The sequence below is a fragment of the Apus apus genome, chromosome 4 (assembly GCF_020740795.1).
Source record: "Apus apus isolate bApuApu2 chromosome 4, bApuApu2.pri.cur, whole genome shotgun sequence".
NCBI classification, from domain to species: domain Eukaryota; kingdom Metazoa; phylum Chordata; class Aves; order Apodiformes; family Apodidae; genus Apus; species Apus apus.
In genome coordinates this window covers 70,279,974-70,424,152 of record NC_067285.1, presented here as the reverse complement: position 1 = coordinate 70,424,152, position 144,179 = coordinate 70,279,974, and the positions used below count along the sequence as shown (strand labels likewise).

Sequence of the window (144,179 nt, the reverse complement as noted above, 5' to 3'; positions counted from 1 at the left end):
GCTGAACATTCAGCATGGTGAAAGCACTGAAGCTCCCAAGACCCATGTATTTATTATATCCTATTTACATACCACCTTCAGAGTCACTGTAATATATCTGAATGAATTACAAGGGCCATAACAACAAAGTTGTTTTCTATTTAGTAATCAATATAGGCACTAAGGCTTCAGTTCACAAAGGGATGCCTTCACATCCCTATGGATCAAGCTGTTCATAATTAGGGTGAGACTCACCTCACTTCAGAGGGTCTGTGTAATCTCTTATACATTACCTCAACCCTATGATTTCAGATGTCTGAAGTGCAGCTTTTACATTTTCCCTTGTAGATTTCTTTATGTAATAATGAGCTTTACTTTTGATGCTCTGGTCTTCATAGTGCTGGACATTTGAATGCAAACAGACAAGTTGCACAGCAGCAGAAAATAAGACTTTGGGGTTTTTTTTATGTTGTTTGTACTGAATCCTCTCATCATGTCTAATATAAGGTGGACTAAAAAGAGGCATTACCTTTATATCAGATATGTCCCCTGCAGGCAGACTATTTTTGACAGTGCCAGGAATTTAGCTTTTTTGCTATTTTCCGTGCCAGTGTTGGAGCTGGCTGAAGCTGTTGGAGCTTTGCTATCTGACACTACTTTTAATCTTCTCTAACTAACACTCACAAATATTTCTCTCTGTTGAGGAACACATTTTGTCTGTGTATGCTTTTGCCAGTTTGGTGGCCCATTTTGCAGATGCTGGTCGTGCATGAACATACCAGCTATTGACTGAGTTATGTGTACGGTTTTCAAACATTGCCTTTTCTGCTGAGTGAGTGGCTAAAACTTCCTTGGAAATAACCAATAGCAAACTGAGAATGGATTTCCATGACTAATCTTTTGGGATTTGCAAACATCTTTATGACTGTTCCACACTTGTACAAATATTAAACACTGGCAAATAGCAGAGTCACCACAGTCTTCAAGAATGTTGAATTAAAAATATTTAATTTTTATGAGATTTACAAGAGTTCCATTTTCTGCTATCTTGCCAGCCTTAACCACTATTTTCCACAGCAACAGTGGCTAAAAAGACAGCAGGAGATCCAGGCCAATGGTCTGCAGGGAAAATACTGAGAAACAGGCTTCAGCTAATATGCGATCTGGAGGCTGCATCCATGTTCTTTTTAGATGGGGGGATTATAATCTATGTCTTTAGGTATCTCCAATTTGTCCTACTGCAAGCGTCCAGATCCCTGCCACTTGCCTTCCAAACAAGTGATTGAGAGCACATTACCTTCAGTACTGTGGAGCTCCTGTTGGCTTCCCATCTAGTGAAACTACACACATTTTGAGCTCTTGTTCCTAACCTAAAAAGAACCTTTAATTATTAGGACCTAACTATAGGGAAATATTTTTTTCAGCACTCTATTGCCATAACAACAGGTCTTGCAGATACTGCAACTATCCAAAACTCATCAGGAAAAACTTACCAGGAGCTCCAGGCTGAGCATGTTTAGCTGACATACTTGAGCTATGCAACATAGCATCAGGAGGGATTAGCATGAGTTTAAACATACAAAGGAAGATGCTTGTGACCCACAATGCCATGTTGCAAGTTGTTTTGTAGCAATGAGTGCAGAATACACAATAAACTCACAAGACAATGGAAACTCTAAAAACACCAGAATAAATAGCAAGAGCTGAGCACAACATGGATAATGTCCTCTCAAAAAAGAGGGCACAGATGGGACTCAAACATAAGAGTGCATCAGGTATCTGGTACAGCTGATCTAACTCAATCTGCTAAGAGTCTCCAGACTTCAAAGCATTCAGGGTGAACTTGATGTATCAGAACTAGAGAGAAATGACAGCACAGGATGGTCAGGGGTACAAATCCTAACTTACATCAACATAAAATGGAGCTTCCTACTGTCACTCCAGTCCAAGAGCTACATCTCTGTGCTTCCTGTCCAGTCAGATGATACATACAAAAATAAAAAGGCATGTGAGTAGTCCACTTATTTACAATGTCTATGAAACTCACAGTAGGATGAGTGCCTGGCTACCACAAAGCTTTGGGTAAAGCTACTGATCATGGGCCTCTGTGAGCATGTTAAAGCTGCTTTTAGTAGCAGAAGTCTCACAGTATAAACATTTGTTAATATCAGGCTCAAGACAAACCACCTATTCAGAGACTTCCATTTGCCCATTCTTAAAGAGTTTACAAGGATGGCAGATAAGAACTGGATGTGCTTCACTATGGAAGGCAACTGAGGTACTACAGAAATAAGAATTTGTCCAAAATATCTTCTTCTTTGAGAGCTCTAACATTTTTGTTCCAGGGTTAAGCTACTGAAAAGACTGAGTATTAGAGGCAGTGGTGTTCCCCTGAACAATCCAGTGATCACAGCAGGTATTTGGTATTTCTCAAAATGTTACCAGAGCCTGAAGATTAACACTTCAAGCCAATACCCAGATCTGAAGAACACTTGGGAATACATAGTCCCATGTCTCTAAGACCACAGACACAGAGAAAGGCAGCAGTAGAGAAAAACTCCATAACTCTCAAAGACATTTCTCCTTCAGAGCAAGTGTAAATATGAGGTAATGAAACACGCTATACCACATGCCTTGTTTGTTCAACAAAAGTAACAGGAATAATTTGTAGGTGGAAAACTTGTCAATAGAAAGGCATATGTTGTCATGACAATACACTAAAGAGCTACTGTGTAGAAATACAAGAATAATACACAAGGGAATTATTATGAGGAGGGTACTCCAGTGTCTCATCAAATGTGGTTTGTTAGAAATAGGAACAAATAACACTTTCTCTAGCTTGGTTGAATTTTCAGCAGAGACCCTTAAAGCCAGTAATAAAATTTTCCAAAGACCTGAAAGAAATACAAGTAGCTTTTGTTAAACTCCTCTCTCTCTAACTTTTCAGTAATATTTTAGGCCTACAAAATTTACCAGTTTGGACTGATGGGTTTTATTTTTCTGCATTCTTTGACATCCTGTGTGTATGTGTATATATATATACACACACACACATATTCTTTCAGTCCTCTAATTTCTGTTTTGATCTTTAATCTCTCTTTTTGTTTTCTTCATATGGGCTTCAAAAATAAAAATTTATAAACAAGGTAAGAGGGCACAGGGCAAGAATTCTCTGCTTTCAAGAACAAGGATAAATGTTTTGAGTGGGGATACAAGAATTAACACATACTGAGAAGATAAAGAACTCAAAATAACAGCTGAAGTTCTCCATTGGCACATATGTAAGCTGCTTTGCATAAATTAAATGCATTACAGACTCTGGGATAAGATACTCTATGAAAAAGGTATTTCCAAAAAAGGTAATGCAAATACACACCACTTACTATATTCATGAAGGACGAGACTGGAGCTTTACGCCTTTTAATTGAAACAATATTAAGTTACGTTCCAAGTCTTGTTCTGAGCAGGTATTTTTAGAATCAATTACACTAAGAGGTTTGAGCTACCTGAAGATTAATCTTTTGGTCCCAATGAAAACTTAACTGAAAAAAGAAACTCATCTACAAGAAATGTCATTCTCCAGCAAGAGACATAGGAAACCCTTTCCAAAAATATCCTTTTTATAACCCTCACTGTCCTGGAGGATAAGATGATCATCTGTCTGTATTCTTGCTCCCAATAGCAAAATTTAAGACTACTCAGATTTTGTTTTCCAAACTTTAAGTGAATGAAGGCTTTCAAGAGTTCAGGTTTCCCTCAGCAGTCATCTCTGCTAAAATGGGGTGTTTTCTTTTGGCACATAGTTTCCCAGCAGTAGCCAGGATTACCAAGACACAAAGCTGTGTCAAAGGGTGAAAAAGCAAAAGCAACTACATGGAACATTAAACATGTTGAGTTGTGCTTTTTTATAAATGTTGACATCGTTCTTGCATCTATGAAGTTCAATCCTGACACATCTGCACTACAGTCCTGACCCTGACTGCCACTGATGTACACATGAAGGAAGAATAAAAACAGCTCTCAAACATCACTTGGACACATGCAAGGCTCACTGAGGCTTATGCCAGAGGGCGACCATAACCCCAACTCAGCCTGTGTTAAAACGTCTGGGGGATCTCTCCTCTGTGACATGCTGCAGACATACCCATATTGCGCAAGCTAGACTTGCTAAAAATTAAAGTCCTTGGGTGGCTGGCTCTTTGGGTCACTTACCATACCATCCTGTGGTGGCAATGAAAATATGAGACCTTCTGTAGAAAAAGGCTTTTTAAAAATTATAGTACTATAAACTTGCCGGCGATTTTTCTATCCAAGAAAAGAAAATGTATGTATATTAGCATAACACCTGATCAACCAACTTTCAGAGCAATAAGACTTAAACAACCCAGATTTAATTTTGTATTCTATTTGAAAACCTACTTTTTCTTTCTTCCAAGGAGCTTAATTTCCCTTGTTGCCAGGGCTTGTCATAATACTCAGTTCTTTATAGTTTTGCATTTTTCTCCTCCAGGGGCATTCTTCTGTCAGCTCAGCAAGACCTTTTTCATTATATATTCTCTTTTTTGCTCTCTTTTCCTCTCAGACCTTCTCTCTTCTATACTCATATTTAATACATATGAGCATGTTTTGTATTTCTTCACTATTACTTTCCTAGTGTTTCTTTAATCCTATCTATCCCATTTCATAAGGATTACATCTATATTGCTTACTTTGCTCCCTCAGGCATGCTTAGTCACCTCAACACAATTGTCAAGTCATTCAGTCTCTTTCTTTTGTTTTTTTGTGGTTTTTTTTATTTCCCACCCCCCCCTGCCTTATATCACTTTCCTCTGCTCCTATCACTATCAAACCAATACATTGTTTCTGGAGTCCACAGGCTGTGGACAGCTGGCAGTACCCATTTATTTGAAATTAGCATCCATTCAGGAAAGGGGATATCACTCTTCTTCCCTAGTGAGAACTGACTCACAATACTGGGATTCCCAGTTTAAGAGAGACAGGGAACTACTGGAGAGAGTCCAGTGGAGAACAATGAAGATGACTGAGGGACTGGAGCATCCCTCTTATGAGGAAAGGTTGAGAGAGCTGGGAGTCTTTAGCCCAGAGAGGAGATGACTGAGAGAAAACCTTACCCATGTTTATAAATATCTGAAGGGTGGGTGCAAGGAGGATGGCACCAGACTCTTTTCAGTAGTGTCCAGTGACAGGACAAGGGGCAACGGGCACAAGCAAGAACACAGGAAGTTCCATTCAAACATGAGAAATTGCTTCTTTACTATGAGGGTGACAAAGCTGGAACAGGCTGCTCAGAGAGACTGTGGAGTCCCCTTCTCTGGAGACAATAAAAACCTGCCTGGATGCAGTCCTGCATAATATGCTCTAGGTCACACTGCTTTAGTGGGGGGATTGGAATAGATGATATCTAGAGGTTCCTTCCAACTCCAGTGATACTGTGATAACTGGGATGTTCTTGAGCAGAGAGGTAGGCTAGGTCTTGAGAGACCTTACTGACAAAACATCCTGCCCAAACTGATTTTTAAAAATAATTTAAAAATCTGTGGCAAAGAGGAAGTGAATTAAGATTTTCCTGGTGGTCAGAGGGCTTAGAGTCCACTGTTCTCTGAACAGACTTTTATTACATCACACTAGGTTTGCCAAGGTGCAAATGTTTACAGAACACATCAAATGTCTTCCTTTATAAAAAGACAAGTGTAAGGTGTTGGCATGCTACCAAAATAAATTTGTAATTTCCCTTTCGTTTTAAAATAAGTCAAGTAGTTTTAAGCTTTTGGGAAAGACAAAATTCAAAGGCCCTGAACACTACAGAGTTGCATCGTTTCAGAGGACTGAAAACTATCAGTGTAAACTCTTTACAGCCTTTCAATGTTCTTGAGTCTTTAGTCTAAAATAGTTACACTGTTTCCCAAGTAGTTGCCATATAATCATATTTGTCCTTATACTGCTTCTCCTCCACATTTTTTATATAGCAAGCAACATTTCATTAGCCACATTTGAAGAGAAGCTGAAACCCAAAGAAAAATAAAGAGCAAGTTATCTGAGGCTGCAAGAACACAACCCAGCATTGCAGAAACATCACATGGGCCCTATGGATCCTGTGCCATGTTTTTTGCTTGACATGACAGTGGTGGGGACCACATGAATGATCTGGTGGGAAATCAACAGTCACAGCTAGACAGCAACTCTGTCAGTGACTAGACCAAGAAGCAGATTTCTCAGCAGCTAGGAAAATAAATTTTGAATACCAGAAAGGGTATTCATCAGAGATGGTTTGAAAGCCACTGAAATACTTCCATGATAATGATGAACCTATAACCTGAGTTTTTAGTTAAAAGTGCCTGTTCTTTTACATTTAGATGGAAGCAGTCTGTGAGCTGTGATTCTGTTCACACAGGAATAAATATTAGGTGAAGGGTAGAGGACTAAATGTTAGTGAGTTGGCCTATTTAGGTTTTCATTCAGGGGAATACTTGGTACAAAGTGAAGCTTGGTTTCAGTCTGGGTGTCTCCCAGATTTTGTTGTCATACATTTTTGCTCTTCCCACACAAAGTTTTTCCATTCAACCCTTTTTTTTTTTCCCTTACTTTTCAATTATATGCCCAAACCTTTAACCTCTCTCCTTTGTCCAGTTGAACTGCTCTTTGCTCCCATCCACACTCCCCCTTCCACCACTTTTGTTTGCAGTCTTTTGAAAATAGAAAAGAAGCATTATAAACTAAATTTTCAGTGAAGATTTCACTCTGTGATTCAAGGCAATAGTAGTTTGGAATGAAACAGTCTGACATCTTACTTGGAGGCAGACACAGTGAGTCTGGGTCTCAATGGTAGCACATTTATTCATCTAGCAATTCACTCAAAGATAACCATGCTGATCATATCAGAAAGTACATCTCTGTGATGCATATTTACTGGGAAGCACTTGAAAAAGCTACTTGCACAATCATGCAACATTGGTTGTGTTCAAGATCAAATTTAAACATTGTTTATATCTTTCATTTTATATCCTGTTATCTTAGCACACAGACACGGATAATTTATAATCTCCAGACTATCCCTTAAATGTAATAAAATACTAGCAAAAAAATCTGTAAGGCTGTAAGTAAATTATTTAACAGATACATTAATGTCAATTCTCCATGCAGTAAAAAAGAATGAAACTATAAGAATATAAATTACTATTCAAAATGTTAGTGTATATACATATTGTAAGTTTCTAACCCAATTATTTAAAAAATATCTGTTCGTTAAACCTGAAACACGTGATAACATCAGAATAATCTTACACTTTTTGCTTGTTTTCTGCATATAAAATACTCCCATGTTTTTGTAAATGAATCCCAGTGATAACCAATAAATATAATGAAAATAAACACAAAGTAGTTATAAGGCAAGGTAAGGAGTCCTTGCTGAGCCACGCCATTTCATTGGTGAGCACTGCAAAACCAAGGGAAGCATTTTAATGTTTTCTATGCCCAACATCCAACTGTAAGCAACTCGCCTTTGAAATTGCAGTCAAGGAGAGCCCTCATCAATGACCTGTCTCCAGTGCTGTTTCTTTGCTTTCAGACCAAGAGGAGCAGGCAGCTTTACAAAGACCACATTCAGATGAAGACAAGAGGTATATAAAACCATCTGCCCTATTAATAAGAAAGAAAGGATTTGTTAAGTACCTACCTTCTCATTTTCTTGGTTCCACTTGCTCTGCAGACTTCAGCCCTGCAAAACTCCCCCAGCCTGTGTGATCCCGCAACAGAGTCCTGAGTGATTCATTGTGGCAAACTTCCTTCTCTTCAGCTCCAGTTTATGTGGCCAGACTAGCTGATGTGGAGAAAAAAACCCACACCAAAACAAAGGAAAAAACAAAAAGTGGAGGCACTGACAGGAGGAACTAAAACCATCTTAAGAAACAGTGGGTCTGGTTAAGGCACAGTGTTCTTTCGCCATGTCAGAGAGTTAGTTTACTGACTATTGACTTTGGCTGTAGGTCACTAGGGTGCTAATGCCAGGCAAGGCAAAAGACATCTTGTCCTTTGATAGGATTTAAGGGTAATCTTCAGGAGAAAGAGTGAGAACAGCTATTAGCATTTGGGGGTGTGATTGCTAATCCAGCAATGATGCATGACTGATTTATTAACTGTTTCACCTGCAGAAACAAATGGAAGAAGGTTCTGCCAAGAATCTGCCATTCTTTGATGAAGCCCACAATGTCTGAATCCTTTTATGAGACCAAAGCTGTGGCAAATGCTGAGCCTGTGTGTTTTGCAATCACGGATTAATTCTGTCTTAAGGCATAATCCTATATACCCACAGAGGAAAGAGTGATGCAGAGAATTTTAAAAAGCATGCAGAAATGTACCTAGTGTGCTGTATGTATTTAGAGATAAAGAGGAATAAATAGGACCGCATGCCTATTTCCCCTATTTATCAACATAATCACTAGCTAAACTAGGTCATGTAAAAAGTAAACCATTAGCACTTTTCCTACTTCTTCCCCTCCAACAGCAAATCCTAACTTAGCAAGTGGCATTGCCATGAAAGTAGCCAAACTACAACTTGTAGGCTACTCTTCAAGAGGAGTAGGTGGTCTTGAAGAATGCTGAAGCCTCTTAGAGAAGAAAACATTCTCTGGTCAAATCCAACCATTCACTACACCAAAACAGCTCTTCTGCAGCATTCTGTAAATACCCGTCCCATAGGCACCTATTTGCATGTTGCAATGACACACCCAGGAAAAGACTTGCTGATCTACACAGTGACACAAGTACCAGGATCAGAGGCAGAAGTTACCACCTTGAAGGGCAACACTTAGCTTTCACGTACCCAGGCCCTTTATCACACATAGCATTGGGCCTTTTAAATTGAATTAATCTCTCACTTCTAGAATTCTTCACAAATCTGAGTAACCTACTGATACAATCCTAAATGATACCTACTCCCTACTATGGCTTAAGACAACATTGTTTTTGAAATTAAAGCCATAAAGACATTTGCATTATGTCTTTATGCCAGGAGGACTTAACTGTTTTTCAGTAATTGTTAATTACTTTGTGTACCAGATATCTCATAAAAACATGTCAAAATGCAGATTTTGGTTTAAACAATCTGCAATCAGATTATACAACATATAAGAATTGTTAGCTGGCAATAAACAAAGTAACTGAGACCAAAACAGATAGAATGAGGAGGGGAACACAGCCAATAAGAAAGGCCAGAAGTCATCTATGCCTTCAGACCAATCCACAGAGCCAGAGCTTTCTGCATGTATGAATCCCGCAACAGATAAACATCATTGCTGATGCTTCTACCACGTATTTTCTTAAACTCCTGCTTTCAAATTTAACAAAATGTTATGAAGACCAAAATGCAACCCTCTGCTCATCACACAGAAAAAAACCGCAGTTCAACAGTCCTGATAATTTGAACAAAGCTGGCCTGAAAATAGGTAGTTGGCCACACTCCATCAGCCACACAAGATGTGCACCAGAATGCCATTAGATGAAATCTGCATAGAAATATCACTTACATGTAAGAAAAAAGACTAAAGATTAAGAGCCCCCCCAAAGCTGCATCAAGCTCTTTTTCTCTTTTAAATAATGGTCCTAGGGGAAAACAAAACCAAAACAAAACACACAACAGTAAGACTTGAGTAAGAAGTAACCAACTGTGGGCAAGAAGAGGAGCATTTGCATGCTGCTGCTTTCTCAGCAAGTCCTCTCACTTGCACTGTGGGCAGTTTCATTGCTGATGTAAGAGTCCTACCTAACTCTCCACCTCACCTTGTTTTGGCTTGTACTGTGTAATGTTATATTGTGCTTCATCTTCACTATTAATCTCAGTGTCTTTTTCAGACATATTTGGACCTGTCCTCTGATAATTTATTAATCCTGCAAGCTGATCTGGGCATCAGAACATTTACTTAATTAATATATTGACTTACCTCAGTTAAGTAGTGACCTTAAAAAGCAGTACAAAAATGGCAAAATATCTCAAGATGGGCATGTGTCACTGAAAGCTGGGATAACGGTATAAAATCAAGAAGTGTTCCCTCTGCTTTTGGTCAAATTCACAAGCCTGCTTTTGTCTAAGGAAAGGAAAGGCCTGGAAATAAATAGCTACAGGATAGCTTAGCAGAGGGAGGTACAAGAACAAGGCACATTTCAGGAGGAACAAGAACTGAGTGAAGGAGTCTGGCCTACCTCCGTCCCTAATGACGGAAGCACGGCAGGTTAACAGGTTAAGCCAAGTGGAAGTATTTATCCCAGCAGTCTGGTTTCCCACAAAGTATGTAGCCTCCAAACTCATTATAATTCCCCTTTATTTCCTTTGGTATATTATCTGTCAAGAATTCAGGTGATTTAGTAGGTACATAAGCTAAATACTTTGTAGACATTCACTAAAATTTTTAAATTTAAAGAGTTGGTTTTCTTCTCCAGTGCAGATATCTTCTTCCTTGCTTAGCTGGTGCTTCAGCAACAAAGTAACTTACAACATTGAGATCCTATCAACTGTATCTCTCTCTAGTATCCTAAAAATACAGCACTCTTTCTCTTTTTTTCGTCCTGCATTCACAGAAAGTAAAACAGCCCTTTACTCCATTATCCTTTATTTGAAGGCTTCATACAAATTGCTCCTTCAAAGTCTTTATTGCCTTCAGAGGAAAACATCCCTTAGCTGTAGCACCCGATACTTGAAAACTCATGCTGTCTGTTTGCATCTTTAAACACCAGAGTACCTGGCAGGGCTATCAGGAATCTCAAACACATAGACACAAAACATCAAACTAATCAACATGAACACTGTAATTGCTCAACACCAAAATATTTAACTTTGAACATTTAAATGGTATATTGCAGGACTCATAATTATTTATTACACATTATGATTTTCTCATCCTGTATCAGTCCAGTCATAAACTTAGTATTTCTAGGAAAAAAAAAACAAAACAAAAGCAGAAAAAATAGCCTAGTCTATTGCATCAAGTACTGTACCACTCAAGAACTGCAGCTTTACTCTTAGTTTACCCTTAGGTCTAAAATTAGGTTACACAGGCAGGAAGAGAAACTGGGATTATCTTCCACTGATCTCTCAGCTTCTTCCTTACAAAAACCACCACTTCTTCAGGCTTGAAGCCTTCACACAAAAATCTTAACAGCTCTGTAAACATCTACACAATAGTCCATCAATTACCCTTCCCTACCTTCTGTCATCTGCAAAGTTTAGGGAGAATTTGTCTCTCTTTTTCTGGAATAAAAGTCTACGTCTTTTCTGCACAGCAGCTAAGCAGCTAGCTCACATCACCCTGACCTGCAACAAGGTTTTCTAGGCACCAGAGAGGGGGAAGAAAAAGGGAAAAACAGAAGCATTCATAGAGAGCCCCATCTGCCAGTCAGGAAGGAAAGATAAATCACATGAAAAGGATCCATGGCCTAGAGGAGGTTTTCACATTATCATTTAGAAAACATTACAGCTTTGATCTATAATCCATGTGCCCTTAGTCCTACTCCTCCTTTTACATCCATGGGCACTTGTTATCCTTTTTATCTTACTTGGAGCTAGAGATGTGAGTCTGGAAAGATCAGACCTTTATAAAATGCTTTGCTCTTTTGTGGCAACATTAAAAAAGCAGCTTTCCATGACTACATTTTTCTGTGAGAGCAGGATTCCTCTTGCAAAGCATCAGGTATTGTCCACTAACTCTCTTAGCACTATGGAGTGCTACTCCAGATCTCACCTTGGAGATCTTGCACTGAAAATAAATGAAGAGTATCACTCCATAGCTTTTAAGACTTAAGGAACCCTATTCTCTTATTTTAATGTAACTGATAGTTTCCCAGGCTCTTCAAGGATAACTCAAAACCTTTAATCAGTGCTTTCTGCTTTAAAGTTACCACAGTGTCCCCAGAAACAAACCTAAAAACACCTGCAACCAAAATTTCATACCAAAATTAACCATTATTGCTTCAGAAACTATGGGGCCAAATGCTGTCTAATGAGGCAAACCAGGCAAATGGAACAATCAATGAGTTTGACCCATGGCATTATTTTCTATGGAACAAACCAGCTAAAGGTCATGCTCAAAGATGTGCCCATTTCATCTGTGATATGGGTGCACAAACAAGCGTGGGAGAGAAAATGAAAGGATGGAGGCAAAAGAAAGTTATGTGAGAATTTTGGCAAAATCTGGGTAAGGTAACTGATAGTGAGAAGAGTACTGCCTTAAGAGAGGCTAAACAAGTTCTCATTAAAAAAAAATATTTTCTAATAGGTTTAATTTCCCTTATAATGTTGCGGCATTAAAACAAGAGGAGGAATATGCCAGGGAAAGGGGCAATGTTTCCTCTACTGCTACACAGTGGCCTTTCAAGAAAGGATGGAAACTGAGCTCAAATCTATGCTTTGCTGGTCATAGCATTTGCTGACCAGCAAATACATCCTGAGTGGGTGAAAAGGTTTAGGGATTTGTCATCCATTGGCAAGAAGAAACCTCATCATCTGCACCCCTTGCAGCTGCTGATACTCAGCCAACACACTCCTACTCTGATGTCAGCAGTCTAAATGAGGACCATACTCTTAACTGATAGTTTAATCCCAGGAAATCTCTGCTGAATTACCAGCTGAGGCTCCGACTTCCACAACAACTGCACACTCCTCCTGAAGCACAGAGAAGACTCCAGAGCTTCTGATTTAGGCATGGAGGATTCTGCAGCTATTAAGCCCTATTGCAAAATTCAAAATTACTTTCAAGATAGATCTTCTTTACACATGTTCACCACCACAACAAGCCCTTAGTGAATGGAAAAGTAATTGTCCAGCTCCTCAAGTGAGTAGAGCTGCATTATGTCAGTAATAATTATAAGTGCAGCAAAATACCATCTTGGCACTGAATAAACATATTCAAAATACATGAAAATACTGCAACAGCATTTCCTCTCTCCTTTTAGTGGCCAGAAAGCTGAAGTCTGCTCAGCTTTCAGAGTCCCTTGTGGATATAATAATTTTTTATATAACTGGAAAACCTGTTCATGACTCATCTGCCTGTATTACCAAGTGGATTTTTTAGTCCAACAGCCAGACATCCATTATAGGGCTGTTGAATGATTTACATTGATTGAGTGTGCACTGTATGCAGCTCTTGCAAATTTTATATGCTGGCTGTACAGAGAATGAATGCTTGTTGATTATGCTCCAAATAGCAATGAACCCAATTACCTAAGCCACTAACTCCCAGTAAGGAAATCAGAAATACAGCTGTTGCTTCACTACCTTACAGAAACATTAATTGTCTGGATCCTAAACTACTGTGAGTTGAAGTAAATGGGACTTTTACATTAGTGAAGAAAAAGTTCTCATCACATCTTCTAACAACTGTTTTAATTCCTTATGCTCTAGCACATGCATTCCAGAGAAAGATCTCAACTGACACCTAAAGAAAGTACATAAGAATCCAGCTGCTTTGGGAATCCAAGTGACTTCTGAGATGGAGCCACAAAGATAAGGAGTCTGGGGAAAAAAAAAAAAAAAAAAGAAAGTAATTTTTGGGGAGAAACACAAGGACAATTCTAAATAACTTGGTGGTGAAAAGCTGAATCCTATCACATACAGCCAGAATTAACTTTGGTATGAGGAATTAATAATAATGACTGCAGAAGAATAATAAAAAAATATTTTAGCTGAAAGCAATGTGTAGATGTCACCTAGTCCAAACGCCTTCTCCACACAGGGCTAACTTCACATTAGATATTAAAATATGGGGCCTTGTCAACTCAAGGTTCAGTGTGAATTCAGATATCACGTCTCTGGCACTTCTTCCAGTGCTCTGACACTCTTTGTGGGGAAGAATTTTTTTCTGTCTCCAACTGGAACTTCCCTTGTTGCAGCACATCTCTAGTGCCCCTTAGCCCTTCATTGTGCACTTGTGGGCACTTTTGAGCACACCAGCTTTGTACCCAGTGACAGAGCAGAACGATCACCCCAGGTACCACACACAGAGCAGTGACAGCTGTGGGCCTGTATGAGTGCAAGAGCAAAGTGACATCACCACCAGAGGAAACAACTGCAGTTCTACAGATTGTGATCAGCTAAAATTTTACCCAACAGCCTCACCTAATAGCATCTAATGCATTTCAGAGCTCTGACGCATAAGTAATTGTCTGACATTACCACACAACCCTGTATCTACAACACTGCTGAATTGGTGCTTCAGGGAATGACTTAAAGCTAGGACTGGAATAACAGGAAAATCAGAGGAGGGTGAAGAACAAGCTTATTCTTTTAAGTTCACAAAGCACTTGTCATACAAAACACTTCTTCCTTTCATGAGCGCCAGAGAAAGTCACACAGTGTAGAACACAATTAAATGAAAAAGCCAAAAATTGCCCATGTGATTGAAATCAGACACCTCTGCTATTGTTCACAAAGCACATTATGCAGAACAACGATTAAGTGGCTTTCCAATTCCAATCAGTAATGAAATCGCTGTCTGTAGTCAGTAAGGCTTTAGCTCCTGTTCCAGACTCTGAGGTATACCCACAAGCACACTCACCACTAGAAACCATGAGGAGAGGGGCACCCCCTCACACACATCACACTGGCATACACCCCACGAAACTCAGTGTAGATGTAATGTCTTCATTTTAGCAATAAAATTGATCCAATTTATTATTTTTTAAAATAAAAAATCTCTATGTAAAATAACATTTTGCATATGAGAATCATGTCTTCCAAAATTTGCAAATTATTTTTACAGATACTAACGGGTCAGGCTTAACCACACTGTGGAACCTAAGATGGCTGCCTGCACCCATTGTAGGGCTTGGCAATGGGAAACAGTGCACACCACCAAAATGCAGGTTTGTCAGCAAAAGGTACAGCTCCAAATGCATAGCATCAGGCACAGCAGAAAGAAATTAATTATGAAACTCCTCTTTACAAAGGCGATTTGAGGATTCAATCCATATCCCTTTCTTGCTGGAAAGAAAGATAAGGTGCTTTAGAGGATCATTCTGAAGGCCAGTTTATCCGTCCATTCTCTCTTCTGCTCTGCATCTTGCAGATGACTTTGTACAGTGGCTAAAAGGGAGGACGTGAACAGATGGCTGTTTGCTCTGATAACTGTGTCTGCTCCTAGTCAGATTAATTGGTTACAACCCAGTTAAAGATTACAGCCTGGTAAAATGATACAGAGAGTCCTTCAGTTACTCTTCTCATCCCATGCAAAGAAACCAAAATGCATTCCTAAGAATGAAAACAGTTTCAAGACATGTTAGGGATTGTGCAAAACACATTGCTGTATACTACGGTATTTGTCCTTCCAGGCTACAGTTTTAAAGAGTATAAAAAGTACAGGAACGTGAAGGTCAAATGGAGGTTTGGAGACATGAGGAGCTCAAGAGGATCAACAAACCACAGGATATTTGACTGAACAGTATCAGTGTCATGACTACTTTTGGTTTATCCAGGACTTTGGCATCAAGCTGCTAGTGAGAGTCAGGGGCTGCAGTAGTATCTAATTTCATACCTCTTCTGATTATGCTGAGAAGAGTTTGCCCTTCAGAAAACTGGGTATGTCCCAGAAAACTGGAGCATTGTCCTGACACTCACTAAGAAGGAGAATGGGTTGACCTCAGTAATTATAACACTTAATGCAAGGCAAGATAATGGCTAAAACCAGACAAAGGAATCAATAAAGAATGAAAGGATGGAAACATAAGTAGGGCCGGTCTACCCAGTTACACAGAAAATAGACACTGACTCACAAACCTGATTGTATTCTCTAAGACTGCAGGATTGATTGCTAATGATACTAATGAAAGTGCAACAACTTCAGTAAAGCTCTCAACATGGTGCTGCAGGGTACTCTACTAAAAAAACTTAGCTCTTATTTTACACCAATTCAAGCACAATAAATGGATTAAAAATTGACTCACTGGAAAACTCAGATAGTGGGGAAACATGATCAGCTGAGGAAGCTTATAGTGGGGTCAGTAGGGTTTCATTTTGGGTACACAGCCCATAAAGGTGTTTTCTTCCCCTTCAATTAAACATATGTACATAACATGTATATATTTGTATGTGTGGTACATACACACGTGTTTATCATACTGAGATTGACAAAATGTCCTGGTTTAACCACAACCAGCAACTAACCACCACATGGTTGCTCGCTCACTCACTCCATGGTGTGACGGGGGAGACAACTGGAAGAGTAAAAGTGAGAAAATTGGTTGGTTGAGATAAGGACAGTTTAACAGGTAATGCAAAAGCTATGCACAGAAGCAAAGCAAAACAAGGAATTCCTTCACTGCTTTCCATCAGCAGGCAGGAGTCCAGCCATCCTCAGGCAAGCAGGGGATCATCATGCATACATTACATGGGAAGGCTATCAGGGCTATTACCCTGAACATCACTGCCTTCCTTCTTCTTCCCCTTGTTTTATATGCTGAGCATGACATCACATAGTATGCAATATCCCTTTGGTCAGCTGGGGTCAGCTGTCCCAGCTGTGTCCCCTCCCAGCTTCTTGTGCACCCTCAGTCTACTCCCTGGTGGGGTGGTGTGAGAAGCAGAAGAGGCCTTGAACCTGTGTAAGCACTGCTCCACAATAACTAAAACATCTCTGCCTTACCAACACTGTTTCCAGCACAATTCATAGCCTCATACTAGCTACTGTGAAGAATATTAACTCTATCCCAACCAAATCCAGCAGAGTAAAAGGATTTAACCATAAGTAAATTCAGCTCAGTAACAGAGAACTCAAGCATAATGCAATAAATGTGAGAATAGCAAGCACAGGCCACACGGGGCAAGTATATTCTAGAAAACAATAAACTTGGAAAAAAAATAGCTTTACACAAAACTAAGAGATCACAGACACATCTGAGAAAGTCTAGTGAGTACAATCCCTGTGCTGGTACAGTGCTGCAAGGAAGGGGAGAAGCAGTAGAGGAGGAGCTTATTTCTCAGTTCTTTGATTAAGAACTAGGAAGGAGGCAGAAAGTCTCAAAAAAAAAAGGTGAGAGTGCTGTGCAGGAGAGGCCTATGGAGCTCCAGCTGGTAAGACTATCACAAGGTAGATAAAGAGATTACTTGATTACAGTATAAAAATCCTTCAAAAGGATAAAATGAAAATTATTAGAGAGATGTTTAACACATCAGAGACACACACACACACAAATCCCCAGTAGTTAAAGCCAAGAAAATAATTTTGTGAAATCAGACAAAGTTGTAATCTACACGGTGATTCACCAGAGGAGCAGAGTACCTGGGGGGAGATTTTTCATCTTTGCTTAGTGCTTCCACACCAAGACTAGATTTCTTCACGGAGAATAAAAGCTCTAGTCTGACTCTTCAGATCAAGGGGAAGATAAAATTGAAACTGCCAAAAACCAGTGTTCAGCCTGTAGTGCTTGCCCATAGTTTACTTTGGAAGTTGCATGATCCCTCTCACATTGCTGAGATCTAAGTATTTTATCAGTCACCTATACTCAGCTAAGATTTATCTTCTCCCACTATGAAGTCTTACTTTTCTTTACACACACTGCACATATCTTTAAGCAGGTTGATGAGTAGGCATAACCACTTATACTGCATGCAATGAAAGAAAAAGTAACAACCTCAAGTGTGAATCTAAAAACCCAGGGAACTACACATCACCCTCGTTCACACGATGAATAGGCTGTAGCACATCACTAACAACTGCTCTCAATCCTGACCTCATCTCTTCCTCTGCTACCAGAAGATGCACAGCTTTTGCCCGGCCACTGCATGTGTTCCACACCTCCTGCTTCTCCAATAAAATTAGTAAAACATATGACTTCACTTTTTTCTTTTTTTTTTTCTTTTTTTTTTTTTTTTAATCTGAAGAGAAATCCCGGGATCACACCAAAACGGATTTTCAGTCCCTATTACTATTCGACCACATCCTCCCCCGCGCCCGGGGCTCAGGGCAGCTCCCCCCAGCACCCCCCGCCAGCCCTCCCGCCGCGGGGCCTCTGGCGCCCCCCAGCGGGGCCGCCGCGCCGCGCCCAGCGCGGGATCCGGCCGCTCCTCCCTCGCACCCGCAGGGAAACGGGGCAGTCGGCGTTCCTGCCAGCCCCCCGCCTTCCATAAACGGTAGTGTCACCTCTGCAGAGCAGTACCTCAGGATTTGAAGGGAGCAGCACCTTCCCACAGGGTAGACAAGATCCCATCCGAGAGGGATTTATACCGCAAGGGCAAAGCCCCACGCGCTACCCAAGGCAAAGGGGGATGGGGCTTGCTGCAGTCCTTGCAGACTGCTGCTACCCACACCCTCTGTTGATTAATCATTGGCCAGGCCCTCCCATTCACGAGCAGGAAGAGAAAAAGCTCTGAAGTGCTGCGTGAAGAGCACCACAAATGCCACCTGCACACAGGAAGCGCTGGGAAATGGCTGCAGCTGCTGGGTTTTTGTGACCTTTCTCCTTGCAGAGACTGCAGCCATTGATCACGGGCTCTTCAGAGCACCAGTGCCAGGGCAGCAACTAGCACAGCTGCATTCAGGGCCTCCCCATGCTGCCCCTGCACAAAACGGCAGCAGGAACAATGTACTTTACACCTACTAATGGCCTGTCCGTTGGGATGGAGATCTTCTGCATAGCCCACGGTTGCACTGGGCGGAAGGTCCTTCCTAGCTTTCAGGGCCCTATGCAGAGAAGGAGCAACTAATGGTGTATGTGCATGCTGCACGTTTTTATATGGTTTCTGGGTTTACAAGGAGGGGTGTTTTTTTTTTTTTTTGCATAAGAAAAACTGCTTGAATTTATGCAGGGTTGTATTTTTTGAAGGATGCAAGTTTCAAAGGTTGCCCATTGCTATGCATAAAGCAGCCAACCTGAGTTTTCTTGGATTTTCCCTTTCTGTCATATCAATCCACAGAGTGAAAATTAATTTAGGGCAAACAGCTCTAGAAATCAACCCAACTCTGACAAAGAAGTCAGAGGCAGCCCCTCCTCTGCCCCCAGCTGTGAGATCTAGGCCTGCAAATTTGCTATATAATAAAAAAAAAACCAAAACAAAAACAATCTTATTCTAAGAATTGTTGCCAAAGCTTAGTGGTAGGACCACACTGAAGTGAGTGCAGCAAAGAGATCCAATAATATCTTCAGATGTCCTTGGATGCATTACCTCTTTCAACCACTTAACTGATATAATGAGCTAAATGAAGGCATATGTTTTTTTATATCACAGAGCTGCTGCTTATAGTAGGAGAACTAACTGAATTTTCAGTGTAATGTCTCAACCCCTTATCTTGACTTCCAACATCTGCAAACACTAAACTATAATATGTAATAATGGCTAACCTGCAGACTTCAAACTTAATCTCAATTGACTCCTCTTCTCTGCCTTTTCCATCCAAGAAGCACACACCCTTTCTCCCATCTTTTTCTGGGACATCCTCAGTCCTCGTAGTGCTTCCCCACCTCCAGCACCCGCAAGCTAAATCCTTCCTTCCTCTTATTTCTTCCCACCACTATATACTTCTGTTTCTTATGCTACAGGATCACTTCAGCTTTGTTTACATCTTGTTTTGATAGCAATTAATTGATCATTATTCACAGGGAAGACAGCATCTCAGTGTTTCACAGCTGTTTTGTTTAATGCATCCTGTAATTTTTATGACAGGAGTTTTTTTGGTTACCTGCAAAGTGATCTGATAATCTAATTGTATTCTTGGTTTCCTTAGGCCTTCTCAAAGCCTTTTGCTTTTTATAATACCCTGAAAATAACATTTTTCTTAGCATTGCTGTTTAGTACTTCAGTACTCTACAAGCATCTTTCCTCTGAAGAGGAGAATGAAAATACATGTTCCAGAGCAGCCTGCTCTTCTCTATCTGAAAGGGTACCACCTGAGGTATCTAAAAAGCATCTTTTTAAAAAGCTATTTTTCTATTAGATAATTAGGTCAATGATCCAACAACATCTGGCACAGGAGCTGTTTATCAGGTCTCTCCCTTGCAAATCACTGTTAATGGGCATACATACCATATACCCACACAAAACCTTGCTTGGTGGGCTGCGTGGGTAGACTTGGGGCTGCATTCCTGCAAATACTTGTGGCATGACCTAGTCACATCCTTGTACTTAGGTGTTGTCTTAAGATACACTTAAGAAAATGTACATTTTTGTGTCAATTTTAGACCCCTTAAAGGGTATGGCCCATCTTGTCATGTCTGCCAGTTCACTGCTTGCCACTTTGTCACAGCCTGCTGGAATGTCTGCCAGATACTCTGCCAGTACACATAATCAATGACAAGTAATAATTCAAGGCATGGAAACCCCATTGGTAAGGTTTCTCTGGAGGTAGGACACAAAATACTGTGTATTCTACGTAGAGAAGAGAAGGGCTCGAAAGAGTGTTGTTCAGTTACAATTACTTTGGGGAAAACAAAGGTGGACTTGGGTTTTATACGTCTGATTTTCAGAATTGCTAAGCATGTAAAATACCCTGAGCAGCCCAAGGGAGGTGAGACCTCCTACATATCTGCAAGCCCATCTGCAAGAGGAGTAGTAGCACTGTATTCCAGCACTGCACTTGCTGTTCTTAGGGCTGGTTTAGAGATGGAGATCGGGATCTTGATTTCACAGCAAAATCCTCCATCCACATGCTTTTAAGGAATGAAGAGCCAGATCCTGTCAGGTGGATTAGCCATATGTCAGCTCCCCAGTGCACTACAGCAGAGCCATCATTAATCTGAAAACTTGATTGCTAGCCAAAGGGAACAATTATATAACCTAGAAATCTGAAAGGTGAATGGTACAAAAAACAAACAAGAAAGAACAATCATCTTTACTTACACATGTGCACATTTTACTACAACTATTAGGCAATCAAGATTGTCATATAGTTGGCTTTTTTAAAATTACAAAAATGATGGAAGGGTTGCAGTAATTAAAAAGTGCAGGCAAGACATTGAAAGATTATAAGTTACATAAAGGAAAAGTGCAAATGAAGCATCATCTTTACAAATATTTATTTGCTCAATGATTTAGAGAATTTGTGGATTTGCTGTTTGTCTGTTCTTGACTGCCATTGACAAACCAGTGTCAAATTTGTCAGAGGGCCATGTAGTCATCAGAGGGAACCAAGTCACCAAAGCAGGAGATGACTTTTAAAAATTGCTGTCAAGCCCCAGAAAAGATACAAGTTGTAGGCGTGGGGCTCTCTACCAAGATAAATTTCATGGGCAAGTTCTGTGGCACATGCCTGAATTGCCATGAACATCCAAAGCAAACTTTGGAAAATTGACAACAGAAGAAAAAGGTCCACTAACGTTATTCTTCGCACATGGTTAAAGGAGATGATCATGCAATTAATTCAGCTTATTTATTAGGACAGCGCCTAGGGCCCCTCAAGGTGGGGCCTTATTATGTTAAGCACGTAAAAGCAGAACAAGTCTCTGCCCCAAAAAGTCTTCTACACTCCTTGTACAAGGTATGAGAGAGGAGGATAAAATATAAGCTGAATGAACTAGTTGTAGAAGTGAGGTTAGGATATTACTCTAGATATTACTCTAAAATAAACTGGAAATTATTTTAAGAGGGAAGTGTCTCCCTACGTAGTTTGAAATACCAGCCTTTCCATACTGCCCCAGAGCCATCCTACAGGTATCTGCTACAGAAATAGAAGTCAGTTTCAAATCCCACAGGAAGGTCACCAGTCTGTGATAAATTCCTAGGACCTACCTGCTCCTCATGGCTGATATTCCACAGAACAATTCTCAGGAAGCTAGTAGTTCCCTAGCTTCAAGGGGCCTGATAGCAAGTCTCCAGACTGGCATGCAGCTTAATACCAGATATCTGGACATACAGTCTTGTGCATGTTGTCTCCTGAGATATTATTTGCAACACATAGTTTGCAACCAACTTATTTGTATTTGCAGTTTCCTTGGGTTTTATTTTATTTTATTTCTTTTTTTCCTTCCCCCCCACCCCCCCCCCAAGGATGTCCCAGAGTGCACGGCCTTCTAGCACTTTACATGCACATTTCTGAATTTACTGTGGATATATGGCACTGCTCCTCGCTGGCACAGGTAAATCTTTTATTCTAAGTACTGCTAGTAATAATAACAATCATTATTTTTCTGTTCTTTTGTATCTTCGAAGCATTAAGCAAATTAATGATCTAATTAACATTTCAGATTCAACAATTTGGTCTGTGCCCAAAGCTCTCCAGAAACTGTAGTGTGGGTATAACAGTAATCTATAGCAGAGAAATGTCAGACCTGATATCAACTCTGCTTCAGCACGTGTATGTATACACAACCCTGGACATCAAATTTGTGAGTTGTCCAGCTGAGGTCACAGACAGTGGACACTGTAACTGAGGTATTTGGGTTTTTTTACATATGATGTGAAAAGAGTGATTTCAATGAGAATAAGTCTTAGTTTGGATCAAGGGACCAGAAGGAAAGAGCCCAAGCAAAAGACAAGTGCGTGGGTGTTGCATACAATCTTGTCTGTATTAGCCTGTTCTGAGACAAAATGACTGGCAGGCTTTCTTGCCAGCTTCAACATTAACAGGAGGCAGGGAAGCCAAGGGATTGCATGCTGGCCTTAAACTCAGAAAGCCTGTGCCCTGCAAGCTGCCAGCTGAGTGACAACGAGGTGTACTTCGTTTCTCCGCACCTCTCCATTCCCACCCAATTCTACTGCTGTAGAACATGAACTCATCCAGAGAGAAGCTGTTTTCTCATTCTGCCTATGCATGGCAGAGCCCTGAGCTCAGCTGGGCCTCTAGGCACCAGATTAATATATATAATAACAGTGTGGTACAAAAAAACAAAGACATAACAGGTTCATGATGGAACGCATCTCAGATGAGTTAATGTGCAAAGCCCTTTGAAGTTGAAAGGTTCTGCAGCATGTAAAAATTGAGCATTACTTTCATATGGATTTGTTGATCCCAAGGACTCACAAAGCCACTCCAAACATGCCTTTACTCTGTGCAAATCCCTGCTACGCACTTCCAATCTCCAAATGGAATAGTATGTCCAAGAAATTCCTATTTGAGAATGTCATTAGTAAACCCCATGTCATTATAAGCAAATATCCTTACTTTTAGCACCTCTCTATATTAAAAATGAGCATCCCTGGGGAAAAATGCAAATAGGGTTTTCATAATCCTGCTGGTTTTGGCACTACCTCTTCTCCATTGCTTTGAGTCACTCATGCTTTCTGGATCTCTTATCTTACGTTGCCATGGGAAATACTGAAAGTCAAAGAAAAAGTATTACAACCTGCAAACAGGTTGACATGAATCTCATCCATTCTGGCTCCTGGACCTGAACTGATTTTCCAAGGTTCACTGGAGCCCTCCTGATCCCCAGCCAGGAGGAAAGAGCATTTTGTGACCCCATACTCAGGCTTGCTGGCCAGGTCCTTTCCAGGGCCAGAGCTAAGATCCAGTCCAAACACTCCCCAGACAGATTCCAAACCCAAGCAGCTACTTAGGATCATGCTTGTTTTAGTTACTTTCACACCTCACCACCTCTTTTGGATTACTATTTACTGTATTCCAGGGAGCACCCCAGCTCAGGATTAAGGACCTGTCTCATGAAGTGCCCCCCAGGCACACCCAGTGGTGGTCCCAGAACTCGTCTTCTGGCTGAGACAAGATGCAGCAACTGGTCAAAACAGCCCCAAAGAAGGAGAAGGGTTGCAAGAGAGCAAGGGGTTATGTAGAGCAGCTTTGCGCCTAATTTTGGTGGTTCTGCATAATTTCAACCCTTCTGCACTGTTTTGTGTATGTATTGCTATAGAGACCCACACCAATATGCAAGCTTATGCATGCATATATATCCAAAAGGAGAAAAAGCTATAATTAAATATGCCTGATGGACACCCACAATCCCCACGAGCCGTGTACCCTCCCACGGTGCCACTAGGTGGAGCTGAGCAACAAAATTCCTCCCAGGCTATGTGCACAGCTGCAACATCAGCTGCATTGCCTAAGTCACAGGTTTAAACATGTTTCTTGCTTACCGGGCACTAAAGTTGTTTCCCTGGTCAGTTGATACAGGGACAAGCTGTGTCGAATTGTCATAAAGAGATTACAAAAGCATACTCCCCAAACACGCTGATTCACCCTTAGCAGAGGATGATGTCAGCTTGGATAGCTTTGCAGCCAGAAGTGAGTTTGCGATGTGAAAGGAGGGGGTTTTGCATGCCCCACAGTTTGCAGGGTGGAAGACCCTCCTATGTAATATCTTCTTTTTGGTCATCTGGGGAACAGGAGGTCTGGCAGCTCTTGGCCCTGAAGTTAAATACTTCTGTTCATCAACAGCCTCCCTGGAGCCTGGGGGAAAGGCAAGAAAGAATCTGCTTCCCCGTGGCTGCCTCTCCAGCCTTCTCACTGTGGCTGCCAAAGGAGGACATACGTGGCTTTCAAGGGATCCAGTGACAGCAAACTGGACACAGAACTGCCTGTCTCCCCTGGCAAAAAAAGAGAGAGAAATACAGAGAACAGCGGTGAAAGAAGAACTCAGGCTTCAGTGGTCCAGAAAGTTGTGGACAGAGAAGAAATTTCAGGGAAACAATCAAAATGCAGGCATATCTGGTAGCCAAATTACTGTCTGTCTCATCTTGCTCAGGTAGCGGTGACGAGAGCCTGAAAACTGGCTCTGTAGAAATGCACAGCCCTGGGACGCTCAACCTGAGAGAAGTGACATTGCCGGGTCTTGTTTACACAGACCATTGGCAGTGATCTGTCTCCATCTCTCTGGAGGCAAGCAGAGTTAAATATGCTCAGCTCCCCACAGAAGAAGGGATTATCTCACCATAAAGGTGGTTAAAACCATCCTGTTTATTTTCAAAACTATTTTACCTATAAACCCTTCCATATTGAAACAAGTATGGTGGCAGGAAATCTGCTTGTAGCTTCCTAGAGATGTTATAAGCAGAGGAGATAAAAGAATATGGAAGCAAAAGGGGGGAAAGGTAAAATAAAAAATATTAGCAAATCAGGTGGTGGCAACATCTAAAGATGTTTTTTTTAGGATAAAGATTGTCAGGCTAATTTTGAATGATATCTGTTGACAAATACCATGGACTGCAGTGTGCTGGGAGCAGAATGCAAATACAACCACAGCTTGTAGCATTTAACATTATTTAGGTTATTTGTTGAAATGGGAACATGAACTAGCTAAATCTACACTACAGCGGGTCCAATAAAGACTTTGGAGAAACGAGTGTGAAAACAGAATTAGATCCTAAACTTTGCAATGCACTTAAACAAACGACATGCTCTTGTGAAAAAAGTCATTATAAATCACTGGGTGAATCTGCAAATACACTGCTCTGTCCAAGCCTAAATGCATTATCCAAAATAAGCTTATTTTTGTATTTACCTGGTCAAGTAGATGTATCTACAGAGATACAGTATATAATCTCTCACTTACTTTGTTCCATGCCTGTATCGTATTGTGGTAACCCCAGTTTTAGATTATTATAAAATGAATGCTTTCTGCATCCCAGTTCTTTTAGAGGCAAATGTCTGCAGGCAAACATCATTAAGATGTTTTAACGGTACATTATACAAAGCGGGTCATAGCCTTGTAGGTTTCTATAATGGTAGCCAAGTGGCTAACCTGTCTGAGGACCACTTTTCTGAAGTCAACAACACTAAGAAGCTTTTTAGCCAAGGTGTGCCAAAGCCTGCAGGAAAGGGTGTGGTACGCTCACAAAAGTGTGTCTGTGGCCAAGGTGTTCCCAGGAAGGTGGGGTGAGTCACCAATGTCACATTGCTCATCTGCCTGTGACAGGTGACATTTGGTAGCTGCATAATTGCTCAATAGAACTATGAGTGAGCCTTGCTACATGCAGGCACTGAAGTGTGACATGACCATCCAGTGCCTTACAGAAAGCTTCAAGGAGCACAGCTGAATTGATTTACGGAACCGAAGCTGTAAGATTATAGCCTGAGAAAAACTGGGCACTCTGTGCCTAATGAACAATTTTGAAATTTATAACTTTCAGGGGTCTGGCCAAATATTACCTCACTGTAACGAACAGAAATAGCTTTTTAACAATTTCTGATCCATTTTGTTAATTAACTTTGTCTTTAGAAGCAAATCAGTGTCTACTGTAGTTGAAATTTGAGGTTGGAAAGCTGGAAAAGAAAACTCTTCTTTTTTTTCCCACCCTATTGGGTTTTAGGCAAACTTAGATGGCATCTTTAGCCAAGGTTAATTCATCCTTTGACTTCAGCTGTGCTACCTGACATAAGCAAATGGAAGCCTTGATGCAGTGCTGTCATGTTGAAGACTCTTTGGCCATCTAAAATGTGCAGAGTTGCTCCACTTCCCAGGCCCTACATCATGCCATGCCAGCACCACAGATGAGATTTGCCTGCAGACCTGCTGAGATTCATCAGCCACCCAGCATGTTTGCACACCAGCCTTTCTCAGGACTTCCAGCTCCCCCAGGGCACCCTTTTGGAGAGATAAAACTCAGGTACCCTCGTGCAAGCCCAGCCCATCACTTCTGCAACGCTGGGGAGCTGGACCTGTGTGGCACTGAGCCCCGCATGCCTGGGCTGGGCAGCTGGCAGCCCAGGCAGCTCTCTGTGACAGCATGCAGGTCACAGGGCTAAGCATGCCAAAACCTGCCCTGAGAGCAGACGTGGCCCGAGGCGGGGGTTGCATGCTTTGCCTCTGCCCTGGAAGAAGATACATGTTAGCCTCATGCTGCTGGGGGCCCTCTCTGGATGCTGTGCTCCCTAACTTCACAGAGGCTTCTAGCAGCCAGCATTCAGAACAACTGCCTAAGAGCTCGATTTGACTCTTGGTTGACAATAGATATGAGGAAGAACATCCCTCATCCTCACCAGCACGAGGGCACAGCAGCAACAGGGCACTGACCTAGAGGAAGAGCCACGTGAGTGTCCTGTCCAGGGAATGCCCAGCTCCCAGCCCTGAAGGGCTGCCATTAGCTAATACACATCCACACTGCTGCAGAGGTGACAAGCACTTTCAGCCACTGCTTTTTCCAGCACCAAGGACCTGCGTCTTTTGACATAAATTTGAGCTGAATATAGCTTCAGGCTTCAACTCACATTTATCCTACAAGTCCACACACCATGGTACAGCCAAGGAACTTGGTGCAAGAAAAGGAAGAAGGGAGAGAGAGAGAGAGGGAGGGGGAAAAAGGGGAATGGGGAGTGGGGTTGGCACCTGGGCTAGGAACATGGCAGGGAAGTTTTCTGACAGCTGGTTTCTGATCATTTAAAAGTCAGTCCTGCTTCTGAGCTGCAGCGCCTTACTGCAAGCATAAATCAGTTTTGCTGTCCAGGGGTTTTGTCTTGCTCTCCTGGTGGAGTATGAAAGGGGAGAGACAGTGAGTCACATCACATGGGGAGATGTGCAAGGGGAGCTGGTGTCTCTATTTCCACCCAGAGATCCTCACCAGCACAGCGCAGCTGGTTACAGGACAGGTTCTTGGCTAGAGTAAGCTGATTGAAAGGTACTTTTTTCACTGAAATTCAGTGGTTTGTTCCTGGAGCAGGAGCAAGAGAGTGTTCTTCAGCAGAGGGAGGACTTCTAGCGCTGTCAAAACTCTGTCATGTGGCCACAGTTAGCAGCACCTTCCAGTGAGTTGGGAAATTTGGCAAACCACTTTTCCTCACTCAAGGGCATGCTAGATTTGGCCACTGGTGGATGTGAGGGAAGAGAGGGTAATAAAATCCCTTGTCCTCTGACAGGTTTGCAGTGGCTCAAACTGATGCCTGGGCTCAGGTGGGATCTCTTAAGAGATGATGCACTGATGGTGCCGGGGTAGTCGTGCTGCTGGTGCCAGACTGCTGCCAGGGCAGTGCTGTTGGATACGAGGACTGAGTTGGGAAAAGCACTGCACCTTGCCTGAAGGAGAGAAAAACCTCACTAAAGAGTGCTGCTACATGAGAAGGGTCACCTGGAAGAAAATGGCAGAGGGTTGTTTTGGCACTGCTGATCAGCTTACAGGTGACACTGAGGACAGCCAAACAACCTAGAGACAGAATGACCCCTTGCATTTTGAGTCTGCCAGAAACAACATTTTGTGTCTCAGGTTTTATGTTTGTCTGCCAAACTCCAAAATATTTTTTTCAGCCAGCTCTAACAGCAATTTGAACATCTAACTAGGAAAGATGTGAGGTGTGTTTATGCCCATTGACACTGTTCAGCACTAAACATGGTGGTGCTGTTTTTAACTCCCTTCCTTCTCTTCTTCTCTGCTTCGTAACTCCCAAGGACTGGTTCTTGCATGTAGAAAGAAGTTGTATGTCCTCTCAGGACAGACAAGAGATCATTTTTAAGTCCAGCATCTGTTATTTACTGTTTACCATGAAAGCTTTAGCTTTGAGCTGAGATCGATGCAGTTGCTGTAAGTGTTGGAGAAAGTGTTCAGCTATCACAAATCTTCCTGTCATTTGTTTGTGATTGTCTGCTGTGCTCTCAGGCTCTGGACCACAAGCTCCACCAAAGCCTCCAGAACCAGACTGCAAAGAGAGACATGAAGGTCGGACACACACACACACAGACACACACATAGGGTTATGCAAAACTGCTGGAATTAAAGCTGGTTAGAGTGGTGTGAAATGCCCTGCAGGCAGCAGGACAGTGTCTTTTTTCCTGAGACCGTTTCACTGGGTAATGATGAAAGCACAAATGTCAGGGAAGCCTCTTGCCATGATGCCTTTACATGCAAAAGACATATTTGCTTTGCCAAAATTCAGCTGGTGCCTCTCAGTGGAGAAAATGCTCATGCCCAGAAGTGGCCTGCCTTGCCTCTCACAAGGTGTCTGTTGTGGTCATATCCAAAGACCCCAAATCAAGATCAGAGCGAGGCTGTGGTAGATGCTGCAGAGCGATACTCTGGTGCAGGAAGTCACACACCCTGCCACAAAAAATTTCCACCCTGTTGTGGAACAGGCCAGAGGAGTCAACAGTTGGCTGTGGGGAAGGTCATGGCTAGTGGGAATCTGATCAGTCTGGAAAGCATGTTCTGGGAACAATTTGATCCTTCAAAATCACTCATAAAGGAAACCAAACAAACCCTTGTACAAATAGAGCCAGTTAGCTTTGAAATCTATTCCAGCCAGCTCTCAGCTCTCAGTGTCCCTCAGGGGCTGAAACAGACTGTGATTGCCTTTGTGGCCTGACTGCACAGTGTGGGTAGCACAGACCCCTCAAAGCAGCAGGAAGGGCTGGGGGGAGTAGGGCAGGCGGCACAGCAGGGCTGCCCCATCCCCTGCTACATGCCGTGCCTGCTGGTACATCCTGGAGGGCTCCAGGTGAGAGCCATGGACCCTTTTACCCTCAGTAAGTTTGGCCCTGTCAAAAGCGGGGTAGAGGGGGCGCAGCTACAATGGGAAAGCAAATTAAAGCCACCCATTTATGTAAACTACCTTCAAGTACTGAATACAAAAGCATATGCATAGAAACGGAATTGCAATACCAGTTTCAGGCAGGATCCTCTGGAGCACAAGATGAATTATATACATATAGGATTTCAAAGGAGATCATTAGGACAGGCTGAGTTCTGCCCACGTCTTAATGACCTGAATAGATTAGCCTTTCCCTCCTTGCCGCCTTGTGCTATCTGGTTGGGGAATGGAAACTGCAGAGATTTTAACTTTGCTGCAGGCCTTCAAGTGCAGCTTCAGCTTCAGGAAGAGGGCGGCAGGGGTGACAATACAGTGCTGCATCCCAAGGCGCTCTCACCACCCTGCCAGCGGTGGCTTATTTGCAGAGATAAACCCTGGGGCCACCCTCAAAGCAGAAAACAAACAAAAAGGAAGGAGAAGGAGCCTAGCATGGAGCAAGCAAGGCAGGACAAGGGGAAGAGACTGCCTGAAATGAGTGTTTCTTTGGTGTTCCTCAAGCATCACTAGAGGAAAAAGAAGGAAAAAGAAAAAACAGATAAAAGAAACAATAGAGGAAGAAGTGTGATATTATCTGGATGGAGAGTGTAAACAAACAAACAAAAAAACCCCAAACTAACAAGAGATCAGTAAAGGCCACAAGAGATGCCTCTACACCTCACAGATACCTCACAGTATTTCCTTACAACAAATTCTCTCAGTTCGGCAAAATAAGTGCCCGTTGTCCCACGAGGGAAAGGTTGAGCACATCCTTGCTCCATTTCCTTGCAAGGCACTCAGTGCCCACCCCTGCACAGAGCAGCTGCGCCCTTCCGGAGCACCAGTAAATAATCCCACGCTTGCACACCTTGGGGTGAGTACATTTTTCCTGGGTGAATACAGTTTTTCCAAGTGATTGAGGTAGGATAACCAGGAGTGAGAGATCAGATTATACAGCAGGGCTCATTAATTTCCATGGAAGCCCAGGAATGCTGTGTCACAGGTAAGCACTGCTGTCACCTCTGCTATTTTCCAAGACTAATTTCCAAATGTAATTTTTGGTTTGCAATAAACAGGCTTGTAGTCGTTCTGGATTTATTCTCTGTAAATTACATCCATTGACGATTCTCTTTATCTGTACAGTTGGTGTCCTTATGACCTCAGCCCCTGAGGGATTCCTGCTGGAGCCACAGTGAATACCCCTTTCCCATGTCCTACATGCACCACAGTGGGTCTGGATGGCCACATACAAAAGAACTCTCCAAACCTGTGACTCCTTTCAAAGCACCGGGAGACCTTTGGGTAGGACAGACCTAGTGCCAACAGGAGCATTGCTTCAGCCCTAGGCAGGTGCATGAGAGGTGACCTGACACAATCCACATCCTACTTCTCTCTTTGCCAGGCAAAAACCCCTACCGTTTGGGTTCCCATGCCATTTATTTTATAGTCTTTTATCCTAAAGCTCTGGCTGTGTTCTTTAATATAATAAGCAAATCACAGGCCATGTTTTACATATCTCTGTGCATTAAATCTCTTTCCGGCACTTTGTATTTATACTTGTCTAAAAAAGGGCCTAGCAAACTGCTGCATTAAACAAAAATGAAGTCAAGCTTGGGGTTCCTGTACCCGGAGCCCTAGGGTTTTACAGAACCTTCTTTGTGCAGCTTCTATTTTGGTCTGATTAAGCTATCTAATTCTCAAAGATTAAGCTATCTAAACTGACTGAGTACTGAAGCATTTAAAATGTAAACGCACTGAGCTCTAATCACAGCTGGAAGACTATTCCTCCCCACCCCCTCATCTGTACAAATATGGGAGCTGTTTCCTCCAAATTTCTTTACATTGCATCTGCATCTAGTGGCACTTTCACATCCCACAATTAAACAGAGTATGCCAGGGTGAAGGACAAGGTGTCTAGGTGTACAGATGTGAGGCTGAGGGTGCAGCTAGAGCAGCTAACACGATCCTGTCTCCCCTCTCTGTCCTGCAGCCCCCACAGCCTCCCATGCCCCATGTCAGCACCCACACCACTGGCTTTTCTGGTGGCTCAGCTTGCCCTTGGTCAGGCAGCACGAATGCCACCATGATGTTAGGGAGTGGGTGAAAGGCAAAACCATGGCTCCCCCAAACAGGGCCAGTTTATGCTCCCACAGCAATGCATCTCAGAGAAATGAGAGTTGCCAAGTTCTCCCTCCTCCCAGTGCCTCACTATGACATTCAGAAATCCCTTGACTTTTTACATTTGAGAACAATCCTTACAGAGGACTGTTTCCAGTCTGGTGTGGTGAGCCCTGGGAGGGGAAGACACAGAGACATACTACAGCTGTTCTGCTGCTCTGGGCCATAGGGGTTGTTATGGGGGAAGAGTGGGGTGAGCCTGGTGCAACCCTGCAAGCCCCAGTGCTCCGCTTCCTGGGAACTTCCCAAGCCACGGGCTGCATCTGCAGCAGCAGCTCTGACAGGCCTCCACAGACTGCTGTCCCATTAATTTGCCTAATTGCTTTTTGAACCAATGTATCATTTTGGCACCTGAAGCATCCATGGCAATGAGTTCCACCAATTAATTATAGCTGTGTGAAAAATACTTCCTCCTCTGTGCCTTAAAAAATATCTGCCTGATGATTTCATTTAACATCCATCCCTCAGCTCTTGTCCTATGAGGAACAGGTGCCATTCCTCCTGGTGTTCATCACCTTGTAGACTTCTGCTGGAGCACAGAGCCCTTGCTTCTCTAGGCTAAAGTTGATTCAGGCTCATCTCATACAGGTGGCACTGCACATCTCTGATCATTCCTGTCATATGTCTGTCTGCCCTTTCCCATTCAAGCACAGCCTGAATGTCAGGAGTGACACAATCCCAAGGCCGTTCAATAGGAACCGAAAGCATTGGATACTGTGTTCTTTAAAAAATCAAATTTGCTGCTACGGGTTGTGCACCAAAACTGACTGTAGCCACGCAAGCAGATGTCCTGGAGGTGTTGGGGGCTAACCCTGCCGTTGGTGGAGGGGTAGTAGCAACACACCTGGCTCGCAGGGCTCCTGCAGGCACCAGCTCTGGAGCGGCACCCATGGCTGGGGCTCTGGCACCTGCTTGTTGGCACCACTGTCACTAAGCCCACAAACAATAGGTGACTGCCACAACGTGTGTGTTTGAGATCACAGGGACAATAGAAGTAATATGTTCATTGAGCAACCTGTATGCGTTACCTCAGTTAAACAATTATAGACGCTTGCCATAGAAATACAGCAGATAGGAAAAGAAGTTACCTCAGACAGGATCAAATACGCAAAGCTAACTGCGGCTGGGGACTTCTCCCACAAGACAAACAAGTGGCTCAGCCATCGAGAGGAACAACAGGAAAGGGGAACCCCAGAGAGCTGTTTCCGTGCCAGGATGTTGTGGGTTTTTTTGCAGGGCTTTAGCAGGAGCTGTGCCTGGGAACCCCAGGGGCTGGCCTCCCCTCTGCCTGCCCCCAGCAGCCCTGTGTCCTCCTCTTGCCGGAGCCACAGGCGGCAGCAACCCTGTGCCCCCTCTGTGTCAGGAGTTGCTTTGAGCAGGACCAAAACATCGGCACAAGTTTTGAAAGGAGGAGGGGAACATTTACAAGGGCTGGGCATGTAAGGTGACTTTCTCTTGCCCTGAGATGCAGAGCTGATTCCAGCTTTCCACTCCCTCCAAGACAGCCACAAGGAAGAAAGACAAAATGTGGGGCAGAGAAACAGCCGTGACTCAGAGCACTATGTCCACCTCCCTGTATCCCTCGGCTGTGGGATAACAACCCACCAGCCACTTCTCCCACCACCACAAAATCTGGGGGGCTGCAGCATGCCAGCTTGGAGATCATCTTTGCCACCTCTGGCACTTCCCTAGCTCCACGTACAATCCATTTTTGTTTAAGTACTCTGTTTTTCTGAACAAGGTTGCCATTCCCTTCAAAACACAACTCTGTTTATTGAAAACAGAGCTGGGTTGGTATCGCACCACACCAAATGGCAGCCGCCTTGCTGCTGGGTGGCACTTGACAGCGCCGGGCTGTGGGTGACAGCTCCTTTTTCCAGTAGGTGAAACAGACAAGTGCCAGCAGGGCTATCCCCATAATAAACCACCACTTATCTGTTGGGGCAGAGATTTTTCTTCCTCTGATTGCCAACATGGATTACAGCCTGAATCTTCATTTTCTTTAGCAAAAAAACATTTACAGACATTTCCACCCTTCCTTCTCCAAGGTTATTCTGCGAAAGATGGGCAAAATAATGAAAGTGGTCATTTAGCAGGTGTGAGAAAGCCCTTCTTTTAAACAGAGGATTTTGATCTCGCCCTGTTATTTTGTCTCTTTAGAATATGCACTAGACAGAGTAATTTTCCTGTCTCTGAGCAGTGCTATGCTGTTAGACTCCTTTTATCCGAGCAAAAGGTAGTGCAGCATCTTCTCCCCACACAAGGGCTTTTTTTTTAAATAATAAAGGAAAAAGAAAAATCACCTCACCCCCTCACTGGTCGCTTAGAGGCATATGGTTTTCCAGAGATAGCAAGAAGAAGAAAACTGTGGCTGTTTGTGTGAAAACCCAGCACCCAGGAATTGCTCCTAGCAGGATTGCCACCCCAGGAGAGTCAGCCTCACCTGGTAGCATAACATCAAGAGGCTCATTTAGCAGTTAAGATAATCCACCCTGCAAGTATCTTCCCATTTAGATTTAAATGGCTGATGGACCGAAATTCAGCCTCAAACAGGATGGGGAGGGGTGGATGAAGGATGAAGGCAAGGCAAAAAGAGATTACCCAGAGCCCTCCCTTGCAACCAGTGCAGACACTGCCTGTGTTGTTTCTTTAATTGGGGAAACAATGTGCTCTTTCAGGGGCTGCAGGTGGCTCGGGGCATTGCAGAAAAGGGACATTATGGCTTTCCATGATCGCGTGGTTGAAAGGTTTGGAGGCCTGTGTACAAAAACGCCTTTGCTGAGGGTATTGCTGCTACTTCAAGTATCAATGAAAGCTGCATATCTACTGTTATGAATCTGATCACCACCAAAAATGAATGGGAGGCATTAAGAGTAGGAAAATAGTATTTCAAGCTGCAACGAATGGCATCCAATTCATTAGTGAACAGCAGACCCGGGTCAGCAAAATAAAAGCTCTGTTTGAAAGAAATATGGAAGAGCCTTTAACAGTCTTCAGGAGCAGATGTGCAAAAGAAGGAACCAAAACTGCAGGCACTTCTGAGGTCTAATGTAGAGCCAGCATTGAGAAAGGCAGCCTGGCTGGGCATAGGGTCTGCAGCTCCCTGCAGGAGCCAGTTGATGGAGCCTTTAACAGCATGCCACTCCCCTGCTTTTTGGAAATAAGCTTCACTAAAGAAGAAAAGCAACCTGTATGTGCCATACCAGTATAGCTCAGCTTAGTTTATTTCCAAATGTCATGGTCAATCCTTCAGAAACCAAACTGGCATGAAAAACATGAAAGCATTAACAGTATTTTTACAGGTAAGAAAAGCAAGGGTGTGTAATAAAGCCAGAAGCAGAACTTGGGTATCCCAATTTCGTATTCCTAATCCTGACCCTGCTCCTCTACCAGCCCTCTTTCTCTGATTTCTGGTATGCTGCAACGATCAGAGCTGCAAAATCCAAAAGCAAACCCTGTTCACACCACAGCAGCACAGCCTGGCCTTGGATTGTTACCAGCAGGTGCTGGGAGCCACATGGAGAACCAAATGCCTGCCAGCCCACAGCCTCAGCCCAGCTTGCCTCCTCATGTGCTGGCCAGGGCTTGATGGGCTCGATACACGTTTTTTCCCAGGTGTGTGGAATCCACCTGGTGCTGATGAGACCCTGCTGATGGCACCCTGCCCACACCTACTGCAACCTAAAAGGAAGACAAAGAGGCCACATGCTTGGCAGAGAGTTATAGCTGGGATTTGGGTTTGTGGCCCGATGGCTGCTAGTCCCTGAGCTGCTCAGAGTACCACAGGGCTAGGCCAATCCCAGGACATGTTCCCCCCTTAAGTTCTGCGCTGCTTTGGGCTGCACACTGGGCTTTTACCCATAGGTTTCTCTGCCTGACCTCTCTGTGGCAGATGCTGTCTTCAAGGGGCGGTGACACAGCAAGACACTGATAAGATCTGATGGCTTTTTACTTAGGGGAAATCCTCCTGACTATTGCCCAGAGCAAGTAAGATTCAGAGGCCTGAATTCCCAGAGGAGGCATTGATGCACCAGATCAAAGTCTATTTCCCAGCCGTCACTGAAGAGGCGTCACCTCCAGCCATAACAGGAGGTTATAAAAACAAGGTCTCTCCCTGACACATCCCAGGCTGCACGAACAACCAGATCCAAAGTAGGGAAGGCAAGAGATACCTGGCTGCAAATGCACTGTGGACTGTGGGTCTGAGTGGTAGGCTCCCAGAAACGTTGTGAGACAGTGGATCTGGCCCCAGGGATGTGTGAGAGCTGTGTGGGAGCTGGGGCAGGAGACCATGTGTTGGTTGGCTCTGCCTATTTCTTGCATTAGCTCCAGTGGGCAGGGATGCATCCATTTGCTACCATTGTTACGGTCTCATATGAGGGGACTTAAATCCAGAGAGCTGGGAGGCTCTTGAGTTACTAAAAGTATAGTCCAGTGTTTTTAAACCGACAGGGGTATGGAGTCCTGCTGCTGGCAACATGGTTTCTCTCCGGTGGACAGGCAGCTGGTGCATGGAAAGTCTTCCAGGGAGTCAGCAGCCACAGTGCAGCCAGCAAGGGCTTTGATGCTGCCAGTGCCCTGGGGCAGGAAAGCAAGGAGAACCTTTCTCTGCTTTCCAAAAAGCCTTGCTGGCACCTTACAAGGAGCCCAGCTGCAGGTGGGCATAGGCTCTGTCACCCTGCTTGTCATATCAGCCATGGGACTCACTTCCAGGACACCACGTGCTCTCCCAACAGCAGCTGCCCATGGGGACCAGGCTGCCAGTGCTGCTGCAGAGGTCATGCCAAGCCAGTGTCAGGAGCAGGCGGCAGCCCTGAAGAAAGCTCGCCTGGCACAGGAGGGGCCAAAGAGTTGATCTGTTTTAGTTGATGTTGCTTTGATAATTTATATCACATTTTATAGCTATTGATGTTACAACTCCTTCAAGGTACTTCAACACGAAAGATGGCTAGGTCCTTGCCTTGGACAGCTTACAGTCTAGTACAGACAGGTAAACATAACAAGTAGAAACATTAAACCTTAGGTAGGGAGTGGGGACAGGTTGAGGGAGTATGTACAGAAATTATCTTTGGCACATCAAAGAGCTGGAAGAAGTCCATCAGAGGAACCTTTAGGCTATTTATGTATTTCAGGTAGCAAGATAAAATCATGAATAAGGAGTTCCTGCAACCTCTTTGCAGAACCAGTGCTGAAGCAATGCTTACAGAGGCACTTCCTTGCTAACATAAGGCCCTTGGATGGGGAATGCTGAATCCTTCTCAGATTTATATTGCTGTCTTTTAACCAGTAATGAGAAAAGAAATAATAAGCAGTACAAACACACCAGCATCATTCCAGGATTTGATCCCTGTCTATGGCCATGTGATCACAGTGTCTATCTGCTGAGCATCATCCTCATAAGCTCTTTCTTCTCATTTCTTTTCACCACACACTGCTCCTTCTGAACTCCCAAGCCACATACCCTCCCAAATCCCCTATTGTGAAGTCAAAGTACCCTGTCTTTAACCTTGTTCTCCCTTGCCATACCCAATCCATGCTGTCTTCTCTGAAACATTGCTGAGCCAGTAAAGTTGCACACCCAAGAGAGGGATTAGACCCAGTTTCAACAGAGCTCACTGTGGCTGGAGAGCCAGTACACACCACGGTGCAGCACAAGCACTGTCCCACCAGCACCTGCCTGCACAGTTTCTCTGGATGGGGTGCGAAGGGCTCAGACTCTTCACTTACAGGCTTTCAAACCCTTTTGGTGCAGAAGCCAGGGTTTCATTAGCAAAACAGAAATGTTATCTGTAACCCACTTGTGCTACACTGTTGGACAGCGCGATGCTCACGCTCACAAGCAGTGGAGACACTTCAGGTACAGGAATTTTTTCTTGGTTATTCTTCTCATTTCTGATGGTTCCCTCCTAGATGCAAGTTGAGCAGACTGATACTAGGCACAAACTCTTTGCAGTGCAGTTCAAAAAACATATAATTACCCAAGAAAAGACAAATGTACAAAGTGGCATGCTTAGCCCTTTTACTGCCAAACAGACCAAGCCAAAAATGTCAGTTGATAAAATCACAAAGGAGTCCTGTTCATACAGGGGCTGGAGACCCTTTACACCAGGTTGGTGTAGTTACTGCCAGCCTAAGCCCCAGCAGTGATAAGGTGAAGCAGAACTGTTACAGAAAATAAGCAGCTTCTGCTGCTCCCTTTACATGCACTGTCTCTCCTGCCCTGCCAGCCACCGCACTGGTTCAAAAAGCTGGGTGAAAAAACTGATCCAGCTGAAAAACAGCCTGGCAGAATGCATTATTTCTTAGCCAGATTAATTCTGCAATCCAGTTCATCCTATAGCAATATTTGTGGGCTATATCAAGCTAAAAGCTAGTCAGGTTCCATCCTTAATCATCCCCCGGGCAACTGAGTTATGATTCTTCTACTTGGTGGCAAATAACTGCAAGAGATTGCCTTTATTTTGTTGTTGTCTTCTCTTGCTGTTTCAGCTCCAGTTTGCTGGTCACCATCTCTCTTAAGGTTACTGGCAGATCAAGGAGGTTAGTGGGATTACAGTATTTTCAACTGGAGAAGGCTGTGCCCAGGTAATTCACACTGCTTCCCTGCAACCTGGTCTCAGGACACTCAGAGAAACCTGGGCAAAACCATCCAGTCCAACAGCAACAGCAGCCATGGCACAGCTTGGGTGGTGAAAGGGCTAGCCAGCCATTTCCCCTTCACACAGCTGAGGCGCACAGGGCTAGCAGGAGGCTGCCTCTGCCTTAGCAACCTGATCACCTTTGTCAAATTTCTTTTTCCCTCATTTTGCCACAGGTGTTCCCCCCCAGCCAGCACCACTGGAGATCTGTGCTCCTGAATCAGCCAGGGAGGACCTCTGTGTTCCTGTAGCTCTCCTCACACCTTTACCACCGTGGTGCCATCCACTGGTTACGAAAGCCAGGATGGATACACCTCCCTCCCCATCCCTTCCCTGCACTTACAGCAAACACCTCCTTGTTTCCCTTCTGTTTTGACGACCCTATCTAACTGCTGTGGAAAAGCAGAGGCAGATCTCCAACACCTCCTCCTCATGCTGGTGGGTAAACAGAGACACAGCAGCAGGGAGGAGGCACAGCCTCATTCAACCACTGCGAGCAACCACTTATACCTACAGAGGGCATACAGATTTCAAGACACAAAGTACTCCACCTTATATTGCAAGAGGAGTTCCAGAAGGCTTTTGTGTCTCCAAACATCCCCTTTCCCATTGATTCAGTGGTGGACACTGTAAACCCGTGCTGTAGACTGCAGCTCTCTGAGGACAGGGTCATCTGCTTGCCCTGCTGGGCACAGAGCCCAGCACTTTGCACACAGCCATCCCCATCTCTTCCGGCATAAAGTCATACGTTTCTAAAAAGCACCATGTAAGTAAGTGGAGTTACCAATCACTTAAAGGCAAAGTAAACAATCAGAGAGGGGGGGAAAAAAAAAAAATTTTGTAAGTGGGTTGGCTTAATCCTTGCCAAAAGAAAAGGATGTTTGTTGCACAAATAAAATGAGTGGAAGCAAGACTTTCCTGCCTGACTGGGGGAGAGGTCTGGGAGAGGTAAATCAAGACTGGGACTCCTTGCCACGTATATGAATCAATTAAAGCATTCGATGAATCATTTATTTTCAACATAGGCTATCAGCAACAATGGTTTGATGTTCAATTGATTTCTCATTTGTCTTGCTCCCCTGAGTAATGACAAACAGCTCACGGCTTACATGGTGCATGCCTCAACCCGACTGCTCCTGGAGCAGCAGCTTCTGCAAGGAAACACACTGGGCACCTACTCCTACCTGCTGACATTTCACACCTCTTTGTCACTACCCACCAATGCCTTTGGCTCTGCTCATCTCACTTATGCCCCATGATCTTCTCTCAGGTGTCTCCTTCTTTCTTTCTTTAAACAATTATATACATAAATAGCAAAGCTTTGTTTTCATGCATGACACTAGAGCCAGATTGCTCACTAGAAAGCATCAGCATCCTACTTCTGAAGAGCTCAAAATATCAAAAATTGCTAGAGAAGCAGCAGAGCTCAGTGTATAGCAGATGATGTAAAACTCTAAATAAATGAGAAAGTCTTTAGAAAAATTCGTGTTGTCTACCATAATCATACAATACATTCCCTTCATCCAAAATGCCTTGTAAATTGCTGTGTGTAGACCAATAATTCATATTTTGGATGCCTTATGGTACATTTCACTAGTTAAAATTGGTTGTATGACAAAAGGAAGCCCTAGGTTCAGATGCTGGCCTCCTCAGAAGTCGCAGTCTTTAAGGCATCACGCTGACAGCGAGGAGTCCTGGAGTCACACAGTTAATTTTAGGGTGTGTGATTTGCTTGGCCCCAGATATCTGTCCTGAAACACGAAGGTTTGGCTTTGGTTGTTGGTTGTTCCTAGCAGATACAAGGCACCCCTGGGATTGGGCCAAAATGAACATAATCCTATTATGACAAATAAACTGATAAAAGATGGGAGAGAAAAAAAATTAAAATTGGGGCATGCTGAGCTTTCCCATTCATGTGTCTGTATCCAGCTCACAGAACTGAGATCCAAGTTGGGGCACAGGAGCCAGGTTTCCTGGGGCACCCACTCCTGGGGCTCCTTTTCCCCTCTGGCAAGCAGGGCAACAAACCAACAGATATCCTTACTTCTTTGTCCTTCCCCATCAGTATGTAAGCTCTTAAAAAAAAAATTTTGGCCATATTTGTACATAGAGCAGGCCCAAGAGAGCTACAGGATAATAAACAACTGGTTTCCTTTGTGCTCAGAACATTTCCAAGTGTTTTTACTTTTCAGCCACTTCACTAGAGAACATCTCTAGAAACCTCTTCCATTTATAGCCATGATTCAAAGATTTTAACTCCTTTGCCCACCTCCACTTGTCTAAAGCTTTCAGAGAGCAAGGGCCACCTCTTGGAACCAGCTGCAGGTGGCACACTTCCAGGTCCCATAGCAGTGAGATGCAGGGAGCAGCGACCACCTCACATCCCTTCACTTCCACATGGGTACACATGCTTTGACTTTTTAAAGCCTATTCAAGAGGAAAATAACAGTATTTCTAAGATTACCCAACACACTGCACCGAGAGATTTAGAGAAACCCCAAGAGCAAGTCTTGTGTCACCTGCTACGTTTGGGCAACGCTGCACACGCCACAGTTATGACTCAAAAGAGTGAGTGCAGCAGCTGAGGAAAGTCCTTTTGAAAGGCTTCAGATTCACCAACAAGGAGCAGGCACTTTCAGAGTTCACTGAGCCCAAATTCGGCATGAGCTGCCTGATGTCATCGTGATTGCAGCTCACTTCCCTAAAACCCGGCAAGCCAGAACAGAACTGGTATTCATAGAGGCTGTGCAAGTAGTGCCCTTGGTGCTCCAGCTCTGGCTTGGGCTGTGCTCAGATACACACTTGCATGAGCGAATTAGCTGTTCTGGAAAAGATAGAGAGCCTTCTATCTGATAGCTTCCATCTTACCTGCAAAATCATTAGAGAGCTTCCCAGGTCACTCAGTGCGTCCTGCAGGTGTGGAGTGATCCTTTGCCCCAGTTGAGCAGCCCATCCCTTTTACCAGGAAAGCAATCCAGCTAAGCTGGACAAATGTTAAAACCAGACTGGGAAGCTGAAAAGAAGGAGGAAAACATACAAGGGCAATTTTCACAAGTGCTTCAAATGTGGGGCTTGATACCTTTGGACCAATGTGCCACTGAGACCCACCACGTTCATCCTCAGCTGAAGTTTTCACAAGTCTTTTCCATGACACACACGAACGTCAGGACCAGGGGCAATAAAGTTAACAGACACGAGCAGGGGTGGGCTTGGCAGTATGGTCTGATTGTCTACAGTGAGGAAGTCCCATCTGGGATCAGTTTCTTTGGTCCTATCAGCTCTTAGCCCAGAGATTTCATTACCTAACCTGCGCTGTTAAATGTGGCTAGCCACCAGCACACACCTGACAGTCAAGGAACAAAAAAAAGCAGCTGACAAAATATTACTTTGGAGACTGTCAGCACTATCAAATTAGCACCAACACTTGAGGATGCCTTGCTGGGGAAGCAGGCTGCTGGCCCTCATGCTCACAGCTCAAGGAGAGAGTGAGTGTACAGGAGTTGAACCCACGGACTGCTCCTCACTTCAGCCCTGGCTTCCCTCAGCCTGGACACATGCTTTTGAGCCATCACATGTGGCACCTCAAAATCCCCAGGGATCTCTGGGATGCAGTTTCCTCCTCTTTCTCCAGTGGTCTGTGCTCTGGCTGCCAGCAATAGAGGTGAGGAGAAGCTTTCAGCTGCTTCAGTGTCACTGAGGCAAATTCCAGCTTCATTAAAATCCACCCCCCACCAGCCTTTCTTGACAAAACACGAGTTGTTGTTTTTATTTTCTGTAAAATTCTAAGCCTTGTACAATTTCAAGATGATGGAAAAAAATCTACCAATTTTCTGCACTGGTCTTGATTTTACAAGACCACATATTTTCAATAAACAACTAGCACCTTTCGTAGCATTTCAAGATTTGTCTTAGAAGAAGGAGTGCAGGGTTACTATTTTTTTGTTTTAAATCAGAAAAGACCACTTGCTGCCTGCTCAGACATTGGCAACCTCTTTGAAATCATGACAAATCCGATGGAAATGGAAAACTACCATAAATTAATTTTCTAGAACAGGCAAAAGCACTTGATTTCAGCTGGAGTTAAACTTGAGTAAATCCTTCAGCTGGGTTTGTCAAGTGAGTTTGAATTAGTATTGCAGTAACTCTGCTCCATGGGCAGGATATGGTATGCAAAGATTACATCATCAGACTTCATATCATGATCACCCAGGACTGGCAATGCCACTTTGAGAATTATAAAAGTAAAAGAAGAGAGGTGATGCAAAGAGAAATTCTTAAAACTAAGTTCTTTGTGAACCGTGTGCCACATAATTCCTTCTTGCCTTACAGGTTTTCTTATGAAAGCCACCTGAAATTATTTGCATGTATCTTGCAGCCTCTTCCTTGCTTCCCTGCAAGAGGGATCTTTGCCCAGTTTGGTCCCATAACACTGAATCACATGCTTGGTTAGGTGACCTGCAAGCTCTTTGCTAGGATGCCATTTTTCTGGCTCCGAGAGCAGAGCTCCACGTGACCACCCTTGTTCCCCTCAGCAAGCAATGAGATCATTCTTCTGGTGGCCCAGGCATTGCTGCAAGTCTTCTCAGGCTGCTGTGATTCACGGGGAAGCTGCCAGAGGTGGCTTTGGTGGAGCATGGCACCTGTGACTCACCACCACGCTGGGTAAACACCCGCGCCGCAGCGAGCTGGTGAGGCGCTGGCATCGGCTGAGCTGCGGCTGCTGGAGCAGGGCTGGTCCCAAACAGCAGTTTCAGAGCCCTTCCTCCCTCCGCCCTGCTCCAACTCCCAGCTAAGAGTACAGCTCCTTTGGTTGCCATGGCACGGTGCTCTGCAATAACATCAATAAAGAAAAATGACATGGGATGAGGCCATCTGTTTTATAGTCCCCCTGAGGCACTGCAGCCAAGGTGTCACGCTCCACTGAGGGACGTTTTGCTTCCGTGAGACAGTGAACAGGAGCAATCAGGGAGCCCCATGGCTCACGTAGGCTCAAAAAAGGAAGAAAGCTAGGAAAAAAAAAAAAAAAAAAAAAGAAGAAATATATATAAAGAGTCCCCTCTTTCTAAAAGGCAGCCTTAAAATAAATTGTCAACACAGTCAGAAAACAGTCAATTGAGAAGCAGGTAGCATAGCCACCATTTAATCTGCAGAATAGCTCCAGGCTCCTCATCAGCCTCAGTTTTCCAGCCTTCCTGAAAGAAGGATGGAAACCCAGGAGATGAGGGGACAGAATCAGAGCTCACTTTTTAAAGGATATCAATAAATGAATCATTAGATGTTATCACTGTCTCCTTAATTCTGGAATTCTCAACACAGTTCCAAGAGGGGGTAGGGAGAGAGGTTTACTAAAAAATGCATATTCTGAGCTTAAGGGACAGCAGGACAAGGCCAAAGAGCTGCAGGCCAGCTGCAGAAGACAAAATAGATGCCAGTCAGTGGGGTTTATCAGCATCCACATTGTCCCCATCACGGAGAAAGGACCAGCAAGTACAACAGGTCTGAAAAAGACAGCCCTGGTGATTTCCAGCAGCATTCAGGCTCCATAATTGGCCAGGTAGTTGATGTATAGTTAAAAATAAACATTTAAACACAACCATCCTGTAGTTCTGAAACAAGTCCCTTTTGTTAGTCATGTCTTTAATGTGACAGACACTAAATTTGGGTTACCAAGAGTGGTTTTGGGAAACCACTGCAGCAAACACAGGTCCAACCTTCCAGGGCTTCCAACTCCCTGTTAAAATAAACTCTGCCAAACAGGTTTCTAAATAGTTCCTGTAGGTCTTTCCCAAGGCCTAGCAACCCTCTCGGCAGAGCCGCAATCCCAGGCCGGCCTCTGGCCACGAGTAGCCATGGGAGAACCGGCTGAAGGCCAAGAGCCAGTGCCTGTGAGCAGGAAAACTAGCCCTGATGCCAAAAGCTGCTGTGTCGCACTAAGAACGAGGTCCCCCCACCTTATCCTGACAGTGGGAGCACACTGGGACACCCTCTCCCACGCATTTCAGCACCTGACACTGCCCCTGGAGTGCGGGCTGGCCTCGGGGCCACTGCGGGTCTTCACTGGGGGAAATCACAGCTCCTTTCCTGCAAAGGCTTAATCTGAGAAGCAGAAATCCGATAATAAGAGCTTGCCAGTTTGGCACACAGCATGGTAACAGATCCAGTTACCAGCAATTAGACACTCCACCCCTATTAAATTGTGCTAGAAATACTATGACAGTTTTAAACAGAGAGCTTGATTATCTGTTCAAACTATTTACCAAAGGTTGGGGTGACTTCTCTGTCATTTAAAATGTTGCATATTAAGGCTGGACATTTTATTCAAAGGTATTTACTGTAGTTTAAATGAGACTTATTCAGAGAAGTATTTTCATTAAACAAGAGGTTAGATTTGATCGTACAAAGGGCCTCTGATTAGTCATGGACCCACTTTGCCAATTCATGCTGAATTTTCAAGCTACACATTCTTGCAAATCTCTGCTTTATAGTCTTTTATAATGCTGTCAGTTGCTTCTGTAATTACAAAATGTCTCCTTCTGTATTTCCACATGCCCTTCTCCCACAGGTTGCTTATGCCACATTTAACGTTGTTTCAAATACTGTCTTGGTGCATGTTGGGGACACCGCAGCCTCTGGGACCCTGGGGGCACAGGGTTGTGCCCAGTGTTCTCACTCCTCTGCTCGCTGGACAGATGAAGAGCAACCTGTGATTTCAGGGATGTTTGTCACAGTATTTTAAAGAGGTTCCTCTGCTAACACCCTGCTCCCAGCCACTCATCCCTGCTTCTGTGCTGTATCTTCAGCTGGAACCTCATCTGCAAATTGTCTTGCAGGGGTCTGGTTTTGGCTCGTTATTTTGTTTAGTGGGTCCAAGTGGTCAGTAACAATTGGTTATGCTTCTACTGCAAGATAGACATAGGGAAGGCAGGGGTTAAGATTTCACTTGAACATTCATGTTTCCCTATAAAAATCTCCTGGCTATACCTTCCTACTCAATATGAAGACCTTCAGAGCTACGACCTGGGACCAACTCAACTGGAATAGAAACCAGTCTCCCATATTGCAGAGGCCACCAAAAGCACCAGCAGGAGCTGCCACATGATCCAGCTCACATTCCATCCAGATGAGTTACAACAATCTCTGGCGACAGATTGTACCACATCCTTCAGAGCAACCCAGGCAGGATTTTGCTGCAGTGAAAAAATACTTGCTAGTTCTCTAGATTTACTAGTTAGCTGCTGCTTTACACACTCGATATGAGCATTTGTATTACTTGCGGTGACCACAGCGGCTCTGCTATAAATGTAGGGGTGCTGATATTATTAGTAAAGCAAGAGAAGAAATGCAGCAGAAGTAGCACTTTTATCAGGAGACTTGCTGCATAGCTGTATATACATAAAGAGGCATCCCATCCGAGTCAGTGAGAATACTTACTGTAATTTGCTATTCTATTCCGTCCTTAATTCTTTTAAGAAGAGGGTAAGGAAACATCCACAAGGAAGGGCTGAGCTGTTGAGCTCATAAGGTTCATCCCTCAGTTTCCCTTAGATTGATGCTGGTGCTGCCAGCAGCTGCCCACACTCACCTGTGCTCAGGTTGACAGTGCTGAGCAGATTCACAGCGTGGCTACTGAACATCTCTCACCTCTCCTTCTCTCTTCACCCAGACTGCAAATGTCAACCCTTTCTCACAAGCCTCTGCAACTTTCAGTGTTTTGTGTTTTTTTTTTTCCCTCTGGCTTCTCTTAAGTCACAAACTGCTTTCCTTCTTGCACCTCATAGGTCCCCTTCTGCTTTTGAGGTTTCCCTCAAATTTCTGTTGGCTCCTGCCTTTACTTGCTTCACCGACTTCACATCACCACCAGAAACCTAAGGCAGACGAGCATTAAAAATTGCAATCTATTCCCTGGATTAGGCAGCAAATATTTTTCAAGCCACAGCCTACAGAAAACCAGTATTTTCCTTAGTGCTTTCCTGTCTTCAGCACCCTTACTTCAGTAGCAAAAGCATATACCTCCTTCTCATAACCACTTTGTGCTAAGAACAACACCCTAAGACCCTCAGCAAAGTGACCAACACATGAGGTTAGCCTTTCTTGGAGCAGGAGCCTGGGCTGGATGACCTCCAGAGGTGTGGTCTCAGCTCAACTGATCAATAGCTTAGGCAATAACCTCCTGGGAGGAAAGACTTAACTTAAACAGGATTCAGCTCTTTCTAGAAAAGAACACGTGTGAATACCAAGTACTTGCAGCAATAAACAGTGCATACCCCATATTCATACACTATGCGCACGTTCCAAGTGCTCTCCATTTTATGCAGTGATTACCCACTTCCAGCAGAAGGAAAATTGAGTACATATTCTCCAGGAGCCATTTTCATGCTTCTGAGTACTATCTCTAGTTGTAAAAAGGTCTTGGTCCTTGCCCTGTGAAAGAAAACCAAAGTCTGCTGGAGCTTTAACCCATACCATGGAAAGCTACGTGCTAATTTAAGAGACAATAATGCAATTATTTTGCTCTGATGCACAGGAAAACAGCACTGGATTCACTGCACAAATATATTTGCTTGTCGTACCAAGATTACGGGCGGGGTTAGGAATCACTTTGCCAAATGGCTTTTTAAGCTGTCGTCGACAGTCTTTCATTAGGGCTTTTTAGACTCAAACCGCAAGGCTAAATTACTCACACCTTTGTTTGAACAGACTTTCCTCACCCACCTCTGCAAAATCACCTAATGCACTCAGCTCCACAGCTCCCCCATTATCCGCCCCCCCACCCCCATAGGCTGTTGAGTGTAGGAGGTGAGCGACGTTGATGTAGAAAAGAGGCAGAGATGCACTTCTGCTGGGCAATAGCCTCCTCCAGCTACTCACTCGCAGTGACAAAGGCAAAGCTGTGAAACACAGACATGTAAACCTTAAAAAGTGAGTCCATTTTGTTGCTCTGTTCCCGATTCTTACTAGGAGCTGGCTTGAAGCCTCAGCTTGCAGATTTTGCAGACAGATATTTGGGGAAAGACTCACATTGGCAGAAAGAAGAAAGCAAGTGATGGAGGATAATGGCCACTAGAGTCAAGAAATGGAGAGAAAGAAGGATGACGTGAGTGGATGAGTACAGAAAACCTGCCATGTCAAAAGAAGATAAAGAAGAGGGATGAGTTATTAGCTGAGGTTGGAAAATTTAATAGACAAGGATGGAAAATTACAATAGAGGAAACAGGAGTGGGAGGAAGCGGTCGTGGGATGTAAAGGGGCAAATACAGCTGTAAAAGGGTGGGGAGAAATCAACACCACATTTACACCCATTTTTCATCCTAAAAAAAGGAGATTAAAGATTTGCATAGGGAGTATGTCTGAATCAGTTTAAAATGCTACGTGAAAAATCAAACAATGAAGCTAGTAACATGTTGTATTTTCAGCCCTAGAACTCAAGTGGCTCCAGCAGTTCTCAGACAGCTGCTTTCTGCAGTGCTGCAGGGGAGTCAGACACAGGGGAGTCTCCATTTCACCTGGAGACTATGGTTTAAACCTGGACTTGCCAGAAACAGCAGGCACTCAGGGAAGCATGAGGATGCTAATGATAGAGAGAAAAGGGGTCATAAGGATTTTGAAAACTTGTCTGCAGTTGTGCCTATGCATTTGTTGTCATCACATTTTCCCTTAAGCACATTTCCCTAATTTCCACAGGCAGCACATCAGTTACTGGTCTTCAGTAATTTGTAACACCATATCTATCCATATGTATCCATCTTAGAAACGAATTCAGTGCCTTCCCAGAACTTGTGCTAGACCACCCCAAAGATGTAAAATCTTACTCTTCTGAAGAAATGAACGAAAGTGCACACATACAGTCAATTAATTTGTTTCCCTACCCCTGTAAGAAAATGACTGTGAAGAGTAAGTGCCAGGGAAAGGATGCAGCTCGGAGTCGTGGGTTTGCCCCTGACAGCCCTGCTTCACTGCTCTCTGCTGAGGGAAGCTTTTTTACTTCTAATTACAGTCTAATGGAAAGGTAATGGGAAATATAATTCATTATAAATCATTAATTAAAAGTAGAATCCAGTATTTTCTAGCCAGCTCCTTTTGGGTACGCAAATAAACATGGTCTGTGTTCAGTTGCTGGGATTTATATTTCAGAGTAAAGAGGAAACAGTCACTTGGTTATGCTTTGGAGATGCTTTTGGGTGTGCTTTTATGCCTACTTTGCAGCCGGATCACTACAGCCAAAAGAAAATATCTGGTGCTCCTGTGCAGCAGAGTTATTTGAAGCTAACAGTGTTATTTATCAGTCAAAGTCCTATTGTTTAAAAAAAAAAAAAAAAGAAAAAAAATATAAAAAAGTAGATAGAGTTCATATCTTTCCTCCACTTGACCCAAGAGGAACCATCGAAGTTGTTTTGTTTTTTTTTCCTCTTCCCCATAAATAAGGATGGAACAGGATAAAAAAGGAGCTATTGTTCAGACCTGATCAAAAGCAGGAGAGACACATCTCTGTTCAAACGCAGTCTGTCCAGAGCCTCTGCTTCAGATGGGATGAGCAGTGTTAGAAATGCATGTAACTCCCCTCCATGCAGACAATGCCACCCTTGCCCAGTATTTGGCCACCGCAAACCTTACCCTAACCACCACCACTAAAGTCAGTGTGTTAATGTCCTCTCCATGCTCTCCAGGGGTTCAGTGCTAGAAGTAAAGACATCAGCAGCTGGAGGTTATTGAGGATTTTTCTTACAAGTTGCTACCTGAGGCAGTGTGTATCCTGCAACCTCAGCCTTCAGCCTGAAAAGACACAGAAACCAAATATACGACAAGGAGCAACTGCATGGTGGAAACAATTTTCTCTAAGTGCAAGTAGTTGAAGCTGGTGGTGGCGATCACTGCTGGGAAGAGAAACCTGCTTTCTTGCCGCAAGAACCTTCACACGTCCTTTGCCTCGGTGTCACTTTCTTTTACAGTTGCAGGGCTATTTGCTCAGCTGCCAACTTTAACAGCATGCATGATTTCCAGAATGCATCATTCAGCCAAAAGAAAAAGACAGATTTTTTAGTATTGGCTTACAAGTAATAAAAAAGTAATGTATTTCTGGCTATTTAGATAGTGACGTGGCTAAAACAAACTCCTTTGTTTTCAGCAGCTGTTAACAATACCTGTAGGGAGCTGTTCCCAAGGCAGTTATCTCTGGCACTGGCGGCAGTAGGATGTAAACAGCATGGATCAAATTAATGGAAAACACTGAGCAGCCAAATCTGAAAGGAGCTGTATTCAGCTGGGCCTCTCTTGCAGGGATGACATTCTCACGTGTAGCAGCAGCAGCAGCAGCAGCAATGGCTTTTGGAGGGCAGGTCTTCCAGGGGGCAGCCAGCCGTGGCTCTGCTGCAGAGCTGCTGGGGCAGCCTGCGTGGCCCTGCTGGGGCACCCCGAGCTGGAGGCAGCGAGCAGGGCTGCGGGTGTGCAATTACAGCCGCGGCGCACGGGCTCGGGGTCAGTGCCCAGCCAGCGCGCCCTGTGCCTCCAGCCCCGAGCTGGCTGGGGTCTGGTGAGGTCGGAGCCAACGTGTAGCTGTCTGCATCCATCCATGCAGACATACCCTCAGATGAGAAAGATACCGATGGGTTATTTTGAATGACATAGTCCAGACTTGTACACTGTGGGAGGTGTGATGGGAACTCTTGTCTTTCTTGATAATTTAATGAGCTGTTGTAACGAGGGATGCACTGAGCCCCTCATTTGTATGCAGTTCCCACATAAGATGTGAATATTAAATTCCTCTAAGTATGAATCAGCACCTCTTACTCCCACAGCTCTTTCACCTATCGCTCAATCTCCACAGCTCCAGATCCCCTCGTGGTCCCCTGGTCTCCCTCATTTCACTGTCACCTCAACAGCCACCAAAGGAGACAGACACAACCCTGGTCACAGCCAGAAGCTTCGGCCACTTGGCAGAACAAAGTTGAGAAAAAGTCTCAGTTCTTTCTTGCAAACCAACTGCAAGCGGGCTGGCCCTGTAGCCTGTTAGCATTTGGGAAAATTGCATGACAAGGGAAATTAAACCTACAGGGCATCGCTGTCTCTGACAGCTGGTAGTTTAAATAATGAATTGGTAATTATAAACCCTTTTGAAATAAAAATGAAGTTTAAAAAAACATAAACTTTTGAGACACACCTTTTGATGGTGAAGGGCTTTCCCACGTAGATTCCAGCAGCAGCCATCACTCAGCATGCAGACAGCAGGTGCTTGCCACTTCACATGGGGAGAGATGCACTCACCAAACGAGAAAAGTCAGGGGCTAAACAAGTTTGCAAATAGCAGCAATTCCAGTCCAAAAAAATAATTTCCATAGCAGAGGGAAGTGCTCCCTGAGGACAAGGAGGCTGGCTGGTTTTTGCCTTTTTTTCTGGTGAATATATGTTCTTTTTTTATGCAGTAAAGAAGGAAAAAGAGTGGAAGAATGGGATGAAATGTAAAAATTCAGAACTGCACTGTAAAAGTCACTACCTGCTCCTGCATAACAGGCTATTCTTTATTTCCAAAGTCCTGGGAGCTGTAAACCAGGATTTCTCAATAAAGTGTACTAAGCTAAAAGGCATGAAGATAGTGACAGATCCAGACTTGTTAGTCCCATAAACATTTGTCTTGGCCACAAAATATGTGTACACAACGTGCTGCATCTACCATCCAAAGCATTCCATGTTATACCCAAACCTGTGCATAAAGTCCCGCCTCAGAAATGGTCAGAAACTGCAGTTAAATTGCATGGCTCAGTACAACAACAAACCCAGCATTTTAAATGCCAGGATTTCTGCTGTAAAGTCCTTCCTTTCGGGGCTTTCCCACAGTCACCTACACCCAGAGTCCAGTTGCTTGAGACTGGCAGGACCAAAGCCAAGTGTATAAAACAAAGGAGAAGGCACAAACTTCATACCCAGTAAATGGGAACTTTATTAAACTACTGAGTTACTCTGAAATGTATAAATGTTCCATTAAATACATTCAGTTTTCTTTTACACAGATATATAGAAATTATTTACATATTCCAAAAACATTTAAATTATTTTTCAAGGTTGCTACCAATAACATTTTTTGCTGTTTTTTTTCTTTAAAAAAGGAAAAAAAGTCAATTATCTGCTCTTGCAGATACATACATACACAGATACAAATAAGGAGGGAGATGCTTTTGTATCTAACCCACAAGGGAGGCAGTATCCAAAAAGCTTATAGGGTTTCAAGCAAAAAATTGCCCTTGCCAAAAAGTGGACTATAGAAATTCTCCCTGTGGGACAGACCCAAACAAGAGGTCCTGTGCAATACTTTATGGTGTTTGGGTATGATGTCTGCATCAAGATTTGCTGGTATGTGGGAAGAGCTAAAGGCTCCTTGCCAAATTCAAACACAAAGCTAGCTGTCCCTGACACTAGCCCATGAGAAGCATGTGAGCAATTACATGGCTTGTTCTCATTGTATTACGCTCTCCCAACACTGCAGGATACACCAGACAAACAGATCTATTATCACTAGTCAACGCCACCTGTCCAAAGAGAGTTTGCTTTTAATTTTTTATCTTATACTTAAATGAGGCTTCATTCATAAGTGAATAAAAAGACAGCTCTTTAAATAAGATGTTTAGGAGAACAGTGATCAGTTCCCCCACCTACATACATTTCTCTCAGGAAGATGCACAGCATGCTGAGCAAGTTTTCCCTCATTCTCTGTACCTTAGTCTGACTGGAGTTAAAATTTGTATCTGCAGGAAAAAAGAGGTGTTTTTATTTTGTAAAAAGCTTATCAAATACTAGTTTAATTAATCCTTTAGAGTCTTTAAACAATAAAAACCACATGTGAAGCAACCAAGGAAGTCTACAAAAACATTGTCATGCGTAAGCTCTGTGTTTCATGCTAAATATTCACGTTGACAAGGAGAGCAAGAGGAGGAGTAGGAGGCAGGGAAACTAATGGCTCAACCAGAGCCATTGCAACATTCAAGTAATTTGGTAGTAGATAAACCAGTGGAAACATGGAATGGTAAAAAAGTGCTCAGCACTACATTGCAGCCTTCAAGAGCTAAACTGCAAATCCGTGATATGTATCATAAATATATGGCACTTCTGTATGACCAAAAGCTGGCAAGTTTGCTTGTGACTTAAACAAGTCAGGAGTAGTCATCATCCCAGTGGTTACTGATGGCCCTTCCAAACAGGCACAGCCTCCAGCTGTGCTACCTGTTGCAGCACTGGCCTTATCTACTTGTGCATGCAAGACAATGCTGCCACATTCTTGGAGAATAAGCTTCCTGCCCAGCAGAAAGCCTTTACCAGACACATGTACACATTCATAAAACATGCTATAAATTCTTCAGTGAGGTTAAAGACAGCCACAAACAGCAAATGTCGTTTTACTATTTTTTTGGCCAGTAGTTCCTAGTCTGTCCAATTGCCAGCAATGGACTTTGCAACAGGCAAAAGAGCTCCTGAATCCAAAGAATTGACAGCAACGGAAAGCACAATCACCTAAGTTTGTTTTCAGTACTGTTCCACAGGATTCACTTTGACATCAAATAAGGAACCGACGAGCACAAAGGCTTGAGTCTTAGGAAGAATCTTATGTACACAAAAACTGGCCTTTATCAACATTTTCTGTCACAATGGATTCCATCTTGTAGTCTAACTTCTTAAAGCTATTGGGCTTTTGGTGACCTTTTATATCACAAGTATGCCAAGATTTGCTGTTATGCTTGCATTCCATCACAGTAGCTTCAAATACATTCAAATTCATAAAAAAGGATTTAGACCAGAAGACAACTACTTGCCCTTTTCCAACAGTGTGCTGTACTTTAATGAGCACATGATGTTGCCTATTGGCAATGTTACTGTTTTAAGGAATTTCACTACACAGACATCCAGTGCTTGAACAAGTGTTCACACTCCAAGATTCAAAAAAAAAACCCTCTCCCTTATTTCAGTAATGGCTTCAGTATTTTACCAATCGTGGTCCGGTTTGCATCTTTCAGTTTGAGAGAGGCCTTTTCCACTGTTCCCTGCTCCTTTGCTGCAGACTCTACTCTAGTGTTGACAGATTCTCCCTGCAGGACGCTTCTTCCAACCACTCTGGCACTACTTGCTCTCTTTAAGGTACTCACACTGTTCTCCTTTGGACTCGGATCATCAGAGGTCACTGCTGTCTTCACTTTAGGCAGCCTCTGGGATACAGACCTTGTGATGGTTGGAGGTTTGGATGAGCTGGATAGATCCACTTTTGCACGCTTTGAAGAAGAAGCCACTGTATTCCTTGCAAAGTTTGGGACAGCAGATGGTGTCTTGGGAACACTGACTGTGGCAACCTTGGTGTCATCTGTAGGGGTCTGGGGCTTTACACTGGAGCGACACATCTTTGCTTCATCTGTCTTTGATTTGACGTTACTCCTAAGAGGTTTTGAACTTGGCTTCTTGAGAGAGACTCTGTCCCTCTCAAAATGAGCACTGCTCGAGGTGACAGTGCCCCTCTGTAACTTTGGCTCTTCTACTGACATGCTGTGCCTGTAAGGACTTCTCGGCAGAGTGTCTGTTGTGCCTCGGACAGAGCTGCGGCGAGACAGCCGACTTTCTACTGCACTGGTTTCACGAATCGCCGGCTTGGCTTCTGGCTTTTTCACGCTGCTGGGTGCTCTGTTTGACCGAGAAATAGGCACCACTTTCCTCATACTTTCATTCTCAGAGGCATTCAAAGTTCTCACAGTTCTGGAAGGAGCTGTGTGGCTAGGGCGAGTGCTACTGGATTTTGAAGAGCTTGGAGATCTATCTTTTAGAGAGTTTCTCTTTGGTCCTGCTGGGTCTTTAGTTTTTACAGGCTTTTCTTTTGGTAGGGTCTGCTTGCTACTGGCATCATCCTTATCATTTGTAGAGGTGTGAAGAGACAGATCGTTAGCAGAAGCAGAATTCAGGTTTGAGAAGAATGTTCTAGCCCTATACTGAGCATCATTCCCAGAAGAGTGTGCTTTACCAGTCTCACTTGTTACTTCATTGCCTGCTGATTTAAAATCATGTCCCTCTTCAGAGTCCAATGTCAAAGAACAATCAGTTGTCGTATCTGACATGTAGAACACTGGCCCATCTTCCCGACTTCCTGAGACACTTGTATCCATAGACATGGCACTGCTGCTATTGGGCTCTGAAGCTTCACTCTTGCAACCCGCTGTCTTGGCTTTGTGGTCAAGGGCCTCTCTGGAACTTCTGCAAGCTGGAGGCAGGTCGTCATCGGCAGCACTAAGGGAATGAAAGCTTAGATCATCTAGAGTCTCCAAGTCAGTTCCACCAGCATCCTCTAAATATACTAAAGGTGTATCCTCTGCAGGCTTTGCTCCTTGAATATCAAACTTACGTAATCCTTTAACAAGCTCACGCTCCTCAATTGCAAGGGCCAGAGCATTTATATCTGTGGACTCCTCGCAGGACACATTGGAAGTATGCATGCTGCAGGAAGTGCTTCTCTGTGAGTAACGGGCACCAGGACCAGCTGAGCCACTGAAGTGACTGGGCTCAGCCAGAGGCACCTGCAGTAGGCCATCACTTTTCACTTTGGTTTCAGACTGTTGGTGTAAGTGCAAGGTATTTAAGTTGAGATCTTTCGTTTCTTTGGATTCAGTCCAGGTTACGTTTGGTCTTGCTTGTCGGGTGTTTGCACGGGGAAGGCTGTTAAACTTGTTTGGATCCTCATCTTTTGAGATTTCCAGGAAACTCTGCAACTCCCTATCTGCAGTAATCCCCAAAGAAAGTCGAGAGCGTCTAGAACTGGTGTTTCTGTACAACGGGCTTTGAGGTCTCTGCTGCAAGAAAGGAAGGAATTCTTCAAGTCCTTTTTTGGCCAACATCTCCACGTCGTTTTCACTGCTGCTCCGCCCAAAGCTCCCAAGCTCTCCAGCTGCCCAGGATCGACGCTTCTCCTCCAGCTCCTTTCGCCTTTGCAGACTATTAAGTTCCTGGATCTCTCGTTCTCTATTTTCCTGATGAGGAAAAGCATAAATACATGTCTCAGAGGACAGTGTCTTATGCATGAGAACAAGTCACACTCCTTTATATTTCTCTTTATTTCTTCCTGTCAAAGTTAGGTCCTACTGCTGTCACCTTCCCCAAACCCCCAATATATACAAACACACACAAAAATCACCATGATGACCACAGCCTGCAACCATTAACCCCATTGAAAGCAGTTCCCTGCATAACTAATGCTGGCAACACATCAGTCTGGTCAGCATAACAAAAAAATGCACAAGTCCCTGCAGAGACTAAGAACATGACCCATCAAACTCAAAGTGTTAAGTCCAGTCAAAAAGTTCCTGCTCTAAGATGGAGAGCTTTAAGTCCCCACAAAATTTCAAGTAGGCAGTTTTGTCTTTATCTGATCATTGCATTCATATTTTAAGACAAACTCGTCTGACAAGCACACAGCCAATATGTTTCTTCCATCCTCCCATGTTACAATTGCAATTGTTCCTCAACAGGAGCAGTTTCTACAAGGTGCTACTTAACTCTGACTTGAACATTACCAATTGAAAATGTTGTGAAAAGGCATTACTTAATTGCATATGAAAGCAAACAGAAAAGCATACACAATGCTTCACACTCATTACTTAGACATCAACTGACACCACTCAGGGACCATAAATCAATGCCACATTCCAGTTTTGGACCTTGTATTCACTGTTGTCTTCAGAAACTGGCAAATACTGAGCAAAAGTTGCCCAGGGAAGGCTGGATGTTTTGGCAGCTAGCCAAAACTGGTTCAGGAAGCCACAGAAAGAGGTAGTTCGTGTTTGAAAGACAAAAGAGTATAACACCCTTTTACTAAAATCATTAGCAGTGGATTACTGCAAATATCAACATTTTAACCATCAGCTCTAGGCTTCAGATTTAATCTACCTGAACCTTCCTTTGAACTTTTCAGGTTATTTTAAAAATGGAAAACCTGGTTTTCTAGAGCCAGTACAGCTGTAGCAAAATAAAGGAGGAGGGTCGTCTTGACAGAGGATTCAAGAATTACATAATTTTTGTTATATCTGTTCTGAGCAATGACACTGTTTAAAAAAAACACACCTACATTTTTCTGAAGCACTGTCTAGCTTGATCTTCCTATTGTTGTGGCAACAGAAGAGCTGCACAACTAGAAAAAGTCATCTGAAAGCTTTCAGTAAACAAAAGCCTAATGCTGAAGCTCTTTTTGATGACTGGGTTAATCTACACCTCTTAAAGTGGATTTGAGAATATAAGGGGCTCTGAAAGATAAGATGCATTAGAGACTTAAGAAACCTGAATAGCTAAGGAAGGAAAAAGGAAAAAAACACCTTGTATTTCAGGAAAAATGTCTATGGCAGGGAGCTTTCTTTCACAAGTATGGAATTACAGAATGAATTTTTGCCAAATGCTAAAGCTAAACTTTAAATATCCCATAGTAAAGAGGAAATCGTTAAAATAGCTGTAGATGTTATTATCAGATTCTGTATGAGACACTCAACACTTAACCTCACCCAAAATATATTTCAGGAGACTTTACTTAAATGAAAAATCTATTTTAAGCACACACAGACATGCTAAAAAACTGCAAAAAATGTTTAAACATTTGAAATATGTGCACACGGCCACTGTGGTATAAGCTATCTTTTAGACTGCTTGGCTGTATTGTCCACACACTACATTCATTTGTCAGAACTGCAAGCTTTATTCTGATTTATTCTGTTAATTTTGTAGGGACAGAGATTACTCCCCACAAAATACATGCTATCTCGGGTGGTAAAGGGTAGGTAAACTACTGGTACAACAGCCATGCTAGCTGAACATCCTGTCAGCTTTCTATAAATCAAGAGTGTTCTTTTTTCTGAACTAAAGCTCTTACACAAAGTGCTGTCAAATGTTGATTGCATAAGGTAGAAATACAAAGAGATATGTGGATCCATCTAATTCAAGCTATTTATAAAAGCCTAAAAAATATCTGTAACAACAGGCAGACTTTGCTGAACCAAAACTGTAAGCAACGTCGATACCGTGCCTCCATCTTAGTGTACTTCTTGAATTATCTGGGACCAGCTTAGGGTACTTAGCAAATAAACGGTCACGCTGGGAACGAGGTATCTTTGTTCTGTAGGCTTGTTTAATTTCTTGAGTTTTCACCCACAAAAAAAGCATTTGAAAGAACAAAGTGGAGACACAATCCTTACTTTACTTGACAAAGTGTGTCTGGTCATGTACAGGAAGGCAGTGTAGAGCCTAGGCTAGTGCTGATTCAGGCTGGTATGTCCATGTAATGTGGTGATGTATCTCAAGGCCCTTCCAGTGACCTGTCATTCCCAGTTTAGGACCTGAACAGTGTGGAAGTCCACACTACCTGTTTGTCTGCTCAGCTTAGCAATCACCACCTTCCTCACCAAAAGAGAAGGAAGGAGCCCACTTACCAGCAGGCCAATACCCTAATGTGTTGTCACCTCAATGGTCTAGTCAGCCTGCAGCAAAAGATGGAGAGCAAAAGTGGGACTGCACACAGGGCTGGACAGAATGACAATTTCCCACCTGGCTTCTGGCAAGGAATGTCTGCAAGAGGGCAGTTTGCTGTACCAGCATGTGAGCCAACATCTACTTCAATGCATAAGAATCTCATTCAGTGCTCTTACCTTAACAGCCTTGTTGAATCTTATACAGAAGTCCCTAAATATCTGGAAACATTCATCCAACTTCATAGTTTCTTTGTCTTCACAGAAAAAGTCAATGAGAGCATTTCCCTCCTTTTGTAATTCTTGCTTCTGGTGTTCAAGCTCCTTCAGATGTCTTATAGCAAACTGCAGCAAAAAAAACCACATATGGCATGAACCAGACAAAAATTAAAGTCACAACAGGTCATGTATATATTAAGAACTTAAATTAATGTTCCAACCTAGGAGCTGTTACAGAGCCCAGGACAGTGAAAGGCCACTTTGGAGGTTCTTGAAAGCTCCACATGCCTTATTTTCCCATTTTCCCCTGCCACTTTCAACTAAGCATAAATGGATTCACTCCACCTCCCTACTTTTCCCCAAAAATAAATTGATGAATATACATCACAGAGTCAGCTCCTTGCTAAGTTGACCCTAGGTCATGATAAAAAAGGTTTTTGTGCCAGAAAGGTAAGGAACTGCTGGAAAGATACTTATTTTAAGGCATCCAGAAAACATCACCATAAAGTAGCACTTTGAATCCGAAGTACAGACCTATACAGAGTTGAGGCAGATTAGTGGATTCCTCAAGAGGAAAAGAATAAGGCTGTAATTAAGACTTTGAGCAACAGAACTGCTTAAGAAACTTTCAGCAGTTGCCCCTCTGTTTCCCCATCTGCATCACCAGCCATTCACTCCCCAAAAAGCTGAACTGAAGATAAATTGGACAACTGATAAAAGCAAACATAGAAAATTAGTTCCTCCCACATATTTCAGTAATTTATTCATGAGGACGAGATAATGAACGGTGACTTTTAAATCAGCTTAGTTATCAGCTGCAACTTAGAAACAAAAACCGGAAGTATTTAGGTAAGGTATGCATTTGTAAAATGATTTTTTCCCCAACATTTCTTTTGGAATGTGGCCTATACAAGGTTGTAGTGTTATGTAAGACCAGACATTAAATAAATAATTAAAAAAACCCAACCCCGAACATGTTAGAACACAACATTAAAGAGTCTGGGTGAAATGGATAAAAGCCAATTAATTCAGAGCGAATGAGGACAGGTATTGCAATCTTAACCCGCCCCTTTCTGCATCAACTTCTCATCTCCTGAAAAAGTCCAGGGACTATTAACTGTTTGCAAGTTGAAAATCCAGGCAGATTACGTTCCAGATCAACACCTGCTTTCTTACTTCTAATAATTATCTATAGCGTGAAACAGAAAAATAATTTAAGTATAATACACATTTCACAGAGTCACAGAATCATTGTGGTTGGAAAAGACCTGTCAGATCATCGAGTCCAATCACATTTCTCCAGGCATCACCAAGTACTCAGAAAATACCAAGAACTCTGTTTCAAAGTTAAGTGCTGTGCACATTCATCTCTATAAAGTCAGTGAAGTACTAAAAAAGAAATGGAGAACCCACCCAGAAGTAATGGTATAGCTCAGAATAATACACTGTGTACTAAGGGCAAATTAGTAGAGAAAACAGTCCCTTAACCTTCCAGCTTCTAACAATGTATTTTCAGTCACCCAACAATCAGGATTCCTAGGCATAGCACAGCCTCAGCTGAAACTGACATGCTCCAGTATAACATAACATGCATATACTACATTATGGGCAGCTGTGAAGTACAAAACCAAAGACCAATCCAAAGTGTCTTATATTTTAACTGCTGATCTTCATCAGTCACTTCACAGGCATTACACATGCTTGCCTAACAAGCTTCAGGCAATGTACACTCAATATCCCTCCTTGTAAAAACACAGTACTTCCAACACACATTTACTTGACAAACAGCATGTAGTTGGAACACCTTTGTACAACTGATAGGGCAGACATATTAAAACAATGCTTCTGTTTCTTAACACGTTTGCACAAATTACTTTGAGCTGAGGAATGCTCCTGTATTCAGGCGACAGTAATACAGATATCCTACAAACCTGGAGAAAGCCTTCCATCTGGTGAAAGAGTTTTGGGTCTCGCCGAATGCTGTCTTTAACAGATCTTGCCTTGAAAGATAGCGAGTGGAGCTCTGCTTCTAAATTATCAGTGGATAACCTAAGAATAGTAGATACAAAACATGTCTATCAAGAGGCACAGAGCTGCCCACAGGTTAGCCACACTGTGCTCCAAAAATAGATTTTTAACATGAGGTGCAACCTGGCTATCAAACAAGACCTGCCTGTTCAGAAAATCTTTCCAGAATAGACACTGAAAGTTAGAAGAGAGATAAGTACATTTCTTCTTATTTGCAACCTAAAATGATTCCCATGGGGTGTGGTTTCACAATTAACTCCAGCCAGTCCTACCCAACCTTACCATGAGAAAGGATAATTAATGCTGCCCTGCCTCTGACCAGGTGTTTCTTTTCTCTCCCTGTTGCCTGTGATAGGACTCATTTTCTAGATAGCCAGCCATATCTGTGTACTGAACATTAACCTAGGAAAAGGAAAAAAACAATTCACTTCCAGATGGATCATTTGCTTGGTACAGCTGATTGCATGACTGTTGGAGCACAGTAGCTGGCACAAAAAGGGGGTCACAAGGGACTGTCAGTCAGGACTGCCCATTTTGGCAGTAGCACTTGGCATCATGAAATGGCATGTTACCTTCTTCTATGCAGGCTCAGCAATGCAGCCAACAAAGTCTCAATCCAGCAGCTATAACATTTCATCTTTCTACTACATACCAACAGCAGAGCTGCTCCTGTGGAGAGGTAACTTGGAAACGGGAGACTACAGGGAAGAGATCTGATCTGATACAATCTAAGCTTTATCCTGAGATACCCATGTTTCAAACAACAGGAGCTCCCATCCAAATCTCTCAGTCACTTTGAGGGTAAATGCTTCTAAATCTAAAGCACTTCCCTTCACAAGAGAACTGAGCTTTGCCTAGGAACAAAAACACGACAATTTCCAAAATGAGAGCAATTAGTAAGTGTACACATGCTGCCAATTAAGGCCATTTCACCAGCAGTATGTCTAAACCTGAAGAATTTGTGGCAGACTGATTGAAATGCACACAGAAGTGGATGGTGACAGCATGTGTAAGTTTGTCATAGCACACACAAATGAGTATCATGGTTTCTCTCTGCTTACTTCATCTGCAAAGTTTAGCTCCCTGTTTTGCGCAGATTATGGGTGCTTTTGCAAGTAAGAAAAGCAGTAGCAGGCTTTATTTTTCTGCCTGTGAAGGAGGATGAGAATGGCCTACAAGTAAAGGAGGTAAGACAATTAAAATATTGTTTTAACAAGCAAGTTGTTTTAACATGCTCTAACTGGGAGAATTTATGCACAACTTGCACATGACAGTTGTCTCTAATAAAGATCTTCCTCATGCCCAATATATTTAATTTTGTTTCATTTTCCTGTACAGAGTGCATTCCCTAAATAGATTTCAGCATGAGTTACAAGAGATTTTCAGCATTAACAAATGTGATCAAAGAACAAAGCGGTTAGAAAAAATATCACCAGATTTGGGATTCTGCCTGTTCCCCTGCTGTTTGCCAGGGGGCTTGGATGCCGAGGGAAGCTGCATTCCTCAGCAGGCCACATGGCAAACTGCCAAAAAGGTGTGTGGGTTGGATGGCAGAGAGCCACACAGGTGGTCCCTCAAAAACTTTCTGATTAACTTCATGGCCACTCCTTTCCTCAGAAGATTTCAGAGTCCTTTTCAGACATTACTTAACCCTGCATCAGATCTAAGAGATTGGATCCATTTTACAGCTGGGAAAAGAATGTAAATAGATTGCCCAAAGCTCAAGAGTAAGAAAGTAGCAAAACTGGGAATAGAACTCCAGCACTGCTAGCTTCCAGTTTTGGGTTTTAGATCACACTGTCTCACAAAAGCAAGTACAGTTATCAAGGTACAAATCAGGTTCAGTTTAAAATTATGCAGCTAAAGACTTTAAGATTAAAACAATACAGAGCCCCAAACCCTTTCAGAAATGGAGAAGCAAACAAAATATTAAAAAGCATCAAAGAGAAGCCAGGGCCAGAATCTGTACCTGGTACCAGATTTGCAAAAGTACTGTAGCTTGCTCAGAGACAGATGAAAATTGATCTAAGGAAAAATAGTAACGTGCTCTTAGTTCAATCCCTTAAAAGTAACATACATGCACACGTGTCTGACAGAGACAAAACTATGAAAACCTGTTGAGATCATGTAATAAAAAACCTCACACCTGAAGGCACATTGCAAGCATACTTCTACTAGCAAATGGATATAAAGCCCTCAAAACTATACCATACATTTGTAAAGATCTCAGTTTTTGTGCCAAGACTTCTCTGAATAACTCCATTGCTTCACAAATGGGAAAATTCCAAGTCACAGTCTAACCATAAATCCTCAGTTTTCTTTTTACTTACCTGGCAGCATCATAAACATTCCTCATTTTTTCTGAGAAGTTGAGAAGAGCAGCATCTTTCTTTTGGGCTTCCTAAAACAAACAGAACAAAACCAAAACACACACAATCCATTAACATTCCACCACCGTGCCAAAGTCCGTAAGTCCAGCAGTTCTAAAACCTCTGGAAGGGCACTTAAAAGGTTTCTCCTGCACTGTTTTTCTTCCCACTCAATCCTAACACAATTCAGCAGTGGACACCCCTTAACAAAAGGCAGGGATCTGAAAACTTTAAACAGCAGCTTCCATTTCGCAGTGTACAATAATAGCTGCTTCTGCCAGAGAAGACAAACCACATGTATTAAAAGTGAATGTCAGGGAAAGAACAATTTGCTGATGCCCATTGTTTGAGCAGATCCGATGTTTCCTGCACAAACACCAATTAACACCCTATTGTTAGCTAACTGGCAATCTGTTAAGCCAGTTTGTACACAGATAACCAAAGTCACATACAGAAGCATTTAAATTCTCTCCCTTCTAAAATCAAGAAGCTTGAAAGGATGGAAAAATAACTTGAAAAAAGTCAGCAGCAGCTTTAAAAATACATGTGTTCTGGTTTGGTTTGGTGGTTTTTTTGGTAGCAGGGGAAGGGCCACAGGGGTGGCTCCGGTAAGAAGCTGCGAAGCTCCCCCTGGCCCAAAACCAGCCAAGGAGCCATTAGAGGGACAATAGATGTGATTAACATACGAAAGAACAGCTACAACACCTGAGCAGAGAAGAGCTGTGCTAGAGGAGAAGAGCTGTGCTGGGGTAGGAGAGCGGTGCTGGTGGTTGGTGAGGAGGAAGGGGAAGAAGGTGCCCGAGCAGAAGTTTCCCTGCAGCCCATGGCGAGATGGCAGCTGTGCCCCTGCACTCGTGGAGGAACGTGGTGGAACATTCCCTGGGGATGCCAGGAGGGGGGAACTTGGCCAGTGGACTTGGATTTTGTGGCCAGAGGATTTGCTGCCAGTGGACTCTGATTACGCAGCTGAGGAAGACCCCGGCGCCAGGAGTGTTTGTTCCCGAAACAGCCCGTGACTCTGTGGGAAGCCCAGGCTGGAGCAGCTCCGGACCTCGTGGGAAGGACTCATGGAGGAGAGGTTCGTGGAGGACTCTCCCATGGGGAAGCAGGGAAGGACTGTAAGGAATCCTTCTTCCTGAGGAGGAAGGAGCAGCAGGAACCACCAGCCTGTGAACTGACTCTAAACCCCATCCCCTGTCCCCCTGTGCTGCTGGGGGGAAGGAGGGAGAGAAACCGGGAACAAAGAGATTTGGGCCCGGGAAGAAGGGAGGGGTGGGGTAACATATGCAAGCCCTGCTCTGTGTATGTTTGATTAGTGTGAACTTAAATTATTACTTCTTCCCCAAGCTGAGTCTGTTTTTCCCGGGACCTTAATGGGTGAAGAACCCTCCTTGTCCTTTGTCTTGGCCCATGAGCTTTGTCCTCCTCATCCCAGTGTGTGTGCGGGGGGGGGGGGTTGAGTTGACTGAGCGGCCATCGGGCTATTCCTTTGTTGTGTTGGGCCCAAACCAGGACATGTCAGTCACCAAGGGAGGAAAAAAATCCTGCCAAAAGTGTTGCTCAAAAGATTCAACAGGAAGGTTGAAAGAATATTTATCAAAATAAGCTACTTCCACAGTGTAAGAATTCAGGACAAGAAGAGAAAAGCTACAATGAGGAAGTTAGATGAAGGCAAGCTTTTACATTCTAGAAAAAAGTTTCTGGATAGGATGACAAGACATAGGTAAGCTGGTGAATTTGTGGCAGGAGAAGAAAGGTGATGATTAGGTTCAAAGCTGTAAAAAAGCTGCTTTTTCTGAGGCACGTGGCCCCTTCTATTCTCTACCATCTATGACTTTACATTTGTAGCAGTTGCTTTTACCAGCAAAATAGTTTTTCTATACCAGAGCAACAAAATGCAGCAGACTCATCCCAGGTTTGTTTGCTTTTGTGTCCGCCAGCTTGAGCAGTGATGACAGTTTAAATCCAACAGCATTGCCAGCATAACCTCCCTAAAAAGAAATGAGCAAACAGCTGAGGCATGACACCAATGGACAGCAATACTAATGAGGAAGTTTGGTCAGTCAGCCATCTCCAGTTTGGATGTCACTTACCGCATTCATAATATTCCCAGCCTGAAGGACCAAGTGCAATATGGAATGCAGTTCCTCACAAGTCATTAGCTCTGTAAGGTACAAGAAAATTGCCATCTAACAACTGTTTAGAAACAAACTTCTCTTCATCTCAAGCTTCTAAAGGCAAAAATTTGTATTTTAACAGGCAACTACAACAAACTGGAAAGATCATGGGGAAAAAAAAAAGGTATTATTCAAATTCACAAGCACAGTTCACAAACCCCAAGTGTACGCTGGACTGTAGCTTAGCAAGTGTAGAATTTCCAAGGCAATCCTCAGCAGCTAACAAAATATTTGGGGCCTAGTCCTCCAACGTGCAAAGTGTCTCATGTAAGTGGTTTAAGTATCCTTACCACCTACTAATTCCAGCATAAGGCAACTGTTCTGCACCTTGCAGGATCCATTTGCCATCTCCTGGGACTGGGCTTTTAAACAATTAACTCTTTTTCTGGGAGATTTGGCCATCAGGCCTGAAAAGATAACAGTGTTTAAATTTTCCTTGCTTATCCCACTCTCACTATGAATCATCATTTTATTTCTGTATGATCACCATCTCAGAGCAGCATTTATTTTACTTTAGTCACATCAAAGATGACTTAGCACAAAGACACACTCATTGTGGTGCTAAGAGTCAAATGGAATAAAACTGCTTTTTAAGGCTTTTCCATCACGGAATCCTGTTTTGTACACATTTTCATTTTTTGCAAAAGGCACAATCACACTCCATCTGAATTCATACACCTTTTCACTCAGTCACTTATAAACACAAAATAATACATGTGCCTATAAAGTCACATAAAGAGTGATTGCCTTAGAATTAAGATACAAAAATTCAAAACTGTAAAGAGTTAATAAATTAGCATTACACAAGTGGCACAGCAAACCAAGTAACTCCAAATTTGCCAGTGCCCATACAGCAAGGAAAATCACATGAGCTGTTTTTAATGTCAAGTACTATATTTAACACTGACAAACACAATAAAAGGTGGAATCCTTTTGATTGCAGTGTAAATGCTTTTAAAAACACATTTTGCTGAGAAGTTCCCATTCTATAATTTACCCTGCATTTAACTGCTCAACTCAATACACTATCATTTTGGAAGCAAATAGCCCTTGTATCTTTGGATTTCAGTATTAGCAGCCTAAAAACAACAGAACTAATTAAACAACTTTTGATCTAACAAGCTTTAGGTGAGGAAGGAAGGAGGAAGAGGAGAGAATACAAAAGTCAACACCACATTTCATACAGCCAAGGGGGAAAGGCAGCTTCTAAAGATTTTGCATAGTAAGAGCCTGCTCGGTGTCACCATGAGATACATCCATTTGCAGGCTAGATCAGAATCCATCAGGCTATTTAGACCATCCTAACCCTCAGTGATTATCAGTGTTAGAACTTAAGTAAATATTTTCTCAGCTTAATTACAAGGAAAGAAGCATAGGAGTTGGGAATAGAAAAGTAGACCTAATTCCTGAACAACTTCAGGCTATCAACAAACCCTTAAGTGAACAGACCAAATGGAGAAGCGCACATGACAAGTGGACTGAAAACAGGGAAGCTCAGTCAGTCTGATTTGCATGACTGGCCCAGTGCAGGAGCTGGAGACCAAAGAGTCTCCTCTGCAGGGAATGAATTAATCAGTTTGCAGATGTCCTGGTTGAAGGACTGTTGCTCAAAACACAAAGAACAATGATTTGAAAGACAGCCCAATCAAAGGCCAAACTCAAACCTCAGCCTAAGCTAAAGCACATTTTTCTGAGTCAAGAAGGACCTGGTTCAATCCCCACTGGTGGGAAAAACACACCAACCTTTTCTCCCTTTCCTTTCACTAAAAGTGACTATCATAAACACTGGTACTCATAGTTTAACACTTCTATCACTGTGCCTTTTTATAACACTAGAAACAGTCTAACCAGTGGACTAACAGCCTGTCATAAAATTTGCCAGCATGAACAGAAAAGATAGGCACTCAAGGCAAAATCTCCAGGTTTATTTTGGAAAGCAAAGATTCACCAGGCACACCCTAATGGCATTTGTCAGAGGGGAGTTAGCTCCCTTTTAATAGCTAAGGTACCTGAAATTCAAGCTCTATAGTCTCCATAATGTAGACTAATTAACATGCTAAGAAAAACAAGAGTATTATACATGTCCCAACATGCTTAATTACCTTTTGTTGCCCGTCTTATAATTTTCATGTCATCCTGTAGAGAAGCACAGGAGGGTGAGAAGTCTCTCTCCAACACCATGGCTTCAATCCTAAGAGCATAGCTGGAGCACACAGACAGGTCAGAACTGACAGCCATAAAAGAACATTTATCATTAACAGAATAAACATGCTATCTCCTTACTTTGGCACCTGGATTAGATAATACATGAAGGAATCAGCTTGAGACAGTTTTGATACATCTCCATCAAAGGCTTTTAACTTCTTTACCTAGAAAAGAGAAAAAAACACTAGCAAAGACTTTTATCAAAGACCAAGATCATCTTGACTTTGGAAAGAAACACCTTGCAAAGCAGTAAATTTAACAGAAGGCATTAGAGAGTCCACTCAGTGACCAACTGAATGGCTTCACTGTCCAAGCTCCTCTCATTTGCACACATCCCTATCACCAAAAAAATAATAAATTTAAAATAAATAAATAAATAAATAAATAAATAAATAAACCCAGTAACATCCCTCCTCTTCCAAAAACCTATCTATACAGTCCAGTGGAGAAAATATGATGCCAAAGTTCTGACTGGAGATTCTGATTTCTGATTTCCAGTTCATTGTTCTGATTTCTGATCTAGGATTGCTCTCGTTGCTACATTTAGGACACTGCTGTTCCAGTTTCTGAAGGTGAACTGGCACTTTTCTTTCCGACTGGTCCTCTTGCTGTTCTTTAGCCGTTTGCCCAGGAAATAGCTGCTCAAGTGACAATCTGAAAATTGATCCTCAAGTCTACAACAACTGTGATGTACACTCAGGCATAGCTTAAAGTCAACTGTGTTCAGCATTTCCAGCATAGGACTACAAGATCTCTTGGGCAAATGCAGCTACGGTTTGGTTTTTTTTTTTCCAGATACTTGCTTCAACCATTTCCTCTAAAACTCTCTTAGGTGGTAAACTTCATGCTCTTTAATTTTGTTGTTTGTTTTTTTTTTCATTTGTACAAAATATTTTAAAGATAAATGCAATCCTGCATTTTAAGTTCTTAGTTGCCAGCACTTTGAGAACACCATTTACATGCAAAGGAAATATCACTGTATTAATTTTGTCAATCTTCCTTCCCAGCTCCACCAAGGTCCATATTATTTGCATGATCTGGAAGCCACTAATCTGCCCACATTCTTACTATGCGTTTATATGGAAGAACTGGAAAATACATGCAGATATGTTTAAGTGGAGTTTCTCCCACATCTTCCAACAAAGCAACTGTGTCCATAAGCAGAGCTTGCCCTCAATTACACTTTCTTCATTCAACCAACAAGTTCACACCCAGCAGCAGCTGTAAGCTTCCATTGCTTTACACACAAGCCCATCATGCTTCCTTTTTATAACATTACACTTTAAGTCCACTCATAACTCCACTTACACACATGGTCTTCAGTTTTAGAAAGCATATTAAGCTATACTGGAGAGAGGTGCTCTACATCTAGGCATCAACAGTTATCAGGTTGCCACAACTCAGCAAGATTTCCACAGGTGTTTTTTTTAAGCATCAGGCTCCAAACTAATAATTTAAGTTATTTTTCTTCTTTCACAGTAAAAAAGTAACTGATTTGTAGTGGAAGACAACATACGCTGTGCTAAATCAGGGATTCGAAAGAAATTCTCCACTAGCAAAATAAATGGATTATTTTAACAGCTTAGTTCTGCTTTATTCCTATTCTTTTTTCACATCATTAAAAAACAGAAATGTTGAAAGCACACTAAGGAAGAGGAAAAAAAAAAATACAAATTTAACCCAGAATAAAAACCTGAATTTCAAATTAAAAAAAGCCAACAAACAAAAAAAAACCAACCAAAACTTATGACCAAGAGCATTCTAATCAAAGCACAATTTTTATTCAGGCAATCTAACTCCATTTCTTAACACTACCCCATTTAGCTCAAGACACTCAGACAAAAACTCCTTTTAAAGACAAAAAATATACCCATTTTTGAAGCCTGAGAAAACTTAATTTACAGAGTCATTCAAGAAGTCTGCCAACAAAAAACAGGAAAGACCAGACTTGACACTCCTGATGATTCTAAGGTGTCAAGCAAGCAAGAAACAAAACCAAAATAAACTTTTTTTCCTACATCATGAAGTGGGGAGTGGGAGACATCTACTATCTCAGTTAGTGTTTGCAGGTGATCTTTAACCTAACTTCCAAAAAATGGGGGTCTGCAACCTAAATAACAAAAATTGCAAGTTCTCCAACCTTGTTTTAATATATTGGAAGTATCAACATTTCCCTGAAAAGAATGCAGGTATTCAGACTTGGGGTGGGATGAGGGAGGGATTAAAAAAAAAAGCAACCCATGAAAAAACCCACCTCAAATCATCAAAATCAAGATGAACCATAGGTAATTACAGGAAGATCAAATTTTAAGATTTAAATTAACAAAAAAGGAACAACAGGAGATCCTGAGATACTCACAAGAGTATTAACTTATTCATGCTACCTGTACTATATTTAAATATACTCTTGACAGCAAGTAGCAATCAATGTTATCCATGTGGAACATTAATTTTACAGACACTGGATGAAGATCTCTTTCTTCTCCCCTATTATATTAGAAAAACTGCCTTGAGTGGTACAAGGGAGTACTAAGCCCTAGAATTCATGCAGAGGAGGAACTTTCCTATACACACACAACAGAAGACATTGACGAGGCTGCCTTCTGACGGATAGAATGGGAGTGTGAATGTAACAATGCAAAAAGCTTTGGGCAGTAGTCAACCCAAAAGACAGTCTGTGTAATCAAGCAAAGATGTGCTCACTGCCTGGTTACACTTTTTCCAGCCCACACAAGTCATCTTAAACTCCTCTGTCTTTGCCTTAGATGTCCAAAACTACCTTTATAAGAAGCAACAAAGAAGGTCACCCAACAAGACCAAAACCCAAGCAAGGTGAAGTATAGTGACCCATTACACAAACAGACAAAACAGAAACACAAAAGAGTTACAAGTTCATTTCATCCCGAAATTCAACACAGCACAATCCTGGTTCTCTATACCTGTCTAAGGAGACTAAACTCTCTGTTAAGTTGACCTTAAAACAGTAAATAATCCAGGGAGTAGCTACAGTAAAGATACAACAATAATTTATGTTGTGTTCAGTCTTCATTACAAATTTCGTAATTGAAAATTATAATTTTTTTCACCATGAAGAAGGGAAAAAAAGTTATTTGACTTAAAAGACACTATTGATAAACTAAAAGAACAGCTTCTGAACCTATTGAAACATATTTTTAATGGCTTCCCCTCATATTCCAAGGGAGGTTACTAAAAAATCCATGGGATTGGCCTCTTCTCTCTGCAGCCATGTTGTCCAAGTCTTCCCAAAGACAGCTGAGATTATCTGACGGTTCCTAGAAGTGGGGGCCAAATTCAACTACCAAATGCAGCCAGGAGCTGCAAAGGAATGATAGGAATTGACAACGATGTTCACTGTTAATCATGTTAACAGCTACAGTAGATAGGTTCATTAGTCTGAGAACACAAAAGAGCTAAAAAATGTGTTGTTGCTTGTTTTTTTAAAATCAGTTAATAACTCTATCAGTTTTGGACTTGACCTCCTCTCTTCAAGAGCAAAACCTCTTCCACAACAGTATGCAGCCGTGTACCAAGATATGGTGGTGGAATGTACATATGAGAGACAGCATAATTACATTGTATGCTCAGTTCTGTATTACTCAAATTGGGCGAAGAGCTACTAATTTTTCATTATATTTGTATATGGAATATGCATTTGCACTGTCCATGCATGCCCATGCACACTAAATCAGATGTTAAGATACAGAAGATTCTCACATACGTCATTTGCTTTATTTTAAGAACAGTTATGAAATAGAGAAAGCCTGATCTTTGATTTGATTTGTGAACAATTGGAGGAGATATACCTATTGCAAGTATCTCATTATTCCTCGCAGATAGGAGAGCTACTGCATTTCTGCCACTCAAGTTTTCAGTTATTTTTGAGCTACCAGTCACACTTATTTATAACCAGTGGAATTTTACTTTATGGCATAAAACAGGTGTTTGCACTCTTATGCAGGTTCTTCGAAGAAGAGTATAAATCACTACACCACACATCCTCCTGTATGTTTGCAATGAATTATTTTCCTGCATTCTGATCAAGTAAGTAAAATATTCCCTACATTACTAACAAGTAAGGAAAGCCAAATGCAGCAGTCCAGAGGAGTAAATATTTTCTCTTGATTGGTGTTTTGTTTTGTTTTCTTGGTTGGTTGGTTGAATTTTGATTCTAATATTTCCATACTACGTAAGCACTCAGGGCACTAAAGCAAAACAGAGTTAAAAAATAGCAAAATCCCAAAAGGCATCACAGTGGAATCCAACTACAAGGACACATGGAAAAGCAGCTAATATATTAGGTGGAGAGGCCCCATGGGACACATGCCTGTTCAGTGCCAAACCTCTACCAGCAAATGATAAAAAGAAAAAGGAGGAAAACCTGTAGTTATCATGAAGGGCAAGAAAGGAAGCAGGAGGTGAAAGCTATGAAGGATGGTCAGCCATATACAGCACTGCCTGAGGAAAGGAGGGGGCAGTTAACTCCACAAACACAGTTTGAAAAGGGTAGAGCTGACAGACAGAAACAACTCCAGTGAAGAAGGTGACAGATGATGAGGGTTTTAAAACCAAGTATCCGAGCAAAGGACAGGCTTGAGACGTTATAAAGGGAGTTAAGACACTGTTGATAACCTGGGCGTGCGTATGTGGGTGAGTTGATTAGCAGCATGATGCACTCTCTTCTGTATATACTTAAAGCATAAATTCTGGCTATTCTAGCTCGTTAAACACTGGCCTCTCTCGACTTCTACCAGCCTGGGCCTGCTGAAGAGTGCAACAATATGCACATAAAAGCAGCAAAAACTTTGGTTAGGATGCCAGTAAATGACAGCTGTCAGCCATTTTAACAGGATATTGTTAAGAAAAAGCTAGGAATCTTTTTAGAAGTGATATAGGCAATTGCTTCATTGAAGACAAAGGCTCCCTGGAAAAAAAACATGAGCTGCAAAAGAGATCTGAAGCAGAGGAGATTCCAAACAGGCATTTCTTCCTCTTACAAACCTCCTACCCATAGTAAGGCACAAGCAGTAGTACTTCTAACAAGGCTTACACAAAATCAGTGATCCTAACTTACTCATTAATGTACTGAGAATTTTTATATCTTTTCTTCATCCTTTTTTTTTTTTTTTTTAAACACACCCATGATGGGTAGGCTGGTACCACACCCACAGCCCAGAACAAAACTAAGTGAAACCTTGCAGCAAGCTCCAGGTTTGCCAGCTTCAAAAACTTGTCAAGTTTTTCAAATTAAACATTTGAAAATATCCAAATGTTTTCAGCCTGACAAAAGGCTTCATAGCAGTGCCAATACTTCAATAATGGTCTTACTCAGTTTGACAAAAACATCCAGTGAAGAGGAAGTATTTGCCGTTTATACACAAAAATCTCAACAGCTTTTATAGCTGTTAGGATTTCTCACAGAAAACAGCTAGAAAATTACTACTATTGATACTTATTTCTGCATGTAAACAGAACTGCTGCATTACAATACTGCAAAAACAAAGAACAATTTTAAAGATAACAGATGTTAAATACATTTGTTAGCCCAAGTGTTTAGCCTCCATTGTCAAAAAGTTGCCCAGCTCAAACTGGTGAGCAGGGGAACATTCAGGTAATATGGCAATATATCATAATACTTCTAGATAAGACAAGAGAAGAAACATGATGGTCCTGAGTTGCTCTTTCTACAGCCCCTTCTCTTTTACACACTAAGCATGGTACCATATAAAAGAAAAATTTCAAAATTTCAAAATTCAAAAAATCACATTTCAAAACACAGTTATTGGGACAGAGCATATGCCTGGCAGGGGCTACTTGGCTCTCATTCCAATCTGCAACACAATTGTGCTACTGGGAAATGTGACTGTAAATACCCGAGCTGCTGAAAAGAATTGCACAGAAAGTGGAACTGCCCAAGTCCACCCGTAGCTGCACCAAGACATTTAGCACTGGTAACTGAATATCATCTAACTTTTTAGGCTTTGGCTGCTCAAGTCTCTGCTCAGAGTAATTCTCAGTCCCTAGAACAACAAGGGAGGTGTTCAGAAGAACTGGAAGTATCTAAGGGTAATGTCAGGGAGCTCTTGCTGAGAACAAGTGCAACATTCTGCAGGGATAGGCCAATATGAAGACACCTTGCCAACTCTTATATGATGTGACAAACAGATCAAAAATAAGTTAGGGACTACTAAACAGAACAGCAGAACAAATAACACCACTTCATCTGATATTTTGGATAGATTTTGGATTATTTTTGTGTAGGGAGAGACTGTATAGTTCTCATGGCTTTCCCTTAGCAAATAGTGAATCACTATTCCAGGAGACAAGTATTCAGACTGTGAGGCAGATGATAAACTAACAAAAAAGAAGGGCACATAGAAGGAGAACAATGAACACACATTTAGGGGAAAAAATGCTAAGAAAGATGAACAACAAAAGCTCTGGGGCTCCCAAAGAGAACAAATTGTTTAACTGACTACACTAATATTTTAGGAGCCACAGTAAATGAGTTATTAGACCCACTTACTCTTTGAACACTTGAAGCATGAGAACATAAAGGCACTGAAACGTTTCTCAGTACCAGCAGAAATATCAGTCCCTCGCACTCAGGATCTTCTCCCTTTCCTCTTCCCCCCACCCAAGCTCTCTTGAGGAAAATCCCCAAGAAGTTAAACAATTACAGGGTTAATTAACAAAGGGAAAGGGAATCTTTTCCTGAGAGTGAGCATGAGATCTCTGAAGCATGGAACTAAGTAAATACAAATACCTGCACACTGGAAACAAGCCTCCTTCCAGTTTTCCCTTGGAAAGACAAAATGTGTAACATCTTATTTTCTTAATTTCTTATACAACCTTAATTTCTAATTCTTACAACCCTGCACCATTAAATCTCTTCTATTAATTTCTCAAACACCTCCTTAAAAGCACTTCTTAAGTGCTCTGGCCCCACTATCCTGTTGTCAAACCATTTAGTAGGAAATAAATATACCCCTTCAGTCTTAGCAGCACCTGATATCTAAAATGTCTAGATGAGTATTGCAGACAAAACGCTGATAAAGTTCAACAACTTACACTACAATTCCAGCTGAATCACAGCATTTGTATCATAGAAGTACGCTATTTGAAAGATTTACTACTTGTCAAAAAATAACAACCAAGATCTAAAAGAGGAAAAGAAGAAAAAATACCTTTTTTTCAGTGTAATTCGCTGAATATAGACTTGAGTTAACTAGGAGTCACTTTCTTTTAAGTTAGTACTTCACTGTTCTCCTCTGACTTTTTCAGAGGAGTTAAATTCTCTTTAAATATAGGAATAAGTACTGAAATTCAAACAAAGAGGGAAGAGGGAATAGTTTTGAGCTCCTAGAACTACTGTCACCTGTTTTTTTTCAGATTAATTACATTCCAACTTGTTGATACCACCCAACTCTAAAAAATATATTAGGCAAATATAATAACACAACACAGTTTTTCCAAGATTCTCTGCAAAAGCAGCTTAATTTAGTATTATGCATTTTACAGCAAAATAATATTACATGTTTGGCTGTTGACTGGATCTGAGATTTGCAGCTGCGCAGAGGAAACAGAGTGCTTTGACAGTATGACCTTCAAGTGGTAAAGCATATGAGCTAAGGTTGATTTGTATGTGGACATTAACTAGCAATTTCCCAGGTTTCAGCCACCACTTTGATGTGAAGCACTCAAGCAACCCCAATGCTAATTTCATCAAGTTTGTGGTATACATTTCTCTCAAGTACATACAAATGGGTCAGTGCAAATACGTGAGCAGACAAGGAACTGTGCATCATTAAGCAGAGCTTCCAGGTCAGTTGATGAAGCTTCACCTCTTTAATCATGTGAATGGACTTGAAGGTGGTCTGGGAGAGGAGAAAGCAACACTTGCATGTTGGTCTTATTGTAAGCACAGGGATCTTGCAGAAGGCGCTGCTGGTAATTCTGTGCCTTCTAATGTGTCTACTTTGGAGCACTAAGCTATGTTAGCAAAGTCTGTGGGTGCTGTAGAGCAGCCTTTTGCCCTGCTGGAATGCAGTGACCCAGGCCCAGTAGCAGGCAGATCCCAGATGCACTAAACCAGCAGCAAACCAGAAAGAACCAGACAGTAGCACAGGGCTACCAATATTCAACTTTCAGGCACTGCAATGGGAAAAACACGAGGCAGGTACCAGAGAAGTGAAATTTAATTTGTCTGAATTAGAAGATACTTTGATTCTGAGTTTTCTGAACCTCCAGAGCAGAGGTATCTGCGCACATGAGGGTTCCAGGTCTTGCTCATGGGACAAAAGGACATCATACGGGACATCAAACAAACAAAACTACCTTATCGCTACTTCTGTTAAGCAGCACCTTAAAAGTAAGTGAAATTACTTGATGTGAAGGGGATGACTACACTGCAACCTCAATGCCACATGTCAAATGAAGATTAAACTTTTGCACTCAGTGGTTTCCTATCCTCTTGTTTCAGGAAGGCTTTGGAATTCCTCTTTTACCAACCTTAATGTTGGAATCCCAGGCAGTAGAACTCTACAAAAAAGTAAGTTCCATGTAAAACCAGTATTTACCTCCTCTGCTTCTGGTAATAATTTAAGAAATTCATGCAGCAGTTCAGAACCATAGGGCTCACTTCTTCCATGATAAATATCTTCAATGATGGATTCAGCAGACCTTGAAAAAACAATTGAGCGTACACATTTCTAACACTTGCAGGGTGAATAGGTAGACAAATTGAAAAAAAAAAAAACAACCAACCATGCCTGGGCTACTCATAGGAATTATAATGAGGTTATGCATCGGTGCCCACAGCAGCATTGTTCTAACACCACCTTCAGTGATGCCTTTACTGAAGGGCAACATTATCAGTGAATAAAGATAGCCTTGAAACATCTTGCTTTCACCTCACCCCTTTCTATTAATTATTTATAAAGAAATTAAGTCAGTGAATAGCAGCTTTCTTGCAGTATTACATGAGATATAAGTGCTTCCCTTAATTATACCTGAAAACTCACTTCAACTGGTTAAGGTTAGCACTCTAAATGTGTGGAGATAAGTCATAATGACACTCAAAACTAAACATATTAGGAAAGAAATAATGCAATGTAGTCACTTATCATAAACCTGTGTAGAACTGTAAAATCCATAAGAAACAGAACACATTTGATAAGAACTACAAATAATTTCATGCATCTGTAGCTTGCATTAGCTGCATGGAAAAATCAGTCTTACTTTTTGAATTGTTTGAGAAATATCCCAATGTTCATACTTCTTTTTGCATCCAAAATGGAAACCTGAGAGAGAAAGTGAGAGAGATTAATCTACCAATCCCTAGGAAAGTAGCATATAATGAAGATATCATTTATTAAATTGTTACAGGTAAATTATTTGCAGTTGCCACAAAATTGCAGGCCAAATGAATGCACAGTCCCTTCTTATCAACAAAGATCATGTATTACAGAACTAGTTTTATCAGGGAAATACACAGCACACCCACAACACCTTTGTCCAAGAGAAGCAAAAAAAACCCACCCTGTAACAACATTTATAGAAGGAAAGAATCATGATAAATTCCATGTCATTACAAAATAAAAACATTCTTCTTGCTTATCTTGTAACACTGCATCTGCAAGATGTTGCCTATCAAGTAATACCTTGTACTGCATTTGAAGGCCCCCCAGCTAGTGAGGACCACACTACACTTCAGAACCCACCCATTTCACAGGTTTTGTAGCAAATGTGAGGATGGGCTTTCCAAGCTGAGGTCAGTAGACTCTACAGATTCCGTCACGCAAACTAACAGCCCTGCTGATCCACAGAAAGATAAGTACGTTGATCTTGAATCAAACCCCAAGACAGATAATGCTCAAATCTGCTTGCTTTATCTAGAAGCAAACAGAAACTCACAATAAAGTGTCTCCCCTTGCTTTATATTTTAAAGTTGATTTGCTATATCATCTTACTCGGACAATTCTGGAGATTCACCAGAGGGGATAAAAAAAAAGCAACAAACAAACATTTTTTCCCCTAATTTTTCAAAGTTTTTAAAATAAAAGCATTAATTCTTTTTATACTAGTTTTTCTTCCTGTAACAGCATACAAGTTCAAATGTCAGATGTTTGCACTGTTTTAGCAAATGATGTCCTTAAGGTTAAAACTTTACCACAGCTATTTTGGTGATAACAGCGACAAAAGTCATGAGATTTATAAGGACACGAGAATTGTTTCACCTTAACAGTGCCACCCAACTGCTACAATAGAACAACTCAGTACACACAGATGTTCAAGACTGTTGTTGGACTCACATGATGCTTGAGGTTTTTGACAACTGGAAAGGTGTCTTGACCTCTGTGACAGTACACAAATTAGAAATACATATATAAATGCAATGTTGGCATCACTATGGAATTGAATTAGCCTGCAGCCAGCTGGTGACAGTGAAGATATAGGTGTGATTAATGTGCTCTTCTTAACACACACCCAGGAGACAGCCCCTCATCTGCTGAAAAAAGTGAACCAAATTTAAAAGTTTTCTGAAATTTTGGAATTTCCTCTTCTGAAATCAGCCAAGATTAGAAAACACAGGAAATATCCTCATTTTAGTTTTAATCAGATGATTGCTAGCCTGAAGCCTTCGGGTTTAGCATATATAAAGATAAGAAGACAAACTGCAGTTTATTCTCCTGTTATCTTAGGAGTTGAGAGGCCCCCAACAAATCATTAAGTAGGACAGGTTCAACTATCTGTTCCCTCTACAGTATCTAATCTTTTTTAACTGTTTTACTGCAGGGACCTCTCACTGACCTCTCAAACTGCAGCTCTAGTCTCCAGTTGCACTGGCCAGTCCTCATTCTCTGATTTCTCTGTACTAGTTTAAGCCTATAAGCTTTGCCATCATGATTTGGCTTTTGGTTTGTTGGGTTTTTTTAAAGCATATTCACAGTTAACCTGTACATGATATTTTCAGTCGCAGTCAATACCTGTTCAATAAGACTGAACCATGAGCTGGGTAAAATTTTGGTTTTCGTGGCACAACTCAGATTTACAATACAGCCTCAAACAAAACGATATCTTTTTTTAACATCTTCCATTGAATAAAAGCAACATATGCACCTGCATTTGCCCTATCAGCATAATAAAAATTCCATAGCTGTTTTTCAGTACAAGGATCTTATACACACTTCTTGCTCCGTCTATGGCTGTATGCTGTTTTTTCTCTGATTTCTTGCTCAAGCATGCAATCAAAACACATGGCTCAGTTCTTGGGCACTTTGTTTGGTGTCCACTTTGAGATTATCAAGTGTTCAAAAAAGCTGGCATTACTTAACTACCTTCAAGTAGCTTCCAGATGGGAGTGTAAGGAGGAGAAAAAGGGAACCCGGCAGATGCTCCATAAATACAAGTTCCTACTCCTTGCACACGAATACGGTACCTTCCAACTCACATTCAGTTGTATATTAGATTTGTCATCTTAGCCTTAACATCTGTCCGTAACGTCTAATGCTCTTCCCCACCGAGTTTCTATATGATTTTGTCCTTGCAGAAAGCTGTCTGCATATTACTTCCTACCAAGCTGTTGCTTTTTACCCTTTAAACATTACCCCAGCTTTTTACAAATTCTGTTCAGTCTGCTCTTATCTTCTACTCTTACACACCTTCAGCACTGGTGCCAGGATGGCACATTCCAAATTTCTGTTCATCACATAAAAAGATTTTCAAGTGTAGTCCACCAGTAATACCCTTGGACTTCTTGACACAAAAAGTTACAATTAAGAATTGAGAACAGACTTTTCTAGTCTCACTGGGATTCTCTATACCAAATAAAACTCTCTCATCATAGAATGGTTTTAATTGGAAGGGACCTTAAAGATTATCTAGTTCAAACCCCCCTGCATGGGCAGGGACACCTCCCACTAGACCAGGTTGCTCAAAGCCCCATCTAAACAGGCCCTTGAACACATCCAGGGATGGGGCCTCCACAACCTCCTTGGGCAACCTGTTCCAGTGTCTCACCACCCTCACACTAAGGAATTTCCTCCTAATATCTAACCTCAATGGTTTCTTGTGATTTACTTCAGACAAATTCAGAAGAGCTTTCTCCATTTTCATCTTTGTCAGGTCTCCTGCCAGAGAATTCTACATTTTTGTTTATGCTCCTCTGGAAATACTACAGTTCTTTCAAATACCTTGCACCGTCTCAATACCTGCACTTTGCCAGCCAATGCAAGTGTCACTGCCTAACACACTTGTCACCTCTCCTTCATAAACAGTGCAATCCTTGAAGCACGGACAGCTGATTCACTCATGAATCTGTTTCCCATCACCATAGTACTCAGCATATTTCTGAAATCAGCAGGCACAAATCAGATCATGTGCAGTAATAACCGCATCAGTTTGACAAATGTTAATCTACCACTGAATTATTCCCTTTTTGGGTGTACTAAGGGAAGAAGAAAATTAGCTAGAGTACCATGGTGAAGTTGTGATGACGGCAAATCTACTCCTGAACTCGGACACAAATTTACAATCAACAAAAAAGATTCAGAAAAGCGTTCTGGGAGGCACAAAAAGCCTCACATCAATACTGCCTTTGCAGTGACTATGAAATGCAAAAAGAATTTCTTGCTATGAGATTGTCAATCAGGAACAGAAACATGACAAGGTGGATTTATAACAAATTAGTGAAAGCAAAACATTATACATGTTCTTCAGATAAGAACAATGGGGTTTCACATGGTGGGATACAGTTTACAAATTATAGCAAACATGGAACAGCCTGATGGTGCAGGATTGGTCCTGAGGTTAGAAAAGATATAAACAACCTCCTGCTTCAACTTCCTCTTCCCTTTACAACAAACTAACCATCACTACTGAGTTTAAAATATTGTTGTCTACTCTTTGAGACACATACAATGCCTGGAGTGGCTGAGGACAGGGGCACTTTCACAGTGCAGCAGAGTGAACCTAGCAGCTTTCTGCAGGGCTGTCCTACTCCATGTCATGTTCCCTTGTCACATTCCTAGCCTGCTCTTTCCCTTAGGCAGGCACTGGTACTCATCTCATTGCTTTCTTGCTGTCTTAGTCTTCTGCTGGATTAACTGGTTGAATCAGCTCTCAAGAACGTGGAATGAGCATCAGAGCCAGCACAGGAAAAACAGAGATAGGACATAGCTAGGGGAAGGGAGAAGAGACATCCTGTTCACCCCTTCCATCTTCCTTCTCTCTCCTCTCACTAGCCCCTTGCACAGGTTCTGGAATTCACTGCACCCTTTTGCAAGTCATCAAAACTCACTAAAATAGCTGAAAACCACTCCAGCAGAAAACAAACAAGAACCCCAACAGCATTCTGCTGAGCTACCTACTTAAATCTGTTTACAGAGAGTCCTATGTCTGCTAGAGCCAGTGCACAGATGGGAGGAGCTGAGGGACAGTTCAAAGGAGAAAAAGCAAGACTAGCTCTCTTGGCTGGCAACAAGCTCTTCTGCCTGCTCCACTGTCAGGCTACCTATAGCCTAGGTGAGTGTATGTTGTGCCATACTGTAACACCTCTAAAGGATGGAGAAAGTAAATTGGTTTGTAAACTATGCTCTACACCCCCTATTTCTCAGAGGCTCAAATTAAATGAAACCATGGGGCAAATTAAGCCTTTGGCCATGGAAACATGCTAATCTATTTCCTAAGAGTTTGTCAGAGCTTGTTTACAAAAAGGAAAGCATCTGCTGTAGCAGTTTGACTCAGATCTCTAAAGGGACTTTTGTTATATTGATGATGTTTAACCCTTCAGAACTGGGATTCAGTAACCTGAGTTGGGCATCTAAATTCCCTGTATAAATCACTGGCAAGTGAAGAACTAAAAGAACATGCAGTATTCTGAGATCCTATATGGAGAGACAGCTTTTTCCAAACCTGCTCATTTCATAATCAACAGCAATCTCTGGAGAAGGTACGAAACCCCCTATTCTCCACCACAGCCTCTGAGGCAGTGCCCTCAACACTGGCTGAAGAGTCACTCTTCACCACTTCCACTGAACCTACGCAACTCCACTGAGAGGAACCTCACTGAGTCGAAACAGCAGACTCTCCAGCCATGCCCTTTTGTACAGCACTTTGGACACATGCTGTTTTTTTCATATTTTGAATTTACACACTTGAAGTTATCTTGAAAATTCATTATTGACTTACTACACCAACTAGACTGATTTCACTATTTAAACTACAAAGAACAATTCTCACTGCTAGACCATAAAGCACTTTCTAAAATCAATTGTGTTTTACACAAAAGGAATAGAGGTACTGAAACACAAAATGTCTTGTTCACCTCTCCATTAGGCCAGCACCGTGGCCAGGAAGAGAACTAACAGCTTCCTCAGCCCCACGCTAACCACAAGGTCACGCAGATGCTGTGTATGTACCTCAGCCTGCTTCCACCTTTCAACCTCCAAAGGCTTTTGTACAACAAACTGAGGACAACCATCATACATTAAAGTGGGCAGTAGCCAACAGCACCAATGACGGAAATCACAAATATTCCCAATGCCTCAGACCTCCACACTGCTGCTGAATGGTGCCTATAGTAACGTTAAGCATGTGAGCTGTTGCCTATCTGTGCTTCCGCACTTTCAATAACACAGGATTATCTCCTTCCCTTCTGGCTAAGCAGCTAGTACTGCAAAGTCCATTAGCACACAAGAAATTGCTCATCACTGCCTGACACACCACTGCAGCATGCTTGGCAAAGCTTAGCAACGGAGCTGAATGTTCTGTCACTTAAGCAGCATAACTCAGAGACAAGTCCTGTTGCCTCATCACCTGCCACGTGCAAAGGCACCGTGGGAGTCCTGAACCAGGGTAGACAGGCATCAAGCAGTACAGGTGCACTGCACCCAGCTCCAGATAAATACACAAAAACACTAACACTAACTTGTAGCAAGGCAGTTTTTTTCATTCCAAGGCAATCTGCATCTTGGAGTAACCCTTGTTTTGCAGGCCTATAATTTTAATCTCTGACACTGCTCTTAATCTCATGATGCCCCAAGTTTCAAGCTGTACATTAAAACGTGAGCTCTGGAGCATGCTGGGTTTTCCTCTGTGCTGGCTACAGTACACTAGGGGCCATATTCAATTTATGAAACATCATCATTTTTACTGTAACTAGATCTTCACCACACGGCAGTCCTGAAAAGGGGAGCTCCTAAGGAAAGACACGTGGCTGGAGTTGTGTACAGCTCTGTGGAGTACAGGAAGTCCACTCACTGCAATCCTGATTTGAAGATGAACACAGCCTGAAAACAGCACAGAGGTTAATGACTACCTCTGATAATGGCCCCAATTAATCCTTCCCAATGCCAGGGTTTCAAAGTCTGCAATACAAATGTCTGTTTTAAACCCCTTATTTTAGTCTATGTACAACATGCACACTATTGGTACATAGGTTTCTCACCTTGTCCCTGCAGATCTTATTTTGACATCTCCTCAACTCTGCAAAATATGAACTTCAGGTCCCTGTTTTCTCACTGAAAACTGATGCACTGTTACATCTCTCAACCCCCTGCCTTCTGCATTTTGTTTACAAGCTAACACATATACAGACACACAGGAGATTAAATCTGCATTTCAAACATCCAATTACTTCACAGAAGGATCACTTCAGACAATTCAATTATGGCTTCAGAAAGAGTGTCTCTGTAAGAGAGACTGTAAGCGAATAAAGTTGCATTAGCAGGAAAGCAACGTTTATGAAAGTTGAAACTTCAAAATTATCTAAATTAAATAACAAATTCCCTTTATCACTATATCATGTTTTATTTCCTCGCTATCATACTGGTACTTCCCTTCCTGATGTCTCCAGGACATCAAGGGCATACACAGCACTAATCCTTGCAATAGAATCCTCTTTCTTCTGCATGGTGCATGGTTGCATGCAGCACATTTTGTTTGCACAACAGACCGAGTGGAAGAGCTGAAACGTCACAATACACCTGGTGTTTCACGCTGAAAACTCAAGGGCTATCCAACACGAGCAAATCCAGATGCCTTCAGCTCCCTCCACTTTTATTTAACAGGTGATCAAATCACAGCACTTGCCAAGTCAAAATAATAAAACACTGTTAGCTCTTTAAAAAACAAATGTGCACCACTCAGAACAAAGAGTTTATCCTTCCTGTCTTTCCCCTCTCCTTCAAATCAAGACAAATTTGCCGCAGGAATGAAGCACGACAGAGAAAGAGACAAAAGCAAGTCAGAATTCACAACAATTCCTACAGCATTATGTAAAAGACAGGTTTTACTTCAATCCTTACCTCCTCTTTAGTCTCTTTAAATGAAGACTTTGAAGATCGACTTCGGAGCTCCTGGGGTTTGGTTTCTTCCTGCTGCCCAAAAAGTTCCTCAATTGTCTTTGTATCAATCTGATACTGTGGTCTTGCTGCAATTGTCCAGATATTATTTTTACCACGGACTTGTTCTTCAGGGATAGTTTTCCAGAAAAAGCTCCGCATTCGTTTTTTTTTTGCTGTGACTGTCATGTCCATTTATCAGCTGAGGAGGCACAGGTGTGTTTGGCCCAGGCAGTGGAGGAGGGGGTGGTGGTGGGGGTGGCAGCCCCGGGGGGAGCGGAGGAGCTGGGGGTGCCCCTGTGAGGGGACATGGCGGAGGGGGCGGTGGTGCTGCAGGCTGAGAAAGTTGAGATGCTGTCGTCGTATCCTCGTTCATCAATCCCGTTGCAACTGGAATAGCCCCATTTTCTTTATCATTGACCAAGGAGAGACAATTCATAACATGCATTTTATGGCCTCTCCAAAGAGGAGAGAGTCACTTCCCTGCATCCGTCTGAAACATTGAATAGCGAGGGCAGCAGTAACCGATCTCACGCTCTCTCAAACTCTAGTCTGCCAGCAGCAGCAACACAAGAGAGGACTGTACCATCTCTGCAACCTACAACAAAGGACAATAGGGAGACTCAGATCAGAGAGACTGGATATTGTCCCTCACACTGAAAAGACTAAAATGAAGGTATAACAGCTATCAAGTTTTTAATCCAGAAAGGAAACGTAGTGGATCAAAAGCCTTTCCCAGGGAAATAATGTGATATTGATCCACACCAGGATTTCAAATAGCTTCAGATACCTAGATTTCAAGAACATATATAAAAGTAGGAACACCTCTTAAATAATCCACAGTAAATACCAAATCTTAGTTCAGTGCAATTTTGTAATAGAATATATTTTTCTTAAATCATTAAAGCAAACATTATTCCACTCCTGATTTTATTTTTTCAAAGGCGATTACACACCTAACATAGAATCATAGAATCATAGAATCCTAGGGGTTGGAAGGGACCTCGAAAGATCATCTAGTCCAACCCCCCTGCCAGAGCAGGGTCACCTAGAGTACATCACACAGGAAGGCATCCAGGCGGGTTTTGAATGTCTCCAGCGAAGGAGACTCCACAACCTCTCTGGGCAGCCTGTTCCAGTGCTCTGTCACTCTTACAGTAAAAAAATTTTTCCTGATATTCATCTTAAACCTCCTATAACATCAGTTAGAAAATACAAATACTATCTACAGTGCTGGACTAACTGGATCAAACCGACCCTGTCTGAAACCTTTTAATTCACGTATTAAAATAACAAAAAACATGTCGACAATTTAACAATCTAGCTTAACATACTGCCTTTTGTCTCTGTATTTTTCACACAACTCTCAGTAAGGGGAAAACAGTGTGTGGTCCCTCAACTCCCTATGTTCAGTGAGAATAAACACATAGTATTTGCATTTTGCCATTACTGGTCTGGTTACACTACCTACCACTAAGAGATGACAGACCACAGTTTGATTAAGCTGCCCTTATAATTTACTTCAGTATCTAGGTTAACATGGCTAGTTCAATAATGGAGGGGGAAAGCGAGGGAGAAAAAAGGACAGAGGAGTCAACAGGAACACTAACCTACACATCCTCAGTGCTGTACATGTGCAAATTTCCTTTTTCCTTTTCCTTTCCTAAATTGTTAGGAAAGCTCTCACATCTAAGTTACCTCATGGAGCAGCTTAACAAGAGTCACAATAGTTTTCAGCAATTTTTCTTATATTGTCACCTACTAAATAAGGATTATGTTATTGACAGTAAGCCTTCCAGTAAGAGTATGACTTCCATGAAAAGCATAATTTTGACAAGGCACATCTGTTAGAGCAGATTTACTTCTTAAGTATCTTAAAAACCAAATTAAGGTATTTCAAGTATAGATTAATGAAGAATTCAATGATTTTATGGAAATTTTAAGTTATCTCAAAAAAAATTGGGGAATTTGCAAAAAATCAAATAACACACCATAAAAACTTAGGTGGAGGAAAGAGAGCAAAAACTAGTTGCAGGAAAACTCAACAGAAAAAGTTTAAGTAATGCACTGGTACAAGAACAATATAAAAACAGAAGTTTGGCACTGATTTAGCCATATGCCTCTTCAGCAGGGTTCACACAGAGCTAATAGTAATCCGGATCAATTTGACATTGTATATTAGTGATGAAAAACCTTCCAGGTCTTTGCCAGAGATCCATCATTAGAGTGTACGCGAGCAAACAGACCCAAGTCACAGAAACAAGCCTTAGGGCAAATTCTCTTTTGATGTGCAAGGATTCAGGCAGTTACAGCTGCACTGAAGTTAATGGAAACAACACAAAATGATCCACGGAACCTATTCTTCTTAAAAGCTTGCATAGGTAGCAACAAACTCTTCTTTCCTGCTTCAGATTTTCTAACCTTATACCTTAAGTTACCAAGGTATTTGCAAGAATAGAAAATGCATTACAAAAAAAAAATCTGTGGGAGGTTTAAGTCATAGGAATGATGGAAAATATTTTAATGGCAGGGTAAAAAGGGGAAGAGCTACAAAGAAAATGGATCAGGACAGAGGGTTTCAAATTTAAATCAGTATTAATACCCAGCTGCTATTACAGAGCTCTGTATGTTCATGCCTCTCCTCCCAAGTTCATGATCACAGACGCAGAGAGGCATAAAAAAGCAGGTGCAAGGTGGTGGAAAGAGATTAACCACTCGAAGCAATTAAGTGTTGCATTAATTTAAAGAAATACTCAACTAGGAAAAATCTTTTCCTCCATACCACTTACTTAAAAATTAAAAATTTATTAGCTAGCCTTTCACCATCACAAAGCAGTATTCAACAGTTGTTATTTTCTAACTTGGGTTCCCACAGATTTAAAAACAAACAACAAACCAGAAAAAAGAGACAGACTGACCATGACCTGAGCAATGAGCAAGAACCTGATTTTGAAACTTTCAATACATCTAGAAGCTTTCAGAAAAATGGGATCAAATCCTAGTGAAACAAAGCTGTAGGCACTGAGTCATCAGAGTCCCAGTGCTAACACACGAGTGGAAACCGACTGATCTCAGACCTGACGGCTCTGAGTTAGACAGGGGACACTCCTAGTGAAAGGAGTGGAGAACGCACGGGGAAGAAAACATCCCAACCTAGATGTAAAGATAGAACAGGAAAGACTGTTCACAAGCCAACAAGCCCTGCACTGCTTCAGATGAGGTAATCACCACCCAGAACCAGGAAAGGGGAAGAATCAGTGCTTACAAGGAAGGCATGAAAGGAAAGGCACAACATAAAGGCTGGCATTCAGCTTTGGCTTCTGACAGATAAGCATGACGCAGGTGACAGAGGTCACCTGCTTGTAAGAAGACAGCAGTCTCCAGTTACCCGATATCAGAAGACTGGTCAAAATTCCCTTCTCCTGCTGCCTTTCAGAGGAGCGTCTCGAAGACATTCCCAGTGCCCTCGCCATTCCCGTGGGTGGGAGAGGAGAGAAGCTGGCAGCTGGAACAGGCTCTGGGCTGCTCGGTGGTATCAGCAGGTGCCTCCAAGCAGGAAGCACAGGGAGAGGAGGTGGGGAACGACACTGACGTTCAGACTGTGAACTACAGATTACCGAGACACACCGCTGGGATGGGTAATAAAATCCAAGCAAAACTTTAACTTCTGAAGAGCCTATCCGTGCTTTTCAAAGGATTAAAGGGAAGGAAAAGAAAGGGACTCTTGAGATATCTCTACTATGCCTGACTATTGCATGTCTGTTATCCAAAACAGCCCAAGAAATGCAAGAGCTCTAAAGTAACATCTTTACTGCACGTTTTAATTGTGTCCATATTTGGCATAAAAGAAGTATTTTATTTCTTTGTCTCGTTCATTGTTTCAGCCAACCTAATCTAACTTGGAAATGTATTTCAAAGTTAGAGGGTGGGGACAACTTTTTCCCCAGGTAAGAAGACAAGCACTCTGAAGTAATTTGTTTCTTGCAAAAAAGGCAGTTGCTGCTGAGATGGTCATACATTACATTTGCATACACAAATTAACAGGTGAAACGCACGATGCGCTGAAGGGCATCTCCTAATTCGTACTGCGAGATACTCCTCCCTTCAACTCACACCTTGTGTTCTCTGCTGCCCACGTTCTGTGCCAGGAGCCCTCCAGATTCTCATGAGAACAACGCCGGTCCTGACACCAAAGCCCAACCACAGCATTTGGATGCCTGGGTCTCACCAACAGCTACACGAAAAGGTGAAGGGAGCAGCAGTCGCTAACTGCAGATTAAGAAACTGCCAGCGCTGCCTCATACAACCAACCAGTCGCTGGTTTTGCCAAAAAGTGCGTGGTTACAGAGAAGGCGCAGCTCGTGCTATCACAGCAACTCAGCGCTTCAACACTTAACGCATCCAACAAAATCCTTCATACGGCGCGACCAGGGCGGGAAGGGACCCCCAGGCAGGTTCACACCACGCGAGGGGGAGGGCAGGGACCTCCGGGGCTGTGCCGGGGAGCTCAGCTCCGGCTGCTCTTTCCTGGGACTCCCAGACACCGCGCTCATCCCGCGGCCGGGAAGGGGACGCCAGGGCAGCAGCGCCCACCCAGCCTTACCGTCTGACCTTCCGTCCGCAGCCGGTGTCTGGCCGAAGGGCGGGCAGGGAGCCTGTGCGGGCAGGGAGCCTGTGCGCCCGCCGCGGGGGCTCTGCTGCCGGGACCACCCGCGGCCCCGGGGAGGGCGCCTCGCTTCCCGACGCCCCGCAACCGCTGCCGCAGGCTCCGGGAGATCGCCGAGGGCTCTTCGAGGGGGAAAAGCCGCACCGGGGCGACGCAGCCCCGGCGACTCGGCCGGACCCGGGCGCGACCGCGACCCCGCTCACCTCCGGCTCGCGCCGCTCCCGCACACCCGCCGGCGCCTCGCGCCCGCCGCTCCCTCGCGCCCCGCCCCGCCCCGCCGGCCCCGCCCCCGGGGGGCGCCCGCAGCGCCCGGCGGGACCGGCCGGACCCTCCCCGGCAGCGCGGCCCCGCAGGACACAGCCGGGGCCTCCCTCCGCCGCAGCCCCCGCCCCACGCCCGCCCTGCGAGAGAAGCGGCGGCAGCTCCCGCCCGCCGGCAGGGGCTGGCCGGACCCCGGGCCCCGCGCGGAGGGGAGGTCGCTGCACCGGAGCGCTCCCCCTTCCGCCGCCCCCGGGAGGCGGAGAAAGACCGGCGCGGCTGCTGCACCCGCGCAGCGCGGAGCTCCTCCCCGCCCCGCTCCGCGCCCCTCCCGCCGCTCACCTCCGCGCCCGCGGGAGCACGCGGCGCCGCGCGCAGCCGGGCCCGGTGCCGCCGGCTCCCATCGCGCCGCGGCCGCGGAGCGGGGGGCGGAGCAGCGCGCAGGCGCGGGCGGGGCCGCGGCAGGTGGCGGTGGCGGCCCCGGGAGCGCCGCGTCCTCCGCCCCCGGCCCGCCCGCGCTGCCCGGGCGCCGCTGCGGGAGGAGGGGGCATCGGCCTCCGCGGCGGGGCGTGGTGCGCGCAGGCTGCCGGTGTGCAAGTATGTCATTTACCGCATGCTGCCACTGGACTCACAGCACCTCTTCCTCTAGAAATATCACTACGAGCCGCGCTCCCGGGCAGAGGGAGTGGATGCGTGCCCCAGCTGAAGCTTTTGTCCTCTGCCCTCGCTCCCGGGCAAGCATCCCCTTCTCCCTCCCTTCCCGCACCACCCGCAGTCGGGCAGGGCAGCACACCTCCAGAGCCCCTTGCATCAAGCAAGGGATGAAGGATGGTCTCTCCAAAACCCGACAGCATGGGAAAAGCTTCCAACAATCTCAGGATGCAAGCACAGCCCTGGGTGATGTCCTGCTAAGCAGCTCCTGTGACTTGTGGACAGCTGAAAGTCAAAAGTACCATCCACAGACAATACAGCAAACAAATATATTGTTCTAAAATATTTTGCCAAGAGATTGAATCACATTTAAAAAATAAAACCATTTCCCCAAAAAGAGTAAAGGTGAAGAACTTCACTGAAGAAAACAGTCGTGGCAGCAAGAAAACAAATACAGCCCACACGCACCAACACGGCTTCTCACAGTCTTCCAAGGAAGAATCAGAAGCACTTCCTTGCCTGAGAAAGAAGGAAGAAAAAAAAAAAAACAACACCCACCTCCAGCCTTGCACAATCAGCCAACAGAGCTTCTGAGCTGAGTACATGTGAGAGAAAACCTTGGCACGGCCAGGGGTGGGAAGGCAGGAGCAGCAGGACAAAAGCGTGTCTCATCTTGGTATGGAGTGCCCGCCCTGTGCTGCCGTCTCTGCCCAGGGGTTGGGAAGCAGGAACCAGACAAAAAGCGGGAGCACAAGCAGCCTCCCCCAGCCCCAGAGCTCGGGCCCACAGTTGCTGAGGTGACACCATCCCAAGTTACAGTTCTGCAGACAGAAATCTGACCTCCTGGTCTGGCAAGGCAGCCTGTTTGAGTCAGTCAATTAAAACACAAAATACTAGAACAACAGGAAAAATTAAGGAATGTGATATCAGAACCTGGTCATCTTAGCTCAAGATTCACGGAGTGAGAGCAGTCCAGCTGCAGTAAATGGCAACTCACATCAAGCCACACATCTTGGGTTGGCAGGGTTAGCAGCAGCTGGGGAGGACACGCTCAGCTTTGAGCCAGCAGGGACATTCCTCGAGAGTGTCAGGTCACCCCCGAGCTCGTCAACGAGGAAGCGCATTGCTGCTTGGACTGTAGCTGCTTGTGTTGGAACCAAAGAGACTTGTTTTCACTGCTGCCAGTCATGAGCACAAACGTTCACTTGAAAAGACAGAAAGAGCAAGCCAAACAAGAGACTTGCATAATGGTATTGTATTAAAAAAATAAAGACCCAAAACCAAACAGGGCAGCGGAGAACCTGGGACCCAGCCCGGATGTGAAGTTAAACTCCTAACTCTTCCTCATCCTCAGGGCTTTTTTCCCCTCCCCAGAACCTTTCCAAAACACAATGTTGACAATTTCAAGTTTTTAGCTGATTGCCCTTCCCCCCAAAAAAAACCCAAACCAAACATGGGAACACTCAGCAGGCAAGATTTTGCCCACATGGCTAAAATTCATCCAAGTTACCATACAACTGAAAACTGATCTTTACAGTAGGAAGTATTAAGCAACTTTAATAATAGGTAGATTGAGCAGCCCCACCTATAATAAGCAACAAATGCACCTCCCTAGAACAGATAGCATTTAGATGGATTGGTATAGTAAAAAAACAAATCCTATTGTTAACATTTGAAGATTTCTAGTTAATTAAATGCTCAAGACAGTTTTCAAGATTACTGCTTCTGTTAAGGCATTACTTTTTTTTTCTTATGAGAGAAAAAAATGTCTTTTGTAAATTCTGCTTTTCTTTAGAGTACAAAGAGTTTTTAATGCTTTAGGCTGAACATGAATTTAATGACTGAATAAATCTAATGGGAACAAAGCAACTTATACCACCCACCTGAACAAGAGGTGTTGTCATCTGCATTACAAGCCCTAAGTTCTACAGTGTTTGGACAAAAACAGGAGAGAAAGTTAATTGTGACACTTCAGATGCATTAAAACAAAGTTCAACTTGGTTTCAAAACTGAGCACTGTAGTAGTTAACCGCTTGAAACAAAACTCTGCAATTAATTACCACTATCACATAAAACTAGCATGATTGCATACACGTATGTAAGAAAGGCAAATCAAGACTGAACAGGTAACACTAGTTTTTAGCATCAACTCTAAGTGCTTGAATTTACAGCCTTCAGTATTCTTTAAAAAGGTACCAAGGTGTATAATTACTTTTTTAATTAGCACAGCAAGACATACCATTTACTAGGAACACATTGCTGATAGCTGAACTGTTCCTGACTGAACCAATGGATTTATGCTCGCATAGACAGTAATAACAGGGCAAACCCAAACTAAAAAAATGTGTCAGGTTTACTCTGTTCTATATCTGATCTCTGCATTTAATTAAAAAATGTTATCATACAGCCACACTGATACCCACCTAAGTTCTACCACCTGGTGATGCAAGGGAACTCTGGAAAGATACTTGATCTTTTCTGCTTCTCCTGGTGTATCAAATATTTCCATTCCTTCAAGACCTATTATCTTTAAAATGGATTATCATAGAGATGAGACAGTGTATTTGCTCAGAAAGTTTTTCTCACTCACAGCAATTTTAAAAAGTCAAACATACATTCTGCTGAGCTTAAGTACTTAACAGAAATATACTACCAACAGTAGATAGCACAGAATTGTTGCTGGTCCTATCACTTCCCCCCCCCAAAAAAAAAGGCAGCTGAAGTGTAAAAAGGACAGCACACTAAGTTGCAGCAAACAAAAGATTTGCAAATCATGGACTGAGCTTATATGTCCAAGGCCGTTGCTCTGCAAGGTTTGTATGCTGCTTCTCTGCATTCAGTATAGAACGAAATTCTTCAAGGGTGGTGAGACAGGCTGCCCACTTCCTGGAAGGGGAGTTTGGAACTACATGATCTTTAAGGTCCCTTCCAACCCAAACCATTCTGACACTGATGAAACAGCAACATAACAATTTTCCTTTCCACTGCTGCTCTATCAATTGATACCATCCTTCTCCAAGGGAGACACAAGCCATCCTACTTGCTACTCTCACTCTACATGATAAGGTACTTCTCCTTAATTCAATTCAAACTATTCCCATGGTGATGCACCCCATCAACCCAGCCACTTAGACTGACAAGATATTGAGGGGAAAGATCTTGGTGAAAAATAGGTGCAGTGAGGTGAATGAGACCAGTGTCAAGACACAGAAATGTGTCTTGTGAAAGACAAATGGGAAAGAACACAAAGATGTCAGAGAGCTACTAATGACAAGTAATGAGGTGAAATATAAACCAAGGAACAGTCAACTCCTCTGCAGAACTTCTCATAAAAAAAACCCAACAAACAAAAAACCCAAAACAAAACAAACAAAACAAAACAAACAAAAACAAACCCCAAAACTTTCAATTTAACACAGATGCCAGCAGTTGGGTAAGTTTGGGGTGAGGACAATCACAAAATGTGAAAATATGAATGACTAATTTAAAAATCTGTGACTAGTTTAACCTCCACATCAAGCATGCAGAATGGAAAAGATAACCAGACTCAAACAAACCCTAAAGATAATTGCTGATGAGGAATGCTAAAATAATTATAATACCTTATTATTCTTGTAACACCACAATAAGGAACAAGAGCAGATAAGCAGAAAATATGAACTGGACAAGCCCCCCCGTTCAGTTCAAAACAGGGTTGAGGGAAACATTTAGCTTTGCTTTTATACTACTTTGATCATTTTTTTGAAGCAGTGACAGAACAAAGATAAAGTTGCTGGGAAAACCAGTTGAGAGAAGATTGAAATCAAGCTATTACTTTAATGATACTGGTGTGTTACTGTACTCTACTTGCATAGACCTCTTTTCAAATATAACTATAGATATATTCTGTAACTAGAAAGGTTCTTTGTAAGGGCTTGACAAATCTTAAAGTATGCCAAAGAGCATTTTTAGAGCAGAAGAGCTTTCTGTAGTATTCATACAAATAAAATAACAGGAGCTACAAGTTTCAAATGAGACAGGAGTGCAGATAAATTACAGTATGGTCACTGGGAAACGAAACAGCTCCCTAGGTCTCTGATAGAACAGCTGCATCAGCCTATCAGAGACACCATTAACTGCTGTAAATTCTTCTTTCTGAGAAACCTCACACAACACTAAAAGCACTAATGTGATAGCTTGTAACAGAGGTGAAATCTTTCACGGATGACTCTACTAGCCCCTTCTGCAAACAAGCAACAAATCCATCGTGACAACTGTCTCCCTAGATGAATGCAACCTTGAAGAGATTTATACAGCTTTTTTGTCAGTATTAGAAAGCCTGACAACAGTAATTACTCCCCATTAGAAGCAATTCCTTGTATGGTCTCCATAAGTAAAAAAGTTTCTTAATTTTGTTAGATCTAAAGAGCTAACTTCAAATATCATGAGAGCTCGAATTATTTCATAAACACATATTTGAATGGGGGCAAAGAAAGAAAGTACTACAAAAGGCAATCAGTTTAATATCCTGTCTATCAGCTGAACACAGAACCATCTTCACGAAGGCTATGAACTAAAACAGTTGCTTCTGAGAGCAAAACAGAAGTAATTCTTCCTTCCCCGACATGAACCAATACACAGACAGGTTTTAGTAACTTCTTCAGTCCAAGCGTTTCTTCCAGGTGAAGAGACATGAGCAATTGTAAGCCATTGCAAAAGGTAGAAGGGTTACACAATGCCACATGGATCATTCCTGCACAAGGCAATTTGAGATTCAAGTTCATCCTTACCGTTTCTCACAGATCAGCTCCTTCTGGGCAAGGACCATCCTCAGTGGGAGCAGCACTGATCTGAGATATAAACCAACATCACATGTTCCATACCCATCTTTTTCCTGTCGTGTCCTGAAAGCTGATATTTCAGTCATGGTCTGTAGGCCTGCACTCTTCATCCCTGCTATAATGCTGCTACCTGCATTTCCTAGCTTACAGTCACACAGCTAACTTCTTTCCTTGCACTGTCATACCATATGCATGCCAAGATTCAGGGACAGTGAAAGTCAATGGCTTCATAAGAGTTGTAAATGTAATGAAACTGGCTTTAAAAGCTGAAGTCAAGAATTACATATACTGAAAGATTTGTTTCACTCTAAGTTTACATTCAAGTAATACATTACAGTATTAATGATTCTGAAATACAAACAGCATCTAGTACCACTTTACCAGAAATTCTTGGGCAGGGGTGGCAACTCAGAAAAACAGGACTAAGATTTTGCTGCAGAAGCTGGGTTCTACTTTTAACCATCACAAATCAAGGAAGTTTGACTGCAAACACCTTTAATATGAATACAAAATTCACATAGGATATACATTCTGGGGAACGTAAATGAACTATTACAAGAGATTCTGACAGAACAAAAACATAAAGAAGGCTCTGTCAGGCCAAGAATTTAATGAGGAATGATTAAAAAGTTTGATTTACAGTTACATTACAATTGTGTTAAGCACTGAAAATTTTAAGAACGTCAGCTGAAAGGCATTGGAACATACAGTACATAAATCATACAATCCACACTGCTGTAAATAACATATTTGAAGTACTTCATTTTACTTAACAGAACACAAAGCAACATAACATGTGCAAATGAGGACTCAAATATATTGAATTTAAAATGTCTGATAAAATTGACATAGAATTTTACACTTAAGGACTACATGACTGATGGAGAAATTAAAAAAGAGTATCCTCCACATTATTCCCATTACTGAAGTATGCTTTTCAATTAAATAGAAAAAACATACTGGCCTGATTTCCTCTCTCAAAATCATACCTGTCCACAAAGATTAACTGAAGGTTTAACTTGCTCTAAGTGTACAGATGAACAGCATTTACACAGTCTCCTTTCCCTTGCTGGGAATGAACAAACAATTCTGTGAAAGTTTTTTGGATTATGTACACTGGTTGAAAATATCATCTTATAAAAAGGCACATACCTGTGATTTAAGGCTAGTATGGTATTTGTTTCAGAAAAAATAAAATTTTAAATGAAATTAGTACATTGCATGGTTGGCCTCACTCAGCAAACCACTTGGTGCAAAGCAAAAAAGTGTGCTTTGAAGCCTCAGACTGACAGTGATTCTTGCTTTAGTGTTTTTCTTTTTTTTTTAAACCTATAATAGAAAGGTACATCTTTTAAAATGGCATTTGCTGCAATTTGCTGCAATGACAAACTAGTCAATGAGCCGTCTCCTACTGTTGCCTTATATGCAGATATCACATAAAGGCCTTTTAATATTCATCTGCAAAATATTCTTTTAACTCTCTCATTTTTAAAGGTAATTTGAAAATTACTAAAGATGTTTTCTATATTAATCTATAAAATACCAGATGTTGGTACAAATAATGTAAACCTCCATTTGGAAATATTTTGACTAGCCACCAAAATGACCAGAAATCACAAACATAATTTGTCAGTGCAAATCTATAATAGTTTTCTTTACCCTCCCTCCCCCTGCCCCCCATCCTAGTTACAGAAATAACCACCAACCTCTGCATACAAAAGGAGTGCCATATATTTAAAATCATGGAAATTATGTTTGGTTAACTTAATCACCCACATTCCCACCAAATTAAGTCTTACAGTATTATAAAAGGGGGAAAATAAGTAAAGCTGTCTGTGCAAGAATCACTACAACAGTCCTTCAACCCCAACTCTTCGTTATTATCAGAGTTAAAGATTTTAAGTTAACATTGGGTCCTCCTCTTTGATCCGATTACTGTTCTTCAAGCCAGGATGGGGTATCTGCTCCAGGAATTTTCAATTTGATGTGGAACTGTTTAAGTGTCTGTTCAAGCTGCTTTTGATTCCCAGCAAAGTATGCCGCAATGGCATTGTGGAACAGAACAAGCTGATTGTGCAACACCTTAACCTGTAGGCAAGGATAGAGATAGGTTAAGAGGAGGCAGCAGATGTTAACAACATCACAGGTCAGTTATAGAAAAAAGGTATATTTGAGATGCTCAGACTTTGCAGGTTTATTTAATAAAAGTTTTAAAATAAAAAGACAAAATGCAAATACAAAATTCTTCAATGTTAAAATGGTATCAAGTTTTCATAAAGTATGCTTAACAGTCAATACCAACTCAGTATGCATGGACTAAAGCAATTCACTAAACATCCTAACATTTTACACATATCAAAAAATGGATTATAAGTATTTGACTCCTTGAAATGAGATGCCCAACCTCTGTTTAATATACCCATCTGCAGGCCAAATGGACTTCTGAGACACTACATGACAAATGCAATATTTAAGTACACAGTCCATTTATTTGCCCCCTTGCAGAGTGTCCCTGTTTTGCAGCTCATGTACATCTATATCAAATGAAACTGATGTTCTTTTTTCCAGCAATATTTTTTGCCCATCTCCTGTCAGACAGGCTTATTTACAGCACTTGGCCAATATTTTGACTAGAACATGTGTGCAAAGTAGTCATGAAATGTAACAGGCCTTAGCAGTAATCAAAACTATTTCAGAGGAGCCAAAAGAAGAGCACGAGAGCAGCTGGAGGGCATCATTGTTTTTCTCTTCCAGTCTAGTTTATGATGATAAACTGTAACACTGATGAAGTCAAAGTTAAATGCTACATTTTCATCCTAGCCCACAGGTAAGCCTGAAGTTGTGAATGATGAACAGCAGTATGCTGAAAAGGCATCTGTCCAGTTTCTTCTGCAGCCAAAGCCTGTCCTTTTTGTTCTTGAGTGTACTCAGTCCATCATAACCTTACTGTTACCATGTCCCTAAGCACCACATCTACATGGCTTCTAAACACCCCCAGGGATGGCGACTCCACCATTTCCTGGGGCAGCCTGTTCCAGTGCTTGACAACCCTTTTGGTGAAGAAATTTATCCTAATATCCAATCTAAACCTGCCCTGGCACAACTTGAGCCCATTTCCTCTTGGTTCTATTGCTTCTTTCTTGGGAGAAGAGACCAACAACCATTTCACTGCAACCTCCTTTCTGGTAGTTGAAGAGAGTGATAAGGTTTCCTGGCTATCACGCTTTTCTGAAATGCATGCAACTCAATGCAGAAATGCTTTATTGCCTTCATTAAAGGAAAGATCTGAAATTTAAGAAACCAAATATATATTAGATATTTTAGACTAGAAGAGTGTAACATTTACAATATTACACAGAAACATGATATACTTTTAAAATAAAATACTTCGAGAAGGGCTTAGCATATGTGCACTTGCATGAATGCATGTGTATTTAATTTTAGCAGTAAAAGTTGAAATTTCTTTAATGATTATACAACAATAATGTATTTTTTTACTGAATAGTCTCATTTCACAAACTAAGTTTTTCCCCATAAAATGACAATTGTACAGACCTTAGAATCCTACTTAAGTGATAAGCTCTCTTTGGTGACTCCAATTTTGGTCTAAGTTGCTCTGGCAATTTCTAAACTGGTATTCATGTTTTGTCCCCTAAATAATTACAGCTAATTTAGCTAAACACATGTAAAAGAATAGGTTTTTTGCCTCACTAACAGTGTAAAATGGTAGGTTATTCCACCAAAAGGCTCACTAAGAAAAAACATAAGTGGCATGTATGGTTAGGAAGGAGTTCACTGTACACATAATATGCTAAGAATTTTTGTTCATTTACAGTAAATTTCACAAAATTCATCACATACATACATTTTAACATTTAGGAGATGTAGAATTTAGAATAATCTAAAATTAGATAACCATACTTGTTCAGCAAACAGAGTTCAGCTTTTCCAAGTCATAAAAGATGGACTCTTTTTCAGTTTGTGTAGGAATATATGCATATACACTTTTTAAATACATAACAGTTTTCATCCCAAAAATATTATGTGATATGAGTGGAAAATGTCACAACATAAAGTGCTTGCTTTTAAAAATTTAGAGAGCAAAAAATGTAGCAGGTACAGTCTTTCTTGAGCAAATTCTTCATCATTGACATGCAAGACTTCACACAATGCAAGTTAGGAATTCTACACAGAAGCATATTATTAAAGTGCTACAAGAGTTTTATACATACTGTTCATAGGAACTCAAATAAAACAGGGGTAATTAACTCACTCTCCCAGCTCAAGTTCATCAATCTGAGACCAAATTTAGTACTTTGTTAGGGTGGCTTTTAACACAAAGCTGCTGTGAACTGCTCTAAAGTCTTGTGATAATTGTACCAATTCAGTCCAGTCTAGGCTCAAGCATGCATGTGCACACACACACTGAGGTGGGAACTGGCCATGTAGAGATAATGATTTGGACTGAAAAAATACGTTTTGTTTTGGTGAGGTTTTTTGAACCATCTGAGCTGCCTCACTGTATGAGGTTCTGCTCCCAAGCCAGATCATTATCATGTAAATTTTGTGATAATTATAAAACTGGTCGCAGAGGTGCAAGGTGTTACAACTTCTGCTCTCCCTTCAGAAGCTAGTTGTTAAGTGAATCCGAAAAGGGATAGTGGGATCTTATCCATAGCTTCATTCATGTAACTTACAAGATTAAATTTATAGAAAAAGACCACTTAAACTGACACTGTACAAAGAAGCTCTACTATGAAGCAGCAGCCACTTGAGAAAAGAAAAAAACCTGTAGCATCTCATATCACCTGATGTCCACTGCAAAAAGACCAGCTAAACAACTAAGAACTGGACGACAAGTACTCACTCAAAGCCAAGTTCAAACCTAACCAGTTTTCCCATGAAAGCTTCTTAACATTACCCACTCCACTATCCAGACATGGATACCTATTTCCATGCTATTTCTCACCTTAGCCCTCTGTTGGCAAAGTATTAATGCAGTTATGTAGTCAGTTGCATCAAGGAACAGATCTAGATTAAAACTAACCAGACAACAACATATCTGCTTTAACCTGGATCAGTTCCCCAATCTGATTTTCTGCACAGCTGCAAAAATGCTTTTGTAAACACAACAGTAAAGGCAATGTGGTGGAAGGGGGATAGAAGATGAAGGGACCACTTTTTTCTTTTTTTCAGCAAAGCCTCGAACAGAACGTCAGACCTCAGCACTAAAGGCCAACTCTTAGCACTAAGCCACAGCACCTATTCCAGTGAATGAACATCTGAAGATTTGCCTTTCAGTAAACAAAAGTTAGTGGTATGCTCCTAAAATACAGGTTCCAGTGTATGACTATTATGCCTGTCAAAAACCCAGTTTTACAGCTGAATATCATTTAAAATCATTGTTCCTTGTGAATTAACTACATATACCTATTTGTTCCTAATTACAAGTGGAGTAAGCACTCCATAATAGACTTGGCAAACCTAAGTCGCAAAATAAAACTGAACTTCATGGATGGGCATAAAAAGTGGGAATGTCCTAAACAGAAGGCTTAAATTTAATACACAGAAGACTGGGGGTTGAATTTGAGTTTTCATATTTCTTCTGGATGTGCTTAGCATTTCTTTTTAAATATTGTCCTCTTCCCCCCTCCATCCTCTGAACACTGTATTTTGCATGGCACAGTGAGTACAGATTTCTTCATGTCCTCTTCATTCAGACTGTTTCAGCCATCTCAACAACCGAAAGACTATCCACAGTTTAATCTTTGTCAGTTTGTACTTCCTCACAACTATCCTAATTCTTTCCCCTAGATATCTTTATTTGAAGTTACTTGGTCTAAGCAGTTATGTCATCTGCGTTTCCATGAGATTGCACATTGCTTTCATTTGTAGAAGCAAGCACTTGAACATCAACCCCCTGAAGTACAACTCTCAAAAGTGCATTAAATTTCAATTTTAGACAGAAAGATTTGATATTTCTCAAGTGCATACAGAAATAAGTTTTTCCTTTCTCAGAAAGACAATGCCTTTTCAAAAACTTTTCAGTGGCAGAGTTATTTATGCTAAGAATAGGCCACCATCCTTATAAAAACCAAACTATTTGTAAGCCACAGATTTTGATTGCAGCTATTGTACTCATTACCTAATGCCACAAACTTCTACAGAGAGAACTCCAGGAGCTGAGGATAGCACCAATGTAACTTTGCAGCAACACACACACAAACCAGTTCTAACTTCAAGATCAAATGCTATAATGAAAGTGAATACAAATCTTGTGTATCTTTGTTTTACAGACAGAAAATTGCAATCTCAGATTTACTGAAATTTAAGTCTCTGAACCTTTGGGGGCTTTTAATTGAAATATTAATGCATGAACCCAGGAAAAGAGGAATAGAGAGACCACAACCACATGATGCCTTTTTCGCCCTAAATGTAGGGCCAGCTAGATTATGGCTATTTGGTGACATTTGCAGGAACACAGACCAAAGCCCACCAGCCAGCTCTATAGTTCCCTTGCAGTGACAACCTGAATCCCCTCCCAGTTTTCCCTCCTCTCCTCACATGTCATGATTAACCAAAAACAGGACAAAACTTCTGAGTGGGAACATAACTGAGTGGATCTAGTGCAATACATTTACAAAAGAACATCTAACATTTGTTTTGACATTAGCTTGTCAGGCAAAAATATACAGTTTTAAAATGTTTAACTTGAGTCAGACTGTAAAAACACATTTTGGGAGGTAATAATGAACTGATCTATCTAATCTGAAATTAAACCTAAATTGCTTAATTGCTCTGCTGTGGTAAGGTTTCATTACACAATTCTGTTTTCAACACAGACATGATAACCACTAAGCCTGAGACTAAACTGTACTACATCCTGTGTCACTAAATACAAGACTTGAAGCTCAAAGTTTCACAATCACATAATGGTTTGGAAGGGACCTTAAAGATCATCTAGTTCCAAACCCCCTGCACAGACAGGGACACCTCGTACTACTCCTGTTTGCTCCAACCCCTATCCAGCCTGGTCTTGAACACTTCCAGAGGCATCCACAGCTTTTCTGGGCAACCTGTTTACAGAAACACAGAACTGTCAGAGTTGGAAGGGACCTCTAGAGATCATCTAGTCCAACTCCCCTGCCAAAGCAGGGTCACCTAGAGCACACTGCTCAGGACTGCATCAAGATTTCTCTGGAGATATTCAGAAGACAAGGACTCCACACCACCCTGGAGAGCCTGCATTTAACAACTTACAATAAAAAAATTATTTGGCTATCATACCATTTTCTTCTCTAATTAGACTCAGAATATTAATTCACATCTGGATTTAGCACCATGACACTATATATTAAAAACATTGATGATTAGAGATTTGCTTGTCCTAGTATATCATGTGAGCCCAGCAAAGGCCTCGATATACCTGCTCAAATACTAACCCTCATTTGCTTTGTAAGCAATAAGCCTGCAACAACACAGGCTTTCTCGAAGAGGCTACAAAAAGGCCCTTTGTGAGAGACCGAGTAAGGCCAGTATTTTGCGCATCTGGTGATCGCCCATTTGATGAAATGAGCACCAACGTGGTCCTGGGGATAGGCATACAAATGGCAAATTCCTGCTACTAAGGCTATAGTTTCAATATAACCAGTAGAATTCCCTCCCCAGGACTACTGCAATAGCTTAAACAATATCAAAACTGCCCTTCCCGTTGTCTGGCAAATCAACTGCGTATTCCGATTTCTTGATACTAGCTGCAGGAGAAGTATGAGATATAACAGGAGCTCCTCTCCACTGACATCAATAAAGAAATGGCTGACACCAGAAAAAGGAATAAAGATGTCAGATTGGTAAGAATGTCTCTCAGATAACCGCTACATCCCAGGAAACTTCTGGGCAAGGGTAGAACAAAAACTATAAGACAGACGCAAACTGGGGAAAAAGAAAGTGCTCCTGAAATGAAAATTTAGGATTAGGATTAAGACTGCATATTGTTTACTATGAAGAATCCTGTATGATAAATAGAAAACACCAAAGTAAAGCTTATTTGAGTAAAGCTCTCAGTAGGTAACTATACTTAAGCCAGTATTTTACTGTAAAGGAAGTCCTTTCTATGGCTTATTTGGGAACAAAATTAAATACACCCTTTTGTAAATATTTTGACATCTCTAGTGTCAAAACTGAGAAATGTCAACCAGTGATAAAAAGGCTTAAGCATGTGAAAGTCCCCACTGTATTAATCTAAAATAAAAGGCAGGAAGGAAAAAACAATATCTTTCAGAAACAAAATTTGTAGGCAGTGACTGCTAACAGGATGCTTGACTTAATTCAAGACTGTCACTAAGAGGACAACTTCATTAGTGCTCCCTAAATTACCTAATTTAGTTTAAAAGAATACGGAAACGTTTTTGTACAAGATGGAAATAAAGAGCTTTCACTCTGAAGCTTTATAGTTAATGCAAAACAAGCAGAAGCAGGATAAGGGCTATTTTCAACCAATATGAACTTAAGAATCAGAATTCCTGTACTGATATGGGTTATAATGATCAAACAATTTCAACAGAAGTACATTATGTTAGTAGCAAACAACTTACTAGAAAATGAAAGGGAAAAAAAAAAAGACACCTTCAGTATATCCATTTTCAACCTAGCATAGTTTTAAAACTTTGTTCTTATGAACTTCTTCTAATTTAAGCATCACCATTTAATTAGACTTCAGCTTGTTCAAGAAAATTAATTTCAACATGGATTTTTTCCACTTAAAAGCTAACAGGCTACAAGTTCAGCAAGAATGACAAATGAAAGTCAGGGCAATACCAGTTTTTAACCACCAGATGATCTAGTCTGTCAACTCTTAATGGCTATGCAATTCCAGATTCTTGGTCCTAATGTAAACATGAAGTAACAGCACTCTGGAGCTACAGTTTTAGCATATATTGGTTTGGAAATAAAAATGGTTGTTGGTTTCCTGAACTTTTTTTCTTTTTCTCATCTTGTTGACAGTTCATGTTTCTTCCATTTTTATTCTAAATAGCTGATACAACTGCATGTGTGACAATATATTCACTAATTCAGAATAATAACCACCTGTAATTGACTAAGCTTGTCCCCATGATTTTCCCTTGAAAGTTTCCTCCTTTCATAAACGGAGCAGGATTTGCTATGTTACCATTTCGGATGGCTCCTGTATGTCTGACAGGCAGTTGTTACCTTCAGATCTTTAAAAAATATTGATTTACCCATACTGAAAGTATTAATTGACTACTAGACACAGACAAATTGAAAAACTACTATCACCTATGTACATTTTTATAATATTTTCCTCCCTCAGGAGACAGAGGGAAAATAGTCTTAGATTATTCTAATAATTAATTTACTCTGAGTATGAACAAAAATCAGATTCGAAAGACATCTAATTCAAAACAATTTAGAAGGACCTGTTTATCAAACAAAGCAGTTTAAAAGTTTGCTTTGTATGGCAATTCTAATTTTGCCTGGAAAAGACAACAAGAGGGGTAAAAATTCCATCATTAAGAGGGTAGAGATGAAATAGTATGGTTGGAATAAACACGTATGCAGAAAAAAAACCTTCAAACCAAAAGTTCAAGAGGTCTGTTTATAATTAAGAAATTCTATGGGTACTAATTATAGAAAGTTATGTTTCTTAGTTCCAGGTATTAAAGAAAGCTTCATTTTGAAGAAGTCTCTTCACAGTTCTCTGCCTTTCTTTTTGCATATTCTCCAGGGCAGTGTTGTCAAATGAAGGTAGTACTTTGAATCTTAAATCAGTAGTTATATGACTCCTGTCATATTAGGTGTGATAAACTGGAAAAGTAATGCTTTTCCAAACTTGAAGCCTCCAATACAAGGAAAAAACTTACTGCCCTAATTGTTTGCCATTTGTACTCATAGCAGCTTGATTAGGGACTTTTACAGTTGCCTGCTCTGAAAGTCTGTCTTCCAGTCATACAACAAGAACACAGAAAAGTCAGCTTTTTTTGCTCGCTCTACATTTAATTTAAGATGTATTTTAAAACCTAAGGAACCAAGTACTTAGAGCAATGCAGAAACTTACAGGACAAAACTCCTAAACATAGTATCAGAAGTTGCAACTTACCTTATTTTCTTCCAAAAACTTCAATTTGATAGATACATCATTACGCATTTTGTCATACTTCTCTTTATGCACTTGAAACAGTTGCTGTGATTGCTCAATCTTTGGCAAAGTGTTTGCATCACGAGGGCCAAGATTCAGCTCTTCTAGGTCTGTTCGATAGGCATCATATTCAATCCTGAGAAGAGGAGGGAAAAAAAAAAATCTAAAGGCAAAGTGTTTCAAAACAGATCTTACATACAGGGCCAAGTACAATAGAAGATGAACAGTCAAGTATGAAAAAATAAAAAAAAACAGGCAAGTTTTTTTTTTCCCCTCCTCCTATCCATCAAGAAAAAGCATCCTCAAATACATTGTATAAAACTGCAGTGGCAAGTACTCTGCCTCTTCTCTTCCTGTCTTAGCCATATGCTCCCAACCCTGTCTTGTGCTGGCTTCAGTGGTCAGTTCCTTTCCTGGGACATTTCAGCCTACTAACCCAGACAAAGCTAGTACTGTTTTGTTTTGTTTTTCAGGTTATACTTCTATTGTTGAATCAGTTCAGTGAAGAGTTAGGTTGAAAACCTAAAAGAAAACCCAAGAGCCCAACATTCCCTTTAAGCAGATGTTGGAGCAACAGCTCACTTATACCAAACTGTCCCAAGGCCTTTTCAGCAGGCTCTAGGCTTCTCTTAATTGGAAGAGTTTTACAGTTCTTCCACAAGCTGTTTTGCAAGAACTTGTCTGCCCTATGGATAAATATGCTGCACAAAAGATGAAATATTATTTATACTCCTCTGAGGGCCTATCTTATTTTCCCAGGGAACTCAGATTCTGGATGAATACCACCACTGAAGGAGATAATGGAAGAGAAAGACAGAAGGCTAAGACTAACAGCTGGGTTAAGAGCTGGGTTAAGTATTTAGATGACTCTGCACGAAAGGTATATATCCCACTTCTAGACAAGATAGCTGTAAAGTATTTTCTAATTTACCCTTGCTCTCTTCAAATTATCTATCCTGGATACTGTTACCAAAAACAGAACTTATGTACGGTGTTGGCTCTTGACTGCAGATACCTGAAAACATTTTAATTGAACCAGCTAGTCTTCATATACCACTGTCTGTTAAAAAAGTTATAAACCTCCTTTATATCATTCCACATTAGACTGTATCATTTTATTGCATGAATAGAGAGGAACCAGTCATACCTTTTCTTATTTTAATGAAAAAAAAAAAAGTCTTTAAAGTATTTTTAATACAGAAGTTTGTATGAAGTTTTGTCTTCAGAGACACTGATGGGTTTTTTTCCCCCCAGAGAAAGTTTATTTCAGTTAAACTTTCTATTGATTAACATACAGCATTTATAAACACGAAAAGCACCTATAGGATGTCAGTAGTTTTAAGACTGTATCATTAAGTCTGCTTTCCAGTGTTGCATACAAGTATGGTGAATGTTGGATCCTTGCGAGATAAACTATTTTCATATTAAAAAACATTATTGCAAGTGGATCAAACAACAACCTCTAACTTTTTTCTCTCTCTTATGCAATATGCGCTCCTTTGTTCACAGCCATCTAGCACTTCACCAGGTAAAGCAACAGGCCAGAAATCACTCCAGGGTCATGGGTAGCCCTGCCCAAAGCCTCACTCTTCATATTTCTTTGTAGCTTTTAAATAATGGAACCTAGCACATCAGCATGCAATAGACGCCAGTTTTAATGGAACAGACCAACCTACTTCTGTGCTTTTCAAATGTACTGTCTCAAACAGACACTACTAAAACTGCGGAGAAATAAAAAAAATCAGGATTAAAAACTGGTTACAAACACAACTTTTAAGTTGGTGGTGTAATGGCTCCTAAGTAAAATTACATTTTCATAAGTAAAAGGAATTAATGATATTCGCAGTGCTCTTCCTGATCCTCATTCACACTATAATTCAGGCTTTAAATAATTTAAGACAACTCAAAAAAAGAAACAAAACAATACAGAGTTGATAGAAAAGGCGAGCTAATGCATGCTGAAGTGCAACTGGAGACAGGGAAGGAGCAGCACAGAAATAAATATGACCCATTTTCATATTGAAAAATGATAGACTAGCTAGGTAAGTAATTTCTTTGCCTTATTGAAATGGCAAAATACTTTAATTAACAGAAAGGGAAGTAATGAATGTATTTCAAAAGAGAAGAACCCTATATTGAAAATGACTGGCAAGAACAATCTTAGCAAAAGTATTTTATATAAATTTTCAAGTCGGTACCTGGAAAATGTGTGACTTTTTTTTAATACTCTAATGTAAAAAAACAAAAACAGTAATTCACAGTCAGATTAATTCTGCCTTTCATGCCTTTTCAAGTCTACCTAAACATCACAACAATAACTTACTATTTTGCTTATAAAGCATTAGAACAGAACAGCGAAAAAAAGAGGGGGAGAGAACTTCAAAATGCAAACAATTTGCATTTTTTTTAACCTGAAAAAAAATCCAAAACAAACACCCAAAAATAAAACACAAAAACTACATCTTTTACACAAAATACACAAAATCACACTTCATCCTATTAAGTGAAAGAAAGTCAGAATGGAATCAAGGAAGGACCACAAGGTTCAAACCCTGGCAGGAGATGGAAACCTGGCCTTAAGAGTACTATGCCATATCTGAAAGTAGCCTTCTACAGGACAGGAAACTCATTACTGCTAGATATTATTCACTCGCTAAGAAATTTGTTTACATTTCTGACAAAGCCTGCAGCTTCTGCATAAAAACTGAAGTGTGAATTACATGTATTGTGCATCAAGCACAAGATTAAATGTTGTTCAAAGAAATAATTTCACCCATTACAATGTAGCTAAATAGAAGGGTTAATCTTGCTCTGTCACACTGCTTAGAAAGCCACCTTCATCTAGGCAAGAAGGAAAAAATAATTACTTAGACACAGAGCTAATACGTAAAATTAAGTCTATTAGAGAACATTTATAAAACATTTGGAGATATGTGCCATGAGGCAGTTAACTGTAAATCCTAACTATGTGAGAGTTGTGTTATACTTACAAGATTTTTATCCAACAGGTTAGTCACTCAAACACAAGGACTAAACTAATACAAGGTCTGTTTCCTGAAGATTAGTTTATAATGAAAATAGCTAAACATAGAATAGCTACCTGGCACTTTCATACTGTTTCACAGTCAATAGTGTATCCTCAATTGTTTTATTCACCAGTGTATTCACACTGGCAATAAAAAAGTTAATAGCCCCGAGAAGAGTTTCTCCATTTTTAGCTAGAAGCTTCTGCGTATCTGCATTGTAGCCAAACTCCTCCTACAAACAAAAAGCAGAGAAAACAAAACTGTAGATCATTTAAAATCATAACATTGATCAGCAACTACATAAGAAAATACACACATAGATGTGGAGGTTATGCCATTTCTGTTTGGTTATGACTAAAAAGATACTATTTCAATACAATATTCAGTTAACATTTTTTATGAAATATAATAAAACATGGCTTAAAATTTTCCTACCATGTGGTATTAAATGTACTTTGTCATTTTTCTACACTCAGAAGTCTTGAATATTACTTAAAAGTGTTAATCTTTACATTGTCATTCAGTGGGGTTCTAATCCAGCATCTCTCATGTGGTTGTCTAGGCAATGCTTTAATACCAACAGAGACACCACTATATTAAATACATCAATATAACTAAATTCACAAGGGCGCACAGCATTAATTAGCAATTAAGTTGTATTCTACATTCTGGAAAAGAGCACTGGAAAAAAAAAACCCAACATCTATCACAGTTTAACAGGCTGTAAATTACTGAAGAGCAAAGCATGATAATGGGTAGCAAATAACAATAAAACAGCTCAGCCATCAATTTTAAAGGGACATGGGCAAAATTATTTTCAAAGCATTTCAGTCTCATTTGGATATATGTTTGTTCATGTCTTAGTTAACAGCACTATAATCCCCAACCAACGCTGCAAAGATTTTCCTAATGCATGGATGCCAAACAAATCAATTACTATATTCATGTCATCCATATGGCATCTTCATATTCTGCAGACAGGAGTTCTCACAACAGAGTACAAACTCTGGTTGTAATGGCTGTAAAACTCAAAGTTCTTATTTGGAACTTGGTCTTTTTAGGCTTGCACACTGCCAAAAACTGACTCAGAAATGCTGTATTCTCCCAGTTTCCTTCCATCTGTCTAGAACACGAGCACCAAGGCCAAATGATATTTCATGTGAACATTAATGACCTCATGAGAGCATAATGGCCAGTGGTAAGGGAAGAAGGCTCTAGAAAAGGTGCTGTGGAAGTGAGCTATTTGAGTGAGAAGTAAAATGGAAGAGAATTTAGGGCAAGTTCTCATGAGCTAAACCCTCTAAACACCGCTAAAAGATTGTCACCTTTGCTTGTGTGGCAAAATCAGCCAGCCAAATCACTAGAGATCTTGCTGAAATGAAGAAAAAACAAAAGTTTTTCAACTGGTTTTGCTCTAATATTGCCAGCTACACAGTAACACAAGTATTAGCACAGGAAAGAAATAAGTGCACACAGGCAAGGACAGCAGCTGGAGGGCTGCCCCTTTCAGCAGTGTTTAGTGCCATCTCTTTCCCCTCCTGCTAGACTGCAATTAGTTCTCCAGCTGGTCCTCTGACCCAGATCATCACAGACCCAAGTAAGCAACACTACCAATTCAAAGGCGAGGTGTAAGAAGGATGGGACTGCGGTGGCCATAAAAACTGTCCTTCTACTGGTTTGTGGAGTTTAATGCAAAAACTTGAGTTTCATCCATGACGTCTGCCAATACCTCATGAAACAGACAGGAAATCCTCTGTGTCAAGAGTTCACATTCAGTTCATATTCTATGCACAGTTCAATTAAAACTGGAATTCATTTCTCTATATAATTAGAGGCACATGAGCCTGGAACAAGGACTTATCTTTGTATCCAAAAGAGAAACAGCAAAACATTCACATTAAGTAATACTTCTGCAGAAACCACATTAAGATTGTATTTTGTTAACATGTATAAAATGAGAAATATTACCTTAAGAAGTGGTGGTTTTGTGTTGTGCTTTTTTTTAAAACTTATATACTGTTACCATGTTAAACATTACAGACTAACTGTTCGGAAATTTTACTTTTAGTCTTGCACAAGTTTTAGAGGCAACAATGCTATCCAAGCATCCAAGAAGCACAGGCCAGGCTACAGATGGTAATATAGCACAGATTAAACAAAGGGGAAACACAAAGAGGAAAGAGACAAACATCAGGCAAGTGTCCAAGAGGCAAAGGTTAGATAACTTTTATTACGGCAGCAGAAACCTTTATTTGATTTGCATCAACAGCCCAATTCAATAATCTACTCAAGAGATGAATGACTGAAACAAGTTCCAAGACTAGTACAAGATGCTGAAAGAACCTGGAAGAACAGTATTCCCATTAGAAGTTGCAAACCATTAATGGGAAAAAAAACCCCCATTCATTAAAGAGCATCATGCCAGATTTAATCCAAGTTTCAGAAGAAACATCCACCTTCAGCACATACCTCACAGCAATCACTAAGTTCTCCCACAAACCACATGCCCATGTTTGTGTCAAGAGTAAACTCATTATTAGAAACTTATTTTAGCAGATTATTTCTTAGGTTGTAGAAGTGCTCTACTTTAACAAATTTTAATCTGACAGACTGTAATATTAAAAATTCCTGTACTCCAGTGCAAGAGTCTCAGTTTTATTCAGCTAGCTGTCAGGTAAGGTTCCTCTGTGCAAGCATGAACTCCACATTCTACCTTAAAACTCAGTGGGAATAAATAACCATGAAAAGGGAAAAACAAGCAGACAGAGGATTCAAGTTTAATAATCACAGTGGAATTTGGACTGTTTAGGCAGCTATGTTTTAGGGAATCATTAATACTGTTTATTAAACCTTAATATTCTTCTTTCAAAGGATGAGTAGCAGTATCAAATTGTTTAACTTTGGAAGTACAGAACAATCAACGTTGTATAAAAAGTAGCATACAACAGCTGCCCATCTTTTGTATGCAGCATCTACCTTCTCTCTCCTTCTAGCAGACAGTTTTATTACCCTCAACAAATAGTGCCAGCATTATATAGACTTCCAAACCAAGGAATCATAACAACCCAAATGCAGGTATCGAACGATTGCCCCTCTCACTCAGAAACTCCAAACAATGTAAGAACAGAGATTAGTCCTATTAGTAGAAAAATTCTGATTAAAAAAAGAACTTGGAGATGAAATCTCAGTGAAATATGCTGCAGAAAAATAATTTACTCACATTCACAATGCACAAGTGAAGTAACATGCCCTATTCTACTTACTCCCAAGCATATTCCTGTAATTGAAATGATGTTAACACTCTGGAACACTTTGATGACATTTGATTAGAAGCAAAATGAACAGCATTTTCTACACAAAGAAAAGCTGTCAGTTCTTGAGTCCAACCATTAACTAAAGGCAAACATTTAATACACAATAAAGAACTAAAGTAATTTCAGTGATTTCCTATCGTTTTAAGTGAATTACATAAGCTTTAAACACAAAGACCATATAATATTGTTAACTACAGCGTTTAGAAATATAGCTGCTAACTAGTATATACTGGACAAGACAATTACACTTCTCTTCATCTCTGCCATTTTATTTTTCAACACTATAAAAGTCTTACATGAAGTTCCAATGACTTCAAACTCAGGTCAGCAAACGCATCTCCAAGTTGCCTTTGGGTATGTACCATCTGGAAGAGCTGCGTGGACAGCGTCTGTGCCAGTCTTAATATATTTTCGTATTTTTTTTTATTATCTCTCAATATATCTATCTGAGCTTCAAGTTCCAGATCTACTGTTCTTGAGCCACGACCCAGTTTTTCAGAGATGATCTGACGTGTACACTAGGGAAAAAAAATTTAAAATATAAAGAATCAAGCATATTCAAGACAACACTGCATACACCCATTTTCAGCTTCACGGGACATATAATTACACACAATTCTTTCACAATCACTCCTCCCAATATAAGTTTGCACAACAAACTGAAAAAACAACACACTCTTTAGAAGTTTATCAGGACTCAGCAAGAACAGCTGGACAAGTCTCAACTCCTACTAAGATGAATATTCAAGTTAGCAAATCAAGAGCATAACTAATTGTTTCTCAAGGAAAAAATGTATCTCTTTTTAGCTTGGGTGAATCTCATTAAAAGAAGCAACTTAGCACACTGCATTACAGGCAGTTAATGGGAGTATTACTAGTTCTGCATAAAAATATCTAGTTAGTGATCTTTTGGGTTTTGTTTACCAACCATCCCATTTCAGATAATCCATGTTATGTTTTTCAAGAATGTTATTCTGGGGGGCTTATTAGGGGAAGATCAGGAGGTAGTAGTTTTCAACATGTTTTTTGAAGCTGACTGAGAAACCAGAAACTCCTACTGAGAAGTAAAATTATTAAAATGCATTTCTCATTATTTACACATCTATAAAACAGAGCTGACAACTGTATCAGACTTAGTATTTCTTTTCTGCCACCGACAAATCCTTAACAGATTTGCAGTTCATTAACACAGTGAGCAGAAAACGTGCTCCGACAAGGCTGCAGACATTCTCATCCAGCCAATGGCTGTGACAGCTGAAGCTGCTGCCTCATTCCACTTAATCTGTGACACCTTCTCTGCCAGAGCTATGAGCCCAGTTTGGCAGTGAGCCTCCCAACATGCACATTTGGTTTCCCTTGACTGAGACAAAAGAGAAGCTGTTTGCAAAGCAGATGTGTATCAAAGACATTCAATTTCTCTATGGAAAGTAAAAAAAATTATTTATTGTTCTATAAAGTTATTTGAAGTTAACTTGTGGTCCCAGAGGTAAAGGGACAAAAGCAAGAAAATTACTGCTACAAACAGAATTACAAGGAAATTAAATTAGTAGACAAGGACACAAGGACATAACCCTAAGTGCAAAGCTGCTATATTGTTAGGCAAAATAATGCCCCAGCCTATCTTATCTTATATCACGTGCCCCAAATACATTCCCTTCCAAATTCAAGGACTTCTGTTTAATCCAGTCTTTACTTACGTCCAGAGGAGATCCACACTTAACCTGCTAGAACTTTCCTGTCCTTTCTAAATTCAATAGACAAACACAGGAAAGACTCAAGAATGATCAAGCAGAACAAGTTGGTAAAAACTCATAAGCTTCAGATTGGAAGGTATAGACTATTTGGGCTACTTCATTAGATTCAACCAATTAACAAAAAGAGCACAGCTAGCCTGGGAGACATTTGTCTGTCAAGAATCAGAAATTTGGGAGAGCATAACAAACCACATCAACACAGAATACAACTTTACTACCAAAATCCACAACAGAAATTGTAAAATGCAGCTTAACAATTAGTGTGGTCAGACCATAAAAAAGCATTTCAATACAAACTATGAAATTGATGGGCAAATTTTGGATATTTTCCAAAAAAGCTGAGACACAAACATACACCTATGGAAATACACAGATGGGTATGACTTCTGGATCCAGTAACTTGGATTTCACAACTCCTAATACAGACACAGTGACAGAGGAACTACTAATGTCAGATCCCTAAAGAACTTCCTAACAGTTTCATCACTGTCTCCACTTGCAGATTAACATCTGGTACATGGAATAGTACAGCCCAGAGGGGATCAACTGCTGACTTCCCTCCACTAACCATTTATTCCTGCCCTTTATTTCTGCATCTTCTAACCTATGATCAGTTAGCTATTACAAGATAAGAAGGAATCTTCTTCCTGTGACCTTCCTAACAGGAATCAAAGCAAGCCAGTATGTCCACAAACTGAAACTCTGTCCTTAATTAAACCAAATATGCATTTCATATGTAGCTATATACAAAAGTATTTTTGCATGCATGGCATCTCCAGGGACATATGCATAATGCTCCCTCAACTAAGAATAAATTCTTAAGCTCTCTTTGAACAATTCTATTCCTCAAAAAAAGCCACACCTGAAGTCAGGTCAGTTGTGATTTAGAGCGCCACACTCTTATCTCATTTGGCATATTTGAGAAACAACTTCAATCTTAGAGATTTCAAGAAAACAACTTCATTTTATTTTTTCTGAAAGTGCTAGTCTTTGTTTGCTATGCCATAGATAGTGGAATTCTGGATTACAGGAGGGGGGAGGTTAAAGCCAAGAAAGAAATCTAAAAACCCAGACTTCACAAAGACTACTGCCAAAGAAATAATGTTCTACACCAGGATCCAAGACTACTTTTCCCAGCATTTTTCACTATTCTCTGGCTACTGCTTCACCTAAGTGCATCTGCAATCATTCTGCAGTGAGACATTGGCAATTTTTTGTTTTATTTTGTAAATTAAGGCATAACAAAGAAAGAGTAAAGTCAAGTACTCTCCTACTTAGTTGTGGCAAAGCAGGTTCAATCTCAATAGTCAATGGTTCTTAAATAGACAGAATTTTAAAAAACATTTTCAATTGAATAGCACATATACTGATCAGACCACAACACAGTCCAGGAGTAGTGGACAAATTTCTGCAGTTGATACGAAATGTAGATTACAGGAAAAGCAGAAATTTTAGAAGCCATTTGATTGGACATATAAACATGTAAACTTCTGATTCTAACACAAATAACAGCCTAAGTATTTACTAGTGGGTAGAATGTCTTCACCCATGCTTCCCATCTTCACTGGGGAAGAAGTCCTTATCTAGAATGAAGAACACTAAAGGGATTCAGGCCTGTGTTTTAAAATGGAAGGGTTTTTTTCCCCACAGATTACCCATTTCTTCATGGTTTGATGTAGATCCCCCTGATGCACAACCCAACTGTCCACACCTTTATCATTAAGTTGTGGGCATAATGCAAAGCTATTTTTCAAGATGGGTCTTTAAACCTCCTAATAGTAACGTATTCCCTGACAGGTGTTTCCTGACTTACGGCTTTTTAGTGAGAGGCAAACTGGTGTATTTTAAGCACCTGCTTCTTTTTCTTTTGTTATTATTTTAATTTCAGCAAATCCCAATTGATCACAAAGAGGCACCATACAAGTGCAAAACACACATGAATCAAAGCAAGAACTCCAACACTAAGAAAAAACAATCAGTGAAGACAGAACAAAAACATAAGAATAGCAATTAACAAGTATGGGACTTGCAGATGGGCCTAACTTTTTCCCCATCAGCTATATCATTAGTCTATCAGCAATCTACTCAAAGTTAGCAAAAAGATTTAATTAGAAGCATCAGTATAAAACTGTACATCCTCTATGTGAAAGGGGACATTAGAAACAGAACATTCTTTACCTTGTTAAGCCAATAATACCTATGAAAGATTTTCCACTTAAAAGCAGGTATTTAAAAAGGCTTACAAAGATCGCTACACTGGGAAGAAAAGGAAGCCTTTACACACTTTTGCTTCTGCTCACTGCAACAAGAGATCACTTTCACACAGAAGTACAATACATTGAAAGCTTTAGTCTGATCTGGTAGCAAGCTCATTTCCCAAATGCATACATACACACACAACTATGTCAGCATACCTTGTAAGTGTTTAGGCTCCACTTTCTCACCAATTCCAACTTCTCCATTGCTGGATTCTTTACTTCATCTGCTAACACAACAGGTCCACTCTTCTGCTGAGATCTGCTCCCTATGTCAGACACAAAGCAAATCTTCAAGGCCCTGTTGTTTGTTTTTTTCTGTTTTAAGGGATTAATAGCAGGCATAGAAGATTTGTGCAAGTGCTCATGCAAAAGCAGAGCAAGGTGATGGTAAGAACTTAGACAAATATGCAGATTTTCAAAATCAGTTCCAGAAAGAAAGAATTAATTTAAAACTGATATGAAATGTGTATAACCCCAGTAATTAGTGTACTAATGGGCTGAATAAAGCTTACCTGAATGCATAGAGTTCTACTAAGCAACCTTAAAACAGCTTTTGAGACATGTTTATCACTTAATCTATATTTTAAAAACCCAGCACTGGAACACTCCTGGAGTTAGCCAATCTAAAAGTCTGTTTACAACCTGCAGACCATTAAATGAAAACTATCAGCATATAAAACCTTTGTCACAGTGTATAACTAATACATTTCAAGCCAGATTTTTATCTTTTCCAATGAACAACATCCTTTCCAGAAGATGTGTTCAGCCACTATTTAACTCAGCTTTATTAATTTATTATATTAAGAAATATTATATTCTAGAATCTACCAGTAGAGAAACAGCAACAAATAAAAGATTTAAAGCAACAAATTAAAATATCTAAGACAAATCACCACACACCGTCAACACTCAGCACTTTCAAGCTATTATGGAATATTGTGTGGATTTTAATTTTCAAAAAATATTTCCCAGTGTCCTAAATAGTAAGAACTGCAAAGCACTATCACTTCTTAAGCAACATTTCTATTTATGTACAACTTTGGGTACTCCTGCCTCTAATACCTACTGCTGCTTACTGCCACCTTAATCTTGCCAGGTTATTTATGTAAATAAGAGTTTGGAAAAATAGTCTACAGAGATCCTTCAAGATACTCCTTAAGCATCAAGCTCTATGTTCTTTACGTCTTCAAAATGCTGTGCAAACATTAAGTAATTAATCCTCTCAACACCCTTATGAGGTAACTGAATAGATTTTCTCCTTTTATATAGGAGGAAACAGAAAAATGCCAAGTTATTTGCCCACAGGCACAAAATGAGTCAAGTGGCAAAGCCTAGTCTGGGTGTTGTGAATTCCCAATGGCCACCTCACATTGTTCTGCTGGAATATGTGATAGTTGTGGAAAAAAATGCTAAAAGTTTCAGCTTTAACCTAAATAAAAGATCTTGGTTATTCCCACTTTGCTACTATTTGTTACTATTAACCTTTGGTAATTATTTTTTTAAATTTTAGAGAGCAAAAAGCAGCTTACAGAAAGGAAAGCAGGGGTTACTTGGTGAACTACTGCCAGAAATGAGAGCCATCTAAAAAACCTAGAAGTTTTATTTCCAACTAACAGAAATTATTATAGACATGGAGGAGTTAGTACAGTGTCAGCAGAGACAAGGGCGTTACCCATTCGGTGCTATACCTGTGGGAATAATTAAATCACAACCTTGTCCAGCCAGTCTGCTAGCTGCTGCACTGCTAGGAGATATAACAGATGATTTGGGTGATGCTGAGGAACCTGAAAAGGGGACACATTTAACCATAAAATCCATCATCTTCCCTTAGAAAGCAACACATACTTTTATGCAGATAGAATTATTTTCAAAACAAAGAAACATTTGCTTCAGAAACACACTGAATAAAATCATTAATGAAAAGGCTGCTGCTATTTCTGGTGGAAGTGCTTTTTAAGATGTGCAGCTGTTCATGTGAAAAACTCCAAGTCTTCTTGATTTAATCTTTTTCTCCAGGTTGATGTCAAACTTTGTAATTTTTTTTTTTTTTGCAAGAGTAATCAAAATACTGACATCTTCATTGGTAAAGTATATATTATCAACAGAAAATTCAATGCAAGACTGTTATATATAGATTACAGAGCTGTAACCTCCTTCTTCAGGTCTAGGTAGATTTCACTCTGCACCGTCACTGAATGGTAGTCACAGCATTAAGGGGTGAAGTAAGCTCTGAAATGTGTGCCAATTTTGAGATACTTGATTAACATCTGCTCCTAAGTCTGTGTAAACACACAGCAATAAGCTATCCTGAAGATCATACAAGTCATTAGATATTAAAGTGTTTAATCTCCTTCCCAAGAGAAAGATTGCGCTTGTTTGTTCTCTTGAAAAAAAACCCAAATCTAATTTTAAATGACACACATTGTATGTGTTCTCTAAGTCATTTCAGGACTGTGCTTTTCAGAGCTTTGCAACTCTTTGATATTGTATAAACGTGAAGTGGCACTCTTAGGAAGTTTTCAGGATTTAAAACTAAACAAATTAGTTTTTTCTCTGTTGTGATAAGTAATCATCATATTGGGGAGGGGTTTTTATTGCTTTTGCTGAGAAATTCTGAGATACTTCAGGGCTGACAGTGCTCTGGAGTAAAAGAAAATAAAACCTAAATTTTCAAAGTTCCAGCAAAATTTAGCTATTTTTAACACAAAAAAATATCAAAGTAACTGAATCAACAATCAGCTTTTGCCTTTGAAATATACTGTAGTACACCACTAACATGGGGTACAGTTAATCCTATTATTTGGATCCAACTACACAGAAAATACAAGATGGAAAGACAGGTCACTTGCTGTGTCCTTCCGTAGGGGTACATTGCATAAGAACTGCAACTGGATCCATCCAGGCATAAAAGTTTGACTGCAAGATCCTGCTAAAGGCCTAAAGACTGAATCACTTCAGCAAGCGAGCTAAGACAAGCAGTTTAAAAAATCCTTACCATTTGAGAGAGTATTAATGCAACCTTATGTAAGCTTCATCATTCAACATCCTCCAAATCCTACAATCCCTCCTCCTCCAGTATTGTCTACTTTGCATTAAAAACTGAAGCCTTACTAAGGACACTCAAACAGAAAACAGAATTTTGAGAAACAGGACAATCATTACCCTTTTTTCCTTAGTTTTTTAAGAAGCCTTAGTTTCTACAGTTTCTTTTCCTTGGAGGAAAACTGTGATATCTAAAGTGTTAAAAATTACATGACCAAAGCTCATTAATTTGTGTACATAAGCTATTCCAGAACATTTGGATTTCAAACAGTGTAGCTTGAAACACATCTTAGGCTGTTTTTTGCTTACAGGCTAACTGCTCTTAACAGCTGCAACAGTTATCCTGCTAATAGAATAGAAAAAAGCAAGAATGGTGCGGTTTACTATCTGCCCGGTTTTCAGCAAGGTATTTTGCTAATTTCAAAGACTTTAAGAAATGCACAGCATTCCCCTTGTAATATATGTAAAGTACAACATGTAAATCACTGTTTTCATAAGCACAACACTTTACCAAACAGGAAATGAAGCAAGATGTAAATTAAATCTGACTACAAAGAGATTTATTTTCACAGCTGCTCATTTGAGATAATTTCAAACCTTTCCAATTCAGAAATTCTCAACACTACAGGATTCACTAAAATACCACTTTCACAGACTATATTGTAGCACTCCACTCTTTTTAGACAGGAAACACTGACATTACTGGATTGTTTATCACTTTGTTTCTCATTGTTTACAGCTAGCTTAGATTCTCTAAAGCATACATTAAATATTTGCATAGAGGATTAAATACTAAATAAAATTCTTCTGCTATAAGCAGCCACAATGCTGTGCTGAGCAAGTATGAGAACACACACTTTTTCATTAGTACCTGAAATAAGAGACCCAAAGTATTGTCACTTCTAACAATATCACATTAAAGACACGTACTATAACAAAAAAAGGAGACAAGTCTCAGGGGCAACAAGGAAGAATTCTGCTCATTAATCTGTTCCAGGTAAGTGAACTGTCTATCAAGACAAGTAATTCAGCAGTTATGTTTCAAATCAGAACAATACCTGCAACACCTAAAGAAAACTTCAGTACAATGTAATAGCAAAATTCTTCAGCTTGACACCATTTCAAGTGCTCAAAGACTTCCCTTCCTGTTAATGCAGACCATTTTAACACTGAGTAGTTTCCACTAGGTAGTCCCTTGACAGATACTACACGTGTATCATTTATTCTCTATTTTAACCACCCAGCTACCAGAGAAGATTAACAGGTTGTCACTAATTAATAACTCAATGGGTACATTTACACCAAAATGCTCAAAGCAACTACAGAACATTGTATTCCTGACCATATAAAATATGCCTAAATATTTCAAATTGAGAAATAAAGACAAAAAAGCAGTTACCTTTACCTGCAAATCTTTCTGCCTCAACCACTCCCTCTTTGGTGCTGTCAAAGCCATGACATGTTATTTTGGTTTCAGAAAGTCCAAGTCCAACGGGTAACGAATGCTTCAAGTCCTTGGAAATATTTTAATAAAAATGGAAAATTCATGTTTAAAAAGTGACTCAAAAGTATTATAATGCAGTTTCAGCAGTTCTCAGACATGCAATTCTGCCTTTAGCCTGGAATATCTTATGTCACAGGATTCTAAGACAATGTAAACATAAAATATAAATTAATGAGAAACACCGTAAGTTTAATAATTTTTCCAGTTATAAACTGAGAGGGGTACAGAATGATCTAAGACTAAGAGCAGACAACATTTTACAAACCAAAAATGTGGAAGCAACTATCATAATGTTAGATTAAAACAAATATATTTCACTTTAATAAAGAAATAGCTTTAAATTTCACAGCTTCCTCAATTTCTACAAATAGCATATGAAATCTCTTTAATATTTGACATGGAAGAAGCATCCAGAAAGGCATCACTTCAACAACTTCCTTCGGAGCACATACTCTATGTCACAAGTGCTCCCAGCACAAAGCTGCCATTTACTTTTGCTTGCTTTTGAAACTCATTGATTTTAAACTGCTTGAGATCACCTTGTTTAACTTTTGAGAGCTAAATTAAATACTATAACCAATTTTCAGGCAACTGAAGTCTTCATTGCAACCCAATGCAGACCTATTACTGAAATATGAATTCATATATCATAATTCACATACCATCCTCCTACTGTCTGTTTTTGCTGTCTTGCCCACCTCTACAAATAGCTCCCAAAGGTTTCCTGGACTGTATTTCCAGCTATATGACTGAAGTTTAAGCCTCTTGTGTTATGGTATATACACTTAGTGTTTTAAAAAAAGTTAAAAAATTCAATGCCATTTAAAACTACCAATTCATAAAAGTAAGAAGTGAGTAAAAAGCTACTCTGGAAGTGAAAGCAAAAAGGTAAGATACATGTACAAAAAATGAAGCACTGAGAAACTGGAAAACTGGCAGTTTCTTGAGTCAGGTACTCTTTTGCATCCTCTGCTTCCATACAGAGACATAAAACAAAGTATAAAGCAGCAACAGTGAAATTTGCAGAGAAAAAGTACACAGCTTTAAGATGTCAGTGCCTGAACATGTGCAGTAACTATTTATGATATGCATAATGCTTATAATTACACAGAAAACAAAACCTTTAAAATCCAAACCACATTTGACATATTACTGTAGCCATTTGATCCACAAACCAGAAGCAAGCTAATGCCTAAGAATGATACTGCTAGAGGCTCAGACTGTCAAGAAGTGGTTTTGGATCACAACTCCACAGATTCAGTTAGTTGTCTTTAGCTGAAGACAAACTCCTGGAAGGAGGATATAAGGAAGAGTTACAATCATACTAACTCCAGCAGAACAGAAATCTTGTTGACATCAAAACCCCAGGATGTTATTGCAAGTCACAGTAACCAATTCCTGTACCTGTCCTTTCACTCACGTGAACTGGCTATTTAATAATAGATTATGCTATAATTGTGTATCTGAAGGATTATAACAAAAAAAAGGAAAATAAACACATGAGCAACAAATACTAGTCATGTGCAGAACCTGATCTCACAAATTATGCACATCACAACATTGGGTACACACTGTTTGCAGTCTACACAGTTGACTTAACACTTCCATTTAAGTACCTGCAGTTGGTTGGTGCTATGCTGAAAAGCCTTTGCTTCTGTTTAGTTTAGCTAATAGAGTCCTTTTAACTCAAAATGTAGCAAGTCACTAGCAGAGAGACTTGAAAAAGGATAACCAGATCGCAGAGATGCACTGATTAAAAAAAAATACCTTTTTTCCTGAAGGCAGCTTGGCACCTTGTGTAGTTTTCAGAAATATCTAAGTCTGTAGCCAAAGAAATGTAGACAGCTAACCTGCTTAAGCATGTTCACAGGAAGAATCTAAGCAATCCTCTGTATTTAAGGCTAAAATGCAAATCACCTGGTTTGTAAAGACAAAAGTTTAGATATAAACTTAAACAATTGTACTGCTTCTGTACATTCAACTGAATTCTAATTTGAATCTAAACATAAACTGAAGAGAGTTAAATAAATAAATATTACAACACATCCTTCTCAAATAAAAACCTAATATTTGGATCGTTAAGATTATTAAGATCTGCTATTGTGTGGATAAATATCCATCAGGGCTTTTTACATTAATACATATACATATATATGTATATGTACACAAACATAGTTATCCAAAGTAATCACTTTTTCACTGGCAAAAAGGCAAAGTTCAGAGTAGAACTACATTCAGACCTGTTTTTAAATACCTATATTAATCAGTTGAAATAGACTCTGCCAAATAAAGATATACCTGCATGTGAAGTTAAAAGATTTACCATTTGTTGATTTATACATGTCCAGAGTTGTCATCAAAAAGCCAGTGATCATCAATAGACTACCTTTTTGTTGTTTATAAACATACAAATTATTGTTCAGTGGAGACATGCTTCTGCATGTAAACTTCAGTTTTTAGCTTCTCATTCTCACAACTGATTTTGCTCCCCACCAGGTGTAGATAAATAAAAAAACTTATCCAAAATTCTGTAGTCATTCTAACAAAGCACTTTATCCCTTCAATAACTCAGAAAGAAGGATAATCCAGAAACAGTCTTAAGATTAACAAAAGACATGCACAAAACTTCACATTTACAAGAAGGTACGACAGTATTTACAGAAATTTTAACAGTAGTAAAAGCAATATAGCTAGCTTTATTTTTTGTTCCCACCAAATGTAGGTTTGCTGTTACAACACAGGAAGGGCAGATTCGCCTACTACAATAAAATTGTGATGATCAGAAGATCTGCTTTCAAACTCTACGATTTCCCCTGTTTTTCATAAAGGATCTCCAGTCTTTAGAATTCATAGACATTTTTTGATACATTTCTAAACCAGAAATCTATTTAGGGATCACCATCAAAAAAAAAAAAGCTTCATTCATAATTTTTAATTGTATAAGGCTGAAAATTATTGCACGTTTATGCAAGTATTATCTAGCATAAGTATTTTATTATTGCAACATCAATGAGACCCATAGCTAGAGGTATAAAACTACTAAAACTCAGAAGATTTCCAAAAGTCAAAAGGCTGGATAGCCTATCCCATTCACAGCCATTTAGCATGCAAAAGGCTCAAAGAAGCAAAAGAATGCAATACAGGTACACAGAACAACTGCACTAACTTAATTTGGTCTTGTCAAGACAGGGCAAACCTATATTGTATAGAGCATTTAAACCACTTCGACCTTTTGTTAAAATCCCATTTTAATTAGTTCAAATCACCATATTCAATTACATGTACTTTAGTAAGGTTAGCTGCCTTATTTATGTGACCCTAACAGCGATATTAATTGGCTTATTATCCCAATCATCTAGATGAACCAGTATGAATTTTTGACATAACAATCCTGTTGAGACAGCAAACACAGCAAAGAAGCTGCTCAGAATGCAGGTTCATGAAGGAATGTTGGCTGAATGACAAGGCTATTTCCAAAAAGATACTGCCTATCCACACTCTCCAGAATAATCTGAATCTGAGAGGGGAAAGAGAACAGAACTGTATTGTCTCTTCACCAGCAGAAACAAGTTTAGCAAAAAATTAGAAGCTTAGCTTAGTTGAAACTCAGTCAAAATTTAGCCAAAGGTCTCTTAGCTAAAGCTTAGTAAAAACCAAGAAGCAAGTAAGCAAACAACATGTGAATCCATTATTAGTGCATGACTAGGCATTATCTTTTCCTTAGTACCAACAGTAAATTTGAGATATATTTTTACTTACCTTTCTAGCTTGAGCAAAAGTATTTTTTAAACCCCACATCATTCGCTAGTTCAAGAATTGCATTAAAAGTGGAGTAACTAAGCTGAGCGCAATCATATATATGCTCCTTAATTTTTTTAATGATGAATGACATTTTCAATAAAACTATTCAAGTTACCTTTTGGAAAAAAAACTTTCAACACATCTTCCTGTAAAACTCAGTTTGAAGTTTTAATGATTACAACTCCCATAAAACAAAATGTTATATAGATAGAACATATATCCAGTAAGATAATGGGCTCTGAACTTCTTACCCTAATTCATGTGCAAGTGAAGCTCCTTGTATATATTCAGCATTTTCTTCTTCTCTTTGCCCTGTTATCACTCAGATCCTATTTTCTACTAATTAAGCTGTGAGATCCTCACATGAACATAAATTCAAGCATATAAGTCATTGGAAGGAGAGCTGAAGCCTTTATTCTGTGCTGAAGTGGCAAATAACATGGACTGACATTTCTTCTATACTCCAATACATCACATTTCACTCAGAAGACCTTTTTTCTACTATATCCCTTTAGACCTACCTGATGTCATACTACAACGCAGTTCTAAATTAGCTTCCATTCTACTCTCATCATTAACATTCATATTTTTGGTTTTTAAGACATTATGAAGTAGATCATGTGAAAACAGAAAAGACTGGTCTTTTTTATCTCTTAAAAACAGTTTTCTAGAACTGACACCCAGAAACACAGCAGAACTTAAGAGACTAGCTCAGATGTTTCAGGGAGAATGCGAGTGACAAGGTTGGCTTTTTTTTTTCAGAAGGCAAAAGACAAAAAAGAATTGACCTCATCTATTTGTGCAATCTGGCAATAAAATTACAGAATGAGATCTTGAACCCATGCACTCAGATTCATCATATCACAGAGCTTCTTTCATAATTATGATATAAACTGAAAACTCACAACAAAATTAATTATATTTTGCAGCCTAAATTTTACTACTGGTATTATATACATGTTCAATAATGGCTTTGTCCCCATAAGAGTACAAAAAGAGCCAACAGAAGAGTTTTTACTGAAAATTAAACTAATTGGAACAACAATTTCAGAAACTCAGATAAGAACTGCATCTAGATTTTGTACAGTAGTTTAAACATAACAAACAGGTTACAGCTGCCTGAATATCTTTACACGTAGACCCAATGGGTTTTTTTATTGATTTAATTTATTCCTATGCAGCTTTCACATTATAGGGCATGCTATTGAATTAAGAATAATATCCTTCCTCACTCCTTCCCACAGCTCTCAGCTCCAAATCCCTTCAATGGCATTAAACCACCACTATTCTAATCACATAATTATAAAAGTGTGGGAGGAAAATTGTGTTATAGAAGTCAGGGATAACTGAAATCAACCAGTAAAAATTACAAACCAGCAAGGCTTTTTTAAATGAGTTTTCTTGTACAAAGCAGTAAAACAGACATGTTTGATTAGGCAAGGCTGAAGTCTTCTGTTATTAAGACATTTAACAAACATCAGCAAATGGTTCTATACACCAAGTTCTTGAAGCTTAAGTGAGTTTCAACAGAGCTTGGAGAGCTGAAAAGCAGTGGGAGAAGATTTTTCATAATGAAAGGACATCAGACATTTCATCCAATGACAACTGAAGCTACAAGCTTTTTTAGTTAAAAAAAGTTTCTATCCATCACCCAGGCAGGACAAAACTTGTCAGAATTCCACAGGCATCTCTTATTACTACAAGCAAGTCAGAATTAGAATGTAACAGCTTATTTCTGAATCAGACTTCACAGTTAGGCAAACACTTAAGTTACCTTATAAATATGCTTTTGATTCTTTTTCTTAAATATAAGGAACCGAGAAGATGCAGCCAGTAGTGCTGTCACATTCCCACAAGACTGGAACTAACGTGCTTCCTTCTGAAATGACATTACGGCAATCTGTACTGTCTGATGCTCTGTGCAACTAATGGCATTTTTCTCCAAAGAAGGAGCAACTCTACTCTAAAATTTACAGGTAAACACATTTGCACTACATTGCCTTTGCAAAATTAAATACTTCTCATGAGTACACACAAATACTGCATTTGGTGGAAAGGAAATGTGCATTTTCATGCCTGAGTAGCTTATGGATGAGGTCTGTTGGAGTGCTAAATAGAACTCGAGTCTAGAGAAAAGTATAGTTTTGTAATTGAAGAACCCTGAAAAAAAGGTTGTACAACTACCTCCTTTACTCAGTCTATCAAAAATACACAATTCAAAGCTGCTCAAGTATTTGTTGCAAATAGCTGTAGAAGACCAAATAAAAAATACAGGATAAATTATGTTTTATTGTTGACATCTGACTTGTACAACATATAGATTAACAGATCTCTGATTGTAATAGTAAGAGAACAAGAAACTAAAGTAACCTTGCTCCCCAGCCTCCCAAGAGCATGTAAATGAAATAAGTATATTGGAGCTTGAGTGCTCTAAACTCTGTGGTCACGTACTCTTAGTGAGCACTGCAGCAACAGGTAATGGTTCCTTGCCTCTTTCTTAAGCGATCTTCTAAAAATCAGTATTTGGCTTGTCATTTCCCTAAGTTGATAGGAAAAAAGACCCCTGAAAACTTGGCATAGAAATATTGTGGTGCAATGCAATTAGGTTAGAACAAAAAATTACCTGGCAAGGAAAAAAAGAGAAAGCATAACATTAAGCATTAGAAATAACAAACAAAGCAAGATGAATAGAAGCTGAATATTAGAATTCAAGACTAACATTTAGTAAACAGACCTAGATGTTAAGTCCAAGAGTTTATTTTCTTCGTTTTGTTTATAAAAAGCCCCTATCACCTATTCTGAGTTTAGGTCACACATGCAGGTGTTAACTTGTACAAGACAGCTCAAAAAAATATTTCAAGTGCACTTCATCTTCATTGATCTCAGAATAAGCATTGTGAAAATAATTACAGCAGCAAACACAACTATGCTTGCATAATGTAAATTTTCTGCAACTCAACCAAATATTTGACCCGTTTCGTGGAACTTTCAAAATCTAGTTAACTCCAAGCCAGCAAAATAATGAACATGACAGTAAAAACCTTCAACATTTATATGTGGCCGTAAGCAAAACCTATCTTAACACTTCAACTTTGCCTAGAAAATGGCGATTATGTTTTGACTGAACAAGGGCTCTGACCCAATCAAGAACAGTACAAGCTTCATTTACTGTAACTGATAAGTATTGGATGCACTAGTGAAGAAATGAAAAAGAAATTAAATTAGGATAAAATAACTTGGCTGTCAAGTCACAGCAGCATAAAGGTCATAAGGCATGAAAACAGTAAATCTGTTTCTCTACTTTCAGGTGAACTCGAATTCATTGCCACTTCAAGGTGTAATTTTGTTGACCCTGCCCACACATAGATACATCTTTATCAAGATTCAGTTTTAACTTTATTTCATTAAAAATTATCCTAATTTTTATATTGTTATTAGTAAATCTCAGTTGAATGATAAAACATAAGAAACAAAAATTTCCCCTCATTGCAGTGCTATTCATACAAAAAATCATTGCCCATTCAGCAGAAGTAGAAAAAAAACGCTCAGTAGTAAGTGTAGTATTTTTAAGTAAGACCTCTAATACAGATGCATTTCCATCTCATGAAGTTTTATACTTTTTTTACAGCCACACTTACTATACAGCTACCCTGCAATCACAGTCAAATGGTCTCAGATGTTGTTTTCCAGACATATTTTAGTTTTTAATATACTTTAAATACATATTTTTACACATTTCAATAACTTTTATTTATAATGACAATATAATAAATACACGTTTAAAAGTATTTTAATATATAATTAAATGCTTGGTTTTCTGTTTTATTAATAAAATTGCTGGATTAAAAAATCAGTATTCTCAAGGTATAGAGTCAATAATTAGAAATGTATATACTTGGTTGTGAATTACAAAGCATCCAATACTTTACACTATTTAAGAGTCAGAAAAAAATGCCACTACTAATATACCTTTCACACAAAAATGTTATTGCAGTATGTGCAGTGTCAGCTTTGCTTTTTCAGTTAACTTTAACAATAACTTATCAGCTTTGAAGGATTTTTTTCCATTAAAGTTAAAACCAGGAGACAATATTAAGCAGATGCTTATTTTGCCAATATACAGGATGTATACATAGTATTTTTTTTACCTTATGAAGGTTCCCCCTCCTTTAATCAGCATTTTAGTAGGACAGAATAAAATGTTGGAAGTTCTGCTCAGTATTTAAGAAATAATCCTGCACTGCAAGTCAGTAGGGGACTGTTCAAGTTGAGAGATTTCCTTAAAAATCTGACTCCACAGATACCAAGTAAACGTGGATAATTCACATTTCCAACTGAAAAGCAAAATAAAAAAGAAAACCAACCCCCAATTCCATAAACTGCACCACAGCACCCTCTGCTGGGAAACCTAACATAAGGAAGAACCGGTAATAAGCAAGATTTGGGGAAAGAAAACAAAACTGCAGACAGATGATTATGGAAGTATAACGTTTTCAATATACAACAAATAAGATTCCGATGCAGCTCATCTGTATAGCATACAGCAAGAGAGTACCAATTCTTCAGTTTCAACACAAGAAAAGTTGCTTCTCTTCTATTTAGAACTTCAAATCAGAATGTGCCTATATTTCCAAGCATATTGCCTCCAAACTTAATACCCCTTAGAAGTAGGTTGTCTTCAACAATTTGATACTTCTTCATAAAAAAATGTAGCGTTTGGTAGCCTGAATTCACATGATCTGTTAAGCATCATATTTTTTAAATGCTTGTTGTTCTGTTTAATGAATAAAATTGTCAGATTAAAAATTAGTATCCTCAAGGATCACAGACAAGAATGTAGAAGCATATACACTTGCTTGTGCATTACAGAAGACCCAATTTTTGAGACTATTTAATGTTCAGAAATATTTGCCACTACTAATTTGCCTTTTGCTACTAACAAAAAAGGTCTTTGCAATGTGCAATCACATTATGTTACATTGACTTTAACAATAATTTCCAAGCTTCAAAGCAGTTTTCCAGTCAAAGCTCTAGAAAAGTATGTCAAGTGAAGTCTACTATGCATTGCACTGTAACTTCTGCATTTCTGATAATGGTACTTTGTCAGACAGCAAATAAAACTCTTACCCTATTAAAGCTGTGCTCATGAGAATCTTCTAGCTGTCCATTGCTAGTCACAGGTATTTCTGCTGCTGAATTTTTGGGAGACTCCTGAGCCATTGCACTTTCCTGTAGTATTAGAAGAAACAGGTGAGCATTTGTCTTAAATTTCCTGAGTGGTCTATATGAAAATATTTGATGTATAAGTTTCAAACAGTTTATTTTATTTCAAACTCCTATTGGTATTATTCTAATACGCTAGGTCTGTGTACATTCATTTAATTACATCCCCAAATCACATTAATATGCTAGCACAGCTCAGACAGAAACAACTTAAAGCTTCAATATGCAAAAGAAAAGAAGGCATGTGTCAGACAAATTAAACATGTGGAGCCAGACAAATAATTTCTATGCACACTTGACCCATAGAGTACTTTATGCATCTCAAACGACAAAAAAGGTGAGCTTGGCTAAATAGAATAAATTGTACTAGCGAATGATAAGCAAGAAATATTAAAGGAAGTACAATGATTTTAATCATGTGTTACAAAAACCCAAAATAATTATTCCAGACTTTAAATTAGTTTCAGCACACTTATTTTATCATAATACAGTGCCATCTTCTGGCTAAACTGACGGTATGCAATTCTCACTCCATGAACAGCAGAAAATCTAAAGTGAAATGCAGAAACAACAGCTTAAAAGCACCAATGCAATCCAGGAATCAAAGTGAACTTCCAAAGTGCAGCTGCGTTATGAACAGTAGCAGCACCTGTGAAACCACTGTTTTCAAGAACAACCTAAGGTATAACCTAGAAGAGACATTCCCAGAAGGGCTCTACAGCATTTCCAAGCACCTGAAGAGGGAATGATACCCTAACACTCACCAAAACTAAGAGAACCTGAAAGCTTCGGCCCTCTCAAAAAGCCTTCTCTAGCTCTGCAAGACAGCTTCAATAGTCAACTAAAGTGTAAACACTAGAAAAATCAACACACAACAAAAGCAGTGCTTGTTCAATTACTTACACAAAAGTTGTCTGAAGTCTTCGAACCAGCCCGTGCACCTGTGCAAGACTGGCAGAACTGGTATGGTGCACCATCAACAAGTACTTGAGAATAGGTGCTCTCTTCCCTTAAAGCTCCTAAATCACCAAACTAAATCAGTTATTTTCAAACAAAGTGTCAGGAAGAGGCCTACTCTCAGATCAGGAAGTACCAGCAGGTTCTCAACCATACTAAGATTTCACAGGATCTGACAGTCAAACAATGGAATAGTCTCCCAAGAGAAGAGGTGGATTCCCTCACATTGGACAGTTTTAAGTCTCAGCTTGACAGGGTGCTGAGCCATCTCATATAAACTATAGTATTACCTAGAAAGGTTGGACCAGATGATCCTTGAGGTCCCTTACAACCTGGCATTCTATCATTCTGTGATATCCCTATAACTCAAAAATTTTACTGGTACTTACTCAGGATCACCTGCATCATTCTTAACAGGCAACATCTGTGATACACTATTGCTAACATTTCCCTCACTTTCACCTATCACAACTTCATTTACATTAGTAAGCTTGATTTCCCTAGTAAGCTTTGAGGTCTCCCAAGCTTTTTTTCTAACTAATCACTGTCTGTGGGCTCAAATAAACATGCTTATCTAACTCCAGGCTGCTTTCAAAGCTCTATTACCGTAACTCTTCCAAAGACTGTAAAATTATTGAGACTTCACCACTGGTGGTCTTTTGAAGCAGAGATGACTTCTCAAGTTTTATTTGGTACCTGCAAAATCCTACTTGTATTTCTGAAAGTGTAATAAGTGCCTTCAATTAGCAGCATAAAACACAACCACCACAAAAAAAACCAAACCCACACACCGAAAAAACCCCCAAATGCCCAATGAGATTGAAGTCCATCGAGTTCTGAGTAAATGCTGCCTTTTACCCAAAAAGAGAAGAAAAAGTTGAAGGACAAGCAGCTCTAAGAACCATACATGTGAACTACAATTTGCGGATGCACACCTGTACAAAAATATCTTAGGTGTTATGTTTCCCCTTATGAGGAGCAAGACTTTCTCTACTACTAACTTAGCAAAATCAATCAAAAGCTTTCAAACAGTGCTTTCTGAAGCACTTCCCTAACATGAGAAGCTAAGTGTTTAGGCACCACTTTTAGAAAAAATATAAAGACACAGAGAACAGATTTAAAATAATTTAAGAAAAAGTCAGTGTGCTATAAATTCAAGGAAAAAATTACTTCATAACACACTTACACCATCACCTAAGTCTTACATTCACATCAGTCTAACACCAAATTCTCCATACACCCTAGTCTTCACCCCCAACTACAACACAGAAAAGCTTTTTTTTTTTGGTCATTCTTCATACAACAGGACAAACTTAAAATTCATAGCCTTTAAGTAAATTAAAATATTGAAGCTCACCACAAGGTCTGTGTTTATTTTATGGGTATTTTTAAAACCATAATTAATTTGTTTCATTTCATATACATACATGTTTCTAATAAAAAATATGTATTAGAAAACAAAAAGTCATGAGCTTCTCTGGAGAAGTCATGAAATCTAAAAAGGCCTAGAAGCAGTTAACAGGTTTTTTAGGTGTTTCTACTTGAGGCAAACCCATGTATCAACTTCAGAGAAAGCAAAAAAATTACCTGGTAACTTCTGTTTCGTGTTATGTCTCAACTAGAAGACCATCTTCCATTGCTGAAAGGAGGACATTTCAGTACACCCCTTTTCCAGTCCCTACGATGAGCTCCACAGACCTCCCATCCACAATACATCTGCCACTCATCTGACTGCATAACAGACTTTACTCACTAGCCTGACAACAGACCTTTTCACCAGGTTAATATTCCAGTTTCAGATAGTTAAATCTGTTTGCAATGAGGTCAGACATGCACCAAAGACATGAATTGAGCAGCTGAAAAAGGGAAATGGGAAAAAACAGTAGTTTGGCTCAGCCCTAGCAAGAAATTACCACCTGCATTTTAGTCAACAGTCCAAGCTAGCATTTCTGTCAAGAACAAGTCCTTGCCCCGTTTTGGTTCAGATTTTTTTTGGCTCTTTACCCCTAACTCTTCCCCCTTTCGCCCAGCTCTTCCCTGGGCCAGAACAATCTATTTGTACAGCAAACAAGATTGCTGAAACCCTGCAGGTTAAAAGGTGACCTCTGCCCAAGAAGGGGATGCATAATTTTTCCACTCAAATCAGTTCTCCAAAACAGTCCATCACACAGCTCCAACACTTGTACCTAACAAAGCAGTGGGTAATAAAGCAATAAATCCCTACTATGGATGAAGGGCTACTCTTGGACACCACACCAGCTTACTTCAGCAGTGCAGTACCTGTAGGACTACTGCCAAAACCAGTGACCATTTATCTTCACCGCTAGATGCATGTTCCTGCAACCACACAAAATCTTGGTAAGCTTCCTGATCTGAGGGAAAACTGAGCCAACATCTCAAGGCTATTTCCATTAAAATTGTGATTATGACTGCTGAATGAAATGTCGCTTTGACAAGTCCACCCCACAACTGATTTAAACTAAGTATATAAAGAAACCACATCCTTAGAAGAAAATTTATCATATGTGAAACAGGCTGAAGTAAATAGAAAAAAGTTCCTAAACTTGCATTGATGTTTTAGGCATGAATGAAATAAACAATATGGAAAATCATGAAGTTTGAGCTGAATATTTTATTTAGAAAAATGTATTAATCCTTTAGTAACTTTTTTCTTAGCACATCTGTTTGCAAATACCAGATTTGGAGATATACTAAATAGCTATGGAATCACTATTCTGTTTTTATAAAAGCTGAAAACAATTATCTGGTACTGAAACTCTAATAGTGATGAAGTCAGCATCATCTTTTTTCATTCTTGCTACAGAGAAGCAAGGAAAATGTTTACTCTTCACCTTTCTGAAACAGCCTTCCAAACACACCTGATTGACTAAGTACTATAGAGAACCTTAGGAACTTGTTCATTATTTTGAAATCTGACTTCTCCACAATGAAAGTGCAAGCTGCATCTGCTTCCAAGAAGAAAAGACTCACCAGTCCAGCAGCAGACAGAATGCCTTGTTGTCGTGAAGTTACACAAAGACTGCTGCCTTTTACATACAAGCTGTTTCTTTCTGCAGCATCTACACATTTCAGATTCTACCCTGCCCGAATCTATTCAGCTTACAAAACAAATACTGCAGCACAGCAAAAGACTAGTGGTTGAAGCATGATATGAATTAATTTGATTTTTCTTAATAGTGTCTCAAAACCAAACCCACCCATTCAAGATAATGTGCATGAACTCATATCCCCATATTAACTTCACTGTGCTATATATAATCAGAATTTTTGGCAGTCTGAAACTGTTGCCAGGATTGGTTGATTTCACACTAATATAACTATCACCCAATCACCTCAGAGTCAGACTGGACCTCTTCTGCAGCTGGATGAGATTCATCAAGTGTTGTGGATTCACTGCTGTGTTCTGACATACCTGAAAATAAAATGGGTTTGGCATGCATTAATTGATCTGAAAGAAGCTGAATGTTGTACCTCACAGAAACTGAAGTAGGCTTTCAGAGAACTTTTCTTTCACAAGTACTGGTGAAGGAAAGAGAAACCTCCCTCTTTAAATGATGTCCAGGTCTTTAGCTTTCCAAAAATCTAACCAAGACTAGGAATAAATAAGTCTAGCATAAAATCCCATTGCCAAAGTAACCTTTCCTACACAGACTAAGCTAAGTTTGCAATATAAAACCTGGGAAGTAAAACAAAGTCTTTTAGCTTATATTTACTGTCACCTGCAACAATACATTGGCTGTATCCTACCATTGCAAAGATCACAATTTTAGTAAGACATGAGATTTGTCCAGACTTTTCAAATTTATATTGATGCTAAACCGCTGCAACCTAGTAAGCTGGTCAGTCTGCTATGCCTAACTAGAAACAGAATTCCTTTTATTTTCTCCTCATAAAAAAACTCACCTAGATAGACAAAGTAAGTCAGTAACACTGAGCACAAGTGCAAGAAATCAACTCTGAGTAGAGCGATCACTAAAGGTAAGTTACATACTTAATACAGCTTAAATAAGTGTTTAAATTTTATTTCAAATAGCTGGTGACTACAGGTGACACTGCAATTCATTCAGCTGTTTGAGGGAAGACAACCAACCATTAAAAATTAAACAGCTGGTAAGTATTACATATTACTTCAGTTCATCAAGTCTTGCACCATTTGAGACATGTTCTGCCACAAACCAGATTAAGAAAAACTAAAGAGAGATCATATTTATATTGTATTTCAACATCCTAAGCTATACAACACTTAAATTAAAACCAATCACACAGAATCACACAGAATCCTAGGGGTTGGAAGGGACCTTGAAAGATCATCTAGTCCAACCCCCCTGCCAGAGCAGGATCACCTAGAGCACATCACACAGGAAGACATCCAGGCAGGTTTTGAATGTCTCCAGAGAAGGAGACTCCACAACCTCTCTGGGCAGCCTGTTCCAGGGCCCTGTCACTCTCACAGTAAAGAATTTCTTCCTGATATTCACATGGAACCTCCTATGCTCCAGTTTGCATCCACTGCCCCTTGTCCTATCACTAGACATCACTGAAAAAAGCCTGGCTCCATCGTCCTGACACTCACCCTTTACATATTTGTAATCATGGATGAGGTCGCCCCTCAGTCTCCTCCAAGCTAAAGAGACCCAGCTCCCTCAGCCTTTCCTCATCAGGGAGATGTTCCACTCCCTTCATCATCTTTGTGGCTCTGCTCTGGACTCTTTCAAGCAGTTCCCTGTCCTTCTTGAACTGTGCGGCCCAGAACTGGACACAACATTCCAGATGCGACCTCACCAATGCAGAATAGAGGGGGAGGAGAACCTCTCTTGACCTACTAATCACCCCCTTTCTAATGCACCCCAGGACGCCATTGGCTTTCCTGGCCTCAAGGGCAGATTGCTGGCTCATGGTCATCTTCCCGTCCACCAGGACCCCCAGGTCCCTTTCTCCTACACTACCCTCCAGCAGGTCAGCCCCCAACTTGTACTGGTACATGGGGTTGTTCTTCCCCAGATGCAAGACTCTACACTTGCCCTTGTTGAATTTCATTAAATTTCTCCCCGCCCAACTCTCCAGCCTGTCCAGGTCTCGTTGAATGGCAGCACAGCCCTCCAGTGTGTCAGCCACTCCTCCCAGTTCAGTGTCATCAGCAAACTTGCTGAGGGTACATTCTGTACCCTCATCCAGGTCGTTGATGAAGATATTAAATAACACCAGTCCCAGTACCGACCGCTGAGGGACTCCGCTAGTCATAGACCTCCAACTAGATTCTGTCCCATTGACTACAATTCTCTGACTTCTTCCCTTCAACCAGTTCGTGATCCACCTCACTACCTAATAATGAATAAGGTAAGCAGCTCACAGACACAAAGGCTGAGAAACTGAACCATCTAGATTATCCAGATCATATTACACTGGATAACCTAATACTTTACTTTGGAAAACAAAGCATAGAAAAGAAGATATTTTCTCCAGGAAAACAATTTGTTCAAAGCTATCACCGAACGCATACGAATTTTTCTCCAACCCATATATAATTCCTTTCAAAGTAATTTATTATAACTTCTTTATATACCTTTCTCAATTTTCCATAATTATTTTGAATATGAAAGACCATACAGCAGAGGTTCTGCTTTCCCACACAGTCCTGTCCAAACTCCACTTGTGGTTAAAAAGAACCTCCATGCTTAACAGCTTATTTCTGAGTAGATAAAAAATTTCCACGATGAACTAGAAAAGTTTAATTTCTCTCTTCTGCTGGTTACACAAGAGGCTAAATTCATATTTTAGTGCAGCCTTGGTTAGGACAATCTGTGCCTCAGCTTTACCACATTAGTGATCCTGGTGTTATGTCTGTACCTCACATATAAATTTACATACCATGGTAATGCTGTTTAAAACTATCACATGCTATAAGCAGCAAAATAATTCTCTTGCTAGCCTTAACAACTCTTAATAACCTATCCTAGAGGCATGAACCATCTCACAAGCCCATGCATAAAGACAAATATTTGACTTTAAAAATCCAAATGAATTCACCATTTGTGTTCCAACCTCTCCCTCGCCAATTGTTTGTATAATATTCTCTTCCTGCAGGCAGCATCAACACTCTCAACACAGCTCTGCAGGATCTCACTGACCAACTTTGTAACGTGAGAAGGTGATAACTGTAGATTAAAGGTGACTTTAGTAAAAAGTTTAACGGTACATTCTAGTTTAACTACAGAACCACCTGATGACTTCCTCTACAGCAAAAAATGGTGATGTAAACATCAAATGCTGGATATAAGGATGAAACTTCCTACACTCTTATGAAGATTCAGAAGTTAAGACGATAATGAGAAATTCTGGCAAACGTGGCATCTACAAACGTATTACTTATAATTAATGTTCCATTACAGATATGCATATAGACTCCTGCATCTCATCAGCTCCCAATTTTCTCTTGCAGGCGTCAGAGAAAGGGCCGTTCTTTCCAAGAGCTCGCTCACCTTAAGTACAGCATGGATTCTGCATTATCAACTACTTTTCTGCTAAAGGAGCCACAACTTTTGAAGTTGCTGGCTGACTGTCAAGTGTACCAGGACACCTGTTACCATTCGCTGCAATTACACCAACACAGAAATGTTGTACTTGAAAAAAAAATACCTGATCCATATTCCAAGATGAATCTAAAACCCAAGAGCCTGCCCTTATCACTCCTGCCCCTGTGGATTATAATTTTCCCCCACCAAACCATTTCTGCAAATTCACACAAATATCGTACCAGAGTAGTAACATGGAGACAGAATAGACTGAAAATCTTTCCCCCCTGGCAAAGCCAACATAAATGCTTATCAGATTACAACATCAGTCACTTTAAATTCTACTCACCATAAATAAAACCACACCATTTTTAAATCATAGGGATTTAAATATAATTTCTTCAACTGGCAAAGTAAAAAGCAAAGCAAAAACTTAAATAATATACTAAGCTTCCTCTAGGATGAAGACTTCACCAACTACAATTAGTGGTTATAAGAGCACACTTATGGGCCTTTTAATAAAAAAAAACACGTTCGTATTTGCTTATTCATGCAAATACGAGTTAAACATCATAAACAATAGATTTGTTTTGCATAAGAGATTTATTCTCCAGATTGTGATATTACTTAAGCAAATTACTTACAGTCTCTGAAACAAGAACCATGGGATTCTCAGCAATTATATCTGCTTTTCTAAACTGGCTCCTTCACTGAATTTTTTCTCTTAAATTAATTGCCAATAAGGTAAAAGCAAGATATCTTGTGGCCGAATAAAGTTTACTGCACACTTTTATTGTTGTCTTATTACCCCACTGCATAGATAAGCAAATAAAGTTTTTGTAACACTGCAGAAAATGCAAGTGCTGGTGGAAAACGGTGATTTAAAGCATATTTCCTTAATTTCTAACTAAGAATACAACCACTAATTCTTGTCAAGATAAACATTAATTGCTTTTAAAAAAAAATTTAAATAACTGTATTAAATACTTTCTGCTGCAATCACACCAGTTTCCTCTGTATGCTCATGAATTTCCTGGCTGCTCCACTTGCAAGATCTAACTATGCTTGGAAGTTACAAAACATGATAGAGACAAGGACTGGAGAACAGGGCTGCCACGAACTCACACACTCTCCAACTCCAGGTCAGCCTGCCCCTAAGTGCTTTAATGCTCTGCTTGTCTTCAGACTAGCTAAGGCATGAGCTCCTACTATGGTTTCAACTTTTACTGAAACAGAAGAAAGCAGCTGATCGAGATATTGCCTCAGACTCCAATTTTTCCAACCTGATGTTCATCTATATTTCTTATTCCTTACACGTTAACTGCATGTGTGTACAAATATATATAAAAGCATATGTATGATCCAGACAGCTGTTTAATTATGGAGTTGCACAAATCAAATTACATCCTTTGCCCTGGAAAGGTACTCCTCCGTTATCTTTTCTAGAGAAGCAACACTTAAGATAACTAAGTCACTGACTGCAAGTGCTAACTCCTTATCACCAGTTCCACCAAGCTTAAAAAGCATATGCTAAGACACTAAAACCACATCCAGTTCAGGGGACGCAACATGAAAGCCTGAGTGGTTTCAGTTAAAAATGATAGACCAGAGGCACACTATAAGAAACACTAAAATAACTGCTTGTAAATTGCAAACAGATTTAACACCTGCTTGTCACACAACACCACGGTGTTTCCGCGTTTTAATAGTAAGCCAGCTGCAAAAGACAAATTGGAACACTTAAAGCACTAATTGTCAGGGTGTGGAGTAAGTCCCAGGGGCATGAAATCTATACAACATATAGTTTTCTTCCTCCATCAACAAACAGGTTCCCTTTCTCTCCCGTGAAACCCACCTTCTACCACACTCGGGCCCTGCCCGCCCTCTCACGGGTGCCCTCCACGCTGCAGAGCGGGGTCCCCGCCGTGAACCCCGCCGACAGACGAGGAAACAGGCTGGCCCCAACCCGCAGCGCACTCCCGACCTCTGCGGCAGAGGCACTAGCCCAGCCGCCAGCACCTGGGGCGGCGAGCAGGCCGAGGCGGGCGGGACAGCGGCCGGGCGAGCCCCGCCAGGCGCTGCGGGCTCCCGGACCCAGGCAGCCGGCAGGCCCAGCCGCCGGCGGGCAGCACCCGGGGGCTGCCGGGGAGCCAGGGAAGCGGAGGCCGCTCCCCTGGCGGGGCACGCAGGGCGGGACCGAGCAGGATGTGCGGGGCGGCTTTCCCCGCCCCGCCGCAGCGGCCCCAGCGCCGGGCCGGGCCCGACCCGAGGCCAAGCAGCCCGGGCTCGGCCTCACCCTCTTCCGTCCCTCACCTGCTGCCGCCCCGGAGGCGCCGTGCTGGGGGGCCGGGCCGGGGGGGCCGGGCGGGGGCAGGAAGGCGGGGGCCGGGCGGGGCAGCGCCGGTGCCCCCTCTCCGGGCTTATTTCCTCCCTCCTCCGGTACCAGCAGGAGCCGGAAGCGCTTGGCCGGAAGTGCGGTGACGGCGGCGTCACGCGGGAGGCGCGGCGAGCGGCGCCTCTCTAGCCCGAGGAGCGCGTGTCGATGGTCGCTGCCCGGCCCAGCCGTTGCCGGGGCAACCGGAGCCGGGGCTGCCGCTCCTCCCCGGCCCGGCCCGGCCCCATCGCCGGCCGGGGCTGGGGTTGTGCCGCCGCCCGGAGGAGGCTTCAGGAAGGGCGGCCCGGCTCCGGAGGGGTGCCTGGAGGCAGGGAGGCGGCGACCCGGGGCTTCTCTGTCCACCCCGCGACTCCTCTCGGAGGAGGCCGCGGTGCGTGGCGGGAGGGATGTGCGGGTACCGGTCCCGGCGGGGCAGGGGCCGCGTCCCGCCCTCGCCCTGTGCCCAGGCTGCCCCTCTCAGGGCTGGGGTGCCCTGCCCAGCCTGGCGCTGGGCGCGGGCGGCAGCCCTTGGCTGAGGAGCCGGCCTCCCCGCCAGGCCGCTCGCAGAGTCCAGCCGTGCCAGCTGTAATCGGGAGGCGGCTCCCGCCTCGGCCGAGTGCCATGCCCGTGAGGTCAGGGTGCGGTCTTGAAAAGCCGCCTCACCGGAGGCGCCCAGAGCCGAGAGCGGCAGCCCGGGAGCCTGCGGGCCCGGGTGTCCGCGCCTGGGGGCCGGCGCTGGGCGCCATGGCAGAGGCTGCAGGGAGCCCCCTGCCCCAGCCCGTCGTGAGGAGGAAAAAAAGCATATCTATCGAGGAAAAAATCAATATCATTAGTGCTGTGGAGAGTGGCAAGAAAAAGGCAGACATCGCAGCCAAGTATGGCATAAAGAAGAATTCCTTGTCTGCGATTATGAAGAATAAGGAAAAAGTTTTAGAAGCCTTCGAATCCTTACGGTTTGATCCTAAAAGAAAAAGACTGAGGACTGCTTTTTATACCGACCTGGAGGAGGCGCTGATGAAGTGGTACAGAATCGCCCAGTGCTTGAACGTGCCGGTGAACGGCCCCATGTTGCGCCTCAAGGCCAATGATTTTGCCCAGCAGCTCGGGCACAGTGATTTCAAATGCAGTAACGGCTGGCTTGATCGTTTCAAGTCGAGGTATGGTCTGGTCTTCAGAGCTCAGCCTGTAGAAGCAGCTGCTACTACTGCAGTGGATGCTCCTAGTCTTTGGTACCAAAACGTTCTTCATTGTTATTTAAACGATTATCAGCCAAAAAATGTGTTTTATATACAGGAGACTGGATTGTTGTACCAGATGTTGCCGCATAACACGTTTGCATTTAAAGGGGAAACTTGTTCTGTAGGTAAACTAAGCAGAGAGAGAATAACTGTAGTGGTGGGTACGAATATGGATGGCTCCGAGAAACTTCGTTTGCTTGTGATAGGAAAAAACAAAAGTCCACACTGTTTCAAAGGTGTGAAGTCACTCCCTGTGGATTACGAAGCAAATGATCCAGCGTGGATGACTGTGGAAGTGTTTGAACAGTGGATGCATAAACTTGATGACAGATTTCAAGCACAGCAGCGACGAGTTGTTATTCTTGTTGACTCTCTCCCAGCTCACACAGAAGTAGAGAACCTGAAGTCTGTCAAGTTGGTGTTCTCTCCTGCAGATGCTTCTTCATGTATAGCTACAAAACAAGGGGCGGTCAGAAGTCTGAAGGTTAAATACAGGCACTGCCTTATCAAGAGATTTGTTGACTGCGTAGAAGGTAATAAAGAGTTTATACTGACTCTTCTTGATGCAATTGAGATGTTGCACCTGTGCTGGAGGAAAGTAGTACCAGGGACTATTATCAAAAGTTATAATGAAGCAGGATTCAAACTGGAAACCAAGGAAAATGGTAATGACACAGAGGTTGAAAGTGATTTTGATTTGATTGCACATGCTCAGGCAGCTGGAGTGGAGTTTCCAGAAGGTTTATCTTTGGAGGAATACACAGCTCTAGATGATGGCTTGGCAACTTGCGAAATGCCCACAAATAATGAAGGGATGTGTGTCAGAGAAAGCACATCAGATAAAGCTGGGACATTTGTTGGTGATGAAGATGAGGATGAAGGTGATCGATTTCAGGGAGCTCAACAGCCTTTACCATCAAAAAATGATGCTTTGAATGCTTTAGGTACCCTTCGAAAGTTTCTCAGAAGTCAAGACACGAATGAATCTCTTTATGATTCCCTAGCTGACTTGGAGAATTTTATTCAACATGTAGCATTGTAAATAAATATTTTAGCAAAATGTGAAAACATGTAATTGAAGGAAAAGGAATTATATAAGTAAACAAAAATAGGCAGTTTAATAACGTGTTGCTGCAATGTTCTCTAGTGTGTCTTGCCTGGATGCACATAACAAAATAAATTTGAAAATATGAAAAAGGGCTGTGAACTGAAGTTTTCCACAAAATCAGGAGGAAAGAAGAAAAATTTGAGGTGGAGAGAGGAAATAACTTGAACCTTTAAAATTACAATTGTAAGGACAGTGGAGTCAAAAGCAATTGTTTGGGCAGTTCGGTGCACTCAGAATGAACTGGTGCCCACTTGGAATTCTTTCTTCAGAAGACATTAGCACTTCTTCACATTGATAATTTCCCCGGTGTCTTTGGTACTGTTGATAGTGGAACAGTATTTATCAGCCTGGTGTTTTTGATACTTATACAAATAAATGAATAACACAGAAAATACATGCTGAAGTTCTGAAAACTAAGGGGGTTTTATACTGAATTTTTTTGTGTCCATGTTCAGTAATTCTGGCCATAGTTTATTCTTGCAGTTGATGACGAACAGCAGAAATTTAGCAGCTTTGGATGTGTTTTGTTTTCTTAAAACTGCTCATGTGGATACACACAAATGGCATAACCATCTATCTGAGAGTCAAAAGACAAACAAACCTTTACTTGGTCTTTGAAGAAGTCAAAAAGGAAGGTTGTTCTTTCCCTTTCAGCCTTTTTGGTATTTGGATTTGATGTAGGTCCTTCTGTGCAACTCCGTGTATTTCTACAATAAATACAGGGGGGAAATCAGCTTAAGCAGTATCTGTACTCAAAACCTCACTGAGCTCTTGTTTTCTGTACTATGCTTGAAGGCTTTGTTGTAGGAGTCAATGCACCAATGCAGTTCACCATTATAGGTGCCATTAACAGGGGTGCTGATGGCATGAATGCAGTGGGAAGCTGAGTAAATCACAGCACATTTATACATCTCCAATTATGGGGTTCAAACAATGTAGCCAGAGACAAAAATGTCAATTTGTTTGAGACATACTGTTTGTGGCTTTTTCAAAACCTGTTTTAAGTATTTTCCATCTCTACCAATTTTAATGCTTTTTTTTTTTTTTTTAAAGTTAGGGATAGTAATGTTTCTATTTTAGAGAGAGAATAAAATATTTTATGGAGGCCCTTTAGGAAGTCTGTGTAATAAAGAATCTATTATTGTGCCTATAATTAAACCTTGAGAACAACAGTCTCTTGCTTACTTGAATCTCCAGATTTCAATAAATAGTTTGGCTAAAGCTTTTTTTACTGTTCTTTCTGGTGGAGGACAGTTTATCCATTTCTAAAAGCATTTCAGAAAACATATCAAATTGTTGTTAAGACAGGGAAAATATGAAGAGGGGAGAAACTGCCTGTAACTAACTGTATGAATGTTTTACTGGAACTCCTGCAAAAACCCCCACAAATTTCTTGTTTCTTATTATGCAACATCTGATGTGAATTCCATCCAAAGGATGTCATGACGAAATAAGAAATTTCTGTTAAAATTCCAATTGAGAAGAAACCACAGAGATTAGTAGATTCAGTGAAAAGTTACCCCACTTTATTATCTCTGTTAAATATTTGTTTTGTTAAAATACAGATGCAAATCAATTACATTTTGGAAGCTGTGTCAAATAAAGCAACACATTTTGCTTCCTCAACTACTTCAGAAATAGTTTATGAAAAATGTTTTTTATTTTGGTTAAGCTTATTTGAAATTCATACCAATCCCAGAGAGCACTGGATAATTTTTCTATAGTAGTCTTTTAATTTAAAAATCATTGTTTTCTTTGCAACAGCTTCAACTGCTAAAGGAAAGTTTAGGGAAATGTTTCTAGTAAATGGGTATATGCTTTAAGATTCAACTCCATGTGGACCTTATTGGTCCAGGATTCAGATAAGGAGACTCAGAAAGAAATTCTAAGGGAATTCTGAGTTTGAAAATGTTCATCTGAGCAAAAAAGACTTGTGAAAGTGAGGAACAAATCTTGGCTAAAGAAGAGTTTGATCTACAAGAAGTATAGATCTTGCAAGATGAAGCTTAGAAAATCAGAAAATATGAAACATCATCACTAACTGATGGCAAAGAAAGTACATTTCTGAGTACTGTCGTACTCCCTCATGAAAATGGCAGGAAGGATTTACGAATTTGGCCTGGACTTTGAAAGTGAAATGTGGAACTTGCTTTAAAAAAGAGAATATGTTACTTTTTCTTAGCCTCCCAGTTCATCCTGAGAAGCCAAAATAAATGCACTCACTGAAACTATTATTTACATCAGACGCATTAACATTATAGCTTTCAAAATCATTTAGGAGCCCAAATATTTATTTTCCCTTGGATTTTGGTCACATTTATAGTCAAACAGAGAATGTGAAATCCATTTTGAAGCTTGTTGCTGTTTCAGGTGTTTATTCAAGGGGAAATGCTATCGACTCGGATCCAAAATGCTAGCAGTGAAAAAGGAAGTGGTGCACTATGTAAATGTTAGTTATTTCAGCCTCTGTACACAGTTTGAGCTAGAGATTTTTTTACATTGTCTAGGTAAACCACCAGGACACTGACTTCTTTTATCTGGGGTAGTATCTTTTGGAGGGAGAAGAACAACATTGCTTTAGACTGCCCTGTATTCAAAAAGAAGAACCTTTGCTACAAAAGGCAGGTTACCAAGGCTGTCATTTACTTTAATACTTCAGATACTCGTTTGGACAACTATGGGCTTTCTCTTGTATGCTTTTCCACTTTACACTGTCGTTAGATAATAATTATCTGCTTTGGCATACAAGTCAGAGAGGTCCCTTTCAGTAACTCAAAGGTACTTCTAGAAGTGTGAACTGAAATTACAAAGTTTTAAGAATATAAGTAACTGGCAAACAAGGTCAAAATAGTAAAAAAAAGTGAATTGAAACGTATGTTTGATATCATCAAAAACAGCCTCAGACAATCATTGCATCATCAGCAATGTGTAAAATGAAGTATCTTTTTCAAAATCTGCCTTTGAAATAATGCTACACTATTGCTGATTTCTGTGTGTGTTGCTGATGTGTGTGGTCCTGGATACCTTTCGGATCTATAAAACTACATCTCCTTTCAAAATCATTATTCAAAGGATTACTCACCTCTAAAGGTAAAAGGAAATTACTTTAACAAGTTTTTGCAACTTCAGTCAAAAACAGAAGCGAGAACAGTCAGGGATTTGTAAGAGAGCAATCCATATGTGCCTCTATACCCAAGATATGGGACATCTTGATAGCTGGGTAACCTGGAGGGAGTAAGCAAGTAGATGGTTTCTCATTATTTATTATGTAAAACTTGAGAATGATAGTCTCAAACACATAGAATCTTTTGTGATTTTAGATTCTATAAATGCTAAACTACACTGTTAGCTAGTGTTCTTACCATAGAAAACAACAATCATATGCAAGTATTAATTTCAGTTAATTTCAGATAGTTTTTCTTTGTTCTCTCTACCACCCCGGGAAGTATGTTGGCTCAGGTAAGCAACCAATTTTTCAGTAAACAGTAGGAAACAATTTAGTCAAACTTCACTACAACAATTTCATAAATCTCCATTAAATTATAACAGTAAAATATTAGTTGTAAAATACTTTTGGTGGTTGCATTCACTGAACTAGTAGAATTAATAGTGGCCTACTCAACAGTTAAATAAAATATGGTGACCGGGCAACTATGACATGCAATGACAGCATTTCACATTCTTTTCTTCCTTTAATATCAATAGAACTTGGTGATTCCTGTTTTTAGGAGGCAGTTGTTGAAGGAGGACTTTTCAAAGCTCTTATTTGGGCTATCACCAAAGAAGAGATTTTATATTTAAGCAAGGAAATCAGTATTTGTATCCAGATGTATTAAAATTACTATCTGGGGAGTTCCTTGCTTGAAAATCAGAACCGAATTCAATCAACTCATAAGCAAACAACCGTCTCCTAATTGAAATGTTTGCAATGTTGTGAGTGACAGTGTACTTCCTATTGATATATTCAGTAACTATAGAAAAATCTTTGCAACAGTTGAAAAGATGTCTGACAGCCCATTTTTACGCACTGCTTTTGTATTGCTAAAGTAGTGGTGGATAGAGATGTGATTCCTTTTTACTGATATAGCTAGCTGTGCTATAACCAGGTAATTGTTACATGAGATTACTAGTTCAAGCGTAGCTCATTGCTCTTCTTGCTAGCTGAGCTGCTCCATTTGAGATGTATTTGCTCTGTTGTAGCTGTAGCTGTTTAACTGTGTCAGTTCAGCTACAAGATGCAACTTCTGGGTTAAGGCAAAGTGGGAAAACCAGTAGTGTCTTTTTTCATAGTTGTGTCAGCTCTGTGGCTTAAGCAGAATGGAAAAGTGTAAATTACAAATTACTGTGATCAGTAAAGTGAATGAATACCACACCAATTTACCAGATCTGCTGAGTGAGAAGATGCCATATTTGCAACAGTTTTTGACATGCTTTACTGTGTTTCACAATACATCAGCTCAAAGCCATGTTCTTCCTAAGGTTTCATGCCATCATACCTCTGGCATGA

The 144,179-nt window shown here is 40.9% G+C and overlaps 3 protein-coding genes across 10 annotated transcripts; 1 reads left to right on the top strand and 2 right to left on the bottom strand.

Moving 5' to 3' along the window:
* Positions 1 to 51,111: 51,111 nt before the first annotated feature.
* On the bottom strand, positions 51,112 to 87,876 carry FHDC1 (FH2 domain containing 1). Its single transcript, XM_051616951.1, is given in 13 exon segments — positions 51,112 to 55,152; positions 57,811 to 57,975; positions 59,781 to 59,898; positions 62,208 to 62,278; positions 64,130 to 64,237; positions 64,340 to 64,410; positions 66,526 to 66,626; positions 66,707 to 66,792; positions 75,226 to 75,328; positions 75,887 to 75,948; positions 82,954 to 83,167; positions 83,169 to 83,587; positions 87,859 to 87,876. Coding segments are annotated over 12 exon segments (3,414 nt in total). The 5' UTR covers positions 83,438 to 83,587; positions 87,859 to 87,876; the 3' UTR covers positions 51,112 to 53,106.
* A 5,986-nt stretch (positions 87,877 to 93,862) lies between these two features.
* ARFIP1 (ADP ribosylation factor interacting protein 1) lies at positions 93,863 to 137,410 on the bottom strand. Of its 8 annotated transcripts, none has more exons than XM_051616966.1 (10): positions 137,266 to 137,410; positions 131,773 to 131,852; positions 127,367 to 127,468; positions 118,334 to 118,448; positions 115,581 to 115,676; positions 114,049 to 114,158; positions 110,177 to 110,398; positions 106,641 to 106,798; positions 103,502 to 103,676; positions 93,863 to 95,472 (listed from the first exon to the last, which is right to left on the bottom strand). In XM_051616966.1, exons 2-10 carry the CDS (start codon positions 131,848 to 131,850, stop codon positions 95,317 to 95,319), a joined length of 1,212 nt encoding a protein of 403 aa, XP_051472926.1. In that variant the 5' UTR covers positions 131,851 to 131,852; positions 137,266 to 137,410; the 3' UTR covers positions 93,863 to 95,316. The 8 variants fall into 8 exon arrangements, with proteins under 8 accessions (XP_051472926.1, XP_051472927.1, XP_051472930.1 ...); XM_051616967.1 differs by having other exon boundaries at positions 118,340 to 118,448; XM_051616968.1 differs by lacking the exon at positions 93,863 to 95,472 and adding an exon at positions 95,479 to 96,669.
* A 249-nt stretch (positions 137,411 to 137,659) lies between these two features.
* Positions 137,660 to 140,681, top strand: TIGD4 (tigger transposable element derived 4). The gene has a single exon (XM_051616962.1). It carries the CDS (start codon positions 137,948 to 137,950, stop codon positions 139,604 to 139,606), a length of 1,659 nt encoding a protein of 552 aa, XP_051472922.1. The 5' UTR covers positions 137,660 to 137,947; the 3' UTR covers positions 139,607 to 140,681.
* Positions 140,682 to 144,179: the final 3,498 nt, after the last annotated feature.

Bases quoted from the DNA above. Each gene is read 5' to 3' on its own strand.
- TIGD4 (XM_051616962.1), top strand. From the start codon at position 137,948: ATGCCCGTGAGGTCAGGGTGCGGTCTTGAAAAGCCGCCTCACCGGAGG.
- ARFIP1 (XM_051616965.1), bottom strand. From the start codon at position 131,880: ATGCATGCCAAACCCATTTTATTTTCAGGTATGTCAGAACACAGCAGT. The intron at 115,677-118,333 runs GTAACTGCTTTT...TCCCCTTTTCAG, and splicing joins AGAAAGATTTGCAGGTAAAG to GTTCCTCAGCATCACCCAAA. The intron at 103,677-106,640 runs GTAGCTATTCTA...TCCTCTTCTCAG, and splicing joins AAACAGTATGAAAGTGCCAG to GATTGAATATGATGCCTATC.